The sequence below is a fragment of the Andrographis paniculata genome, unplaced genomic scaffold (assembly GCF_009805555.1).
Source record: "Andrographis paniculata isolate CXL003 unplaced genomic scaffold, ASM980555v1 Contig12END, whole genome shotgun sequence".
Classification (NCBI taxonomy): Eukaryota; Viridiplantae; Streptophyta; class Magnoliopsida; order Lamiales; family Acanthaceae; genus Andrographis; species Andrographis paniculata.
This window is the reverse complement of record NW_026137402.1, coordinates 2,984,214-3,124,927: the sequence shown is the minus strand read 5'-3', so window position 1 is coordinate 3,124,927 and position 140,714 is coordinate 2,984,214. Positions and strand designations below refer to the sequence as shown.

At 33.2% G+C, this 140,714-nt stretch overlaps 18 protein-coding genes across 23 annotated transcripts; 6 read left to right on the top strand and 12 right to left on the bottom strand.

Annotated features, from left to right (window-relative positions):
* Positions 1–11,332: 11,332 nt before the first annotated feature.
* LOC127252333 (expansin-like A3) lies at positions 11,333–13,187 on the bottom strand. Its single transcript, XM_051276475.1, has 5 exons — positions 12,893–13,187; positions 12,704–12,813; positions 12,447–12,625; positions 12,231–12,366; positions 11,333–11,692 (listed from the first exon to the last, which is right to left on the bottom strand). The coding sequence occupies exons 1-5, from the start codon at positions 13,032–13,034 to the stop codon at positions 11,435–11,437; spliced, it is 825 nt and encodes a 274-aa protein (XP_051132432.1). The 5' UTR covers positions 13,035–13,187; the 3' UTR covers positions 11,333–11,434.
* On the bottom strand, positions 13,169–20,375 carry LOC127252318 (alanine--tRNA ligase, chloroplastic/mitochondrial). Of its 3 annotated transcripts, none has more exons than XM_051276443.1 (13): positions 20,127–20,375; positions 18,947–19,042; positions 18,647–18,855; positions 17,821–17,999; positions 17,169–17,247; positions 16,791–16,925; positions 16,555–16,704; positions 16,181–16,291; positions 15,163–16,080; positions 14,782–15,054; positions 14,280–14,489; positions 13,915–14,072; positions 13,169–13,834 (listed from the first exon to the last, which is right to left on the bottom strand). In XM_051276443.1, the coding sequence occupies exons 1-13, from the start codon at positions 20,227–20,229 to the stop codon at positions 13,510–13,512; spliced, it is 2,946 nt and encodes a 981-aa protein (XP_051132400.1). In that variant the 5' UTR covers positions 20,230–20,375; the 3' UTR covers positions 13,169–13,509. The 3 variants fall into 3 exon arrangements, with proteins under 3 accessions (XP_051132400.1, XP_051132410.1, XP_051132420.1); XM_051276453.1 differs by having other exon boundaries at positions 18,647–18,849; XM_051276463.1 differs by lacking the exons at positions 18,947–19,042; positions 20,127–20,375 and having other exon boundaries at positions 17,934–17,999; positions 18,647–18,791.
* A 317-nt stretch (positions 20,376–20,692) lies between these two features.
* On the bottom strand, positions 20,693–22,912 carry LOC127251711 (uncharacterized). The gene is made up of 3 exons (XM_051275542.1): positions 22,101–22,912; positions 21,385–21,570; positions 20,693–21,286 (listed from the first exon to the last, which is right to left on the bottom strand). The coding sequence occupies exons 1-3, from the start codon at positions 22,602–22,604 to the stop codon at positions 20,978–20,980; spliced, it is 999 nt and encodes a 332-aa protein (XP_051131499.1). The 5' UTR covers positions 22,605–22,912; the 3' UTR covers positions 20,693–20,977.
* Positions 22,913–29,794: 6,882 nt separating this feature from the next.
* On the top strand, positions 29,795–32,232 carry LOC127254430 (L-ascorbate oxidase homolog). Of its 3 annotated transcripts, none has more exons than XM_051279537.1 (6): positions 29,795–30,270; positions 30,354–30,624; positions 30,698–31,152; positions 31,226–31,594; positions 31,659–31,737; positions 31,809–32,232. In XM_051279537.1, the coding sequence occupies exons 1-6, from the start codon at positions 30,104–30,106 to the stop codon at positions 32,010–32,012; spliced, it is 1,545 nt and encodes a 514-aa protein (XP_051135494.1). In that variant the 5' UTR covers positions 29,795–30,103; the 3' UTR covers positions 32,013–32,232. The 3 variants fall into 3 exon arrangements, with proteins under 3 accessions (XP_051135494.1, XP_051135487.1, XP_051135482.1); XM_051279530.1 differs by having other exon boundaries at positions 29,796–30,262; positions 31,226–31,546; positions 31,809–32,231; XM_051279525.1 differs by having other exon boundaries at positions 29,798–30,262; positions 31,809–32,228.
* A 153-nt stretch (positions 32,233–32,385) lies between these two features.
* LOC127254453 (GDSL esterase/lipase At4g28780-like) lies at positions 32,386–34,386 on the top strand. Its single transcript, XM_051279548.1, has 5 exons — positions 32,386–32,878; positions 32,958–33,103; positions 33,184–33,405; positions 33,515–33,776; positions 33,853–34,386. Exons 1-5 carry the CDS (start codon positions 32,587–32,589, stop codon positions 34,068–34,070), a joined length of 1,140 nt encoding a protein of 379 aa, XP_051135505.1. The 5' UTR covers positions 32,386–32,586; the 3' UTR covers positions 34,071–34,386.
* On the bottom strand, positions 34,387–36,820 carry LOC127254463 (uncharacterized). Its single transcript, XM_051279557.1, has 3 exons — positions 36,111–36,820; positions 35,758–35,877; positions 34,387–34,896 (listed from the first exon to the last, which is right to left on the bottom strand). Exons 1-3 carry the CDS (start codon positions 36,666–36,668, stop codon positions 34,882–34,884), a joined length of 693 nt encoding a protein of 230 aa, XP_051135514.1. The 5' UTR covers positions 36,669–36,820; the 3' UTR covers positions 34,387–34,881.
* A 3,698-nt stretch (positions 36,821–40,518) lies between these two features.
* Positions 40,519–43,026, top strand: LOC127251805 (rop guanine nucleotide exchange factor 1-like). Of its 2 annotated transcripts, none has more exons than XM_051275692.1 (6): positions 40,519–40,679; positions 40,782–41,058; positions 41,300–41,422; positions 41,508–42,037; positions 42,117–42,470; positions 42,553–43,026. In XM_051275692.1, exons 2-6 carry the CDS (start codon positions 40,794–40,796, stop codon positions 42,919–42,921), a joined length of 1,641 nt encoding a protein of 546 aa, XP_051131649.1. In that variant the 5' UTR covers positions 40,519–40,679; positions 40,782–40,793; the 3' UTR covers positions 42,922–43,026. The 2 variants fall into 2 exon arrangements, with proteins under 2 accessions (XP_051131649.1, XP_051131640.1); XM_051275683.1 differs by having other exon boundaries at positions 40,519–40,683.
* A 154-nt stretch (positions 43,027–43,180) lies between these two features.
* Positions 43,181–44,674, bottom strand: LOC127251816 (F-box protein SKIP23-like). Its single transcript, XM_051275705.1, has 2 exons — positions 43,388–44,674; positions 43,181–43,267 (listed from the first exon to the last, which is right to left on the bottom strand). Exons 1-2 carry the CDS (start codon positions 44,567–44,569, stop codon positions 43,241–43,243), a joined length of 1,209 nt encoding a protein of 402 aa, XP_051131662.1. The 5' UTR covers positions 44,570–44,674; the 3' UTR covers positions 43,181–43,240.
* Positions 44,675–44,822: 148 nt separating this feature from the next.
* LOC127251797 (transcriptional elongation regulator MINIYO) lies at positions 44,823–51,541 on the bottom strand. The gene is made up of 10 exons (XM_051275671.1): positions 51,188–51,541; positions 49,717–50,965; positions 49,154–49,281; positions 48,895–49,061; positions 48,453–48,558; positions 48,087–48,347; positions 47,767–47,955; positions 45,467–47,629; positions 45,156–45,368; positions 44,823–45,061 (listed from the first exon to the last, which is right to left on the bottom strand). The coding sequence occupies exons 1-10, from the start codon at positions 51,404–51,406 to the stop codon at positions 44,888–44,890; spliced, it is 4,869 nt and encodes a 1,622-aa protein (XP_051131628.1). The 5' UTR covers positions 51,407–51,541; the 3' UTR covers positions 44,823–44,887.
* A 7,178-nt stretch (positions 51,542–58,719) lies between these two features.
* On the top strand, positions 58,720–65,309 carry LOC127252204 (serine/threonine-protein kinase STY46-like). The gene is made up of 16 exons (XM_051276285.1): positions 58,720–59,173; positions 59,543–59,657; positions 60,105–60,169; positions 60,258–60,368; positions 60,721–60,775; positions 61,687–61,797; positions 62,144–62,194; positions 62,532–62,719; positions 62,803–62,910; positions 63,148–63,221; positions 63,323–63,498; positions 63,847–63,942; positions 64,459–64,539; positions 64,616–64,669; positions 64,818–64,952; positions 65,045–65,309. Exons 1-16 carry the CDS (start codon positions 58,983–58,985, stop codon positions 65,123–65,125), a joined length of 1,692 nt encoding a protein of 563 aa, XP_051132242.1. The 5' UTR covers positions 58,720–58,982; the 3' UTR covers positions 65,126–65,309.
* A 687-nt stretch (positions 65,310–65,996) lies between these two features.
* On the top strand, positions 65,997–69,582 carry LOC127252853 (mechanosensitive ion channel protein 6-like). Its single transcript, XM_051277200.1, has 5 exons — positions 65,997–67,666; positions 67,744–67,867; positions 67,994–68,287; positions 68,364–68,566; positions 68,643–69,582. Exons 1-5 carry the CDS (start codon positions 65,997–65,999, stop codon positions 68,956–68,958), a joined length of 2,607 nt encoding a protein of 868 aa, XP_051133157.1. The 3' UTR covers positions 68,959–69,582.
* Positions 69,583–72,945: 3,363 nt separating this feature from the next.
* LOC127252212 (60S ribosomal protein L23a-like) lies at positions 72,946–75,131 on the bottom strand. The gene is made up of 4 exons (XM_051276295.1): positions 75,060–75,131; positions 74,899–74,948; positions 73,896–74,265; positions 72,946–73,391 (listed from the first exon to the last, which is right to left on the bottom strand). Exons 2-4 carry the CDS (start codon positions 74,906–74,908, stop codon positions 73,307–73,309), a joined length of 465 nt encoding a protein of 154 aa, XP_051132252.1. The 5' UTR covers positions 74,909–74,948; positions 75,060–75,131; the 3' UTR covers positions 72,946–73,306.
* Positions 75,132–84,832: 9,701 nt separating this feature from the next.
* Positions 84,833–87,509, bottom strand: LOC127256382 (pentatricopeptide repeat-containing protein At2g17033). Its single transcript, XM_051282366.1, has 3 exons — positions 87,196–87,509; positions 86,056–87,124; positions 84,833–85,255 (listed from the first exon to the last, which is right to left on the bottom strand). Exons 1-2 carry the CDS (start codon positions 87,451–87,453, stop codon positions 86,057–86,059), a joined length of 1,326 nt encoding a protein of 441 aa, XP_051138323.1. The 5' UTR covers positions 87,454–87,509; the 3' UTR covers positions 84,833–85,255; position 86,056.
* A 2,841-nt stretch (positions 87,510–90,350) lies between these two features.
* Positions 90,351–91,621, top strand: LOC127252848 (uncharacterized). Its single transcript, XM_051277186.1, has 3 exons — positions 90,351–90,788; positions 90,863–91,037; positions 91,170–91,621. Exons 1-3 carry the CDS (start codon positions 90,351–90,353, stop codon positions 91,619–91,621), a joined length of 1,065 nt encoding a protein of 354 aa, XP_051133143.1.
* A 1,616-nt stretch (positions 91,622–93,237) lies between these two features.
* LOC127252842 (uncharacterized) lies at positions 93,238–94,413 on the bottom strand. The gene is made up of 3 exons (XM_051277175.1): positions 94,085–94,413; positions 93,627–93,992; positions 93,238–93,529 (listed from the first exon to the last, which is right to left on the bottom strand). Exons 1-3 carry the CDS (start codon positions 94,411–94,413, stop codon positions 93,238–93,240), a joined length of 987 nt encoding a protein of 328 aa, XP_051133132.1.
* A 429-nt stretch (positions 94,414–94,842) lies between these two features.
* LOC127255599 (uncharacterized) lies at positions 94,843–95,676 on the bottom strand. Its single transcript, XM_051281222.1, has 3 exons — positions 95,512–95,676; positions 95,225–95,419; positions 94,843–95,125 (listed from the first exon to the last, which is right to left on the bottom strand). The coding sequence occupies exons 1-3, from the start codon at positions 95,674–95,676 to the stop codon at positions 94,973–94,975; spliced, it is 513 nt and encodes a 170-aa protein (XP_051137179.1). The 3' UTR covers positions 94,843–94,972.
* A 5,299-nt stretch (positions 95,677–100,975) lies between these two features.
* Positions 100,976–105,078, bottom strand: LOC127251605 (uncharacterized). The gene is made up of 15 exons (XM_051275368.1): positions 104,578–105,078; positions 104,104–104,215; positions 103,822–103,934; positions 103,593–103,715; positions 103,296–103,510; positions 103,063–103,138; positions 102,595–102,681; positions 102,422–102,502; positions 102,283–102,315; positions 102,104–102,157; positions 101,964–102,005; positions 101,741–101,819; positions 101,574–101,644; positions 101,410–101,478; positions 100,976–101,317 (listed from the first exon to the last, which is right to left on the bottom strand). The coding sequence occupies exons 1-15, from the start codon at positions 104,746–104,748 to the stop codon at positions 101,300–101,302; spliced, it is 1,344 nt and encodes a 447-aa protein (XP_051131325.1). The 5' UTR covers positions 104,749–105,078; the 3' UTR covers positions 100,976–101,299.
* Positions 105,079–113,887: 8,809 nt separating this feature from the next.
* Positions 113,888–121,535, bottom strand: LOC127254687 (uncharacterized). The gene is made up of 12 exons (XM_051279930.1): positions 121,325–121,535; positions 117,376–117,487; positions 117,139–117,251; positions 116,942–117,064; positions 116,654–116,856; positions 116,497–116,572; positions 115,775–115,861; positions 115,373–115,453; positions 115,201–115,287; positions 114,993–115,113; positions 114,413–114,483; positions 113,888–114,310 (listed from the first exon to the last, which is right to left on the bottom strand). Exons 1-12 carry the CDS (start codon positions 121,487–121,489, stop codon positions 114,224–114,226), a joined length of 1,326 nt encoding a protein of 441 aa, XP_051135887.1. The 5' UTR covers positions 121,490–121,535; the 3' UTR covers positions 113,888–114,223.
* Between the last annotated feature and the right edge of the window lie 19,179 nt (positions 121,536–140,714).

Sequence of the window (140,714 nt, the reverse complement as noted above, 5' to 3'; positions counted from 1 at the left end):
CCAAGAATATATTAATAATATTTAATTATATTACTATGCCCAATTTTACTTTATTTTAGACTATAATAATATAAAATAAATTTAGGATTAATTTGTATAGAATAATATTATTTATCATAATAGTACATGTTATAAACATGTCTATTGGGAATATTTTTGGGTTAACAATAAAAATGATCGGATATAACTCTATGTCATTATAAACACATTTTTCGAGTACGATATTTTGACTAATTTCTACTAAGGATTACACAAAATTCGTACTTAGATAATACAAAATTTGATTCGAATTTTAGTAAAAAAACAACAAGATGAACATTGAGAATAAATATGTATATGGAAACTATAATTTCTTTCATGAGTAAAACACATTATATGTTTTTCTTATTTCATATATATGAAAACGAGACCAACTCCGTCTATGTAATTAGTAATCTTTCATTTAAAATTCCATTGGTTCTAAGTTGACACATTACAAGTCATGTATCTATATCCATTCGCGAGAACATCGAAAGCAAGTCCCAACTTTCTTGAAGCGGCAAAACTTTATGCTCGTATAGCTCCTTTAGTCTTTTTCCTGCATAAGCAATTTTTCAAAGGAGTTATTAAGAGATATCATCTCAACCTTTAGTTCATGCAGGTTTGAACGCATACACAGGATGTTTGAATAAAATGCGTTCCAATCTCCCAAATATGACCATTCCACAATAAATTCAGCTTCTAGCATCATACTAAAAGGGAGTTGGATGTCTCGTACTAGGAAGATTTAAATGGACGTCAATCTCATCCCGATCAGCGACTTGTGCACTAAATCTCTCGCCAACCCTGTTGTCAAACAAGCAGCTAAATTACGTTCCGACCGAATAAACTCAACCGATATCACCTCATTCATGATTAAATCACAAATCACGCTATGTCTCACACCTATGTTTCGAGACTTACCATTATAGATTTTACTATAAGCTTTAGACATCGTTAAAGCACTATCACAACGATAGAGATTGATGGCACCGATTTCGGCCATAATGGAATCTCATATACCAAGTTATGAAGCCATTCGGTTTCTTTTTCAGACGCAGCTACTGCTACACATTCAAATTCCATTGTAGAACTTGTAATGCATATTTGCATCTTGGAAGCCCTGTAAATCGCACCTCCCCCAAGCAAAAACGTCTATCTAGTGTGGAAGAATTATCTTTCGTATGGCTTATCCAACTCACATCTGAGTATCCTTCCAAAATAGAAGAAAATCCAAAATATGCCAAACCATAATTTATAGTCGATTTTAAGTACTTGAATTTTCCAAAGCTTTAGATTTTGCATGCAACTAATACACATAACAATACCTTTTTGCATTATCTATATAAGTCATGACATATTTTTATTTCCCAACAATGACATTGAATAAAAATCGCAAAGATGACTATGGATCAACTCAAGAATTTTTGAGTTTTTAGTGATCCCTTTAAATGGCTTCTTTGTGATCTTCATTAAAACGCATGTTTGCAACCTATTTGTCACAACATCAATGCAGAAATTAAATCACCTTAGACATATTTATCATTCTTTTCGAAATGCTCATGTCCAAGTCTAGCATGTCATAGGAATGGATCGTCCTTTGATTTGGAAACCATGCAAATAGCATTAGAATCACAAAGTATATTAACCAAATTTAACATAAACTTACCATGATTGTAATAAACAAATTCTACGAATACACCATGTTTTGATAACATGTACTTGTCTGATTTAAATACTTGGGCAAAATTGTCCATAACTCCCTTGTAGTTTCGAAACTCAGCGTAAATTCCCCCTCTACTTTAAAAATTGCATGGTACCCTCTTATACTTTAAAAAAATATTGCATGAAACCACTTTGTGGTTTCGAAACTCAGCATAAATCCTCATTTTACTTTAAAAAATTGCACAACGCTCACTTATACTTTCAAAAATATTGCATAAAATCCCTTGCCATGCAAAACATACAGATAGGAAATCATCTTCTTATCACATGAGGAAAGTTTCATGGTGGTGGGGTTTCATGCAACGTTTTTTAAAGTATAAGGGGGTACCATGCAATTTTTAAAGTAGAGGGGAATTTACGCTGAGTTTCGAAACCACAAGGGAGTTATGGGCAATTTTGCCAAATACTTGTTTATAGTCGGGCTTATTTAAGACGGACCCTACACTAAGTTTTACATAACTTAGGTACATATAAAAATTTTACAAATTAATAATTTTCCCAAAACTAAATTTCAGTGTTACTTTTTCTTATCCAATAATTGGAGCATAGTGATGGTTCCCCATGTACAACACGGTTCTATCGTTCACCGGATGATCATCTTTGAACCAACAACGATCCTTACATATATGTGATGTGGCGCTGAAATCTATCTACCAATTAAATATATCATCCAAAGTTTTGGGAAGAATCATCTAGTTCATTTCCTCTGTTGCTAGTGCTAGCTCCTCGATTTTCTTTTCCAACATGACAATCGCATTTAAGATGCCCAGATTTACCACAAATCCAACAAGACATTTTGTCTTTCTTGGTAACACATTTTTTAGAATCATTGAATTTGCGTTGCTTACTATGGCTTTCGTCTGAGCACTTGTCCTTCTTCCGTTCCTCAACCATATTTACCAAAGTTCCAGTAATATCATCGTTTTTACTATCTTCCTGCACTTTTATAGATTCCTCTATCCGCAAATGGTTACTGAGTTCTACAAGTGTCAACTCTTCCTTCTTATATTTAAGTGTTCACCTAAATTCTTTGCATGCATGCAACAATATTTCGATGATGCACCTAAATTCTTTGCATGCATGCAACAATATTTCGATGATGCATGAAACGGCAATAAATTCATCATCCATCTTCAAGTCATGCTGCATGAATCGACCTAGGATGCGAAGGAGCTCGTTGTACTGCTCCATCACAGGCAATATATATATATATATATAGAAATCTTAGTATAAAACATGATAATTTTAAATCTAATAAGGTGGATTTGCCCTCCCCTCCCAGTTCAAGTTTATTTATTGTTTTACTCTTCATTATATTATTTTAAATTTATAATAATACATAATATTTTTAATCATAAATTTATTATATAAAAAATATGTTTTATCTAAAATATTCATTTTTCTATATATGTGTTTTTTTTTCATCATCCCACTATATTATCAGGGTGAATTAATGGAAGTGAACCGATGAATAAATTATTATATATATATACATATATATTAGACACACACAAAAACAAACTATTGGTTCAAATAAAAAGTCGACAGATTATTTCATGATTCGAAAATAGGTTAATTGAAAGTGAAAAACAAAAGCGCAGAACATGAATTACACCCAAAATAAAACAAGAAAGTCAAAGACAAAATGCAACATTTTTTTTTTTTTTTTTTTGCTTTTTCACAAGAAATTTTTGTCAAAATCATGACATTGAAATAAGCATTTGAATTCCTAAAACAAAAGTATGAATGAAATGAAAGGTCAAATGGATGAAAGTTATATACCTTCTTAGAGAGTTCAAAATTTAGAGAATAAAGGACTTTGAAACTACGAAGGAGTACTCTGATAGGCTAGAGCTGTAAACAAGTCATACTGAGTCGAGCTTTTTGTGTTTAAGCTCGATTTATCAAGGACTCGAGCTCAGTTTGTATTTGTTTGTTAAGAAATATGAACTAAAATTTTTGTTTAACCTTGACTCATTTAGCAATTTTTTTAAGAGGAATTTCTAATTTAATTATTTATATTTATTTATATTTAAATTCAATTAATACTAATTATAATTTTTTATTAATCAATTTATATAAAAAAAAATGGAAATAACTATAATGTATATACTTATTAAATATAAAAATATTAATTTACTTTTTTAACAAATGTTGTCGAACATTCGCAAACAAACTCGAGCTCGTTCATGAATATAATAAGTCAAAATTTATATTAGTATTCGACTCGTTTAGCTAAGCGAATGAGCTTTTAACGAGTTCAAAAGAATCGAATCGAACCGAGCTGAGCTCATAAAATTATTTGTTTGTTTACATCTCTATGAACTATGATAGGTTGTTTGGAATTGCAAATAAAGTAAGATTTCTTGGCTCTCAATTTTCATATTCTTGTATAGTTCAAGAAAAATTGTAACTATTCTCAAAAGATTTGAAGCCCTATATATTCACTTGGAAATACTAAAAATATGTATAGAATGAGCTTGACAGAATTGAGGCAAACTCTGCAATCACAAAAGTAAAGAATGATTATGATATCTGAAAAATCTGTAGAATGGGGCGTTAGCCGCAAAATATTAGTCCACTCAATCTAAGAAGAGAAACTCAAGTTTTGATTCTTACAATACAAAGGGAAAAAAAAAAAAAAAAAACCTGATTTATTTCCCTTGCAAACATTGTGGAAGGAAGAGACATCTATTTTTCAAGTGTTTGAAACAACGAGACTAATAGTTTGATTTCTCCCCTTGCAAACATTGTGCTGGAAGAACATTGTGAAAGAAAGAAACATTACCTTTCAAGGCTAGAAACGGCAAGACCAAAATTCTGAAAAGTACAATAAAAAGATCATCATCAGAGAACCTGCAAGAGTGATATACATGAATGTCACCCAAACAATCGATTAAGAAAAAGAGTAACTCTTTGTTTCCTTTTTTTTCTCAACATGTCTTTCGAGCGAGAAATGGTTCATCAATAATGGTTGTACAAACCATATGACATGCAATCTAAATCTCTTTAATAAAATAGATACTTCTATAGCTTCAATAGTTGAAGTTGGCAATGGAGAACATATTGCATTTGAAGAAAACGAGACTGTGGTGATTGAAACTACTTCATGTACAATATTTATATATGATGTATTATTTGTACCAAAACTCAACCAAAATATGTTGAGTGTTGCCCAGCTGATCCAAAATGGTTTTAAGGATATACTTGAAGATAATCATTGTCTAATAACGGATGCTAAAGACAATAATGTCTTCAAATTAAAAATTGATGGAAAAAGTTTTGCTCTTAATTGTTTGGAGAATGAGCAAATTGTCTTTTTTGTAAAAAAATTAAAAAATAATAATAATAATAATAATGCAAAAGTTTGGTACAAAAGATTTGGGTATTTAAACCACAAGAATATGCTGAATTTGAAGACAAAGGATTTGGCTTAAGGTTTTTTTTTTTTTATTTTGAATATGAAAATAAAAAATACGAAACTTTTCAATTAGGAAAACAATAACAATTTGCTTTCAAAAATGCCACTTGAAGAGCTATTGAGAAGCTATAGTTGATACACACAGATTTAGTTGGACCTCACAAAACTCCAACGCTAAATTGAAGCAGGTACTTCTTGGTCTTCATTGATAAATATTCTATATTTTATTGGAACTATTTCTTCAAATTCAAGTTAGAAACTGCTAGCATGTTTTAAAAAAATTAAGTAATGGATTGAAACACATGGTGATTGCAAAATTTGAAATTTGAGATCCGATAATGGAAAGAAGTACACTTCTAGTGAGTTCAATATTTTCTATAAAGATGCTAAACTTGAACACCAACTCACTGCTCCACACACCTCCATAATAAAATAGAGTCTGTGTGATGTCCCGTATGGTCTGGTAGTATGGGGGTTGGACGTATTACCGTGAGGTCATGGGTTCAACCCCCGACGCCTCAGGTCACCTGCCACACATGGTTCGCCTAGTATAACTTGTCTTTCGGACCTACTTTGCAAGATATTAGGTTCGACCGGGAATTTACCCAATGCACTTTCGGGTAGCGGCTACAGATTCCCACGTTATCAAAAAAAAATAAAAAATAAAGCCCGTGAGAGGAATAATTGTACCATAATGAAGATAGCTAAAGACTTGATTTTGAGAAAACAAATTTCAAAAAAATATTGGGTAAAAGCAACACACACTGTAACATTTCTCCTCAACAGGTTACTTATAAAAGCTATAGCTGACAAAACTCCACATGAAGTTTGGTATAGATTCAAAACTTTTTAAAAAATCGCAAAGTATTTGGATGTCTTTGTTTGGTTTATGTTCCACAAAACAAAAAAAGACAAGTTGGATAAAAAGGCAGGGATCTTCATTGGTTACAGCACAATCTCAAAAGCTTATAGAATTTTTCAACCACTAAGAAAATTATAGTAAGCACTGCATTTCATAGAGGATGATTCGTGAGACTGGAATGGAAAGCAACATATTACCTTGGCTCCGGATCTAGCCCAACATTGGAACAAAAAAACGATAAGTTAATTGATGACCATATTTATGAGAGATACAATATAATTGTTCTTGAACCTACGGATTTTTAGAAAGTTAAAAATAATTCAAAATGGGGCTCTATAATGGAAAATAAAATCATGATGATTTATAAAAACTATATATGCATATTGATGATAAGGCCAGCTAACAGAAAAGTGACTAGAGTCAAGTGGATTATTGTACCATGTTAAATCCCGATGGCTCAATAAACAAGCATAAAACTAGGTTTATTGTGAAAGTATATGCTCAAATTTTTGGTGTAAATTTTTTTGTTTTACATTTTTTTTTCCATATTGCAAGGTTGGACATAATCAGATTATTGTTTGCAATAACTACATAGAAAGACGGTAAAGTTTATCAACTCGATGTTAAATCAGTTTTTCTAAATGGTCTTTTGGATGAGGACTTTTATTGAATAACCCAAAAAAGAAGAAAATGTTAATAAAACTATACTTTACATAAAAAAAAAATAATAATATCAATTTTATTATTGTTTCATTATATATAGATGATCTATTAGTAACGGAAATCAATGAAGAACTTATAAAAAAAGTTCAAAGAATATATAAACCAAGTTTTTAAGATAACATATTTGGGAAAAAATGACTTAGGGTGTGTTTCTTTTGGCCAATTTCGGAAAATTTGAGTTTGAGTTTGGGTTTAATTTTCACTTAAATTTTAAGATAAGTTCGAGTTTTTATGTTTCTTCTTTGTATAGATTTGGTTTGGATTTTGGGAGTTTTGATATATATTGATTTGATTGGTAATAAATATAATAATATAAATGTGTATTAATTTTAAATTTTTAGAATTAATAATGGAATAATTTGATTATGAATTTATATTATATATATTTACGATATTATTTATTTGTATTATAGAAAACTTTATTCTTTACAAAGTGACTGTATATATTTTTTTACCCTATAATTATTATAGTTATTTGAGTATTTTAATTTAAAAAAAAAAAAAAACACAAACAAACAGCATAAAGCTACAGTGTGCAAACTCTCGTTTGCAGCTCCTATCACGGACTGATGAAGGTAGCATACCCTGTACCCAACTTTGTCGGAGTGTGTTGGAGTAGGGAGGGTTTGGCGCCTAATCTCGGTGGAACAATGTCTTAACGGTAAACATCCCCAAAGCCGCTATGAAGAAACATACCTTTATTTTATGAAAATAGAAATAAAACAAAATAATAAAGTATTCATTTGTCAAGAAGAGTTTGTAACAAGATTATAAAAATAATAAATAAATAAATAAAATAGAATGATTAAATGCAAAAGTATGTCCTTTAATGTTAAGAAAGGAAAGTTAGAAAGAGAAAATGAAGCCGAAAAGGTCGATGAAACACTCTATAAAATTTTAGTGGATTGTTTGATGTATTTAACAGTTATAAAGCCTAATATGTTATACTTTGTGAGTTTTCTATCTAATTTTTAAACTATGCAATTGACACTATCTTATAACTATTAAGTATGTTTTTAAATATGTTCAAGGAACACACAGTTATGATATCAAGTTTTCTAAAAATAAAAAGTGTGTCTTTAGGGCTACTGCGATAGTGATTGGGGAGGTTTATTAGATGATAAGAAAAAAATATTTTAGTTTATTGTTTTGACATTGGTTCAAAAGTATTCTTAAGGTGCTTCAAGAAGCAAGATACGGTGATTCAATCTACTGTAAAAATAGAATTTATTGTCAATAATGCAATTGTAAGTCAAGCATTTTGGCTGAAAATTGTGTTTGAAGATTTTAACCTGGAGTAAGAAAAAAACATTAATATATTGTAGATAACTATGTTTCAACTGCAATTTCTCATAATCTCATTTTTTTCATGAAAAAACTACATTTTCAAATAATTTGTTCTTTTGTAGGAAAGTTCAGAAAGAATACTTGATTGACTTAAGCGTATTGCAAAATTGATCTCCAACTAACTGACATACTTTAAAAGCTTTTATCAAGATGCAAATTTAAGTTTTTTAGAGAGAGACTCGGAGTTTGCAGTATTCAAAGTAAGGAGAAATTTTGAAAAATTACTTTATTAAAAATTAAATCTTCTATATTTTATTCATTTTTCAATTTTTAAATTGTTGGCTACTTAAAATAATTTAGTTAGAATTGCTCGTAATATTCATATAACTCTTTTTCAAATCTTAGCACAATATTTAGTTTTCATTGCTATGTTTTTTTAATAGATGATGAGCATTTTCATAACATATTTTTAATTTTGTCTCATCCCTATTCCTCAAAATATATTATTAACAGACAACATGCATCAGTGTTGATATTTTCCCATGTTTCAAGCATTATTTTTTATTTGGGTTAGTTTTCTGTTTACTTTCTAATAATGCTCTACAATTTTTTTATATATATTTTACTTTTAATATAAATAATATTTTTAATATGATATTTTATATAAACAATATTATTATATTTTTATTAAAAATTTTATGGGCCGAAAATCCAAACAAGCCTGTAGATTATTACAATTGTAGTATATCAGTAAGGTAAATGTAAAGGCTATAGAAATTTCCTTAGCAACTTATATCAATTTTGCACTCTCTCTACTTTGGTTTCATTAACTCCTATGTGCTACGTAATTTTATTTTCTATTTCAATTATTTTAAGTAAGAAAATGTTCAAAAAGATTTTTTTTTAAAAAAAAAAAAAAATTGTGAACATATATATATATAATCATGTTTTGAGTGGTGGTGGCATTCCATTAAAACGGAAAAAAAAAAATAAATAAATAAATAAACATCAATACATATATACTCTTGGAAGCAATATATATATATATATATATATTCCCCTCCACTCTCAATTCCCTTATGTGTATAGATTTTTGCTGACACGGATGTTCTACAACTACAATAATAATAATGTCCTCGTTAGTTAGATGTATAATTCATTTTTGTTGGATTTGGGATTAAATATATGTATTGAATATGTAGTCTAATTAATATAATTAATTATTGATTGATAGACTTATTGTTATGGAATGAAAGTACAGCTGCCCGTATAATATTATTATTTTTGTAACGCGACAAATTAATAATATTAATTAAGAGTATAATTGTAATTGCAATTATGTTTGCCCTATTATAAATAGGCTAGGGTTAGGTCGCCAGGGTCAGCACGCCGTAAAATAGAGATATGATTCTCCCTGCAGTTTCTGCTCTTCACCCATCAAGGACAGAAAAGAAATCGGCTCTCTGATCTTGGAAAATCAAACCTTTAATCACCCAAAATTTGTATATCTGCTTTTTAAAGATCGGGTATTTAAATTCATTTAAATTCATCATCTTTTAGATGTTTGTTTTGGAATTCTAAGAAAGAGGACAATATTTAATCTGCAGATTCAATATATATATATATATATATGATATTGTTTTTAAACATTATATAATATTTTAGATTAGTTGATCACTTAATATCATCGAATATACCTACAAAAGATTCATCATATATATATATACAGACTTCATTATCATTATCATTATCATTATCATTGTAGTGAGTGCGATGATCCATCTCCATCCATCCATCCATGTACTTTTATTTTGCCAAAGTCATCTCCAATTCGTAAATTTCATTTATATAATTTTAACTCGAAATATACCATTGTTATAGTATTTTTAATTTAATCATATCTTTATTTTTCACAACTATTCTTCGAATATTCAATTTTTTCTATCATTTTAAACAACTTTTAATATTTATAATTTATAATAATTTTTTTAATTATAAAAAAATAAATTTAAAAGTTAAACTTAAAAATAAGTACTCTCTCCGTCCCGCAAGGTTGTTGTTAACTTTTTGCACGTAAATTTTTAAATATTAATATTATAATGGGTGGTAGTGAAAAGAACAAAAATGGCCCTATTAGTATTGTGCAATATAAAAGTAACGACATTTGTGTAATATAGTGTAAATTGGAATGGTATATATTATGTTAAATAGGTAGTACAATTACTAAATTAGGAAATGATAACCTTATTTTAGGACGGACGAAAATGAAAAATGACAACTTTTTAATGCGACAGAAGGAGTATAATTTAAATAAATAAAAAAAAAAAAAAAAAAAGGCAATGGGGTTGCTATAATGCAACGCCAGGGTTTGAAGATGCCCTAATAATACATGATGAGGTTCCCGTTTTCTACATCTCCAAACAAAATATTTAATTATTGTTAACTAAGTAGTTATTTTATAAGTGGTAGTATAGTAGCTAGCTAGAAGCTACTATCTAGCCAGGCTCCATCAAATTAATATCGAAATATTATTACTCCCTTAGTTATTATCCTAATTGATATTTCATATTGTTTTAGACAATTAATTTTTTATTATGAGTTGACAAATTTGTATTTTATATTGTATATATATATATATAAGTAAATAAAAATAAAAGAAAAAAAAAGTAAATTTTATGTATATAAAAAAAAATAATAATAATAATTGTTGGACGTTCGAAAGTAAAATATTACTCCCTCCGTCTCATATACTATGTCCACGTTGCTGTTTCTGTCCGTCCCACATACCATGTTACTTTCCTTTTTCGGAAAATGATTACACACTTTAATCTCATTTTAAATTTTTAAATTTTATTTTTTTAAAATTTTAATTAAACTAATTAATTATCTTAATCTTAATTTATAATTATTTATATAGTGTAGCAGACACTGGGACGGAGAGGGTAATTTATAAGCAAAAGGAGTATTATATTTGAGCTAGCCAGCTACCAAACTAAATTGAACAAAGATAGGCAAATCATATATCCCATTTATAGGAGATAGGAATAGGACGGCGCTTTTAATTTAATTTTATGCGCTACAGCTACTGCTGCTTAATTTCCTGATTGTTAGTTTGTTGTGTACTGTTATTACTTACGTACTTGAGATGTCTGTATACTAATAGTAGTCGATGCAAACACGTCTTAAATTGAATTTCCCCATCCCCATCAACAAACCCCCATTATTATTATTATTATTATTATTATTAAATTATTATTGGCGAAAAAAGCATAATATTAATATTAGTAGTTCATAGCTAACAGTCATTAATCCATGTTATTATTGCCTGTCTGTTTATATATGTATGTCTATATGGGTGGAGTATTTGGACAAACTACAGAAAGAGCTAGCAGTAGTAGTTATTCCCAGGTGGTCCGATTGTCGCAGGGGGAGCAAGCTTCTTGCGCAATGTCAGTTATTTGGAGACCCGTGTCGTAAACGACACCGTTCCTCCAGTCGGCGGGCAGCACAGTGTTCTTGGCCCAATACCATTTCCCGTCGTACCCGGCCGTCACCCTAAACCGGAACTGCAGCGCTCCCTCTGGAACCCGGCTCCGGCTTGTGTCCCAAACTGCCCCGTGGTTCCTGCTCATGAACCTCCAACTTGATCCTCCAACCTGACCAGCCATCATCCACCATTAATTTAATTTAATTATATATATATATATATAGGACCGTCTCAAATTTTTTTGGGGTCTGAGCGCAAATAAACTATAGACTCCATGATTAAAATGTATTTTTGAAATAATATCACTTATTGACATTGATTGAACAATACGATTGAACGTGTTCTTTCTGGAAAATGTCAATTTGAGAAAAGAAAATTAAAAGACTATCTGTCTAAAAGTTTAAAAATCGGAAAAGACACAAAGAATACGAAAGAAATAAGAGAGAAGGTGAAGGTGAGGCAGCAGATTTGGTCTGAATCGGTGGTGTCAATGAGATAGCACATGAGGTAAATAAGTGTAGCGTGATTAAGAAAAAAAAAAAAAATTTAATTTAATTTTAAAATTAAATAGAATAATTATAAAAAATATATATATATATAAATTATTAAAATTTAATAATAATAATAAATAATAATTTAAAATATAGACCTCCTGCTATATGAGCCGCCCGTGTGTATATATATTCATCATCATCGAGAAAGCGTACCTGGGCGACATCGACGGTGACGATTTCAGTTTGGCCGCCCTGGTACAAGAACTTGATGGCCAAATAATGGGGCTTCTGGCTCGACTCCTCCACCCGAATCCCTAAATTCTGCTTCTTGCTATACGTACAGGGTACTCTGCAGTGGTCATATACATATATCCAAATTAGTACAATCCATCACTTTCACATAATCCATTGATGTTGATTCATTCCAACCTTTTGTATTCGACGTCAGTAAGGCCAAGCTTGAGGAGGGCCGGGCCCATCCCGGGCTTTGCCATGCCCACAAAAGCTTTGTTGCTCAACACAAACCCTGTCTTGTTCTCATTATTCAAATCCGTCACTATTATCTCACTCCCCTCTTTCCTGCAAATCTTCTCCTCCTTGCATCTCATCTGCACTCCAGACCACCATTCTTATTATTATTATTAGTATTATCTGTCTATATCAACAACAAGAGGAAAAGGACATACCAGAAAGCATGCCCCACAGCCAGCACCTTGCTTGTAAATGGAGGGAGCCGCTGCCGCCAGATAGCCGTTGTTGAATCCCAGCGACAGAGAACCATAACCACAAGCTCCAGCTGCACAGACACAAACACATATACATACAGTCAGTCAGTAAGCACTAAGCAGTCTTCTTAATTCCTAAATCTTTCTTACACGAAAGAGCTCCGTCATTGGAGAAGAAAGCCACTTTGGTTTGGTGCACGCAGCGATCGCACGCCGTTGCAGACGAAGCAAGCACAACCACAGCTATCACCAGGCAAATCGGAAGGAGATGAACAACCATTACGCGCTCCATTTCTCTCTCTCTCAATCTGTGTAGGAATAATTAGCAGGACGAACACAACAGACATAGGTACATACACGTATATATATAAATATGAACATGGTGGTGGAGTCCAGATCAGATCAGAAGAGATGAGACAGAGAGGATCCTGATAATCATCTACATTTATTACCAAAATTAATTAATGATAATGTGAACGTTGTTGGGAGAAGTAGTTGGGCGGGTGGGGACGCGACGACCCTATGCAAACCCTTCTTATTGCTTACCACTTTCATAAGCATAAGCAAAAGCGCGTCCCCCACACCACCGACTTCTCCCATTCCCTAAAAACACAAACACGCTTTTCTGCTTCTGCTGTCTGCCCCCAACAAACAAACAAACAAACAGCTGTTCCTTCTCCAGCTGGACCTATCACACAAACTTCCAATTTTTTACCATAACAGCCAACACATGTTCTGCTTCTGCTGTATTCCATCACAACTGCAGCTTACGACAGGCGCGATTCGAGCTCCTCGCGGGCCTTTTCAAGCGCCTCGACAAGCTTTCCAGGCTCGGTTCCGCCGGCCTGAGCCATATTAGGCCTCCCACCACCTCTACCGCCGCAGAGCTTCGCGATTGCTCCTATGAACTTGCCTGCTTCTATCCCGACACTCACCACTCCTGGACTGAATGCCGCAATCAAGGATACGCGTTTGCCATCCGGGCAGGAACCCAAAACCACGGCTGCTGGATCGCCCAATCTATCTATCAAGTATTCGGCAGCGCTCTTCAGTGCATCCGCCTCCATATCCTCCATGCTCTCAACCAGCACCCTGCATAAAAAAATTTACGTTGGGGCTTTAGTTTCATTTTTGTTTCAACGATCACCCGATGCTGATTGGGTCGCGCTTACCTTGTCTTTGTGGAAGATCCAACTGTGACTGCATTGCTTGTAATGGATGACGCTTTGTAAATTGCTGCTTTCGCACGAGCAGCTGATACTTCATTTCTGGCTTCGCGTACATCTTTCAAGAGATTATTTACTCTAGTTGTCACATCTTCTGCATTCACCTGCAACATGACGACATTAATATCATCTACAGAACTAAAAACAGAGGAAGGACATAATTACAATAACCCACAGAACAGAGGATTACAATTTTCCCAAATTTCTCAACCGGGATGCAGGAAGGAAAGGCATCATAACTTTCAAGAGAATGTTAATATAGCATAAATTAGAAACTCAAATTTTGAAAAGGAGCTTCTCAAAATCCATACTTTGAGAGTGGAGCAAAGCTGCTTGAGGTAGTTATCTCTGGTGCAGACGTAGTCAATAAAAGCATCACCTGCCACAGCTTCAATGCGTCTTATTCCAGATGCAATTCCCTGTTCGGAAATTATTTTGAAGCCACGTATCTCAGAAGTGTTGCTAACATGGGTACCACCACAAAGCTCCATGGATACACCAGGAACATCCACCACACGTACCTAAGGAGTATAAACACATTAAGCGGCCATAACACAAAGTATGCTTATTTCAGTTATCCTGGGAGATCAGAATGGTAAGCAACCAGAGGTAACTCTACAAAAGGCAATAAAGTACTGCCATCAACACTCAAACTTCAAACCCAAGGACACTTGATGTGCATATATTATATGTTATCCATCAATTTTATATAAAATTCATGCACAGTCAATGACATAAAGAATATCTAGCAACTAAACCAGGCAAGCCATTTTGAAAAGTTGGGGCCGGAAAGAAAACATAGTAAGAATGAACCTGCTCTCCATATTTTTCACCAAACATCGCAATAGCTCCAGCCTTCTTTGCATCAGCAAGAGGCATTACTTTTGTTTCAAGCAGTGTTGCATCGCCAATCCACTGATTAACTAGCCGTTCAATTTCCATAAGCTCATCTTCACGAAGTGACCTACTGAAATTGAAATCAAACCTGAGGCGATCGAAGGCCACCAAAGAGCCAGCTTGAGATGTTTCCTGGCCTATTACTTGCTTAAGGGCCGCTTGGAGTAGATGTGTGGCAGTATGATGGACCTGCAAAATACAAGCAAAGACCTTACATTTGAACTATAACATGAAGACAGCAGTGAAAACGTGGCGAGTTTATTCAGTAGTTAACACACAATAGATGAAAATTCACACCTTTGCTCCTTGCCTCAGACTTGCATTCACTTCAGCCTCTATTTCTAGGCCTAAATCTAAATGACCTTTTGTGACCTTTCCTTTGTGGATATATTTATTACCCAAAGATTTTTGGACGTCTCTGATCTCCACAACAGCTTCCCTACCATTCCCTGACTCCATTGCATAGAGAAAGCCATGATCCCCAATTTGCCCACCAGATTCAGCATAAAATGGAGTCCTGTCTAACAGCACTTCAACTTCATTCCCTTCAGTAACCTGCCCCACTGGTTTACCCTTTACTAACAAACCCTCAACTACTGCTTTACTTGAAAGAGTACTGTAGCCAAGGAATTCAGTATCGGGAATGCTTTCTGCGAGCTCTGATCCAGTTTCAACAGAAAGTTTGACAGTATTATGTGCAGCCTGAGATTGGCGCCTTTGGTTCTCCATTTCAACGTCAAAGCTATCCATGTCTATACCAACACCACACTCATCAGCCACTTCTTTTGTTATCTCCACCGGAAACCCATATGTATCATATAGAAGAAAGGCATCCTTGCCAGATAGGCAAGGTACAGTTCCATCCATCCGAGCACGGGACAATGCATCAGCTAACATTTGTTCAAGAAGCTTTTCACCTCTTTCAAGTGTTGACACAAACCGAAGTTCCTCTCTTTTCAATTCGTCAAGGATGCGGGATGATCTTGTCTTTACATCTGAATCTATGTCAGTGCTTAGCTTGATAACTTCTTCTGCAAGTACTGGCAAAAATGCACCTTCCAGGTCACCCATACCATTCCCCTTTATACCCAGTAGCCTGCCAGTTCGAACTGTCCTTCTGATGAGACGCCGAACCACATATCCTCGCCCAATGTTTGATGGATATACTCCATCTGATATAAGATAAACTATTGCACGCATGTGATCTCCAATTATCTGAATAGATGAGATTTTGGTGAATTAATTTTTTTGAAAAAAAAAAAAAAAAACATCTCAAAGAAAGATTTGCGAACAGATAACTCCACAGACAACTTACCCTAAGATGTGTTTTTGTAGATTCATTGGAAAGTGAATATGATACACATGCTAACTCTGAGGCCTTCTGTATGATAGGAAACATTAAATCTGTCTCATAGTTGTTTGGAACCTGCAAAAACAAACACCATGGAATCTAGTATGAGAACAGCGGGAGCTGGGCCATTAAATGGAAAATTTAAGATTTACACAATAAGACTGAAAGACTCATACTAGTTACAAGAGAAAGCCATGTGCTCCGCTAAAATTTACTTTGGTGCCAGCATGCTTCAGAAGGTGCAGACATAATTTTTGGGGGGATTTTAGCGACTGATTTTATAATAAAAGCATCAAAAACTGATACAGCTTGTTATAACATTCTGTGCAGACAACTACCTGTTGAAGAATACGAGCCAGGCGCTCCAGGCCTAACCCAGTATCAATGTTCTTCTGTTTTAAGGGTTCAAGAGACCCATCATCCTTTCTATTGTATTGCATGAAAACAAGGTTGTAGAACTCCATAAACCTCACATCATCTCCAAGATCCTGTTATTCGATAAAATAAAACAGTTGACAGCAAAAGAAACATAAAATGGTTCAAATAATTTATCATAATTTTGACGAATGCTTACAACATCTGAATATCCTCTTTCAGTTTGGAAATCATAATAAATTTCAGAGCAAGGGCCGCAGGGACCGGTTGGTCCACTTGTCCAGAAGTTGTCCTCTTTCCCAAGTCTCACAATGCGGTTTGCAGGAATTCCTATCTGCAAAAATAGATGTAAAAATCACTGTGAATATCGTCTTGATAATTTCTTGAAAAGAGACAACTCAAAAGTACCACACAACAGCGAAAAGATTTGAACAAATTCGTAAAATAGAAACCAATAAGGTATAGGCAAATATCCATTTGTTGCTTGATTTCATTGAGCAGGAGATGGATTTTGTTAGAAAGTACATTTATTAACACATTATCCAATTTTCAATAAGAAGCTGTAAGCTGCACCTACCTCATCATGCCATATTGCAAAAGCTTCATCATCTTCTTCATACACACTAATCCATAATCTGTCAGCAGGCAATCCAAACCTACACAAAATTACACAAACATAACCATAGTAACATCATATCCCATAGCTCATCAAAAGTTTGATAATCAAGATAAAAATGACACCTTTCATTACCAACACTCACAAATTTAAGTTTGAGTGGAGAACAAAGACACATCTTAGTGCTCATTGAAGATTTTAATTTCTTTAGAGTGACAGAACATCTTAATTCCAATTCAACACCAACACCTAAAAAGCTTATGCTAGTTGACCCCTTTCATTTTCAAACAAAATAAAATTATTCACATGTATAATTTAGAGTCTCAGAATTTCTGATTGCTTCAGAAACAATTCTTAAGAAGGGAATTAGTTGCGAAAGTGAGAAACAACTTAGGAAAATAAAGAGAGGTATCAACAGAGAGCAAATTTAATCTGTAAGTTCAATGAAGGGAGATGTTGGGATTTTTATATTTTAAAACAGATAGAAGGGGATACTTCGTTATCATAGACTATCAAAGGATTTCAAAGCATACTGGCACTAAAGTAAGCTTAATTCTAGTGTCATCAGGTAAGGAATTCATAATGTTTTCTATGATATGATGTTAACACGTACTCCACAGTTGAAAGCTCCCAGGCCCACTTTATAGCATCGTGTTTGAAGTAATCCCCAAAACTAAAATTTCCAAGCATCTCAAAGAATGTTTGATGCCGAGATGTTCGACCTACATTATCAATGTCATTTGTGCGGATGCATCTTTGTGAAGTTGCTGCTCGAGGCACTTCTCTGGGAACCTAATACAAAATAAATGACCAAGTTGATTCAGAAATTTAAACCAGCATTAAGTATTTGAAACTTCATAGACCTAATAAAGATTTCTAGCAACATGTGAAATCTATATGAATTTGCAATTGTTTTGGACAAAGAGATGCACCCTCTTTTAACAACATGCAACTGCCCCGAAATCATTTTATATCGAAATATAAATGCAAATGGATCGGTAACATAGAGAAAGCATATAGGATCTGGAAATGTTATTATGTTTACTCAATAGTTATAAGACTAAAAGTTAAAGTTTATGTAATCAGTAAAGATGCAGGATCCCTCAACCCAAAGTATAAATAAACAAATATATATATATATATGCATACATGAGCATCAAAGAAACCATATTGAGACATATCTGCATATATTAAAAAGAACACGGATACCCCCACAAAGAAACAAGAAGAGAGATGAAAGCAAATATTTAGAGCAACAGTGGCTTAATTAGTCAGACTAGCCACCCAACCATAGGAAAAAGGTAGTAGCATTCATGTGCTCCAGAACCATATTAAGCAAAGAAAATTTAGGAAACCATCACCTTTTATATTCCATAATAAGATAATGAACCCTTTTGCTCTCATTCATTTCATATTCATGGACCTAAAGTTATAAGTACCTTCCCAAGGAATATAGGCTTGAACTGAAGCATGCCAGCAATTGTCAACAGTACTGTTGGATCCTCTGGGACAAGAGAAGAACTTGCAAGAACTTTGTGGCCCCTTGCAGCGTAAAATTCAAGAAATCTTTTACGGATAGAGTCACCACTTATGGAAGTATTTGATCGTTCACCTTCCACAAGATCCTCTGTCAAAGGCTGTGCTGAAGCTAAAAGAAAGATTGTATTCACATTCTGCAGTTTCCCAAGGCCAAGAAAACAAGTTTGAGTTGCCGCCATTGGATTTACAGATATATTTACCTCTTGTAGTGAAAAGTTTCAATCTCTTTATATTTCTTAATCTACAGTGATCCACCAATGCTAGAGTTTGAATGAGACCTCTATTGCCTCTAGAACCTGTATTTAAATTGTTACCATCATCATGCGTACACAAGAAATGAAATGTAAGTGCAAATAAAAATAGGTATAAATTAATCCTGGCTCCTGTTTTGCCTATTATAAGTTGTAATATGCTTGCATTTTCACATTGCACTCCGTAATATCAAATCATATTTGAACTTGCTTACAAGTAGAGCATAAATGCAGAAGATAGAGGTATGTTTTGGACTAATTTATCTCAATGAATCAAGCTCATCTAAAAACTTATGATTTCTATTGTGACAATGCCAAAACTATCCTGAGTAAATAAAAGTTACATAGTCAAATCACAAATGTACTTGACAGAAGTAAAAAGAACAAGATCAAGAAGGATTACTACTAAATGAGAACTCAAAGAAAATTAGTATGGAGAATTTTGGAAGCAAAATCTACTCCAGTAGCAAAACTCAACAAAATCTCCAAAGCTTCGGTTTGATAGATAATCACAAGCTAGTTTAGGATAACGTTTAATGGCCAACTGATGATATCTCAATTCTTACCAAATATGAGAGAACTAATAATAATTGAGAAGATGTTACATTAATTGTTACTTCAATTCATCCAATCTTACCTTCTAAAACAAATGAAATCGAACACCTATTTTCTTTTAAAGTATCACGTCTAAAACTATATCGGGATTCAAAATATCTCATCAATCACCAATTTATATCCATCAAACCTATTCAAAATCAAACTTTTACTTATTTCTTAAAACACCAAAACACCTCCAAACAAACATCTAACAAAAGCCTCTAAAAAAAGCCACTCTCTACGATTCTCAAGAAGTACAGTATATAAAAGAAAATAGAAACGCCACGAAGAAGACATGTAAAATGAAATATATATATATATATATATATAAAGTTGGCTTGCCCAACATGAACTACTTTTAAGAAAACTGGTAATCTGGAGCGATTAATAAACTTGATATCAATGTTCAACAACGAGAAGCAAACATCGGCCGAATTCCGTCAAGGCGAAACCAAATTGACAAAACGAGGAATAAGTAAAAGTAGACAACCGTCAATACTGTACAGAAACGCAAAAGAAAAGCGATTGCTACCATGGGTAAAAGGAGAGCTAAATCTTGAAGTGGAGAAGGGCAGTAGGAATTTGGCGCCACATCTGGTATGCATAGAAATGGGGAGTATGGAGCCTCCCATCATCTGTTGGTACTTTGGCAATGTCTCTGCTCCGTCCCCGACGACCGTTACGTAACTGTAAAAGAAGGGAAGAGCAGAGTTCTAGCAAGCAGGATAAACCTGCCTTTCGAGATATGGCAGATTCATCTCCACACCACAACAATCGCACTACGCCACACAACTTCTGTTTTATACTTTATGGGCAGATACTGCACATATGGGCCTGAGCCCATTTTCTTATGCGTCTTCTCCATCACCACCTACCTGCCATTTATCTCGCCTGGATTTATTACACCTCCAGATAGATTTTCTTTTTTAGGGTTTATTATCTGAGCCCAATGCAAACTCAAGAATTCAGAGTGGTTTCTCCTCGTTTGTTTGTGAAAATATCATTATTAATTATGGTGACCAAGAATGGCAGCCCTTGTATTGAATACATTGTTTGAGAATGTCTAAATCCATTATCAAAAAGTAAAGACACATGGCAAAGGCAAAGACTCGTGACTTTCAGTAAAAGAATCCCCATACCGCCATACATGTCCCACACAAGCTTCATTCATTTTCTTTGCGGGAATGGAGTAATAGGACACAGTTCAGTATCAGTACAAACAAAGAAGAAGAAGATAACAGACCCTTAAGCTGAATTTTTTAGAAGAAGAAGATAACAGACTCTTAAGCTGAATTTTTTTTCTTCAAAAAAAAAAAGTCCATTCTTTTTCTTTCTAATCAATCTCCAGTTTCCACTGCACACAGACAAACAGACAAAGAAATCCTAATGGTAAACACAGGATTCGTGCTTGGTGAGATTAAGGGGCTTCCCCAGATGCTTGCCTCTCAGAGTCAATTCACATAAGATGCTCCTGTAGAACTTTGTCTTCACCAGCTTCCCCAAAATGTACGCCCTCGATCTCACCACAAATGTCAGATTCAACGGCACAGATACGCTCTGCAGAGCTTCTTCTCTTTCAGCACTATTGCTACTCGTAAGCAGCGGAATCCCTCCGTACAGTGGAACCTGTTTCCCCTCCACCACTGCTATCACTTTCCTCCCACTCTTTCTGGATTGATAAAACTTTTTCATCTGTTTAATTATTTATTAATCAAGGAGAAAGTGATTAAATAAGAACCCAGTCAGTCACCATAAACAGCATTATCAATGAAGCAAACTCCAACACTTACGTTCCCAGACGCAACTTTAAGATCGGAATAATGGAGCTCGAGAGGGGTGGTAGTGACGTGGACGCCAAAGAAGGTGGCAGGATTCCGGTAGATGATCCTGACCGTCGAATTTAACGTTAGCATATCGGTCGGGACACCGGTGGCATCCATCCCCGCTTGAACAAAGAAATTCTCGAACACGATGTTCTGTACGCAAGACATCCAAAAAATTAGTCAGCTGCAGACAGGGAGATAGGACCACTGCAAATCCAATTAATTTTGACAGCAACCCAACGAGTCTCGTCCTATTCCAGTTTAAGATATCGATGCAATCCACACTTGAGCCTAATTACTTGAAAGGTTTCATAATATTGCAAGAATTCGTATTATTTATTTTATGCAGATATCAAACCCCACCACGTGAAGACTGAATCAACAAAAAGTTACTCATTGGGAAAAACAGCTGGGAAGAAGACTGGTTTCTTACTTAGAATTTGAAATGCTGCAGCAATGTAATGTATTCCATCAAACAAGAAAGATACACCATAAACAACATTCAAGATCCTTTTTTTTCTTTAAAATAGGAAAACGGATTGGTTGCTATAATGATTAAAAACTGTTTCTCTAGTTTTCTTCTACGTTTCTCCAGATTTATAGAATATTCATGAAGCCCCTAGCTCTCCTCATTGTGAGTCAAGAAACTAAAAATCAAAACTTGCAGAGAGAGAGAGAGAGACCTTGACGATGATCTTGGGTTTGTAAGGCAAACTAGCTGCCCAAAGAATCAAGGAAAATATGGTAAAGAGAAGGAGAAAGCAGAAGAGAAAACAGAGGACATAAAACTTGAGTTGGGCAGCATCCTTGGCGGGATCTTCCCCATCATTTTCAGCAGCATCCAAGTCGTCGGCGTCGTCCCCAACCTCGTCGTACTTTCTCTGCATCCTGAGCCATCCGCCGCCGGCTAGGGCGAGGGCTCTGGGGTTCTTTAAGGAGGCGGAGAATCTGGAAGTTGAAGACTCGCGGGAGTGGTGGATGGGTGAACAGTGGTAGTGGAAATGGTGGGTGGGAGAGGCGAAAGGGCTGGAGCCATAGGACATTTTCTCGAGGTCGTGGTGCAGCTGCAAGGAGTGGGAGGGGCTCTGGACGTAGTACAAGGGACGGCGCGGGGAGCGGGGAGGGGTGGAGGCTTCGATGCTGCACGTGACATCGGAGTCGGACTTCACGTGCATTCCCATTCCCATTCCCTGTTAGTTGCGGGAAGGAGGAGCTTTATAGTCCAGACCAGTTCCCTCCGAAGTTTGGCTTGCAGTCACAGTTGCAGTTGCAGAAGACAAGAGAAAGAGAAGAGGAAGGAAGAGTAGAGAAGAGGGTCCAAAGCAATACTGTGTGTGATGGAGAAAAGAAGGGAGGAGAGAATGGTACTGTTACTGCTACTATTTAGTAATGAATGCAGGAGGAGGAAGAGGAGGAGGAGGGAAACGGGGGAGTGGGGGCCTCTTCATCATCGTCATCATCAACCCTAATTCTAGGGAATGGATGGATGGGATTGTATGATGTATGTTGGTGTATTGGTTCTTTTTGTGAATTCCGAGGTAAGAAAACGGGTTGGGTTAATTGTAATATCCACTTGTAATTAAATTGTATTGTAAGCTTAGCGTAAAGGGCACACTTGCGCTCCTCCTCCCATGGGCAGGGCTCCACTCTGCTCTGCTCTCTCTGTTGTATTGTACGATCGATGATCCACCAAAAGCCAACGACCATTACGAAGAAGAAGAAGAGTGGGTTTTGTTATGATTTAGATACAGGTTTGAACTGAACTGAGCTCAACTGAAGAAGAGGAGAAGAATGTCCGGGCATCGGGGTCCCTGGACTGGATCTCATCTCAAACCACGTTAGCTTAGCTTTATTGGGAGCGATGAGATGCGATGCAATCCGTTGGGCTGGGCTGGACTGGACTGGGCTTGCTTGGGATACTGTGAAAAGGCTGCCTCACAGCCTGCCCTGCCGTCCACGTAAGAAGGAGGTACAAGTATGTTTAAAAGCTTTTAAAAATTTCGGGTGCGTTAACTTTTTGGGGTTTGATTCTTTAAGTCGTGTGTTGGACATCGACTTTTTAAGTTTGGTTTTTATTTAAATTTTAATATATATTTAAATTTTTGTATTTAGATTTAATTTTTGTTTGAAATACAAATACAAACAAACACAGCAATAGAGCTGCAGCATGCAGCTCTATCTATCGGCAAGAGCAGCTCGCTGTACAAATAGTGAGAGCCAATTTGGAACTGTTTACTGTGCAAACAGTCAGCTCTCTCAGCAATAAACATATTTTTTATTTTTAGTTTTGGTTATGAATATTAAAAGTTTTGAATTGAGATAATTATTTAATACTATATTTATATATGTATTAATGCGATATTTTAAATAGAAAATTAAATTATAGGGTAATATAATAAATAAAAAATAGATGTTTTATTTAATATTTTTTAAAAAAACATTGGAATAATAAAAACATATGAAAAATTGTACAAGTAAACACACGGTTTACTACTCCATTTAATATTCCATTCATCGAGTATATGTTTCTTTAGTTCAAATTCAAAGCACATCTTTTATTATTTTTATCTGTTATATTCAAAAGTATCTTTTTGTAAAGAATATGGTGAGTGACAACCCAAATGTAAGCCTTCATGCATTGATTGTGAGACGTGCGTGTGGACGGGAGTCTGTATAAATTTACTGTGCAAAAAAGTATGCAATTGAGCTTATGAAAGGCAATACCACAAAGCAATTTACAAGATTGTATGACTCTTGTGCCGCCGTATACAAATACATCAAATACAGTAGTTGCATATTTGATGTTGATCGTGGTAGCAATCCATCGGTGATAGAATGATGTATTATTGCTTGGCAAGTTTGAGAAATGGATTTTTGGATGGATAGAGAGGAATCATAGGGTTAAACGGGTATCTACAAAGCTTAATTTCTTAAAGTCATTGGGAGAGATCCTAACAAGAATATTTATCCAATTGTCTCTGCTTTTGTTGAGAATGAGAAGTTCGAGACATAACATTGGTTTCTTGAGCAGCTTATGGGGGATTTGGACAATCGGAGAGATGGAGAGTGAATTTTTATTTTAGATAGACATAAATAACTAGTTAAAGTAGTATAATTTCCCAACATATATGATAATCAATACAATTTGCAAGAGTTCAAAAGGCAAAAGAATACAAAATTTATGCAATCAAATCTTGAAATTCAGTGGATTAATTCAAAGCAATTAAGCATGCCCAAAAAAAGAAAATGGATAAAATCAAAAGTTGAAATCAAACACCACAAAAGAATTCACATTCTTACATTCAACATAAACAAAGATGAAAGAAAACAAACAGATTAATAATCAAAAATAGTGTCATATAAAAGGAATAACAACAAAAATCAATAGTCAAAAGAATTTTTAATGCACAGCCATATGCAATAAAAAGAATTCTTTTTTTTGCATTCGTCCCTTAATAAATGTTGAATTAAAAATCAACACTTTGAGGGTGTTCTTACATTCCAATTTGAGGTACTTGACTTTCTTCATATTTATGATAAAATTGACATAAATATCTTGCGCTAATTTAAGTTTAGATCAAGATGTGTTAAGAAATAGAATAAAATTAGAAACTTTGAAATAAAGCCTAAAAGAGAAATTTTAACATATTTTACGGAGCGAATCAAATCTCCAATGATGAAAGAAATTATATCGTCTAAGAGTTGGAGTATAGATTTAAGTGAGCGAGAGTGAGTTAAGGAGGCATGAATTGTATCTTTTAGATTGTTTGCCGGAGAGATTAATATAGGTAAGATTCAACTACCAAGGAGGAAGCGATTCAGAGACGACAGGGAGCGAGTCAGAAAGATTGTCTGTTACACATAGACTGGAACATTTGATTTTCGACACGACAATTTAAGTGAATAATATTATATAAAATAAATTGTAAATTAGATGATGTAGTGAGAGAAATATATATATATTATTTATACGTTGTTATGAGATACAATATAGTTAATTATTTTGCATTTTAAATATATTGCATGATATATAAAAAAAAATTGAAATAAAAAATATTTTTAAATATTAATATAAGACTGGAGAATATTTTTATTGCTCTCATCTAGCACCATAATTACATTGGGTGTGTTCCTTTACACCAAGTTTGGCCAAATCCATGGGACAATTACCGTGCACAGTGGTTCAAGCGCCAAATCATGGCTACTTGCAATTTGGTGGTGAGATGGGGTGCAAAGTGTCATAGGCTGTTGTCGTAGTGTGTTTGTTTGTTTGTTTTTTTTTTATATATATATATATATATATATATAAAATGGTTTGCACGGTCGTGCAAATTATGTGACAATTTAATTATTTGATTATTTTAATAATTATGATTTAATAAAAAAAATATATATAATATGTATATCATTTTTTAAATAAAATTTTATATAATACAAATAAATAAAAATTATAAAAGATTTATATATGATTAATATAAATTAGTATTCAAATCACACTACTGTTAATTTTATAAAGGAAAAAATTAATTATGTTTTCAATATAATTAAAATTTATCAATTTTAGTCTCAATATAAACAACTCATCAATTTTAGTCTCGATAAAAACAATTTCAATCAATTTTGGTCCAATATAAACAATTTCAATCAATTTTGGTCTCACTGTTAAAAAAACTAACGGAAATTATGACATAACTTGGCAGTTGACCTGGAAACTACACAGTTATATACAATTATACACGGTCATGGTCATGTATATTTCAGTGTCTAATTATCCATAACCATATATAATTCTACATGGCCGTGTATCCTTTTGTGTTGGTCTAAAATTTTAATTTTTTTTGTCATATTTTAAATTTTTTTTAATTTATAATAGTTGGCATAGTTAAAATGGAAAAAAAAAATCAATAATAATCATAATATAATTAAAATATATCAATTTTAGTTCAAATATAAATATTTATCAAATATGTTCTTTGGAAGATTTTGTCTAAAATTCTACTATTTACCAAAAAAAATTTTCTTGCAAACATCCAATTATTGTATTTAAATAACAAACTAATTTTTATTACTACTATAATATACAAAATTAAAAAAAAAAAATTGTGTAATTTGATGTTTGTAAGAAGAAATACTTTTTTTATGAATAAAAGAATTTTAAATAAAACCTTTCAAAAAATATATTTTTATACTCCTTCCGTCCCAAACAAGGTGCTACATTTAAGTTGGGCACGGAATTTTAGGTGAGAAATATTAAGTAGGATAATTGAGTAATTAGGCAATGTGATGGAGAGAGAAGTGTATATTTTATTTTATTTTAATTAGGGTGATGTGGTGGAATAAAGTGTGGGGTATAGATTGAGTATAATTAATTATTTTCTAATTTAGAAATGTTGCAAGGTGTTTGAGACATACCAAAAATGAAATGTTACGCTGTGTTTGGGATGGAGGGAGTACTTTTTTATATTTGAATTAAAATTGATAAATTTTAATTATATTATGATTACTATTGATTTTGTCTATTTTAACTATATTAACTATTTTAAATTCAAAATATTTTTTTTAAAAAAAAATATAACAAAAAAATAAAATTTTAGACTAAAACAGAAATGTACACAGTCGTGTAAAATTATACATGGTTGTGTAACAATATGGTCATGTATAATTATACACTGAAATATACATTGACGTGTACATACATTGAAATATACATGGTCGTGTAACAACATGACCGTATATAATTTTATATGGTCGTGTACTTTACGGGTCAACTGCCACGTTACCTCCGTTATGGCCACGTCAGCAATTTCCGTTAGTTTTTTAATTGTGAGACCAAAATTAATTGAAATTGTTTATAATTGGACAAAAATTGATTGAAATTGTTTATAATTTGATTAAAATTGATGAGTTTTTTATAAGGGTGTCAAAAGTAAACCCGACCCGAAAAACCGAATCAGTTCGACCTGAAATTTTTCAGGTTCAGGTTTGGGTATTTCGGGTTTGAAAAAAATCGGATCGGCCCGAACCCAAAACGAAAAAAATTCGTGTCGTGTTCGGATCATATTTCGGGTTGACCTGATAACCTGAAATATAAAAATCAGGTTAGGTTTTGAGTTTCGTATTTCGGGTTGACCTAAAATTTTTACTATTATTATTTTAATTTATAATATTTATATTATTTGAAATATAAAATAATATAAAATTTAAAATAAAAATAATATTTTTTAGGTCAATTTAATTTTTAAAAAATTTTCGGGTTTGTTTCGTGTCGGGTTTCGGGTGACCTGAAACTAATTCAGGTCAACCTGAACCCGACCTGAAAGAATTCGTATCGGTGTTTGGGTCTAAGGTTTCAGGTCAGATTTCGGGTTCAGGTTGACAATTTTTTTGTTATCCCCATGGCTCAAGCCGACATAAACACAACCCAAAAACACGAATTGACACCTCTAATTTTTTATTGAAATATTGGGACCAAAATTAATTTTTTTTCCTTTTATAAATTTAATTTAATACATATTTACATTATTATTTTTATTAATTATCATATCAATAAATATCAAAACTTCTAAAATCATAAAATTCAAATTCAAACCCACTTTTCCCAAATTACATGAAAGAAACACAATCTAAATTTTTAAATTCTCTTTATTTTATCAAATTTCCAATTTTTATTTTTGCTTCTATTATTTTATGTTTTTTTACGTTCAATTTCCATACCAATATAAGACCAAGCTTGTAGGGGGCAGCTCCTCCATTTTTTTATTTTAAATTATTTTATTTTCGCGCTCAATTATAGTACACACGAGACCAAGCCTTAAAGGCCCCTACGTAGACCATCAAAACAAACGAATTTCAATTTCATCTATAACAATATTATTATCAATTATCAATTAATTACTGTGTTTACTTAAAAGATTTTGATTTTGAATTTTGATTTTAAATAGTAAAATTTTGAATTGAAATAATTATTTGATGCAACATAAATATATATTGATGCCGCTGTTTTGAATGTAGAATGAAATTTTGTGTAATATAATAAATAAATAATAGGTATTTGATTTGATATTTTTGGGGGTAAAAAATAGTAAAATTATGGTGTGTTTGTTTGGGGGTTTAGATTTTGAGTTGGAATTTGAATAGTAAAATTTTTGAATTTGAATAGTTGTATGATGTGATATAAATAGGTGTTGATGTGATGTTTTGAATGTAAAATTGATTTTTAGTATAATATAGAAAATAAAAAATAGGTGTTTGATTTGATATTTTTGAGGAAAAAAAATGGGATGAATAGTATATTTAAAATCCAATCCCCCAACAAACACACTCTAGAGTAAAAACCCTACAAGTATTTGATACTCCCTCCGTCGTATCCATTTGTTTTTTACACGTAGTTGTAAAATATTAGTACTATATTGAGATGTAGTAGGAATAAAATATAAATGACTAAAATAATTTTATTAGTATGGTGTGATATAAATGTAATAATATTTGTGTAATATATTGTAAATTGTAAGGATATTTGTAACGTTAAGCGATTACTAAAAAAACTTATACTTTGTTATGAAACGGACTAAAATGAAGAAATATATAATTTATTATGCGAGAGATGGAATATAATAATTAATGTTTATAAATAAAGAAATCACACGCACACCCCTCATCTTCATCCTCATTTTGCTGCATTGCAATTGCAGGGTGTGACATTCAATTTTCATCGCTCATTTTCAATAAATAAAAATTAATTTATTTCACTATTACCCTTTATTCTAATGATAAATTCTAATGATAACTGCATTAAATACACCTACTCTTAAAAAAAAAAAAAAAAAAAAAAAAAAAAAAAAAAAAAACACTTACTCTGATTTTCATTCTTACCTATTTTATAATAATATTCTCTCCGTTCAGTAGAAAGTATAAATATTTTTATTTTGGGACGTCTAGTTACAAAGTAATCATTTAATTTAATACCTTATTTTTTTCAAAAATACTCCTATTTTACATCACTATCATTATTTTTATACCAAAAAAAAAATAAGGGCAAAAATATTATTTTATTATCTTTATCTCCCCACTATAATTAAAATACTGTTATTCCTTAATCTCCACGCCAAAAAGTAATTGTATACTTTTAGCTTTGACGGAGCGAGTATTAAATAAGGGGGGTTATATTTCATAAGTACAATTTGCCATAAATAAGTAATAAGAATAGCCCCTAATTCTATTATACTTATCCAAGATTCGCACCCAAACCTACCTAAATACTCAGAATGAAAAATAAAATAAAATAAACTTAGGCAGCAGTTATATGTGATGACAAAATCTGTTACCCTTAGCCAAACCATAACAATTTTGTAATTATAGATTACCCCCAAAACCACATATTAATGACACCCCTAATTACTTCACGTGTCATGCACGTCTATCGATGCGTTTAATTATTAATTAATTATTTACGTTTTCATTCAATCGTATATTATTTTAATATCAAATTTAGAAGAAAACATACCCATAATTATATTTATTTATTTATATATCTAGTGTATATATATATATACACGCGTGAATTCTTACCTTGTTTCTTCTCCGTCCCTCCGATTCCGACCATGTGGCGGCGCTGCGCTTTGGCCGCCGTAGTTTGGGCGGCGATTGTGGGAGCGGCGAGCGGCGAGGATCCTTACAGATTCTTCACATGGAACGTGACTTACGGCGTGATTCAGCCTCTGGGAGTTCCTCAGAAAGGAATCCTGATCAATGGACAGTTTCCAGGCCCCGATATCCACTCCGTCACAAACAACAACCTCGTAATCAACGTCTTCAACACCTTGTCCGAACCCTTTCTCATCTCCTGGTCAGGCAGTCAGTCATTCACTCTCTGCAACCAACATTCCTCACCTCGTAATCAATATATATCTATTTATTTATTTATTTAATTATTTTAGGAACGGGATACAGCACAGGAGGAATTCTTACCAGGACGGCGTTTACGGGACGACATGTCCGATCCCTCCAGGCAAAAACTTCACCTACAAACTGCAAGTCAAGGATCAAATCGGGAGCTTCTTCTACTTCCCATCCACCGCCTTCCACAAAGCCGCCGGCGGCTTCGGCGGAATTCGGATCCTCAGCCGCCCCCGGATTCCGGTCCCATTTCCGGCCGCCGCCGGCGATCTCACCGTTCTTATCGGCGAATGGTACAACACCGACCATACGGTACAATTCGAACGCTTTTGATCAATCGATAGATCGATGGATTTTTGTCCTGAAAGGCCGAAACCACCCGCAGGTTTTGAAGTCTAGAGTAGATAACGGCGAGCTGCTCCCCTTCCCCGATGGCATCCTCATCAATGGCCATGGAACCAAAACCAATCCATTCAAGATCAATGTGGATCCAGGGAAAACCTACAGGCTGAGAATATCCAACGTTGGCCTTCACCATTCCCTCAATTTTCGAATTCAGGGCCACACGATGAAGCTGGTCGAGGTGGAGGGCACACACACCATCCAGACTGTAATGGACTCCCTCGACGTCCACGTCGGCCAGTCCTACTCCGTGCTCGTCGCCGCCGACCAGACTCCCCGGAGCTACCACATTGCTGTATCCACACGTTTCACCGATAAGCCCCTAACCGCCACCGCCATTCTTCATTACAATCATTCCCGGGAGCCTGTTTCCGGCCCCACACCGCCTCCCCCCACCGCGGACATCCGGTGGTCCATGAACCAGGCCCTTTCCATCAGGTATATTTCTTTGAACTATACTCGATTTAATGTTACCATGGATGCCATGTTTAGTTATTGTGTTGTTTTCCAGGACTAATCTGACAGCAAGCGGTCCGAGGCCGAATCCGCAGGGCTCGTTCCGGTATGGTCAGATTAATGTGACAAGAACCATCAGGCTGGCGAGCTCGAGCGGATTGGTGAATGGGAGACCGCGCTTTGGGGTGAATGGCGTGTCGTTTGTTCCAGCTGACACGCCGCTGAAGCTGGTAGACTACTTCAACATTTCAGGGGTGTTCCGAGTTGGAAGCATTGCCGACAGCCCTCCTGAAAGCAGAGGCGTTCGCCTTGGGACATCGGTTATGGGAGCAGATTATGAGATCTTTGCAGAAATAGTGTTGGAGAACAATGAAATGTACATTCAAACCTGGCATCTTGATGGATTTTCCTTCTATGTAGTCGCGTGAGTGCATCATATCGGTTTGTTGTTCATCTTCCCGGACATCTGCTGAAGTTGGATCTTGCAGGATGGATGACGGGCCATGGTCACCTGAGCAGCGAAAAGAGTACAACCTCGTAGATGCTGTTTCACGCTGCACGACACAGGTGAGAATCAAGAAGAGACATGTATCGACAATTTGATGTCTGAAATAATGAACCTGTGTTGCGACTTACAGGTTTATCCCAAGTCATGGACTGCAATTTTAGTGGCGCTGGACAACGTCGGAATGTGGAACATGAGGACTGAGCTATGGGCACAACAATACCTCGGACAGCAGTTCTACATTCGGGTTTATACGCCTGTCGTGTCTCCCAGAGACGAATTACCGCTTCCAGACAATGCTCTGCTTTGCGGGAGAGCTGCAGGAAAGAAATTTTGATAGCTCCAGGATGATCCGGGGCATTGAAGTTCGATTACCATTCGGATTCCTTTCCTTGTCGAATAAAGAAAGCATTCTTTGACTCTATAGTTTCTTGATGATCCTTGTGTATAGACAACATAAAAATGTGTCCATCGAATTTCTGAGTCACCAATTCTGGCCATATGCAGATGGAATATGCTCTCTTCTTGTTTACACCGTACATAGTTTCGAAACAAAGATGCTCTTCTCTTTTCTCGTATCTTTATTGAAAGGACCAAGCCAATCGATGAATTCATTCCTTCACCAGCTACAATACAGTTAGATTCAGACAAGGGACAAACCTCCATCAAGCTTGGGGCAGCTGATCTTGTCTTTATCATCACAAGGCAGATTCAGGCATTCTTTTTTCCATTTTTTTCGATGTACATTCCTGTCTAGTGTTACTCTGCCGTCTGCTTGCAAAGCTATCACAGCCCGCATATTTGTCCTCAACTGTTGCACTTTCTACTCCCAACGCCATAAAAGGGGCCGTAACTCCGTCATCTACTCTCCAGACAGGCTTCATGCGTATACAACTGAATATACCAATGAAATGAAAGCAGAAATACTTAAACCTGCTTCTTTTTGCCGCATGGCTAAGAGTCGCGTCTCTCCATTTCTTTGTGGATTAATTATCTTGGCTCATTTCATCCTGCACTCTGCGGCTGATGCTGCTGCACCGCCTCCTATATTCGTGCTGGGAGACTCAACAGCTGATGTCGGAACCAATACTTACTTGTCGGGGAGTGTGGTGACAGCAGATGAACCCCCCTATGGAATCGACTTTCCACATCAACGGCCAACAGGAAGGTTTAGCAATGGCTTCAACAGTGCTGATTTTCTTGGTTAGTACATCCTTCAAAAGGAAATAAACACCAATCTTGATGATTGAGTGCTGACAATTTTTCCTTCATTGTTTCTCAGCCAGATTTTTTGGTCTCAAGAGAAGCCCGGCTCCTTTTCTGTTTCTTCTTACGCTAAAACCTCATCAGTTCCGGAAACATCTATTGCAAGGTGCAAACTTTGCCTCAGCTGGCGCCGGACTTCTTGATGAAACAGGTCCAAGGCTGGTAAGCCATGCTGTGCCAAACCTTTTGCTGAAAAGAATCAGTAACTTCCGAATGTAACTGTGTTTACGATGGCCAAACAGAGCGTCATCCCCTTGTCGCAGCAGATAACACAATTCTCCACAGTTAAGGATAATCTCACTGCCCTGATAGGACCATCAGCAACAAAGGAGCTACTTTGCAAATCACTCTTCTTCATCAGTATGGGAAGCAATGACATTCTGGGGTATTTCAGAACCAATTCCACCTTGCAGAAAGATCTGTTCATAGGGTCTCTGATCTCAACATACTCAAACCACATAACAGTGAGTATTTTCTTTAACTCAATGCACACCTTGATTAGTACTCAAACCACTAATTTCGAGAAATCTAAGCTACTAAACAGATACTTGGATGCTTTTCCTATGGTTCTAGAATCTATACAAGCTTGGGGCCAGGAAATTCGGTATCATAAGTGTACCTCCTATTGGCTGCTGTCCATCCCAGAGACTCGTCCAAAAAGCCCTGAATGGTGTCGATGGTTGCTTTGAGCCAGAGAACGACTTCGCCCTGGCATTCTACACGGCACTGGAGGGCCTTCTAAGCAACATCAGCTCACAGCTTCCTGATTTCAAGTACTCACTAGGAAATGGATACAGAATGACCATCGATGTTATAAATAATCCAGTGTTTGTTGGTAAGCAATCGATTAAAAAGTAACATAACACCATACCTTATTCAGTTTTGGTGATACTATCCAATCATGTTGTCAGGTTTCGACAATGTGGATACAGCATGCTGTGGAAGTGGATATTTGAACGCAGAAGGCTATTGCAACTTGAAAGCATCGCTCTGCCAAGATCGGCGCAGGTACTTATTCTGGGATCAGTTCCACCCTACAAAGACTGCTTCATTCCTAGCAGCTCAAATACTCTACGGGGGTCCTCAGTATTATGTTTCACCAATAAATTTCTCTCAGCTGAAGGGCTGATAGCATCCAAGAGAATGCATCTTTTGAGCACTTACAGAATAAAACCAAGTGACACAGAGAACTTGATTTCTCTTCAATACTAATTAATGGGCTACGGCACAACATTTCTAAAACCAAATGAATCTTTCGGTTTATTGAGTGCTAACAAAAGTATATACATCTAATCCTGCTTCATTAATATGTAATAAAAACACTCAGCTAACTTAAATCATGGGATGCATTCCACAAACTGGTTGGCAATATTTCCTTAAAGCTTCAGAATTAGATTGCTAGTAATCAGCTATCAATACCAATGACTAATCATGACATCACAACATAAAACATCCTAAACAGCATTTTCCATTCAAAGTACAGTACAAGAACAAACACATAAGAAGCTGCATTGTTAGTCCCAGCATGCCATGTCCCAAACAATCAAAACTATAAACAATAAACACACATTCTAGTAATCATCCACGCGAATGAACAGTATCATCCTTGAATTTTCCAGTTTACAACATGGATGGCAGCATTCTTTCATAAAAAGCTGTTTATGTTACAAGCAAATTATCAGTAGCTGCCAAAACCATGTCAATGCTATCTTGTGGTAAGGATCATTCATATACATAGAAATCAAAGTTTTTATTTTTAGATTGGCTGTCCAGGTTTGATTTATTATATCAACCTATCCAATGCATCATGTGATGTAAACACGGTATTTGTGTCCGAGGCAGGAGGGTGAGGCTGTCTCACGCAGAGGTCAGCATACTGCAGCTCAAATTCATCATGGCCAATAGGAATGATACAAGGTGTTCATGAAAAGATGTCCTCATCACTTGTCAGCCACCTGCCACGTTGGAACGATACCAAACTGTTAAGAGGGATGTACATGCACCAAATAATGACATAAAGAAAATTCACAAGGGCCAAAATTAATCAGGGCTATAAAATGCAATTTTTGTGACATGCAGAAAGAGAAAGCGATAAAATTTTCCATCCCTTGGATACTTTTTAGTGTTAAACTGGTGCTGTTTCAACTTTTAAATACCATCCTTAAAAAATGCAAAAACAGATGGAAAATCCAAAATAGTGTTGATGGCCATTTTCACTTCAACTAATATCTGATGGAAGTTAGGTTAACAAGAGTTATATTCCAATCATCTCAGATGTAGCAAAAAGATCTGTTTTATTTTTGTTACTTGTAACAGTAAAGCCTGGCCATCTCAATTTTATGACACTTATTATCTTGTGCCATCATCTACATCTATTAGAATCCCAAACCATTCTCAACATCAGATATAAATCTGATTTTACTTTTTCTACTATAGTCCCAATGGCTGGGTAGGTAAATATCAGGACGGGTCCGTTACTTCACTAGCTTCAAGCCAGAAAGGCAGATCTTTTTATCACTTGATATGTGCGTATTAAGAGGACACAGCAACCAACAGGCAACACAATCCTCCCCATTACATCCTTATAATAGCAACAGATTGATCAAAGAAATTTATATAAATTTCGGCAGCCTATAAGAAAATGGCGGACTTTACTAGAAAATTTTGTTCACAGCTAAAGGAAATTATGGACTCATCAACCAATCAGACATTTTATCCAATTAATAAGTAATACGCAACAAATTTTCAACATATTTTACTACCAGTGAGACAACAGTAAAACTTTTAATCTTATTCAGTGTAAATTAGATTTATACCTTGTTTAGAGGGTTGTCAGGAGATTTCTTCCAAAGTTTCCAAATCAAATCCTTGTATTGAGTATGTGTGAGACCTGGTTTTTCTTCCTTCAATATTGGAAGCTCAGCTTCTTCAAAAGCCTGAAGACATAAAATTAGTTTAGCAGTATATTTATTCATCAATAATTCTAGAAACAATCTACTTGAAACATTAGATATATGAACAGTTGGATCGAATAGCAGATAACCAACATAATAAATCAGCCAAGCAATTGATTCCTCATTACAAGAACTCAATATCAACATGAATATGATTAAAACAATATATATATATGTATGCACACATCTCAGAGAAAACCAGTTCAAAATCATACCTTGAATGCAGCCTTGAGCCTCTTCTCAGGATGCTTATCCACCGGCAAACTATCAGCAACGGCCATCTGCGCAATAGCTTCCTCCACCGTCCGCGCCTCAATAATAGTATCATCACGATTTACATTCGCAACAGTCACCATTCTTTCATACTCCTCCTCATCCGCGACCCGGCTCTGCTTCTTCTTCTCCTCCTCGCTGCGCCGCTTCATCGCCTCGTCTTCCTCCTCCTTCCGACGACGCAGTTCCACCGATGTCACCTTAGGCATTGGCGCAGCAACCCTATTCGCCTTCTTATCGGGCTTTTTCATGCTTTTCTCAAGCTCTTTCTCTTCCAGCTCGGCCAAGCGACGCGCCTCAGCTTTCTTGGCGGCAGCCTCGGCTCGCTTCTCCGCTTCCTCTTCACGTTTTTTAGCGGCTCGCGACTTGGCTCCCTCAGCTTCTCGCCAGTACTGATCCTCTTTCTCTCTGGCTTCGCGCTCTTTGCGCTCGGATTCGGCAGCACCTTTCCGTGCCCTAGACGCCTCCGCCTTGCTGTTAACCCCCATTTTCTTCGGCATTTTCAACGATCAGCTTTATTCTTCTTCGAGGATTCAATCAATCCAACAATCGACGACGAGATTATCCAGAAAGCAACCGAACCAGAGAATATTCGGGAAGGTGTCGATCGATTGGATTTGGGGCCGATCAGCGAGCGAGCTTACGGAAAAGAATAAGAACGTAGCGTAGCGTAGCGTTGTCTTCTAAAGAGTCAAATACGAACTGGGCCTAATTCATGGCCTTCAGTCCAAATATCCTTTTACGGCCCATTAAAAATAGTAATATGCGGAGTCGTCTTCTAGAATAGTTTACTCGAAATAAATAGTTATGAATTTTACTATTTTATTTTTTTTAAAAAAAAAAATCATATCATTTTTTATTTAATACCGCATCAAAAATTTATTTTACATTCAAAATATCTATCACGTCAATATATAAATATCATATTAAACAAGTATTTCAATTCAAAGTTTTATTATTAGAAACCAAAATCCAAAACGCAAATGTGTTTGTTTGTTGGTTTTAGGTGTTTTAGTGTGGATTTTTGAATGGTAAAAAATTTAATTTGAACAAGTGTTTGACGTGATATAAATAAAAATTAGATTTAATATTTTGAATGTAAAATAAATTTGAAGTACTTTCTCTGTACAGCAAAAAAAATATACACAAAATACTATTATTTTTTAAACTTCGTGCCAATAGTAAGCATATACTTCTTAAGAAGACGGATGAAGTATAATATTTTTTAAAAAAAAAAAACTAACGATTTGATTTGATATTTTTAGGAAAAAAAATAAAATTGAATAGTAATAGTCCGTCGTAAAACCCATAAAAGAGCACAAGAGAGAGTTGTTTGGATTTTAAAATTTTGGTTAATTTAAATAGATTTAGAAATTTTACAGAATTTATATATGATTCGATTGATTTTGTTTATTGATTTTCATGAAATTTTATAAATGCGATTATATTATTTATTCAATTATTATTTTGATTGATTTGATTTGATTATTTATGAATTTATATAAATTTTTCACTAAAATTTATAGATTAAATATTTTTTGTATTGATTCATATAAATTTTATAGATTTCCGTATCGTAAATATATATGAAGTACACTTGTATAAATATATAATTTTAAATATCTAATAAAAAAATTAATATATATTAGTTTTTTTTAAAAAAAAATTAGTTTGAAAGATATTAATAATAAGTTAAGATATTATTTTATTATTTTTATATGAGTAAAGTTGTTAAACTTTAAAATACATCAATTCTCTATCAAATATATACACCATATCTATATCATTTCATAGATAGTATAAAAGTAAATTAAAATATTTTTTTTAAAAAAATATATAACAAAACAATAAAATTTAGATCAAAATAGAAAGGTATATAACCGTGTAGAATTAAATATAATTGCGTGACAATATGACCATGCATAATTGTACACTGAATTATACACGGCCATGTGATAACATGGCCATATATAATTGTACATAGTCGTGTCATTTACACGTTACCTGCACGTCAACCATGTAACGTCCATGTCAATAATTTCTATTAATTTTTTTTTTAACAGTGGGATCAAAATTGATTGAAATTGTTTATAATACGACTAAAATTTATGATCTTTTCATATTGAAACTAAAATTGATAAATTTTAATTATATTAGAACCAAAATTGATTTTTTTTTCCATTATTTTATTTTATAGCATATTGCATTTAAATTACAATTTTTAATAAAAAATCAAAATCAAACTTAAATAAAATAAATAAAAAAATAACTAAATTTATTTGTTGAAACATCTCTTACTCGATTAATCATCTCATTTATTTTTCCGAATAACTTAATCTAATATTTATATACCAAACATAAGAATCAAATTTCATTATTTGTTGATTTTTTTATCTACAAATTTATTTTCTAGTCTCTGTAATTTTATTTTTTGTACCAAACGAACTATACAAATATTTTAGCAGTAATACGTTATTACTTTTACTATAAAAATAGATACTTTTATACCAAACAAAAATTATAATAAAAAAATTATTTTGAATTAAAATGAAAAAAAAATATAATTCATAAAGTTTGTAGAGGGAGGGAGTAATAATTTTAAAGTGTGACAACGAAATTTGTAGTATATTGCAAATTTAGAAATACTAATTTAAAATTTAAAAATATTAAAAAATTATATATAATACCTCGTTTGTTCGATAAAATCATTCTTTTCTTTTTAAATTTTGGTAAAATTATCTATAACTTCCTTTTATTTCGATATTCAGCGTAAATTCTTTATTTACTTTAAAACTTGTATGACATTCATTTATATTTTAAAAAATATTCCATAAAACTTCTATGTGGTTTTAAAACTCAGCGCAAATTTTCATTTTATTGCATTACGCCCTTTATATTTTTAAAAATATTGCATGAAACCCTTTGTCATACAAAATATATTTATAAATATATGAAATCATCTTCTTATCATACAAGTGAGCTTTCATGGTGGAGGTTTCATACAATATTTAGTATAAGAGAATGTGATGCAATTTTTTAAAGTATATGAAAATTTACGTTGAATATTGAAATCGCAGGGAAATTATAAGCAATTTTACTTTAAATTTATAAAAAAAATAAAATAATTTTACGGAACGAAAAAATATTTGATATGATATTTTATAATAAAAAAATAATTAATAATATAAATTATATGAAAAATACCAAACATAAAATGCATCGTCCGTAAAAATAAAAATAATAAAAAAACTTGTTATTTTATTACATAATTTGCATAATTTTTTTTGTAAAGATATATTTTTAAATAAAAATTTAAGAACAAACAGTTGGTGACTACTAAAAACCATGTTGCATAGGCAACTCAATAATTGCGTAGTCAGTCAGTCAGTCAATTGACTGCTACCATTATTTTCAATGATCTTTGTAATTATTTATGTCAATTACTACTATGAGTATAAATTTATAGTATCAACATACATGCCAAATTATGATGATAAAAATAATAACAATAGTAATAATTATTTTCCATCTAAATATATATATATATATATATTTTGATATGTTATAAAAAAAATACTTCTTAGGTTTCAACGGTCTTAATTACTTTTTACATGTTAATTTTTTAATTTTAATTATTATATCAAAATATAGTACAAATTAAAAAAAAAATTACAAAAATATTTCAATTAATGTTTTCTAATATTAATATAATGACATTTATACAAAATTATATAAATATAAAAATATTTTTAATTTTAAGTACAATGACCAAAAAGTAAATGCGACCATAGAGACAGACTGAGATGAGGGAATATCATAAGGTAGTTATTTTTTTAGAAAGAAAATGGTTAGTTTTATACTTTTTTTTTTTTGTTATAAGAACTAAAAAATATTACTCCCCCGTCCCACATAATTTGTCCATATTTTCTATTATCGTTCGTCCCACATAATTTGTTATTTTTAAAAAATATATAATTATATTTTAATGGCATTTAAAATTTAAAATTTTTTAAATCTTAATTAAACTATTTAGTTATTTTAATTTTAATTTATAATTATTTTTACTAATATATTTTTTAATTATTTACTAATCATACTTTACCTAAATTGTAGTGTCTACGGTAATATACTCAAATTAATTATTATCTATTTTTATTAAAACTACTCAAATATTTGAACAAATAATTCAAAAGTATAAGGCTATTTGATATAGTAGCATCTACAACTTAAATAGGGACTGTTATTCTTAAATAACTAGTTACCATATTATATTATAGTACTCTATTATTATTATCAATGAATTTTAATATCATAGTCAAACCTCTTAAATATGTTTTTCCACAGCGTTGTTTCAGTAAGTCAGTCAGTCAGTCAGTCTCTTCTATGGCAGCAGCGAGGTGAGTGCCGGTGCCCGCAGAAGATGGTCGTCAAGCCACCGACGCGCCGCACCCAACGCCGTCAATCACCGCCGCTTCATCAGCATTTATCGTGCGCGCTTCCCTATCAACGCCGTCTGTAATTCCCAACTAAATCATCGACTGCAGCAAGTTAAGGTAATTCTCGAATAACGTGAACGTGGCTCTGAGATCTCCGTCTCTGCACTTTTGCTCTAGTTTTCAGCATCAATGGAGGAGCGAAGACAGGAGAGGCGTCGGAGTTACAGCGCCGCCAGCGGTGAAATTAGCGACTTAGGGAGCTTCAACAGTGATGCGGAGGCGGAAGAGCGCGGTGGCGCGTTTTCTCCCTGTCGCGCCAGCAGCTCGACGCCTTTGCGGCCGAAATTCAGTTTTTCTTTGATCAGAGACGAAAAGGATGAGGTCGAATGGGACGATGAGCCGATTGGTGAGAAGGATGAAGTAGCGTGGGACGATAAGCCTCTGGATATGTCAGGTTCGTCCTCGCTGCTTGCTTTTCTACAAATTTTGTCGCGTTAACTTCATCCATGTTAGATCTGATCGTCGTATACATCTAATTGATCATTCTGTGTACAAAATCGTATTTCAATATGTTTATGGATGATGTGATCCGTGATCCATCTGCGTCGGTGCACTTTTTGAACAGTGGAAGAATTTTCCGATTCTGTTTTCCCTATTGGATTATCTGGATTCCTTATACGATTTGCTTGGCACAGTAATGGAAATAGAGATGATGAAGGAGAGATTTGCAAAGTTGCTTCTGGGTGAAGATATGTCTGGAGGGGGTAAAGGAGTTTGTACTGCTCTAGCTATATCAAATGCTATCACCAATCTTTCTGGTAACTATGATAAAACCATATATGTAGATTTTGGCAGAATTGTGTTCATCATGTAATTCATCTAACTCCTTGTTTGGAATGATAGCATCTGTATTTGGGGCACAGTGGAAGCTGGAGCCATTGGTTCCACAAAAGAAGGCCTTGTGGTTCAGGGAGATGGAGTGGCTGTTATCCATTGGTGATTCAGTTGTGGAATTTGTGCCCAAAATACAGCAATTTCCAGGTGGTGGAACCTATGAGATAATGGCAACAAGACAGAGGAGTGACTTGTACATAAACTTAGCTGCACTCAAGAAGCTTGATGCAATGTTGATTAGCATTCTGGATGAGTTTGAGGATACAGAGTTTTGGTATGCTGATGGTGGAGTTGGTGTAGATGAAGAAGACAGATTCTCATCAGAAAGGTATTGTGAGAGGGCCTCAGTTAGGCAGGAGGGCAAGTGGTGGCTTCCATGGCCTAAAGTTCCTGAGAAAGGATTGTCCAAAGATTCGAGGAAGATGTTGCAGCAATGCAGGGATTGTGGAAACCAGATACTGAAGGCAGCCTTGGCTATAAACAGCAATGCTCTTTTTGAGATGGACATTCCAACTGCCTATTTGGAAAGTTTACCAATGGTCATTTCCCAACTCATTCTTCTTGATCAATAGTAATTACCTCATCGCATGATTTATAGCGTTCGTAATTTCCTTGCAGAATGGAAGAGACTGTTTGGGCAATACCATATATGAATCCTTGACGGCTGATCGCTTTGAACCTGAATCCTTAATTGATTCCCTGGACTTGTCATCAGAGCATCAGGTCCTGGATATTGCAAATAAAATTGAGGCAGCTGCGCACGTGTGGAAGCTGAAAGAGCGAAAAAAACACCTGGATACTCAGAAATCTAAGCGGAAGGCGTGGAGCAGCAAGGTGAAGAGCTTGGGATCTGATGGGGACAAGAATCAATATCTAGCTGATCGCGCCGAAACCCTTTTGCAGTATCTAAGACAAAGATTTCCTGCACTTCCGCAAACTGCATTAGATATGAGCAAAATCCAGTACAACAAGGTGGTTAAGCTCTTAGTCTTTCTTCTTCTTCTTCTTCTTCTTCTTCATCGTGTATTACTTACATCGATGGTCTTTCTTGCAGGATGTCGGGCATGCCATACTAGAAAGCTATTCTCGAGTAATGGAGAGCTTGGCGTTCAACATAATTGCGAGGATTGACGACGTGCTGTGTGTGGACGATGCCATCAAGCGCAGCGCCGCATCAGAGCCTGTCCCCAAACCAGGTTTGAAGAGGGGAGAAGGTTTCAATGGCCTGCCAATTCAAAAGAAGATATCGCCGAGTCCCTTCTCAATTTACACCCCGCCGTACACTTCTCCTTTGTCCAGCCCGCCCTTGATGAGTAGCCCAACGCCGGTTAAGAGTCCTTCCCGTGGCCATAAACCCGACAGTGTCGTGCCTCTGCCTGCTGACATGGATCGAGTTTGGTCGCGCCGTCTAAGCTTTCATTGATTCGATTCATATAGCGGGTATTGTCAGTTGTGTCTTCTACCTATATATCCATCCATTATGTATATTTGTCTCAGCCTATGAAAGTATTAATACTATTGATCTTTAGCATGGCAAAATATAAGGATAAAACAACACGCTGATGAGATATTAGTAAATGAGAAACCAAAAATTAACAACAGATTTGGCGATGGGTTAGATCCAGATACAAATCAGAAGTTAAACCAGTCGATTATCGATGTAAAATAGCTAAACAAACCTATATCTTCAATACAATGAAATGTTGGAATTATTCAGCAAAAGTATATCCAGCAAATCACTCTCAAACGTTCAGCTGATTCATCCCATCCTAAATTCACACAAAAACAAGGCAGCAACAATATTACAACAAAGAAAGAAACAAATAACACAAATACACTACAAGAAATCAAGAATAAAAACAGCCAATGCAAAAGCAATCACAACTTACTTCTATCGACGTCGTCGTAGAACAAATCCATTCGGGAGGGGGCCAAAACATCTTCGAATAACCCCCCTGACCGATTATCGATTCAATGTTCCCACTCCCCAAATCAAACACTCCTATGCCGCGGGCCTTCGACGCCGCTTCATCTTCCCTACCATAATACTGATCAGTGAAGAATATGCAGTTCCCCCTGTGCCCGCCATCCGGGAAAATCTCAGCAGCCGCCGCAGAGAACGTGCAATTCTCACCCAAAAACAACATCCTATCGCCCAAATCATTGATCTCAATCCATCCAACACTTTCATCTAGCCTGAACACCTTGAACTTCACTGTCCTCTCACTCATAAAACGATCGAAATCCTCGTAGAACTCCAATACCTCAATGAGACCTGAATCATCTGCTGGTCCTATGCTCAAATACATATCAACTAGCAATAGCTCCTTATTTGATTCCACAATAAACTTCTTATCTCCTCCAAAGATTGAATCAGCAATGGTGTTCACATTCAAATTCTCACAATCCACAAACACTAGTTTACCTGAGTTATCGACTGCGTAGAAATTCCCTTTCCACAGAATCACATCGTCGTATGGAGAAGGTAGGTAATCAATCACGTTCCATTTCTCATCCCCGGATTTATAGACTACCAATTTCCCAGAGACGTGGATTGTCAGGAGCACAAATCCATCATCCAGATTGTTGTTCATAACCGCTACTTTCTCCATGTAAAGATTCCCCGCCTCGCCAATCGAACTCGCCAGCGGCCTGAAATTGATATATTGAAGAGCATATTCTTCGCCCAATTCGCACACCCTAAGATTCAGGGAATTAAAGAGTTTGGGAAAATCATCGGGTAAGGCTTTAAATCTGGCGCGAGACAGCGGCTTGAGAAGATGCATCCGCGACGGGTTATCCCGTTCGAGTTTGATGATCCACGAGGGAATACAGTCGGCGATTGGCGATCGGATTGAATAGACAGTGCGTCGAGAGAGGTGGAAACCCCAACTGGTGTCTGAGATGCCGGAATTAGGTAAAATGGGGAAACGGTTAGCGGCGTGTGGGGGTGGAACGGCGAATCGCCAGGTGGCGCAGACGGCGCGGAAGCGCAGGCGATCGGTGGCGGTTGGAAGCTTCTCGGAAATGAAATGGAGAAGCTCCGCCAGTAAGATGGACCAATCGGCCATGGAAGCGGGATCGAACAATGTGCAGGGGTTTCGATTTGGAAATTGGAAAATGGAAGAAGTTCGGATTCAGGATTTGATTTGATTTTATTCTAAGGAGAAACAACGTGGCCACAAAGACTCCCATACTCATATCATACTCGTACACTAATAAATAAAATAAAATAAAATAAAAAATAAAATGAAAATTCAGATCTCGTTGATGGACAATAACTTCAAAATTTGTAATTAAAATTTATACTATGATCAAGATTAATTCTTGAGTTCGTTCTTTTTTTTTTTTAACCCAAAGCTAAATGAGTATGAGCTTTGATGCAAGATTCAAATCCTCTGACGCATTTTGAGGCAAGATTCAAGCTTTTCCATGGCAGCTACATTTCCATCGGCGGCGCCAATATCTTTCAGCAGCTGCAACCTTTTTCCGATTTCCGATTCCGGCAACGGAGGAAGGTCGGCGTCAGGTTTCCGATAGCATACAAGTTTCACCATCATCCCCTGCAAAACACACAAGAAAACAGTAAATGCTGAGCAATATTTGTTGTACACTGCAGGCTTTAATTCATGTTCGTGTTCATGTTCCAGATCGTACCTCGCGTTGCTGCTGTTTACGGGAATAGTCTCGTAGCAGAGACTTCACGAGCCTATTCCGGAGAGCGAGCATGCTGTCAATTGCATCCCCAAATACAAAACACGAAAGATGGTGCAGTGCCAACGCGAACGCCATTGAACCCCGGGTAGCTGCTTTATCCAGTGCGCCGGAGACCCATGCCTTCGCATACATTTCAAGGATTCTTTCATTGTCCTGCATCAAAATCAGTTGACGACAATAATGATAGTGATGATGATGATGATGATGAACACCAGTTTTCGTTGTAAAAACTGAATGATGGCTGCCCATACCTCAATAGGTTCGAGATATCCTTCTGCCCTGGTTAAGCATTCGGTAAGTGGAGGCAAAAGTTGAAGAGCATGAGCATTCGACAAAGCATTCCATGTGGCGAGCCGAACAGAATGTTCGACAGATCTGTGTAGATACATTGCAATTTGTCTCCCGAATAAAATGTCGCCATATGATTCAGCTGCAAATTGATCTACCACCATTTCAATAAAGGTGGAGTAGTTCTCATGGATATCCGACTCAAATCGCAGGGAAGAACATCCTTTATCAATGGTTTCACCATAAACATTTTGTAAAGTTTCAAACACATCTCGGCTCTTCTCGTCATGAAGAACGCTCATCCCAGAGAGTAGTACAGCAGACATTGCATGCAGTTTCCAAACGACGGGAACATGTTTGACAGGAGAGCCGTGGCAGGCAGGCATTGCTTCAATACCAAGAAGAAAGAAGAGCCCAGCTTTGGAAATGTCACTTTCTTTGTAGTGAAGGGTGGAGATTGCACTGAGAAACCAATGTGATGGAAGAGGCAATCTTTGATAAGTCCACTCCAGTTTTAAACGAGACATCTCTTTCCCAGCGGGGTTTGGCGAATCCAAGTCCTCGTGAATGGTCTCCAGCAACCAGCTCTCTTTCTTCTTAGATCTGTGGTTTAACCGACTATCTGCATCTTCAGCCTTCTGTTTCTTCTTTACAGTAAGCCACCTGTTCCTAAAGTGAGCAATCAAAACATCGGCATATAGCTGTAACTCCTCACCCGTATAATTCCAACCAAATGGTCGACATCCCTTTCTACTATAAAGGAACTGTTGGATGCCCAAGCCAAGATGCTTTAGAACAGAAACCTGGAATATGAATTTCAGTAACTTTTCAATGAAAGAACTGTTTCCAGGGCCCCCAATCAAGCAAGCGGAGAGCGAGCAATTTAGCATTTGCATTGCAAGGCTTTGTCCAGGTTCTAAGGGATCTTCTACAGTGGGCACTTCAGAAATTTCAAGCAAGTAAACGAGCAATCTTGCATCCTGCTGAGCCAACAGAGTGTTCAAGGACCAATACCCTCCACCAGCGGCACCCCAGCCAACACCGGCACCTGGAGCTGGGCCTCCTCGGCCAAATGTCTCAACAGATTGCATACATTGCCACTCGTTGGCAATTAGTTCCATTAAAGCAGTCAGCAAATCTTGCATCTCGACACCACATGAGTTGAGCATCCCATTGGCAAGAACCTTATCTTCCATCGAAAGATTCTGATTTTGAAATTTTGGGTTTCGGATATCAAGGTCTGCATGCTGGATCAAGTTATCGACAGAGGTAATGACTTGGAGTAATCCTTGGAGACAACATGAAGAAGATATGGCCAATTCTGGTTCCACTCTAAGCCTCAAGTTCCATAAATACTTAAGTATGGAAGCGTCTTCAGAAAGATTGTTGCTGGAGATCGAATCTCCAACTCCTGAAAATCTTAAATATCCATTTCTAATAATTTCAAGTCCAAGCTTCGGGACAAAGTCTGGAAGCCATGGCAAATGACTATTAAGCATGGTGTCCTCTGGGGTAGCTGCTTTCAGAACTGTTGAGAACATATTCAAAACAGAAGAAATGATCCATAAGATGGAAGTTTTATACGAATCGTGCAAACCACAAGAGTCACCATCTTTATCTTGACAGTTGAAGATTCTGGATACATGTGGAATCTTTTTAACAGCTATCCACTCGAGAGATTGATCAATGATAGAACCAAATTGACCCCACAACCAATTCTCTTCAGACCTAGCGGCAGCATCCACTTTTTCAGGCGTCTGTGAATAAAACTTAGTAAGTCGACCTGCTAAAACATCCAGAAGAAGGTATACTTCCTTTGCGATGGCACAATATTCCTTCATCACATCATTGTCGATTAGCCTCTCAAATTCAGGCACACTCAACAAGGTGCATAATGAAGCATATAGATTAGGAAAGTCGGAAATGCAGTATCCGTAGTGAAAGAAGATCTTCCAGAGGCGCAATTGTTCAACTAACAAAGCTGAGGAAAGTTTGCAGCCATCTCTCCCAGATTTTACCCAATGCTCTATAGAAAATGGGTGTCGGAATAACTGCCAAGTCACCTGTTGGAGAATTCCATTATTTATAAATGCTAAGCAGTTCTTGTTCTCAAGCTCAGCCAACACCTTTTGAAACACAAGGAGATGAGTTAGAAAATAAGGAGCATATCACGCCATGGGAACAAAGATCCGAATCATCAGGAAAAATGAAAGATATAACTGTTTTGTGAAAAAAAAGCATCAAATTATGAGGCACAACTTACTTTGATGAGTGTAACCGATTTGATCTTGCAAGCATTAATTCCCATTGGTTCTTTTGAAGTGAATCTGCTTGCAATTGTCTGAACAAGCTTCCCACAGTCCATGACAGCAGCAGCACATGTCGGAGAATGCCTTGATATTGCAATCAAGATAGAAATCAAGCATTCTTCTAGTGGTGCGCTAGGATCTGTCTGGTACCACATAAACTCACTATAAGTACTTTTAGAGGCAGACATTACTATGAATTATTTCATGCCGTAATTACTTTTCATAGTTCAGATCTCATGCAAGCAAGTGTAGCATATTTGCATTGGATGCTTACCTCCATAAGATGGCAGATTCTTGGAAGAATACCCATTCTAACAAGACCGGCACCAATATCCTGCCCAGCAACAAAGACATCATCCTGAATGGTGTGTTCATCTTCAGTTTTATCCCCTGCAGATTCCTCACCAAAGTAAAGAATGTTGGAAGGTTTGGTATTATATTTCCAAAATCCACCACGAAGAAATCCGGATTTGACATCTGGTTTACTTCTAAAAACAGGAGCAGTACAAATACCCCCTGCATAAGAGGGTAACTTCTGAAGAAAAAACAACAAAGCAAGTTACAACGATGGCCTCCAACTATCCAAGATTGGTTAGAAATATGAACAATAAGTAAATATTTTTAAGAGACAAAATTATACCTCTGAGACATCAAATATTGTATCATTCATCTCATAGCTGAGCGCACATTGAATGGCTTTGGCACAAGCAAGTACCACAGAGTTGTGGTTATCGTCAAGGGAAATTCTACAATTAGAAATAACAGAAAGAGGTATCATGAATGACAGTCATAGTTTTAGGATGACTTTCAGTGATACATTATAAGATGCAATAAATATTATCGGGAAACAGTCGTGGGACAATTTACAAAGTTGCATCTCACCATACAGATAATTAATTAATAATTTAATCTCCATCGTTCTATAGACCAATAAGATGCTACTTACCAATTATGATGGACAAAACTAAAATGTTAGCATTGGGACTTGGGACATGGAAATTTTGGATTCAACAATCCTCACACCATGTCACAGTCAACTAACTTGATATGCATACAAGAGAGTTCGCAATTTTTAGATATACCTCAATGCTAAAGAAAGCTCAGGTTCTGGACCAAGAGCAAAGGCCCAGATAGCCTCCCAGTCAACAGATTCCTTGGCATCACCAACTTGATTCTGACAGATGTTGTGAATCGCCAGATCAAGAATAGCTGCAATAAGATGTAAAGCAAGAGCGCGCTGCCCAGGAACCTGAAAAGTTTCCCAAAAATCATTTGTCATTAATACACAATGCATTTGATGTTTTCAAAATGTCATCTCTGCAAATAACAATTTCAACTAACCACACTCCTAGTTAGGGCCACTGCCTCTTTGATTGTGTAGCCAGCAGCACCAGGGTCACCTTCAGTTCTAAGAAAATCACGTTCTGACACATTATCTGGATTGTATCCACTTTTAGATGTTCCATTTCCTAAAACCAAATGAATCGTAATCAGAAACTTCTCAAGGGGAAAAAAGACTTAAGTCAACTGATCCATCATGTATAGGATATCATGGCCTAAGAATTCAAAGGCATAAAGTGCCACAACATAAGTTTTTCAAGACACAAAACTGGCAAGATGTATAATCTTTAGCCAGCCCATTAATGGTTTAAATTAGAAGATACAAATTTTTGTTAGAAAAGATTTCAGGTGAGTATGTCCTGAAATTTGTGATCCTACAATTAAGCATGAGTTCATAGACACTAGGGCAGGAAATAATTGACCAACTCCAAAGCCTAATTTTCTTTCTTCAGAAAAAAGACAAACAATAAGTTACTCATTGGATTAACAAACATCAAAATAGCACAAAAAGTAGAAACTTATTTTACCCTTAAAATAACCATCACATGGGTTTGCAGTCTTACCAGCATCTGATAAATGAACAGAATCCCAGTTAATAACGTTCCCATCCAAGGAGAATCTCATATCTCTGACGCGCTCAACTCTTTTGCTCCAAGCTTCCCAAGCACTAGAATTCTTTGGATTTATATTTGAGAGATTTTTGTCTTCCATTGCATCGCCAGTAACCATATCTATTCGCTTATCAGATCCAGAGCTCCCATGGCTCGATGCATTTTTATCATGCTGCACACCATTTGCCTCGCTGTTTGTATTATCAGAGTTTGAAGACTTGTTCCTAACTTTGTCTTGGCCCCGTTTCTTCAAGGCCTCAATCCTTTCTGGATTCAACTTTGCCATCACTTCAGCTTGTGATTCAGAAATCTCATCAGCAGACATTGATGCCAGTTGAGCAGAATTCTCAGAATCAATCTGCCTTTGGAGATTGCCATATTCAGCGCCCACTAACTTCTGTGCAGCAAAACCAGAACTATCCTTTTTCCTGATTTTTTCTTCGCCCCGTTTCTTCAAGGCCTTAATCAAATCTGGATTCAGCTTCGCCATTATTTCTGCTTGTGCTTCAGCAATCTCTTCATGAGACATCTTTGCCAGCAGAGCACGATTCTCAGAATCAATCTGATTCTCAAGACTTCCATCCTCTCCACCTACTAACTTCTGTGCAGCAAAACCAGAACTATCCTTCTTCCTAATTTTTTCTTGGCCCCGTTTCTTCAAAGCCTTAATCAAATCTGGATTCAGCTTCGACATTATTTCTGCTTGGGCTTCAGCAATCTCTTCATGAGACATCTTTGCCAGCCGAGCATGATTCTCAGAATCAATCTGATTCTCAAGACTTCCATCCTCTCCACCCACTAACTTCTGCCCATCAAAACCAGAAACCATATGGGACTTCGGCATGTGATGCATTTCCAAATCATTTTGCCTTTCTTCACTCAAAACTAATGAAGCTCTACCTGACTCTCTATCCCCTGGCCCAGAAATTTGCATGCTTAATTCCTCAGAAACTTTTCCTTCGGCTTTATCGTCATCTTCCCTCTCAATCATGTGCCTCTCTTTTTTCTTCTCGTGGTGCATGAAACTAGGCTCACTTTCCAACATCTCATGCCACCGGCTAAAATCCAAACCTCTCTTCTCTTTCCTTTGTATTGGCTTAGCAACCAAGCCCACCCCATTCCAATCTTCCTCATCTTCAAGATCATCCATATCATCATTTTCATTGACAGCATTGAATTTTTCCACTTTAGGAGTCCAATGCTGTTGAAGAACATTAACAAAGTAATCAACGCATCAACTATTAACAAATCCAACAGAAATTACGACAACAATGAAAAGCCAACTTATCTCATACAACTTAATAATCCAAATTGAGACAAGAAAAAAGCAAGAATTCATGTTTGTTGAACCGAGATACAATCATAAAAAAATACCGAACAAACACGGTAGAAAGGAATGCGGAAACAGCATAAATACACATACTGGACCGTGTGAACGGTGGCGGGCAACCGGAAAGGGCAGAACAGTGGGGCGAGGAGGCGGCAATCGACCGGAAGACCTACTCTGTTGATCATCTGAGAAGCCCTTTTCGACTATGCCGCCAACCAACTGCGCAGCGCTTTCTTCACTTACTTGGAGCGGAATTGCGCCTAAAATCTTGGCTTTGGGGTTTTGGCGCCGTCCGCTAGCCTCTTTTTCCATAGCTGCTCCGGTTTATTTACAAAGAGTTTCTTGTCCTGATCAAATGACAAACGAGGGATTCAGTTTCAAAATTCTACGTCCGTATGCGCTGAGCCAAGAGAATTTCACAGGAGAATTGATGAATTACTTTGACCCGACCAGTGTGTACTGTTGCAGGTGGGCAGTAGAGCGTTCGGGTTAGACTTGCCCTACCGGTTCCGGACCGGCGTTTCGAATCGCGGTTCCCCGTCGAACCGAAAACCATTTTTGAACCGGCGGTTCATCATTTTTATTACTATTATAATAAAGTGTGTGTTTTTAAGTAAAAATCTCTTAAATTTTACTATTTTACAATAATATTTAATGGAATATTCTATTAAATATTATTTTAATATTAAATATAATTTTTTTTTTAATTTTTTATCAAAGAAGAGCATTCATTATTTTAAGTCATCTAAGCAAAGCAATGCAATAGATGTAGGACAAAAGAAAATAAAACTCCTGCAAAAATAGTGATATACTAAACCTAATTAGTATTAACAAAAATTTTCAGATAATTCCAAGAAACACATGATTCATTTTAAACATACCTTCTAAAGTTTTTTTTTTTTTTTTTTATTTTACAGAATTTTTGACAAAAGTAAAGTAAAATAAATCATCACAAAATAACTAAAAAAAAATATATATATATATATATAGAACAAATAAAAGAATATCAAATTTAACGAGGTTCGAAAAAATAATATTTAAAGTCTGAAACCTAACCAAAATTATACTACTTAAGAGATTAGATAAATACATATATATATATATAACGCAGTTAAAATATAAATATTGTATTGTAGGATAATCTAAATCAAAGGTAAAAAAAAGATCAATTTATAGAAAAAAATCATCCCCAATTCACTTTTCCTAATTGATGTTGGAGAAGGAGTCACAATTTTTTTTTCCCAACATTTTTTTCCCAACAAATCTCAGTATTGGCAACCTCCAAGATATATATTATGTCTCTATAGTTGACAAAGTAACGGTAGACTATAAGATAGATTTTCAACTAACTTATGCGTTTACAAGAGTAAACATTTAACCAATAGTTGATTATCATTTATGTGGGATGAATGGAGTATTATTTTATCTCACAAAATATCATATTAAAATATTAATTAAATAGATTTTTTATTTAATAATCAATTTTAAATTAATTATTATCTATGAGAATCTCCCTTGGAGGTTGGAGCAGACAAGACAAGGGTCGATGTATTCTTACATATGTATATACATGCAACATATGCAAATCAATTGAGTACAATTGGCCAAGTCTTGAACTCGATCTTTTATTTTATACCCGAAAAATCACAATTATTATTATTATTATTATTATTATTATTATTATTATTATTTTTATTCAAATGCATTTTAGGTAAACTTTGATTGAACTAGTAATATTTATATATTATTATTAGTTTCGTATTTGATGAGCTGGGTTGTTTGTGCATATGAATCACATGTTAAGGCCACTAACTTTAAAAAATATCAAATCACAATCTATGTTTTATTATTTATGCTTCATCCGTCAAATAACTATGTATCTGTTTGTTTTCTATAGGGAGTTTTAGAAATATTAGTATTATATTGAAATATAATAGAAATACAATAAAAATGACTAAAATAACTTGTTAGTATTGTGTGATATAAAGATAATGATATTTGTGTAATATATTGTAAATTGTAAAGATATTTGTAATGTTAGATAGATATTACAAAAAAATGGAAACGGATATTTTGTTATGGGACATACTAAAATGAAAAAATGGATACTTTGTTATGGAACAAAGGGAGTATTATATTAAAATTTGTTTTTACATTCAAAATATCATATCATCACCTGGTTTATATCACATTATATAACTATTCTAATTCAAAATTTTTACTATTTAAATCCAAATTCAAAATTCAATCCCAAAACAAACACACCCTTAATAATAATTGAGTTGGACGCGTATATATTTTGTGTGTTATAATTCGTCTGATTTGATTTGACTGATTAATCTAATGAATTCTCACTTTAAATAAATAATAATCATTGAGCTGCACCGATCCGATCGGAATCAAGTAAATCAGTATAACAATAATAATGTGTGTTTATTTTAATTTTTCTTTTAATATGGAAATTCGCCGACGCTACCTAATGCGTGTTTATTTTAATTAAATATATATACAGTGGTGGCTAGTAAATTAGTATTTCCTATGTCCCAAAACTATGGTCTTATTTGAGTTAGACACGAGATTTAAGGAATATTGATATTATATTGATAGTCGGTAAAAAGTATGAGTAAAATACTTTTTTACTCTTGTGAGTGTATTAGTGTAAAAAGTAGTGATATTTGTTTAATAATAATAAAAAAGTAGAAATAATTTTATGATGATACGAGTATTTATGAAAATAAGACTATTGTTTTAAAACAGACAAAAATGATAAACAAGACTATTGTATTGAAACTGACGAATTACTATATTCAAATATAAAATTAATTGATTTAAACATGTTAGGAATTAAATTGTCCTGTACTAAAACTCCTTTAAACACTTTTTCAATAAATTATTAAACTATAGTACTTATAGATACCTTTAATTTAATGATCAAGTTAATAATCATCTTAACTAATCCTATTCAACTAATCCTATTCATCCATATCTGAAGTGATGCATATATCTAATATATAATACTCCCTCCGTCCCGGATAGTATGTCTACGTTGCCGTTTCTATCCGTCCCACATACCATATCACTTTTCTTTTTTGAAAAATGATTACACACTTTAATCTCATTTTAAATTTTTTAATTTTAATTAAACTAATTAGTTATCTTAATCTTAATTTATAATTATTTATATTATAGAATAATTATTTTCACTAATACATTTTTAATTATCTACTAATTACACCCCTCCTAAAATACCGTATCTACAGTGTAGCAGACACGGTATCTGGGACGGAGGGAGTATAAAGATTGGAAATTTGTAAACTTCTTTTGTAAATGTGAAATTGATTATCCATCCAAACAAAAGGGCGTGTTCTTTCCCGTAGGGTCTGATTTGCAGGGTATTAGGTTCGGCCGGGGGTTTACCTAGTGTGCACTTTCGAGTAGCGGCTGCGAGTTTCCACGTCATCCAAAAAAAAGGGCATGTTCTTTCATCAAAGGGTTAAAATATTTTACGAAATTTAAAAAAAAATTGTATTATTATTCATAACGAAGATAAAGATCTATAAATAAAAATAATATACAACTCATATCAACTCAAATAATAACCTAACATAGGGATAAAATCAAATCTAAAGCAAATATCTTTAGCATCTTTTCAAATTCAAGTGGTTTCATAGGAACAATTTGAGTTTTCAAAAAATATCGAACATGATGCAGCTACAATAGTCTACCGTATTAGAATTAGACGTAGTGTTTTTTTTTTTTTTATTGAATTAGAGTCGAAAACAACCAGTCTTTCAACATAGTTGAAAACGACGGAATTCTTGCTAAAGTCGAAAACAACGAGACTCTCAACGCAGTAAAAAAAACGACTTTGATATAGTTTCAATTTATATTTCATTTGAAATATATTAGTTGGGTGTGGTTATTATCGATATGTATAGAATAAAATTTTACTTTCTCAACATTTTGTTTGCTAGAATTTACTTGGAGGGGCTAATTTTTTAAAATAAAAAATAATTCAGTTATATTTAATTTATACATATAAAAACATATCATTTTATTTATTTTCGGATATTTATATTTTTGAGTTATATTTTAAAAATTATGTTAGATATAATGTTGGTTAAACTTAATTATTACTCACTAAATTGTAATATGATATGCAAAATATATATTTTTGTTGAAAAATCTTAAAATATTGACAAATAATAATTACATATTGTAGATATATTTTTTAATATTGTTTAAAATTGACAAATAATATATTTATTTAATTTTTTTTAAAAAGGAATTACTTTTTAATAAAAAAATCATTAAAGTTATTTCATTTCTACCAGACGACAACAAATTTATTTGGTTTTAATTTGAATTTAAATATTATTTTTATTTTTTATTTAAATAATATTATTATGATGTTTTTAAAAAATAATATATTTTTATTAAAAAATTATACAAATTAAATAATAATAAGTATGAATTAAAATTAAAATCTAATCAAAATTTAATTTTCAAAATTTATGATTTTTTTAATCAATTTTATAATCCCTCCGTCTGTTAGAAGAGTGACGTTTGCTTTTTGCATGTAGATTTTTAAATATTAATATTATATTATATTGTAGTAAAAAAGACAAAAATATCCCTATTAGTATAGTGTAATATAAAAGTAATGACATTTGTATAATATATTGTAAATTGAAAGAATATTAATATTTATTATATTAAGTAGGTAGTACAATTACTAAATTATGACAAACGAAAATAAAAAATTGTAACCTTTTAATGGGACGGATGAATTATTATATATTTACATATATTAAATTAAAAAAATGGAAGGGGGTAGGGTGGGGTGAGGGTACATACGCCCACCCCTAATCATATATATTTTGAAATGTTCCAAAAATATATACAAAATTTTCCTATTTAACTTATGACATGCAAACTATAAAATTATAACAAAAGGAAGGAACAGCAAAATAATAAAATAATTGAAATTATACCATTATAAAACGGTATGGAAGATACAAACTAAACAATTATTTAGAAATAAAAAATATTATAATTTTGTTCTGCATAACTATATTGACAAAATGTATTATTATTATTATTATTTTTTTATGTAGAAATATGCAGTAGCTACATGTTATGCATAAAATTTAAAATTAGCTTAAAAAGTCAAAGGGAAAAAGAAAATTGGGCCTAACAATTGAGATGATCGAGCTGGTTGAGGGGCATTGCGGGAAACTCAGGTAAAGTAGATGCATTTCTAAGGAAATAACGGGTCGAAAGATCCGCAGGTCGGAAAATCCGCAGGTCGGAAGGTCTATCAGTCGGGAGGTTTGCGACTGGACCAACAAGTCGGATGGTCTGTAAGTCGGGAGGTTTGCGGCTGGACCAAACAAGTCGGGTGGTCTGCAAGTCGGGAGGTTTGCAATCGGACCAACAAGGCGGAAGATTTGCGGTCGGACCAACAGGAAGAAAGAGTTGCGTTCGGGCCAAAAGGGCGGAAGGTCTGCGGTCGGTCCAGAAAGTTGGATACTGTTGAGAGTGAGCGAGAATGATACTCCGGTCGGTTGAGGGCACGTGTCAGCAGGAAAAGGGTTAGCAGACGGTTGAAAGAGAGACATTGTAACCGTTCGGGCGACGGTTTCCAGTACCGTTTCTGAAGAATATTTAAGGATTAAAATTTGCAACTGGCGATTTATCTTCAATCAACTTCAACAAAAGCAAAATCAGATTTTGGGATCACCACTTTAAATTTCTAGCATTTTAATTTCCATTTAATTTTTTTATGTACCGTACCGTGTTTAGATTAATTAATCAAATTTAAGGATATTTTCATATCTTTGAATTTTACTTTTTGTTTGTTGAAAAAATACATCAACACTACCCGAACCTAATAACCTATAAATCAGACCCGACGAAAAAATCATACCAGACGAACCATGTGTGACAGGTGACCCGTGGCACGGTCATAAGTTCAACCCCTACAATACGAGACATCTCTTACGGGACCAAAATATATTATTTTTGATTGATTGCAATGAATATATTTATACATACACATCTATAAACAAATTTTAATACTACACATGCTCTTATTTAATGTAATATAGTTGTATTAAATAAAAATATATTGTGTTTGACATAAAAAATTATATATAGTGTTTGATGCAAATCCGTAGCCATTCCAACAATGATATTATTAATTAACATTCAAATATTATATAATATCTTTTTATCGTCCATGGAAACAGCCCCTTTTAAGTCTAAATACATCCCATCAAACTTGTTTCAATTATAATTAATTAACTGATGAATTAATTAATTAATAATTCTCCCCCTCCCCCTCCCCCTTTTACCTATTCTTCTACTCGTCGACCCCTCCAGTATTACACACGCTTTTAAGTCACGTGGCACGCCAGCAAATATTCCACGTGGCAAATAGGACGTGTCACTCTCATCCCAAAGATTATTTAGATTTATTATTATTATTATTATTAAAGTAAATTATATAACATCTCTTTGGTTTAGTAAAATTCTATGTGTTAATATAAAATTTGTACGAAATATTATTATTTTAAAACTGATATTTAGTTATAAATAAAGATTTAAATTATACAAATTTTATACAAATAAAAATATAAAATACCTCAAATAATTTTTTAATAAAATAAATAAATTAATAATTGATTAATCATTTATTTTTATAATTTTTATAAAATCAAACAAGAATTTGTCTCCAAAAACTATAAAATAAAAGATTAATCAATTATTTATTTATTTTATTAAAAAAATTTTAAGATATTTTATGTTTTTTATTTGTATAAAACTTACGTAATTTAAATCTTTATTTATAATCAAATATTCCCTCCGTCCCAATATAATAATCTTATTTATCATTTTTGTCCCCCAAAATAGTCTTATTTTTATAAATAATCATATTATTATAAAACTATCATTACTTTTTTATTATTATTACACAATTACCGCTATTTTTTGCACTAATACATTCACAAAGGACAAAAAAATTTTTTACCCATAATTTTTATCTATTATTATATAATATCAATATTCTTAAATTTTGTGAAAAAAAAAAACAATTAGATTATAATTTTGACACGAAAGAAGCATTAATTTTGAATAAAATGATATAAAATATTAGATTATAATTTTGACACGAAAGAAGCATTAATTTTGAATAAAATGATATAAAACTTTATATTTTATATTTTATGTATTTTTACTTAGTATTATATAATATACCTTAGAGCACCAATTCTCATTTACAATTTGTATTGGTCATTGTCGGCCATATGGTAACTGCATCAATGAATTAATTACTATGTTGTATACATACATGGGAAATTTACTATTTTCATTTCCAATCCCTTTTAATAAAAAAATAAATAAAATAAAAAAGTAATTAATTCGACCCCACCAGCCACCACATAGATGATGATGGAAGCTGACGTGGAGGAGGGTCACATGGAATGGATTGGATCGGATTGGATGAATATTTTCATATTCAATTTTCTTTTTTATTAAAAAAAAATAAAAAATGAAAAAAAATAAAAAGAAAAGGGAAGAAGAAGGCAGGCGAGGGATATGGTGATGATCATACATATATATATTCACAGATATGCAACTGCATAATTTTGCCCCTAAAGTTTCTCTTCTGCAGTCTAAAGCACCGCACGCTTCTCCTGTGACTCTTAACCAAATCTGCTTTAATTTCCCAATCCCATTGGATTCGCATATTCGCTCTCTCCTCTTCTTCGTCTTCTTCTCTCTTGCGTCTCTCCTTTCGTTTGTTTTTACATGTGATTGATGTGTTGTGTTGTAAACCTATTTCTGCTGCCCCGAATTCACTCTTGAAGCAGGATCGTTCGACATGGCGATTGAGGATAACGAGAGTTGTGGAAGTAGGGTGGTCGAATCTTCCGCGCCAAGGAACCGCCACGAGACGAAGCTCCAGGTTTACAATGAGGTTTTGCGCCGCCTTAAGGAGGCTGACCACCCCGAAGCACTCGAGCCCGATTTTGACCATCAGCTTTGGGCGCATTTCAACCGCCTCCCCGCCAGGTGACTTTTTACTGCCTTAAACATCATCATCGCGTGCGATTTTGTACCCTCCTCTTTCTGTCTTCAATTTGCACTGTCTTTTCCGGATCGATTTCTGGTTTTGTTGTGGATTTTTTGGTTTTGAACTTTTTTTGCCTTTTTTATACACGGAGCATCACGCCTGGTGATTTCTATGCATAGTTCTTAAGTTTTACAAACTCTGATAGCATTGTTGCTGATACTTGTGTATTCTCCGGAAAGGTAAATGGTAGAATTATCATTTCACGATGTGTTGCATGTCAGGCTATGAAACCTATATAGTGGAGCTTATGTTCGCGCATCTTTTTGTTTGATTTGCTATTATCAAATGGTGGTATTTCTGCATTGAAGGTATGCGATGGATGTAAATACGGAGAGGGCGGAAGATGTTCTCATGCACAAGCAGTTACTGCATTTAGCTAGTGATCCTACCAATAGGCCTGTTTTTGAAGTCCGACTTGTGCAGGTGATTGTTATTTATGGTCCTAGTTGTTCATGAAAACATTGCTGGTACTTTGCCTATTTAAACACATTTTGGAACGGTGTTTGTGCCTCCTATGATTTATTTGACTTGATAAAGTGATGGTTGGGGTCTTGTATTGATAGGCAGCAGCTACTAGACAAGATTTAGGATGATTAAGAAACGAAGTAGAATTAAATGCTTACAGAAGAGAGTAAACAAAGGTTTTTCTAAGCAACTCAGGTGCATACATCTTAGTTTTGACCTAAATCTCATTTGGCTCTTCTAAGTAAAGAATACTCCAAAGTTGTTTAACTTTATTCTGCATGATCCCAAATTTATGTCCCAAAGCACCACATGCTCATAGTCTTTTCTGGCTCCAAGATGTGTTTACTAGAAGTTGAACCAAGAAGCATCATACTTCTCTTTCTTAGTTAATTCCATCTTTTACAGGTTGTGCCTGCCATTGATGAGAGTTCAGGAGATTCCATTCATTCACCTGTACCAAGAAGAGGAAGGTATTAGTGGTTTTTTTTTTTTTGGAATGTCTTATTAGCATTCATAAAGAGTTATAAATTTCATTTTGATATTTACTGAATTTTTCAGTATCCATCCCCCACCGGCCTTTGGTTCTTCACCTAATCTTGAAGCTCTTGCGCTTGAAGCAAGCAAACCTGAATTACAAGATGGGGATGATAATGATGCCAACTTCCTAAGGTATATTCCATGGAGAGTTGAGACATATGTGGTCCTATATTGTGTGCTGGTCATCTATTGAAATTTCAACAGTGATCAGCATTATGCTGGTCATCTATTGATTCAACAGTGATCAGCATTTTTTGTTGAAGCATAATCTGTGGACATCCGATATCTGCAATATTTTGCCACTCCAAATTTGACACTGTAATTACTTAATTCTTATTTTCAGTTTCTTTTTATCTTCGTTTGATATTTGCATTGCTCTCTTAATCAGAAATAGATGTACCAGACTACTTGTAATGATCTGAGAAATTTTTTGCACTCTTGTAGCATGTTTCTGGTCTTTACACTCCACTGATATTCACTGCAGGCCGATGCATGAAATCACCTACTCATCAGATGACAGGCCAAAACTCCTCAGTCAGGTAATATGCTTGTGGAGCACTTAAGGATGGTTGCTGAATGGGCATTTACTTGCTTGAAATGTCCTTTGAAGTTTGCCTTCTCAATTATGATTTTTTATATTTATTACTATTATGTTATATATATATATATATATTCCTTTTAGTTTATATATTTAGTTATGCAATCAAAGATGGATGTGTTTGAGCCCATTCAAGCCAGTTAGTGTGGTTCACTCATGATTTTCCTGGATAAATCATCAAGCATTGGTTGAAGTGCTATGGTTGTAGAAAAATGTGGATGTGTAGGCACCTATAATCTTTTATAATTTTTCTGCTTGTCCAATCAGTACTGCAAGTAATTGTTAATGAGCAATTCTGCTGCCAGTAAAGCAACACCTCTTTATCAATTTGGGCAAGTTAGTCCTTGGGGAGGAGAAAGAGGGAGCTGTAGCTGTATAGCATTATTAATTCCTGCTATGAAAAAAGTTTTTAGGCTGCTAAGCCTACCACAGATGTTTGTTTTTGAATCAAGGGCATCTTTTATAAGTAATCTGGCCTTTGCTGTAAAGTTATATTTCTGTTGGAAACCTTCTCTATGATATTCAGTTGGGGAATAATGAAGGAATGATTTAGCTCAAATGCTCAATACATTTCTATCTACTGGGAGAATATACTTGCATTTTCTGGGAATATTTCTGTATTACTTGATGGATCTTATTAGCTTGTTTTGTTAGATGCATGCCATATGGTTTGTAACTTATATTACTTAGAAAAGGGTGGATGCCCTTGCTTAAAAAAGAACATTACTGATAGGCTTAGCAGCCTAGAAGCTTTATCACAAAAAGAATTGGTTAAGCTATTGTGTTTACTTTAGCGTGTAATGAATGAAGAAAACGTTATCTGAGTGAACTCTTCAATCATGGTCCTTGCAGTTGACTTCTTTATTAGCTGAACTGGGGCTGAATATTCAGGAAGCGCATGTCTTTTCCACTGTGGATGGCTACTCTCTTGATGTTTTTGTGGTTGATGGCTGGCCATTTGAGGTATCTCCTTCCTTACATCTGTATTAATTGAAATATTTCTTGCCTATTGTAATCTGGTTTTGATATATATGCTACTTGTTATGAATTGGTTTTTAATATTGCTTTCCAATCTTCTGTATTATTTGCTGTACTTTCCAGCTGGCTTTTCTTGTGCAACATGTTAGATGTTCTTTTGGTTTAAACTAGTTTTCTTATGTGAAAAAATATGACCATTTTGACATCATTTGTTTGGATAAAGTGGTGAATCTTTTTTATCCAAAAGATTGATTGCCCGTGCATCTCCCTAGCTGCTCTGATGGGATAGGGAGGAGCTGTTTTTGACCTCACAGTGATTTTAACCTTGCAGGAGGTTGAGAAACTTCGGGTTGCTTTGGAGAAAAAAGTTTCGAAGATTGAGGTACTCTATCGCTCAACTTGATTTTTGAGGCTACCTTGGGAGGGCCTGCACATGTTAATGTTATCATAAATCTAGTGTGACCATAGGGTGATGATTTTACTCCTGTATATCTATTTTCTAGGTTTTGTTGAACCATAAGTGCCTCGTGCTACTACATAGAGCACATGCTTATAAAAAAATACAATTATAAAGTTAAAACTTTCTTGTGAACTGGTCATTTAGCACTTAACTTTCTTGAAAATTAGGGTAGTCTTGCTTGTGGTTTTGGATATCAAGTACGGTTTATGTGCAGTTCCTTTCTCAAATCAATGATTATGACAGGTATTCTGTAATGCAGAGATGTTCTTGGCCAGATACACATTTGGGGCTCCCTCAACATAAACGTGAGCAAATAGAGATTAAACGTGAACCTGGTATTGTAGCAAGTAGTCTGACAATACCCAATGATGGCACTGATGTGTGGGAAATTGATCCTGAGTTCTTGAAATTTGAATCCAAAATAGCATCAGGATCTTGTGGTGATTTGTAAGTTCAATTAGTATGAATTTCGAAACTGCTTCTTTCAGTTCAACTTCTCTGTTAGATATTCAATCAACTTTTCCTTTTAGATACAAAGGTACCTACCGAAGTCAAGAAGTAGCAATCAAAATTCTAAAGGCGGACTCCTTGAATAATGAAATGCAAAGAGAGTTTGCCCAAGAAGTATATATAATGAGGTTTGTTGCAGTACAATTTTAGTCTCAATTGATCATCATCTACAGAGGTATCTCTGCACTAATGTGTTTCCACAGTTGTTAGATTGTCATAAACTCATAATTAATCAGCCTTTTGGAAGTTACAATTCTGCAATCTACAAGCCATACATAGGAGATGAGCTCAATAGGTTTATAATTCTGTTGATGAATCATTTTTGTTGTGGAACTATATGTTTAATTAGAATATTATACTTGCAGAAAAGTTCGACACAAAAATGTTGTCCAGTTCATAGGAGCATGCACTAAACATCCCAATTTGTGCATTGTAACAGGTAGGTGGGGGAAACATAGAACCCACGGCTTTGGATATAGTAGTGAGGCCTATATGCTTTCTATATAGAATATGTGACTTCTTTTTTTATTTTTATTGCAGAATACATGTCCGCAGGGAGCATTTATGACTATTTACACAAGCGAAAGGGTACTTTTAAACTTTCAGCCTTACTCAAAGTGGCCAGTGACGTCTCGAAGGGTATGAACTATTTGCATCAGAACAATATAATTCACAGGGATTTGAAGGCTGCAAATCTTTTAATGGATGAAAATGAAGTAAGCATCAATCTCTACTGACATAACATTTTATGTTGCTGTGTATTTTACTCTGGCTTTACTTCTGGGGATTCTGAAATTTGAAAAATCATGCATGTAAAGATTTTAACATGATGTTGTGTTATGAATATTGGAGAATAAAGTTATTATTTATTATTATTATTATTGTTATTTTTATTATTATTATTAATTTAATTTTATTCCTACAAAATATTCTTTAGAGAAAAATTAAGCTCTACTTTGTTATGTGGATTTATATCTCATACCAGTTTCCCATGTATCTTTTTTCCTTCTGTCGTACACTGGGGCTTGTCGAAGTTTAGAAGATCTTAAACCTCTTTATTTCAGGTGGTTAAGGTGGCTGATTTTGGTGTGGCTAGAGTGAAAGCACAAACAGGTGTAATGACAGCTGAAACTGGGACATATAGGTGGATGGCACCTGAGGTATGCGCTCAGGAATTTCAGGACAATCTGCTTAATTTTCTTATACAGTCTTTGACTTAAATGCTGCTTAATATGTGTGCCATACTTTTATAATTTTAACACACTGGAAAGTGCTTTGATAATTTTAACTCATTGCATGAATTTCAAATTAGTTTTCTCCATGGTTGGTTTAAGTGAGAGTCTGCTCTAATGGGGTGTAGTTAACCTTGATTGGTGTGGTGCTATTATCTATGGAGATTCTGCTGATACATGGTTGTGCTTGAATTTATTAAAATTTATCTTAGGTCTATCGAGCATCCATCCAGATATGCTTTCAATGGTTATTAATTTCAGAATCAGAAGCAGCATTTGATGGATGGCCCTGTATTCCATTAGTGATGTTATAATGCAAAATGGCTATTTACATAGCCCTTTGGATCCCTGCTTATTCTGAAGTCTTGGCTTTCTTCTGTATAATGTTGGGAATTAAAGTTCACATACATTCCTTACAAAAACTTGTTTCTTGTTTTCTTGAAGGTGATTGAACATAAAGCCTATGATCATAAGGCGGATGTCTTCAGTTTTGGGGTGGTTTTATGGGAATTGTTGACAGGAAAGGTATACTAGTTCTCTGAACTGTTCAGCTTCACTTGCTCGATTATTGTTTTATACATTTCCCTCTCTGTCCCGACAGATCCCATACGAGTACTTGACTCCCTTACAAGCTGCAGTCGGAGTTGTTCAGAAGGTAAACCATCCAATCTATTGTCCAGTTTGTTACTGCATTTACAACGACCAGATTTCTGCATGCTGATGTTGGGATGATGAACAAACAACGCACTCTCTTGATGAACTTTGTATCATGTGTGACACTAGTATTTATCTTCTATGTGTAGGGTCTCCGGCCCACTATTCCTAAACACACCCATCCAAAGCTTGTTGAGCTGTTGGAGAGCTGCTGGCAGCAGGATCCTGCTTTGAGACCTGACTTCGCTGAAATAATGGAAATATTAAGACAAATCTCAAAGGAGGTATGCTGTTGGAGACTATTTCGTACGTATATATATACCCCGTGACGGTTTCATGCTTACCTACCTACCCAATGGTGTTTGTTCAACAACAGGTTGCAGCAGACGACGCTCTAGACAAGCGGAAAGAGAAATCCACCGGGCTTTTATCGGCCCTGAAACGGGGACTTCACTGAAATTTATATGCCTTCTATGCTGATGGCCTAAAGCTCCCATAAAAACTACTTTGATTCTTAGATTTTTCTCTCTATGGCGCCAGCTTGTGTCATTTTCATTAATCCCGTACAGTACAGATATGTGTTTTCCATCCTTAGAGCTTGGTTTACTAATGAATCAATCTTTGATTTTTATTTTTCTTAACCCATGTCTTTTATGATATATTGATTTATCTTCTTAAATGGTACGTAGCATTTTCATCCTAAAAACACAAATGTGTACATGCATGCATGTGTCTTAAATGATAAAATATATTATGCTTTGAATGCTTGCATGTATAAGTATAACTAACTATTATGTAAGGTCAGTGTTAAAAATGGAATAGGTAGTTAGTACTTGCTGCTGCTCAATACGACGGAGCAGCGCCGCATACTAAAAACAGATGATAAATTAAATTGAATTAAATTAAAATGAGTTGCTAATTTATTTCGTAACCTTTAATTGTGGTCATATATTATTGCATTCACTACTACAGTTTCGTATTTCTCTGTCCAAAACGCATTGGATTGATTATTCTGGAATTTACTTTCAACTATAAATTTCCCATAAAACCGAAGCGCAATCTCCTTTGATGTTTGTTTGTTTGTTACAGTTATATTCTGATCAACGATCGTATCCAAACAAAGCTACTTCAGGAAATATTTAATTTCCGTAACCGCCTGGATTTTCCGAGCTGAGATTTTCAGGTACAGGAGAGGACGACGACGACGACGAGCTTAAGGAAAAACGAAATGCGTACCTCCAATAATCTCACCGTAGACGAAAGTAAATTCCAATTGATGCGGAAGATTAATAGGACGTCGACGTAGTCTCCATTGTAATCAATCGAAGATGCACCACCGCCACCAGCCGCCCGGACCGGCGTCTCCGTCGCGGTCAGGGACGCCGCCTGAAGTTATTGTTAAAATCGATCGGGATGATGGCTCCGACGCCGCGCCGGACGAATGGAGAGACGATGCAAGCAAGGGCGGCGCGTCGGAATTCAACGATCCTCCGTCGAAGCTGATCGGGCAGTTTCTCAACAGGCAGAAGGCCGCCGGGGGAGAAATGTCTCTGGACTTGGATTTAGAGATGGATGAATTGCGCAATGATCGCGGCAACAATGGCTGCGGCAGAAGCCCTCACAATCCCTCGCCATTGTCCAAGGAATTTAGCCTTTCCCAAGAGGTTCCGAGTTTTAGCAGGCGCAATCGTGACACACAGTACTCCTCGTCCTCCTCCTCCTCGGATGAGGATGATACTCAACTTAACCGGAGGAGATCTTCCATCCTTGCCAGCAACACCGATGCGAATAGCAACAACAATGGCGGAGGAGGCAACGAAGGCACCGTATTGAGGTGCACTTCAATTCAGAGGCGGTTCAGTGGATTAGGCATCAAAACTAAGTCCAGATTGATCGATCCACCGGAGATCTTCGACAGGAGATCGGAAACCATGAAATCAGGGGTTCTAGGTAGGGCTTCGGGGATCTTAGGAAAGCAGCAGGGAGACGAAGAGGAGGAAGATCCATTATTCGACGAGGACCTTCCAGAAGAGTACAAGAAGGCAACATTTGATGCATTGACAGTTGCAGAATGCATAAGCCTCGTTCTCCTCATAACCGCTTTCTGCTGCACGCTCGCCATATCCAAGCTGAAGAGAATCAAATTTAGAGGATTGAGTCTGTGGAAGTGGGAGATCGTTATTCTGGCTTTGATCTGCGGGAGATTGGTATCCGGTTGGGTTATTCGGATTGCAGTTTTCTTCATCGAGAGGAACTTCTTCATGCGTAAAAGGATATTGTACTTCGTCTATGGTGTAAGGAAGGCTGTGCAGAACTGCATCTGGTTAGGATTGGTTCTCATCGCCTGGCATTCGGTCTTCGATAAACAGCTTCAGGTGAACAACAGGTTTCTATGGTATGTCAACAAATCTATGGTGTGTTTGGTTGTTGGAACATCCCTGTGGTTGGTGAAGACTCTCATGGTTAAAGTCCTTGCTTCTTCCTTCCATGTAAGCACCTTCTTCGATCGTATCCAGGAGACGTTGTTTAACCAGTATGTGATCGAGGCACTCTCAGGTCCGCCATTGATTGAGATTAGGAACCAACAGGAGGAGGAGGAGAGGACAATGGCAGAGGTATGGAGGCTTCAGAATGCAGGTGCAGTTTTGCCGCCTGAGCTTAAGGCTACCGACCTGAGGCAGAGCAAGAGCGGCGCATTGCCATCAGTGCCGAAATCTAGCAGACTGAGCTTCAAGATTTCCGAACAGATTCCCAAGAATCAGCAGGAGGATCAGGGGATATCCATCGATCAGCTGCACAAATTTAATCACAAGAATATATCTGCCTGGAATATGAAGAGGTTGATTAAGATTGTGAGGAAAGGACTTCTGACGACGCTGGATGAGAAGGTGCTCGATAGCTCGGAAACTGACGAGACTTCTACGCAGATCAGGAGCGAGCATGAAGCCATGGCTGCAGCCAGAAAGATATTCAAGAATGTAGCCAAGCCGAAAGCCAAGTAAGCCGTGTCATCTATTTTTTGTTGTCGTAATCATGGACATTGCCCTGACTTATGTTGCATATCTAATCGAACAGGTCCATCACCCTCGAGGATCTGATGCGTTTTTTGCGCCAAGAAGAGGCTGTGAAGGTTCTCAACTTGGTGGAAGGATCAACCGAAAGCGAAACAATCAGCAAAGCATCGCTTAAAAGTTGGGTGGTATGCGTTAATTTCTCCATTCATTGGAACATAAAATTGACAACAATGGTGATGTTGATGACGACGACGACGACGATGATGATGATATATTTTTCTTTTTGTATCGAATTATGAATGCTGCTGCAGGTCAATTCCTTTGTAGAGAGACGAGCCCTCGCCTTGACGCTGAACGATACTAAAACAGCAGTTAACAAGCTTCATCAAATGGTGAACGCCCTAGTCGGGATCATCATACTCATCACCTGCCTCATCATCCTCAGGATCGCAACCGGAAAGTTCCTGCTCTACATTAGCTCCCAGATCGTGGTCGTCGCGTTTGTGTTCGGGAACACTTGCAAGACTATTTTTGAAGCCATCATATTCGTGTTCGTCATCCATCCTTTCGATGTTGGAGATCGATGCGAGGTTGATGGTGTCCAGGTAAAGCCTTATTTGATCTCAACAAATCTCTCTACCAATGCCATTGACTCACTCGCCCAATTCCGAAAATTCTCAGATGGTTGTCGAAGAAATGAACATCTTGACCACCGTCTTCCTGCGGTACGACAACCTGAAGATAATATTTCCGAATGCAACGCTTGCGACGAGGCCAATCTGCAACTTCTATCGCAGTCCAGATATGGGTGACTCCATTGATTTCTCGATCCACATTGCCACGCCGACGGAGAAGTTTGTGCTCATAAAACAAAGAATAACAAGGTAATCAATCAATCGATATCTTTATCTGATAGCTCGAAGACCAGTATGATGATCAAACATCAAATTATGAATGCAGCTATATTGAGAGCAGGAGCGACTACTGGTACCCGGGGCCGACATTCGTGGTGATGGATTTGATCGGTTTGAATGCGATAAAAGTGTCGTTGTGGCTTAGGCACCGGATGAATCACCAGAACATCGGGGAGAAGTGGAGGAGGAGAGCGATATTGTTGGAAGAGATGGTTAGGATATTGAAAGAGCTGGACATTGAGTACCGGCTATATCCGGTGGACATCAACATCCGGTCGATGCCGGGGGCGACGGCGATCAACAACTCCAGTAGTAGGAATCTGCCTCCTCCACATCCAAATCCTCCAAGTCCACTTGCCTGATGAATGGATATATGGATCATGTCTCGTTTGAGGTATCGAATTCTTCTTGTATACATACATACATACATATACAGAAAGATCCATTCTTCCCTTTTGGAATTTGAACGAGTATGAATGAATGAATGAATATGCCCTTGCGTTTATTTGTTTGGCCACTGCATGCGGATTCTAATTGCTAGTAGATATGTTTATATTAAAGTTTTGGACTTTATTTATGAGTGTAATTTTTCAAAAAAGTATATTATTTTAAATATTTAATTTTTTTTCAACGATTTTTTTAAGAAAACAAAAACTTTTGGGTTTTAATTTTGGTGTCCGTACTCATTAATTAATTGAGTAGGGAGAAGGTGACCGTTAGTAATAAATAGCAACCACTGCCCGCTACCTGAACGTTGAGCTGTAGGTCTTGAACGGAAAATGCCATTCGAGAGAGAATCAGCGTTTAGTACAGAAAAAAGTCAGCATATATGTACACATGTGAAGCGTACTCTTTGCTGGAAAATTATGAGTTTATTATATACACATAGCTAATACTATTTATTATTACACGAATCAATCACATCGACAAATCATAGTATAATTCTTAGCCATGTATATGTTACTCCTGCCTATATATATATATAGGACATGTTGGAATAAAATGAAGACACCACAATATTTCCCTCTCTCTCCCTCCCTCCGTATTTACTATGCTGCACTAATAATAATACTTCAACCCATCAATCACATCACATTCACACATCTTTCACCATTCATCATCATCATCATCATCATATATATATATATACTTATATATTCTATACTTACCAATATTAATATACTATTTATTATATAACAGAGTTTTTTTTTTTTTTTTAAATTTTTTGAATTTTGGAAGTTTATAAAAAAAATAAAAAGTTAGTATTTGATTTGATATTTTGTGAAAAGAAAAATTATTTAATATAATATTTTTTAAAAAATAACCGGTGCAAAGGAGTAAAAGTGTGCTTTAAACTCCTTTCTCATGGAGTATTAGTGGATTTTGATGCAAATCAATATGAATCAACTAATAGTATACAACGATTATATAGGAAAAAAATATTATTTTAAATTGATAAAAGAAAATTAGCAAAATCAAATTGCAATCGATGAGAATTTGTAAATTTTATTTCTAAAAAGGAACAAGAAAATTGTGGGGGGAAAAAAAAAAAAAAAAAAAAAGAAAGAAAAATAAGATATGTTATACACGCTATTAGCAACGTCTTGCAAATATGGATGCTATTTTCAGATGACAGGCATCTCTTAAATAAATGATCTATGTCTATAAATATGAATTCTCAATTAAATAAAAAAAATACAATGCACTTCAATCAAATGCACTTTAATTTCCTTTAATTACTTGCATCCATTCATACGTATATAATATTATATACATACTATACACACCAACACACAAACATGCATATATATATATATATATATATATTATTCCCTCAGTTTCATAATAAATTATCCATTTTTTCATTTTAATCCGTCCCATAACAAAGTATTCATTTTTTTTAGTAACTATAATATTACAAATACCATTACAAGTTACAATATATTATACAAATGTCATTATCTTTATATTACACAATACTAATAAGGTTATTTCAATCATTTTTACTTTATTCCTACTACATCAAAATATAATACTAATATTTCTAAAACCCAATCCAAACCCAAACTTACCTAAAAGAAACACACCCTTAGTTGCATTTCTATCTTTTTAATTGCTCTTGTAACAATCACCTTGGATCCTTTATTCATCTTCTTATTTATTCTTCCAACTTTTTTTTTTATTTTTTATTTTTATTTTATGATGTGGGAACCCGCAGCCGCTATCCGAAAGTGCGCATTAGGTAAATTTTAGGTAGAACCTAATACCCTGCAAACCAGGCCCGACGAGAAAGTGACACTAAGCGAACCATGTGTGGCAGGTGAACTGAGGCGTCGGGGGTTTGAACCCATGACCTCATGGTCATAAGTCCAACTCCTACACCACCATGTCATCCCTTACTGGACTTGATTAATCTTGTTATGGATTGCGTCCACTCATTTCTTTGATAGAAATTTTGTTTGAACACTCCTTAGTATGCCTAAGGCTAATTCAATCTTGTGAAGTGTGGATAAAAAATTATATCTAATCTTGTGAAGTGTGTGACACATATACATATATGCCAAACACGGATGGATGGCTACTTCAAAAGATCTTTTTATCCCAACTTGTCGATTGCCAGCTAATTCGGTAAATGAAACCTTACAAGTTATTCTGATAGGAATTTTTCATAGATACTTATAGATTTTCTAACATAAAACCTAGAAACCGCTGCAATAAGTGTTTTTGTATAATACCCACGTGTGTTTTATTATAAATGTATAAAATATTACTCTCTCTCCGTCCTAAATATCGTGTTTGCTACCCTGTAGACATGTATTTTAGGAGGAGTACAATTAGTAGATAATTAATAATGTATTAGTAAAAATAATTATCCTATAATATAAATAATTATAAATGTAAAATTAAGATAACTAATTAGTTTAATTAAAATTAAAAAAATTTAAAATAAGATTAAAATGTGTAATCATTTTCTAAAAAAAGAAAGTGACATGGTATATGAGACGGACAGCAACAACAACGTGGACATAGTATCTGAGGGAGTAATATTTTGCAAAACACAAGTAGACATTATATATTTATGATAAAAATATACTCCCTCTGTGCAACATTTTCTTTTAAATATGTCCCAAACATCCTGCAATATTTTCAAAATAAACAATAATTAATTATACATAATCTCTACCCACACTTTATTCTATCACATCACCTAAATAAATAAAAAAATATATATACATTTCTCAATCCATCACATGACCTTGTGTCCCAAACAAATATACAATTTACCATTTTTTCTTTTATTCGGACTTGCCTAAACCTTTCTAACAACTTTGTAAGAAATTAAATTCCTTTCTTAAACCAGGGGTGAAGGCTGGCTTTGTCCAATATGCTGATGTAGGCACTCAAAAGGGTGTTAGAGTTCAAATTTGAATAATAAAAATTTTGAATTGAAATAATTATATAATGTGATATAAATAAGTATTATATAATATTTTGAATGTAAAATAAATTTTTAGTATAATATAAAAAATAAAAAATAAGTATTTGATTTTATATTTTTCGGAAAAAAAAATTTTAATGAATAAAATTTGGAGAAAATCACCCAAACTTTTACCATCCTTAATTGAGATTCTCATGGTCCTTTTGCAGTAGGATCTTCGGAGCAATTCTTCGACAGAGTTGGACTACAAGTAGTGTGGGACTAAATTCCATTGCAATTGACCCGAGAAATCCTAATCTCTTTGCACCAGATAGGTTTGCGACATAAGGAATTTTACCAACGTTTTGCCCTCGCCACATTTTGTAACAGCTTGTCTCAAGCTCATATATTTCTTTCAAAGGAACTCGAGTGGCAACGACTGCGGACATATTTTTATCTGGAAGAAAAAGGGCGGCGAACTCGTCTGTCTGTATGATGCTTGGAGAGAGGCATATCGTCAATCAGATTGAGTCTCATCCAACAATCCCGATCCTCGCCTCTTGTGGGATCGAGAAGACTGTCAATCCTCTGCCGGAAACCGTCGAGGAGATCATGGAAGATAATAAGCTTGATATGGATGACCATTCGAGGCTGCCGCTAACTCCTGATGTGATAATGCATGTCTTGCACCTGCACAAGCGGCAAGCTCGCTCGGGTGTACATAACCACCTCTGCACAAACAAACATTAATCCTACGAACATATGTCAGACACACACATTAATATAGTAATTGAAATTTAGAGGCTACTATTGCAGTCAGGTAGTAACATTTATCGCGAATGGGTCAAGATCAAAATATACAAACCAAAATCAGAAATACATATTTATATATATACACACATATTTATATCCACACTAAAGAACAAACATGTATGAAATAATTTCAACTTCTAATTCAGCAAACTTTAGTCCTTCACTGGGGAAATAAGGGGAACTGAGGATGACAAGTGAATTTAAATCCAATATTTCAGACATATTACCAAACACACCTGCAGCAGCCAATTGTAGAATTTTAGAGATACATATCTTGTTTATAGATTAAATTTTTAAGACATTCATAAAGTTAGGGTAAGGAGAGGTCAAGCAAATAATGCTATAAAACCGTAATCTTTGGCGCAGCTGCAATGCAGAAAACTTTGATTAAGAACTCAAATTCACAAAAATATTATGGTGTCCAGCACCGTGCCGTCACAAAGCGCACAAACCCAACAGAAAACTGAAGTTCCTATAGCTTAGATGATCCCGATTTTGTTTGCAACGTCCAAAGCGTCATAGTCGGGTGTCAGCCTAACATATGCCTTTTTAGTGCCATCCGGCCTGAAATATAATCATATACATACAAATGCATACTAATGTGATGTATAGATAATTTAAATTATAAATGAATACATGTAATAAATCATAGGTAAATATAATAGTTGGTATACGGACAGGCATCTGTATGAACAATAAGGTATGCTTAATTACCTCTAACCAACTAATCCACAATCTCAGTTTAATTATTCTAATGCCTCATCGATATAAAGTTATAATAATAATCAAGCTTTTCTATTTCTCTAAAAATTGGCCACAACATTTTTCACCTGAATAACAATCGAATAAAACAAACAAATGGGATCGGGCATTTCTTTATGGGGCATATTAGGTTAACATTATTATTCACAAAAACATAGGATACAAAAATCTAATTCAAAATCAGAACACAACCAAAGGATTATTAAACTATTGAGAATTAAGCTACCAAAATATAAAAGCAGAACCTTAGTCATATAAAGCAAAACTGGGACATGTAGAATTCAGATTAAGGAATCATTTGCTCACCTGACAAGGGTATTCACTTTCTTGGTCTGAATGTCATACATCTTCTTCACAGCATCCTTAATTTTTTTCTTATCAGCACGAATGTCCACAATGAACACCAGTGTGTTGTTGTCCTCAATCTTCTTCATTGCAGATTCTGTGGTGAGAGGGTATTTCAAAATCTGGTAGTGGTCAAGTTTATTCCGCGGAGGAGCACTAATGCGAGGGTACTTGGGGTTCCTCTCCTTCTTTAATGTCCTAGGCCGATGAAAGGTAACTTTTGTGCGTATCTTCTTGACCTTCTGAAAGGCAGTTGAACTTGATTTAACTGCTTTGGCAGTCTTCAAAGCCTGAGCCTTTGGGTCTGCCTTCTTCTTCTTGGCCGGATCAACTGCAGAAATTAGGCAGCTTAGTAAACATAAAAAATGGCAGCCAAGATAGCTTCCGAATCAAAGTAATCACAACCCAAAATGAATTATGTCCAAAGCGAGGAAAGATTTTTACAAAAGTAATTCACATATTCAATTCAAAAAACGAACTTAAAAATTATGGTGCCAACACCTGCAAACTAATCCCTAATTATAGTTTTTATATATTTCCCTTTCACAGAAAAAAAATGGAAAAAGATAATCACATATTCCAATTTATCCGCAGACAGTATTCCATAGCTTAGTTGCGTAATTAATTCAGAAATGGATCAACTTACGAAATTGCATAAATTCAAAGTCAAATTTATGCCACAGGCAATTAGGTTGTTCTTAAACCAAAGTAAGAGGGGACAAAAACCACAGCAATTAGGTTGTTCTTAAACCAAAGTAAGAGGGGACAAAAACCACAATCAACCAACACCTATATGATACTAACTGCTGCAGCATCGAACCAAAATTATTCGCATCCCGCACCAACTTTGATAAACACTAACCCGCATTATCCAACAATGAGAAAAACATAAATAAACCACCCGATAATCACTTTGTATTGGTAAAACCCAGTATTACTAAGGAAAAAAGTTTCTTATCTTTACCTGGAGCCATTAGTACCCGAAGCAACCTGATACCCCAACGATGTTCTTGGCTGAAAATAACAATAAAGATAAAGATAACAGATTTTACAGACGCTTAAATGTATGCTTATAAAATTTGTAATTCGATCTAACGAAGCTAAAGGGGCAGAATGGGAGGTAACCTGAAGCAGCAATCACACTCAAGCCTAGGGTTTCGGCGATGGACGACGTATAGCGTTGCCTTACATATATTCCGGTAGATCAACCACAAGTAAAAATTGGGCTTAGCAACTTTCTACTAAATCGGCCCAATTATAAATTTACCAATAATTAGTAACTTATTGGGCTTTACTTTGAATTGGCCCAATTATTTTATTATATCTATAATTTTTATATAGAATATTTATTTTATTTTTTATATTTAAGAAATTTTTAATCTTTTCAAAATGTTGCTTATTTATGAAATTTTATATATTTACATAAATATAAAAAAGTAAACATAATTTTAATAGGAGATAGATAGGTGCTGAATTTTAGCACATGTGCTTATGTCTAATTAATGATATCATATAATTAATAACATGATTAATTATTGTATTAAGGCATCAGCACAACACTTGCTATTTTTTTTTTTTTTTTTAAATTCAGCACCTGATCCTAACTTCTGTATAAATGTATTATTTTCGTCCTCCTAAAAAGAATAATATTTGCTTTTTATACCTAGATTTTTAAGTATTAGTATTATATTGGTTTATAATGGAAAAGACAAAATTATCCCTATTAGATTGTGTGATAAAAAAGTGTGGTATTTAATATATTAAAAGTCGTAAATGTATTAATTATGTTACGTAGGTAATACAATTACTAAATTATAAAATAATATCGTTTTTTAGACGAACAAAAATAAGAAATGATAACCTTTCTTATGAAACAGGAAATATAATATAATAATATAATGACTATTTTATTATATTTTAAATAATATAATAACTAATATCTTATTATATATTCTACTTTTTAAATTTTGTGCATTAAATAACAATTATGTGTCAATGGATAAGGATGTGCTGAATGAATCAACACTGATCCTTTAATACAATAATTAATCATATTATTAATTAATTATTAGTTATGTAAATTTTTAATTCATCATCTGATCCATCTCCTTTATACAGATGATCTAGGTTAAGCATTTGAGTAATAATTAAAATGATATATTTATAACAAAATGGTAAAAGCAGGACACAACGGTATATTCAAGTGGTAGTGTTCAATTAAGGTTAAATAATACTTTATTCATCTCATATCTATTTATTCATTTATTTTTTTACGGAGTTTTAAAAATATTAGTATTATATTGAGATGTAATAGAAATAAAGCTAAAAAGACTAAACTATGATATAAAGATAATGACATTTGTATAATATATTGTAAATTAGAAGGGTATTTGTAATATTAGGTAGATAGTATAGTTTCTAAAACAGAAAACACATATACTTTATTATGGGACGGACAGTGGCGGAGCCAGACCGCTCGGCTTGAGGGGCAATGCGGAGGCAAAAAGTTCAAAAAAAAAATTAATGTCCTAACGAATTTATTAAATTTTATTAAATTAATTATATAATTTAAATAGTCTATTTTTATTTTTAATTATTATATAATAATATAATTTAAATTAAATATAATTGCATAATAAAAACTACTATTTTTTTATGAAGATAAAAAAATATAAATATACAAATTTGCTATTAATACTAGTGATAATTATTTATTTAAATATCATCATTATTATTATTCCTTTTATAGAATGATATATTCAATAAAATAATTTTGATCATAAATATTAATGTAAAAATTAAAACTCAAACCCTAATTTAGGATATACACTCCACAGGTACTTTCTTTCTCTTCTTCGTTTTTTCCCTTCTTCTTCTTTTATATTCTTCCCTTCTAGTTTTTTTTTTCTGGGTTTTCGTCGGGCTACCATCTTTTATTCTTCTTCTTTCATTCTTCTTCTCTATTCTTTTCTTTCTTTCATTTTGATTATTTTTTTTCACTATCACCTGTTGCTATTTTGAGGATAACCGCCAAGAGCCAACCGCCATTGTGGCGCTGCACTGCCAAAGAGATTGAGAGTTTGAAAAATAAGTTTTAAAAAGGAAAATCATTTGAGAGTTTTCAAGATTAGGTATATAGAATTGACGGGTATAAGTTTTTTTGCAGTTTCTTAATTAAGAAGCAAGTAAAAATTGTTCAAGATTTTATATGTTTTGAATTGATTTGTTTTTCTTGTTGCTCCAATTGTTGTTTTCTCTTTTGTTTTTTTGAAGTAAATGGTTCGTTTTTGTTGTTCTTGTTTATGCTTGATTCTTTCTTCTTTTAAATTCGCAAGATATTCTAAATATGATATAGCTTGTGTATTTGTAGCTTTTATACCTGCAAAATATTTATCGTAATTGTTAGAACTTGATTATTTTTTTTGTACTCTTTTCCCTTTCTTTTTACTTGTCTTCACACCAAAAGGACGAACAATACGATGACTGTCATTACTACCACCACATGGTGTTGTTTGATTAGAATTTGATCAACATCTTCCAACTTCATTAATCTTTGAGCTACCGCCAACATCTTGTGATGCTTAATTAGAAACTTTGAAACTCTCTTGCCATTTTGGTTCTTTTTTTAACTTACGCTATGCATGTTCAAATACAAATTAATGGCTTTCGGCCATTAGTGTAATAAATGTTTTTTTTATTAATTTTATGCCAACGAGACTTACATTGAGATACACTTTTTTAAACCCACTCATCTTGTATATTTTCTATATAATAGTCCATTACTCGTTTCCAGAAAGTATAATTTTTTTTATCAGTACCTATAATGGTATCTTTGCTTCTGTTGAGCCATCCAATGTTGAGGAGAATATCTTCTTCGGGGCTTCACGTTTTTCTTGTATATCCAGTAGAACTGATAACTTGCACATCAACATCATCTTGTTCATCAAGATTTTGAATAAGAACTTGTGTGCTAAATTTCGGGATATTCACAATTTCAATTTTTTTTTTTTTTTTTTTGTTTGAACCATTCCCCCAAGTATCTGGAACGTTTGGAAATCGGTTCATAGGATACGGTGTGCAACCAATTGGTCAAAGGTTTGAAAGATGACAAAAGTATGGACCAAAAGAAAATGGTGGTTTTTAATAAGAGTATTGAGGATTTAAAAAAAAAAATGGTGGAACTTGGTAATTTTGTTGATGGTTTGTATATCGAGAATTTTGTAACTTTACTTGGTTATCCAATATTTCTATAAAATTTTGCAAGAAGAAAAGAATTTGAGTGTATAATGAATTGAGATCCATGATGAAAGAAATAATAACTATACAAATATTGAATATACTAACATCTGCGTACCAATCAATTTATATAGATTTATTAATCATATGCATTTGTGTCATCATTTCATTGTACCACAAAGTATTAATTTTTTTTTATGGTATAATCATTATTTTCCATCAACATCTATTGCATGTTATTTATTTTAGTTAACTAAAATAAATAAAGTGATTCTTTAGATTTTGTATTGTCAATTTTTATAATTAACACGTATATCTATCATTTACTTTATTTTAAAAAAAGAATTGATTATTGAGCATTGTATATCATATCTCAAATTAATATAATTAATATACAATGCATGTTATATCTCTTTATTGTGCTTAAATGAATTGATCTTTTAAACATTATGTTGTCAATTCTTACAATCAATAGACAATATTGTCTTATCACTTTATTATACTAAAAAGAATTGATTCTTAAAAAATTGTATATATCTTACAAAAATATATTTTCAAATTAATTTTATTTAAAAGTTTTAAGTATATATAAACATGTAGTTTGACAATATTTTAATACATTGTGTTGTTAATTATTGCAATCAATAGACAATATTGTCTTATCACTTTATTGTACTAAAAAAAATTGATTGTAAAAAAAAATTGTATTGTCACTTCTCATTATATCTTACAAAATATATTTTTAAATTAATTTTTTTAAAGTATATATAAGCATGTAGTTTCACAATCTTTTAATACATTGTGTTGTCAATACTTGCAATCAATAGACAATATTGTCGCATCACTTTATTGTACTAAAAACAATTGATTGTTAAAAAAAAAATTGTATTGTCACTTCTATTATATCTTACAAAATATATTTTCAAATTAATTTTATTTAAATTTTTTAAGTATATATAAGAGCATCCACATCAAAGATTTTTTCAAAATATCTCATCATCACTTTTTTATACTATTTTTCCTCCACCTCATACTTTATTTCCTCCATTTTAATAAAACAATATATTTATATTTATATTTATATCAAAATATTTATTTTAAAAATTGAATAAAAATAAAAATATATCAATATTTATATTATTTTGTAAAGAATAAAATTTTATATAATACAAAAATATAAAAAATTTACATTTACATTTTACTTCATTGTACTTAACATTAAAAATATCTTTATATTTGTATAATTTTTTATACAAATGTGTTTCTATTAGTATTATACACCAATAGAAGTATTTTTGTCATTTCCTATTAATTTGTACTACGTTTTGATATAATTATTAATATTAAAAAATTAGCACGTAAAAAATGCATATAACTCTTAGAGTCCGACGAAAGTATTATTAAGATATATATATAATAAAAAAGTATTATTAATCAACACGTATTGAATTTTTTTTCTTAAAAAAAAACTTTTGCTTACCCGGAGCTGATCTGGAGGAGGAAAGGGGGATCTTTGCAACGGAGATCGTCTTGCAGCTGCCATAAACATGTAGTTTCACAATCTTGTGCTTGTAGTTTCGCAATCTTTTAATATTGTATTATCAATTTTTGCAATCAATAGATAATATTTTCATGTCACTTTATTTTACTAAAAGAAATTGATTCTTAAAAAATTGTATTGTCACTTCTTATTATATTTTACAAAATCTATTTTTAAATTAATATTATTTAAATATTGTAAGTATATATAAGCATGTAGTTTCGCAATCTTTTACAACTTTGTCTTGCAATACACTATTATATATTTCAACCACCTTTAAAAAAAAAAAATGTCACTTACATTCCTCTTGAGTTTGAGTTCCGATTCAGATGAAGAATTTGAAGCTATTTACCAATAGTGGATGGAACACCGTTAAAACTGTGCAATAATTTTGAAAAAAATTTCCAACAAAAAGGAAAATAGTTCACATCAAATCCAAAGAAGAGCTTACATAGAGAGAATTCTCAAGAATGACCATAGTCGTTTATTTTGCAAAATCTGGTGTATACCGATTCACAGTTTTGTCGTCGGTTTTGAATAAGGAGACATCCGTTTCAGCGCATTGTAGATCGCCTAGAGACGGAGTTTGAATTCTTTCAACGACGCGCTGATACACTTGGTCGACTTGGATTATAACAATTGCATAAATGTACAACCACTATGTGCATGCTGACCTATGGATTATCTGCTGACCATGTAGATGATTATGTGCGTATTTGAGTAAACACTGCAAGTATGTGTTTGATTAAATTTGTCGAAGTTTTAATATATATGTTTGGTGATGCATATTTCAAAAATTCAAATGCAACATATATACAACGAGTACCATATATTGCAGAGGTATGCAGTTTTCCGGGGATACTGGGAAGCATTGATTGTATGCATTGGGAATGGAAGAATTGCCCAATCGCTTGGAAAAGTCGATTTTGACGTAGAGATGGTAAATCTACAATTATATTAGAAGCTGTGACATCATATGACTTATGGATTTGACATTTTTTGGGCACATTAAGTACATGCAATGATATTAACGTTCTTGATCGATCTCCATTATTTAATAATGTTTTGGATGGAAGAGCCCCACAAATGAATTTCGTCATTAATAGTCATCAATATAGCATGAATTATTATCTTACGGATGCCATTTACCTAATGTAGAATAATTTTTATTCAATCAATTCATCTTTCATAAGGTTTTAATGCACAATTATTTGCACAACATCAAAAGGTAACTTGAAAAGATGTAAAACGTGCTTTTGGAGTGTTACAAGCTCGATTTGCAGTTATTCGTGGCCAATGTGCCATTTGGGATCTAAATATAATTGGAAAAATAATGAAAGCTTGCAGCATATTATATAACATGATCGTTGAAGATAAAAGAAATACATACTCCACAATTTGATCAAGTAGAGACCGATGCAGATGAAAATCCGTCTTGGTAATACTCACGTGATAGACATATTGATATGAAAGTTTTTTATCAAGCAGAATTTGACTTCAAGACAAAATAAGACAAAATCAACTGGAATCGAATTTAGTGGATCACATATGAAAAACTTTTAATTCTTTTTTTAAAATTGAATTACATGTTTAAATTTCAATATTTAGTTACTTGTTATGTTAATTTTATTGGAGGCTAATAGTACGGTAATATTCAAATACTATTTTTTTTTTCCAATAACTTCACATGTTCATTTTCATAATTAATTTAATAAATAATTCAACAAAATAATTCATAAATAAATATAAATAGTACACTAATAATATGAATGTAATATTTAAATTTTATTTATTAAATTAATTTAATGTAAGTATTAAATAATTATCATTAAAATTATTTTATTAAGTAGAAAATATTATAATGGGTATATAATATATTATTTAAAAAAATTATTATATAAAATTTGTATTAAATAAAATAATAAATTTATTGATGTGGAATAAAAAGAAATTCGGGGAATGAGAAACTAGTTTCTACAATGTGAGTAAAAAATTGGATGAGTTCTTGCTGAGTTCTCAAACTGGCATGGCATGACATCAAAGAGAGAAAAGATTCAGAGAACGCGAAATTGTGTTTTGCATTGTTTATGGTCTTATGAAGTCGGCCAAATGGACACAACCTAAGTTCGTCGATAACCTAGTTGCTGTGAAACAAAGATGTCGAGAGCTACATATTCTATATGATCTTGGTGAAGGACTTCCGCATCCCAACGACTAACGGCTACTTCGTAAGGCTTTTTTAATTCCTTTCCCAACACTACAAGCGCCGTTAATTTCAAACAAAAAAAGTTATATGCAGTTGTGTTTGTTCCTTGTGTAGCAATGGGATACAAATCATGTAGATCTTGATAAATTCGCACTACGAGACCTTGGTGTTTGTAAAGTTTTTTGACATCCGCTTGGATAGCGATCCCACAGAAGACAAAAGTGGAATCACACAAAAAACGGTGAAGACAAAAGTGGAAGCACACAAGAAACGGTGAAGTGCAGCAACAATGGAGTCAACATACAGTACCTGCTTTGGAAAATAGAACACTAAGAGCTTCACCAAAAAACTGTATATACGAAGGAATACTTCATTTACGGAGTAAGAATTCTTCAACCAACTTAATTTCTTACTCCAATTTTAGAGCGAACTACAATGAACACAGTAGCATTTCTCCAAAAATGAAGAAAATGTTTTTTTTTGCAGTTTGGTCCTTGAAATTTTGATTCTTTATATATTTGGTATTTTTAATTTAATTATTTATTGTTATTATTATTCTACGTTCGGTGGGTTCAATTCGAAGGGTATGCTCGGATTCTCTTTCTTCTTATTTATTTATTTATTATTATCATTATAACAATTCGGAGGGTGTTTCTTCTGTTCGGATTCTTTTTCAATTAGGTGGGTTCAAAAGGTATACCCGGTGTGATTTTTTTTTTAATACATAATATATTATAGTATATAATAATAATAAGAAATTTAAATATTAAAATATAAAATTAAAATAAAATATTAACAAATATTAAAAGCAATAATAACTAAATTACTGGAATAGAAATAAAGATACATAAGATCAGATCCACCTCCACCTAAATTATTAAAATCATATCCAAGCATATCCTAACATGAGGGAGATGTGGACTGTTGTTGTTCCACAGTCTTTTTTTTTTTTTAATTATGTCTTCGTTCATTTTTTAAATATTCTCGAATTTTAGAATTTTCTATGTTATTTTAATCCATAAGCAAGATTTCATTCTCTTTTTGGGATTATTTGAAAACTCTCATTTTTTCTGATTCGTCTTGTGCACTTTTCATCAACTTGAATTTCTTGATTTTGTTTCTATACTGTGCTATTATTTTCTTTAATTTTCTTTTCAGTTTCGTCTTTTTTACTCTAACGGGTCTTCGACTCGAAGATCCACCCACATCCTTATTTAAATTGATAGAAAAACTTGAAAGCCCTTGCGATATTGAAAAACCAAATTCGGAAGTAGGAATAGGATTACCGGAATAGGAAGAACGTAGCCGGCTCTTTGTAATTTAGATTGTTGTCTCACACTTGAAACATTATCGCAAATTTTTTTCAAAAATTTCAGTGAATTTGAGACATGGTCAAGCTTGAAACCTTTTTCAAATGTTCGATTTTTCATAAATAACAACTTCGCTTAATCCAACTGCAAATAACATTGGGTTTTAGTAAATATATTAAAACATATTAAATTTCTATTATAACATATAATTTATATATACTTATATCTTTTTATAATGCTTCACTGGGATTTATGTTTTTAATTTTCCAGACACATGCTATTAATCTCCAAATGACTTTCTTTATGTTATGCCATCGACATTGTAATGATTTTGCGTTACGACTGAGTGAGGCTCCTTTTGATCATTATAGGTTTCTTCAACTCTTCACCAAAATTACTTCCTAAACTGATACACATCTACAACAAAATCTTGAGAAATACTCATATGAGCTCCATACAAATTAATATCATCATGGGCAATGTATCTAGAAGCCCGAGAACTCATTTTCCTTGAACGGGGAGTGCTGAGAAATGTAGCGTTTTAATATTGTAGAGAGAAAATTAAAATAAAGATGTTGTGTGATGAATTATTTGGAATTTTAGTATTTATGGACAAAATATTATGTGGTATCCAATGTTAAAATCTTCAATTCTATCCATTAAGTTAGTATCCAATGTGAACATTTATTTATGTCCATTCAATTTATTTTATTTGATTTAAAATTGTGTCATTTTCGGTCCATTAAATTGGTATCCAATATAGATATTTAATTGTGTCTATTCTTTTTTATTTGATTTAAAATTGTATAATTTTTGTCAAGTAAATTGGTATCCAATGTAATATTTAATTGTGTATATATATTTTTTAAAATTTGATTTAAAATTGTGTCATTTTTTTTGTCTATTAAAATGGTATCAAATGTGAATAATTAAATTAAGTCCATTCATTTAATTTAATGTAAAATTGTGTCTATCTTTTTCTTTTTGTTCATTTAAATGGTATCCAACGTGAATAATTAAATTGAGTTCATTCATTATATTTAATTTAACGTAATTAAATTATCTCTTTAAACCATTCTATATATATATATATGCCTAGAATGAATTTATCATTCATCTCAATCCAAGATGAATTACAGTAATATAAGTTATTCACTTCATAATTCATCATCATCTTTTTCGGGTGATGATTTTGAAGTGGAACAAGAAGTACTACTTCAAATATTTCAAAATAACAACAAAAGATTACAAAATAATCTTTACATGCTTAACCATCATTCTCTAGATGGCTCTAATCCTGGTCATAGAGTGATCAATCGTGATTGTGAAGTTGCATATTTCAATTTGTTCAAAGATTACTTCAATGATAATCCACGATATGATGATGAAATGTTTCGTCGTCGGTATTGAATATCACGACCTCTCTTTCTCCATATTCTTGAGAGTGCTAAATCTCATGAAATATACTTCCAGCAACGTCGTGATAGAGCTTGAAAGCTTAGATTATCATCTCTCGAAAAAGGAACCTTTGTTTTTCAAATGTTGGAATATGGTATACTGGCAGATGCAATAGACGAATATGTAAAAATCGGTGAGTCAACTGCAATTGAAAGTCTTAAGAGATTTTGCCGTTCGATTGTTAAAATTTTTGTAGGAACTTACCTAAAATCACCTAATGCGAATGATGTGGCGAAACTCCTGCATATTGGTGAAAGCCGTAGATTTTTTGGAATGTTAGGTAGTTTAGATTGTATGCGTTGAAAGTGGAAAAATTGTACAATATTTGCCAGATAGTATACGAGACGTTCAGGCAAACTGACGATCATCCTACAATTTCGTGCACACAACTTAAATCAAGTTCTTTACTATTAACTTTTTTCCTACAATAAAATTGAATTCGGATCGGGCATTCCTATCAAGACGACACCTATACGGCAAATCGCCCATCCCAGCTCCTTATTGAGTCGGCCATCTCAATACGAACCTTACATATCAAACCATCACTGCGTCAGCCATCTTACTCACTAACCTGAAAATAAGAGAGATTATCATTGCCCAATTAGTTAACTCATGTACAAACATACAAATCACATAACCACCAAATCGGTCAGCTCAACGACAAACTTGTTATTGCACAGATGGATGAAAAAAGAAACACATAATTTCTCGGAACTGTTACCTAAACCTTCTCTTTTATTTTTGCACAATAAGTTTCCTATTTTATAACTCTTTACATATTTTTTAAACTGCAACAAATTTGCCTATATAAAACATTATCCATATTGATTTACTTTTGATTCATCATTTACTTTTTTAATAATACTATATTAATTTCACTAACTTCTTTTACTCTTCAACAAACTCTAACGGTCATAATATTCTAAAAACAACACTCTCCAGGCATACATGTTCCTTACTGCATTTCTAAAGATGCCGCTGCCAAAATTTTGCCTACAAAATTATCAACCACCAAACTAATCCAACTGCGTCTGTCTACAACTGATGTATTTGACCGACTCAACATCATTTATTGATTTAAAAAATGCACGACTGCTTTGCAACACCTAACGAGAAAATCACTCCCTCACAAATAACCTTTAACACCCTCTTAATAATTACACCTTCTACTTAACCGACTTCCCATCACCCTACTTAACAAATTTACACACTGCAGCTCAATACCATTATCACTTGCATACATACAAGCTTGTGGGGTGTAGCATGCACGAGTACTAGTATATATTTATATATATATATAACAAGCCTTGAATCAATCAATCAAATTCATTTTCATGATCATGTAACAATCAATGATCAAGCAAACATTACCTCATGACATGGTCAGCCAATCCTTCAACTTACTCCCTTTCCCAATGAAGCATCCTATATTCTTCCTATCAATCCTCAATGGACATTCCATCCTAACCACAATTTCTTTTGCCAAATTCCTCACCGGTGATTCTCCTCTAGTAGAACTATGTCTCCCGACTCCGCATATCACCAAAACATCCGCCGGAGTAACAAAATTCCCAGCAGCAAACCTCCGCCTCAATTCACCAAACCACTGCATCAACACCAAATATACGCTGCTCAAATGCATTCCGTGCAAGTCCAACGATAGCTCTGAAGCCTTCCACTCCATCACTTGATCAAGAACATTCGATTTCAACAATTCCAGCACCACATCCGCCTCATCTCTTTTCAAACTAGCAACCAATTCATCCATCATGAGAGGCAACTTCTTTGTATCCCTTATCATTGCCATAACAGTTGGACATGCATTCAGGACAGAGTTATAAGTTCTGATTGAGAACGGTATTCCCGAATCCCTCATTTTCTTTAACCACCAAAGCATATCGAGAAGCTCGCCGTGTTCCCCAAATGATGCAAGCACCATATTACAACAAACTGTATCCAGTTCATACCCTTCCCCCTCCATCACTGTAACAACCCTCTTCATTTCTTGAAGAAATCCCATCTGACCATACCCATAAACAATCGATTTGAACTCGAAAGCTGATGGTTTCAATCCAATCTCTCTCATTTCCCCAATTAGAGCCTCAGCTTTGTCAGGTAATCCTATTTCACAAAACCCAGCCACCATTGATGCATATCCTCTCCTCTTTACATAACCTGAACGTGAATGCAGCAACAATTGCCCTAGCTTTTCCGAAGAAAGGAAAACCCCTTTCTGTGACTTGTGGTCACCATGAGATTCTACTAAATGACATAAGAATATACACAATTCCCTCTCCCTGAGCCCTAATTTCACAATTGTTTCAGCAAACAACTCTTCGGATTCATCATACCTTCCTTGTTTGTATAGAAAAGCAATTAAATCCGCCACTAGCTTGCCGTTCCAGCTGAACCACGGCTCCTGCTTTATCACTGTGTACAGCTGCAACCAAACCACACAGATTGATTATTAACACTTGGAGCTTTATGGATGTGAAAAACGAACCGACTTACAGGAAGTGCAATGGAGGAGTAGAGACGAGAGTGGGAGGTTGTGGAAGGGGAGAGGAGATGAGATAGAGTGGTGAGAGCGACGTGTTTGGAAGTCGAGGAAACGAATTTGCGGAGAAGCAATCCGACGGCGGCGGATGACGGATCGGCGATTGCGAGAGAGGTGAGAAAGCGGTGGCCTTGTTTGGTCAGCCCGCACACTACCGGCGGGAGGGCGCCGACGCCGATGACTGCCCGACCTCCTACTCCGACTCTGATCATTTGGAGGATAAGAGTAGGAGCAGTGATGTAAGCGAATCGAATATAACCGCGAATCCGGTATTATTCCCTCAGTACCAACGTAGACGAGGTAAATATAATTAGTAAGATTATTAAAAATGTATTCAACGAAAAAAATTATTTTTATAATATAAATAATTTTTAATTAAAATTAAGATAATTAATTAATTTAATTAAAATTTAAAAAATTATATTAAAAAATATAAAATGAGATTAAAGTATCAAATATGAATATAAAACAAACAAAGCCGCAACGTGAATATGGTAAATAGAACATTGAAAATATTATTTTTAGATTATGCTATTCGATTCGTTTACAATTTTAAAATAATATTGGTATTCCAATTAATTTTTAAATTATTCAAATATTGATTCAAGATGAGATTACTTTTAATTTATTTGAATTTTTTAATTAAAAATTTTAATAGTAATACAAGATAACTTGGTAAAAACTTGTACCTATTTATTATTTATTATTTTTCTTTTTCAAATTAAAAAAAAAAAGCTTTTTTTTGCTGAAATTTTAAATATTTTAGACCATCTTTAATCAGTTTGCATTTTTTATGCCTCAGTTGTTTCTCAATGAGCAACTAATCTTCGATGTGGGAAAAATAAATTGAATGTTTAAAAGATATTTTTATTCTTAAATTTTAGACAAATGTGATATATATGATATGAAACAAAACTTTTTATTTATAGGCAAATCACGATTCGCCTACCACATCACAGCTACCACATTAAATGAGAGCCATTCGATCAACCTGACACCATAATCAAATGAGAGCCATTGGATCCACCTAACACGATGGATTAAATAAAAGTCGTTCGATCTATTAATATATGATCGATCAAATGATAGCCATTGAATCCACCTAACACGATGGATCAAATGAGAGCTGTTCGATCTACCTAACATGATCGATCAAATGAGAGCCGTTCGATCAACCTAACATGCTCGATCAAATGAGAGTTAGGCTGTGTTCGGTTGGTGGATTGGATTTAATTTTTACTGTTAGATCACTGTAGAGATTTCAAAAATAAAATCCACACCCTACTTGCCTACCCTGTAGCCTGAAAAGAGCTGTGAAGATTCTCTGCAAAGTCCGTCAAGTCCATTCACGGGATTAAGATACATGGAGGCGGTAGGTTGAGGTAATATATACACAACATCGGTTAGTAGTGTTTCGATTGTAGATTTACAGGGGTTTAACACCGGCGTGTCGGTGAGGAAGGGGAGTTACCAGCGGCGACAACCAAACGACACACATGTGAGTCAATCTCGACCCCGTTTCGTTGATTTAGCGTGAGTTCGGGCATATTCTTCTCTGATTTTTGAAATTCGGCTGAAATTTGTGCAATTCGGAGAGGATATTTCTTCGGTTGTGGGTGATTTAGGTAGGAAGGGAGTGATCTATGTCTAATTTTAGGGATGATAGTGTGATTTTATTGTAGCAAGTATTACCCCCATTTTCAGCGTAGATCGAGTGTAATTTGTTAAACGGTGAGAAGAAATTGCTTTTTGATTTTGTATTGGAACGATTCTGTCGCTCTCGACTTACCTAGAAAGCTTCCCTAGAATAAGCAGTGGGTGGTTCGTGGGTAGTGGTTGCTTTGATTTTCTAGCACAAGTAATAGGTCGTAGCAGTTGTTGAATTGTGGAACTTCCGGCGAGAGTCGTTCGAATGTCGTTAACACAGTCACTATATGTAATAGGGGATATTAGGATCTTCGTTCTGAATGTATGGGATGAGGTTTGTTCAATGTTATTACCTATTGAACCGTGTGTGCTTTCGAAAATCTTAGACTCAATATTGTTTCGAAGGTGTTTACGAGATTTCTTCGTCGTTAGTACCCTCTGCGGCCTTCGCTGTCGGTGTTTAGAAGGGAGTTATGCGCACTATTAAGATTTAGGTTGAAATTGATATGAGTTTTGTTTATTTGCATATGGTAAGTGTGGGAATCAAGTTGAAATGTGTTTTTATGTTAGCTGAATTAGATGCTGCGAAGTACTTTCTTATGAAAAGTCGATTATAGTTCGCTTGAAATTGGGTACATACGCTTCACGTTTGTCACCCCGTAACGTAGATACTGGTTTTCCGCCAACGATTAATGTGTGTGGCTTGTGTTTCGTACAACTTGGTGCAGTCTTACTTTGTATTGTGTACTGAGTTTGAGCACCACAGTGATAGCAAAGTCATTTTCCAAGAAAATCAAATCATTTGGATTAACATTGAGTTGAATGTGTGTTGTCTTTTTTCTTGGAATTACTTTAAGGTTTTGTTCAATCAATTCCATATATGTTAGGTCCAATTCCCCTTTCATCGTTGGTGTTCACACCCCTAAGATAAACCTGAAGTTTAGTTGTCATTGTCCACTGATTGGTACGAAAAGAAACAGTCGTTGTTGGTTGGATTTATATATTTGGGGGGGCTGTTGGATTGGGAGAATAATGTGAAGATCTTCGCCGGTTGGGGTTTCAATTTTTAGTGCTTCGTTACTTCATGTCCTACATCTTCGCTTAATGCTAATGCTTTTTAAATTTAGAAATGCGAACATGCGTATTCACCATTATCTTAGTCGCTATTTCATGTACTCGTTGGGAGTGGTTGTCGACGTTGTCGGCCTGTAATATAGACTTCAGGTTCCGGAATGTTTGTTTCTTTATGTCAACTTAATGCCATGTTATCGGAAGAGTGGTTGCGTCGCCATTACAACGACACGCAATGTATTTATTATCGTATTTCCTTCACATGCAGACAACACATGGCGAATCGCAATGAATCAACCAACTCGACGCACAGTCTTCTCCGTCAAGCACTTCGTTTGAGAGAAAAAAAAAAAAGGGGGAAAAGGAGAAGGGGGCCACTTTGTTTTATGCAATGGCAACTACTGCCGCTGTGGCGTTAGCTTCAAGTACAAGGATGCATCGTTACTATGACTCGATGCTCGGAGGGGAAGAATTCACCCACGAGCTGATTAATGGGCACCCCGCTAGGATTAAAAATTTATTGCGGATATCATCTGACACGTTTCAAGATCTTTGTGCCACGTTGGTGGAAAAGGGACTTCTGGAATGCCATTCAAGGCAGCGAGTAAAAGCTCAAGAGCGTGTAACAATATTTTTACACACAGTTGCCCATTCGAACTGGCAACGTTCCACTTCAGAATGTTTCCAACACTCGACATCGAACATTTGCGACCACGTTAACAAGGTGGCCAAAGCGCTTGTGCACCTAGCACCTCATGTCGTCCGGCCTGGGGACATGTCCCCTGCGAGGATGATTCGTGACTCCCCAATTTTCTGGCCGTACTTCAAGGTAATTGCATCTACTTGTCTCCCTAGTTTGCTTGCGCCATCTTCCCATTCTATGATGACGTCTCTTTTCATTAGGATTGCGTGGGTGCTATGGATGGAACATTGGTGCACGCATGCTTACCTTCTAGGGATCAACGACTCTTCCGCGGGAGAAGGGGTGACACGATGCAAAATTGTCTTGCGGTGTGTGATTTCGACATGAAGTTCACGTACGTGCTCGCTGGCCTGGAAGGGAGCGCACATGATGCTCGTGTCTTAAGGGTCGCTATCCGAGAATAAGGGGATTTCTCCTTCCCGCCGGACGGTAGTATATGCCAAACTTCCATCGTGACTTGGAAGTTTAGCATTTACGATCACCTCATATTCATTTTTCATAATGTAGGGAAGTACTATATCGGGGACTCTGGGTACATGAACGCTCCTCAGTGCCTTACACCGTACCGCACATATCGCTATCATCTATCGGATTTTCAGGGAAACAACCCATGTCCTCGAGGTAAGGAGGAATACTTCAATTACCGAAACGCACAATGTCGTAATGTCATTGAACGTGCGTTTGGTTGTCTTAAACGTCGTTTCACCATTCTTCACGGGCCAATGCCAATCTACAAGTTTGATCGCCAAGTCAACTTTGTAATGTCCTGCGCCGTCGTGCATAACTTTATGTTACTCCATGGTGAGGATGTACTAGATCATGCCTCAGAAGGCCACGACTTAACCGATGAGGAATCAGTCCCTCGACCGGTTGCACACAATCGCCAAACACCGAACCCGGGCCGTGAAAACAAGGAAAATCAGAATGAATTCCGTGATATGATTGCGGACTGGCTTTAGATTAATAGATACGAGCACGAGGAAGAGTTCGACTCCTCGTGGCCTACTTAGGATTATGTGTTTTATGGTGTAGGGTGCGTTTCTTTTATTTTATGTATGACGTTCCACGCGCAGTTGTATAATCAAATTGAAGACTCATCCGTCTAGAATTGTACGCATCTAATTTCATTATGTTTTCTTTCATAACTTCACAAAAGGGCAATGTTGCAGTGACCATTGCGAAGGACAGAGATTTACACGTTCAACAGCACACCTACGCGTACGACCGGGGTGTTATATCCTACAGTTCAACAGAGATTTACACAGCCGCCTGCACAGGCTGTGTCGGCGGCTGCTTTAATTTATGTATGTCCTGTTGTATATGGCATTCGTGTATCTCCCGTTGCAAGGAGCCAAACTTTGTACTCGTGTGTCTCTATGAATTCACGGTCATATAGTCCTAGTGCGATGGCGAAGTCCGTGACAGATAGTGAGTAGCTACGGCCTCCCTAGCGAAACTGCAGGGCATTGGGTTTGTCATACAGATACAAACTCGCCTTGTCGTGCTTTAGTGTGCACAGAAACTCTAATGTTAGTTCCTTGTATATGGGCTCGTTGATCTCAAACAACCTCCGCCACGCCCCACACAAAAGTAGTTTCTCTATCTCCATTTCTCCACCCATAGCTTCCACGGCGTCAGCATCGATTATGCATCTAGTTAGCATCGGTAAAATGCTTATTCCCTGGTACGTATCCTCAATGTCCGGTTCAGTGCGGCATAACCAATTGAAAGGAATCAAAGTGACCTCATCATTTTCTTCGGCCATGTCTGTCGTATGAAAACATTATGCAGTGAAGATATGACTGTTTTGAATGTGCACCAAAAGTATGGCAAAGTGCGTGGGAAAACCGAGCGCGAAGTTCGGCTAAATGCAACGGGAAATACTCGAATGCCATATTCAACCGCACGTACAGAAATTTAAGAATCCCCTTGCAGTCGGCTACGTAATTATCTGGTTTACTGCATAATGGAACACGGCGCTCGTATGCGCAGGTGTGCTGTTAATCGTGTTATTTCTGGTCCAGGACAACTATTGCGCAGTAACGAAATCAGTCTTATGAATGTGCACGAAAACTATGGAAAAGTGCGTGGGAAAAACGAGCGCAAAGTTTGGCTCCTTGCAACGGGAGATACACGAATGCCATATACAACAGGACATACAGAAATTAAAGCAGCCGCCGGCACAGCCTGTGCAGACGGCTGGGTAAACTGTGCCGGCGGCTGGGTAAATCTCTATTGGACTGCAGGATATAACACCCCGGTCGTACGCGTAGGTGTGTTGTTGAATGTGTAAATCTCTTTCATTCGCAATGATTACTGCAACATTGCCTTTTTGTGAAGTTATGGAAGAAAATATAATGAAATTAGATACGTACAATTCTAGACGGATTATGGATAATGGTAGTTTATAAGATAAGTGGGGGAACATTACACAAGGACTCATAACGGGGAGGCGGTTAAGGGCTACATGCATACAATTCTAGACGGATGAGTCTTCAATTCGATTATACAACTGCGCGTGGAACGTCATACATAAAATAAAGGAAACGCACCATACACCATCAAACACAGAATCCTAAGTAGGCCACGAGGAGTCGAACTCTTCCACGTGCTCGTATCTATTAATCCAAAGCCAGTCCGCAATCATATCACCAAATTCATTCTGATTTTCCCTGTCTTCACAGCCCGGGTTCGGTGTTTGGCGATTGTGTGCAACCGGTTGAGGGACTGATTCCTCATCGGTTGAGTCGTGGCCTTCTGAGGCATGATCTAGTACATCCTCACCATAGAGTAACATAAAGTTATGCACGACGGCGCAGGCCATTACAAAGTTGACTTGGCGATCAAACTTGTAGTTTGGCATTGGCCTGTGAAGAATGGCGAAACGACATTTAAGACAACCAAACGCACGTTCAATGACATTACGGCATTGTGTGTGTCGGTAATTGAAGTATTCCTCCTTACCTCGAGGACGTATTGTTTCCCTGAAAATCCGATAGATGATAGCGATATGTGCGGTACGGTGTAAGGCACCGAAAAACGTTCATGTACCCAGAGCCCCCGATATAGTACTTCCTTGCATTATGAAAAAAGAATATGAGGTGATCGTAAACGCTAAACTGCCAAGTAACGATGGAAGTTTGGCATATAGTACCGTCCGGCGGGAAGGGGAAATCCCCTTGCTCTCGGATAGCGACCCTTAAGACACGAGCATCATGTGTGCTCCCTTCCAGACCAGCGAGCACGTACATGAACTTCATGTCAAAATCACACACCGCAAGACAATTTTGCATCGTGTCACCCCTTCTCCCGCGGAAGAGTCGTTGATCCCTATAAGGTAATCATGCGTGCACCAATGTTCCATCTATGGCGCCCATGCAATCCTAATGAAAAGAAACGTCATCATAGGATAGGAAAATGACGCAAGCAAACTAGGGATGCAAGTAGATGCAATTACCTTGAAGTACGGCCAGAAAATTAGGAAGTCACGAATCTTCCTCGCAGGGGACGACATGTCCTCAGGCCGGATGACATGAGGTGCTAGGCGCACAAGCGCTTTGGCCACCTCGTTAACGTGGTCGCAAATGGTCGATGTCGAGTGTTGGAAACGTTCTGCAGTGGAACGTTGCCGGTTCGAATGGGCAACTGTGTGTAAAAATATTGCTACACGCTCTTGAAATTTTACTCGCTGCCTTGAATGGCATTCCAGAAGTCTCTTTTCCACCAACGTGGCACAAAGATCTTGAAACATGTCAGATGATACCGGCAATACATTTTTAATTCTAGCGGGGTGCCCATTAATCAGCTCGTGGTGAATTCTTCTCCTCTGAGCATCTAGTCATAGCAACGATGCATCCTTGTACTTGAGGCTAACGCCACAGCGGCAGTAGTTGCCATTGCAAAAAACAAAGTGGCCCCCTTCTCCTCCTCCCTTTCTTTTTTTTCTCTCAAACGAAGTGCTTGACGGAGAAGACTGCGCGTCGAGTTGGTTGATTCATTGCGATTCGCCATGTGTTGTCTGCATGTGAAGGAAATACGATAATAAATACATTGCGTGTCGTTGTAATGGCGACGCAACCACTCTTCCGATAACATGGCATTAAGTTGACATAAAGAAACAAACATTCCGGAACCTGAAGTCTACGTTACAGGCCGACAACGTCGACAACCACTCCCAACGAGTACATGATAACAATCCAGCTCTCCACCTAGGTGACGTGAAATGTTGAAATTATAAGTTACAACTACTTAAGGATAAGACCTACACAATTCAACAGCAAAGATCCAACTTAACCTCCTGCATTCTCAAATCAGTCCGAACCAACAAACTGGTGGATCCATTGAATCCGATCCTCTTCGTCTAACGACAACCAATAGTCGCGGTACTCTGGAAAAGTAAACATCTCGTTGGCCTTTTTCCTGACGTCGGCACTTTTGGGCACGACAAGGAGAGCGACTGTCACCTGTGCCACATGCTCCTTATTTTTAGCCTTCTCTGCTTCCTTTTCCATAGTAGTACGACTCAATATTTTCGTAAGTTCTTCATGAACCACAGCACGTACCTCATCCGCCTGACTTGAGGTTCGCCTCCGCCGAACCCTTCTAACACTTGGTCCGGCCTCGGAGGGTCTAGTGTGGCCCGTCCCCGTGCCTGTACTGCTCGTCCCATCCAACCCCCCTTGTGTGCCAGCAGTTCCATCATTTGTATTCGGTTCCACATTTGGTTGGCTACCCGGTCCATTCATTGCACTATGAGCCTGAGAGAGTATGGTTAAACTAGGCCAACGAAAAACTATAACGTAAAGGGATAATAATACGATTGGTTCGAAAGCGTGAAAACGATATATACCCGAGCCCAGTCAATTTTTCTCTCCTCGTCTGCTACTATCAACCGCGAGTCTGGATCCCATCCAAGTCCCGTTGTCATCACCACCAACTCTTGGAGTTCTAAGTACGTCTTCTTCGTTCGCTTTAGTTTCGTCTGGAGTTGGTCTACTATGTACTGGACATTCATCTCCGCATTGAACTTTGCCGTGATATCTTCCTACACCGGCCTTGTGAAGCTTGTTCCCTGATACTCCTCAAGCTGCCATTGCAACCACACAAGGTGGAGGAAACACTCCTCTTGTGGCAACGACCAACAAGCCTGCGGTGTGGGAGGGTCCTCCGCTGCGCGCCTTCCGCGTGGCATTGTCTGACCAGGAGATCCAAAATACCAATCATTCTTGTATGCAATGTTTGTTTGACTCTCCATTCTACGAACCGGCTCTTATGTAATTTATAAATGAATGCACTCTAACCTTGCGTTTTATCCCGCGTTTCGGAGGGGGGTCACAGCTCCCAGTTGAACTATGCGCGTCCGGAACTTCACACTACAATTTGCACCCTATATGCGTTAAAGGGTATGCACAAACTTTACTACTACGCTTTCAATGTTGTAATAGGAATAGGTTATGCCATGTCCGCCTTCTCGCACGGCATCTATATGATTTTAATTATGATACCCCTAGATCCCTTCACACACTAACGTTACAACTCTTATTCCAAAAGAAACCATTTATGAGTTTTGGAATGATCATGAAAGCATGTTAATATTGTGGTACTGGCTAACACAAAAGCTTCATATACTTGAATCAATTGCAAATTTCCAATATTAAAATAATAACTACATGAAATAGCGACTAAGATAATGGTGAATACACATGTTCGCATTTCTAAATTTATAAAGCATTAGCATTAAGCGAAGATGTAGGACCTGAAGTAACGAAGCACTAAAAATTGAAACCCCAACCGGCGAAGATCTTCACATTATTCTCCCAATCCAACAGCCCCCCCCAAATATATAAATCCAACCAACAACGACTGTTTCTTTACGTACCAATCAGTGGACAATGACAACTAAGCTTCAGGTTTATCTTAGGGGTGTGAACACCAACGATGAAAGGGGAATTGGACCTAACATATATGGAATTGATTGAACAAAACCTCAAAGTAATTCCAGGAAAAAAGACAACACACATTCAACTCAATGTTAATCCAAATGATTTGATTTCTTGGAAAATGACTTTGCTATCACTGTGGTGCTCAAACTCAGTACACAATGCAAAATAAAACTGCACCTAGTTGTACGAAACACAAGCCACACACATTAATCGTTGGCGGAAAACCAGTATCTACGTTACGGGGTGACAAGCGTGAAGCGTATGTACCTAATTTCAAGCGAACTACAATCGACTTTTAAAAGGAAAGTACTTCGCAGCATCTAATTCAGCTAACATAAAAACACATTTCAACTTGATTCCCACACTTACCATCTGCAAATAAACAAAACTCATATCAATTTCAACCTAAATCTTAATAGTGCGCATAACTCCCTTCTAAACACCGACAGCGAAGGCCGCAGAGGGTACTAACGACGAAGAAATCTCGTAAACACCTTCGAAACAATATTGAGTCTAAGATTTTCGAAAGCACACACGGTTCAATGGGTAATAACATTGAACAAACCTCATCCCATACATTCGGATCGAGGATCCTAATATCCCTTATTACATACAGTGACTGTGTTAATGACATTCGAACGACTCTCGCCGGAAGTTCCACAATTCAGCAACTGCTACGACCTATTACTTGTGCCAGAAAATCAAAGCAACCACTACCCACGAACCACCCACTGCTTATTCTAGGGAAGCTTTCTAGGTAAGTCGAGAGCGACAGAATCGTTCCGATACAAAATCAAAAAGCAATTTCTTCTCACCGTTTAACAAATTACACTCGATCTACGCCGAAAATGGGGGTAATACTTGCTACAATAAAATCACACTATAATCCCTAAAATTAGACATAGATCACTCCCTTCCTACCTAAATCACCCACAACCGAAGAAATATCCTCTCCGAATTGCACAAATTTCAGCCGAATTTAAAAAATCAGAGAAGAATATGCCCGAACTCACGCTAAATCGACGAAACGGGGTCGAGATTGACTTACCTGTGTGTCGTCTGGTTGTCGCCACTGGTAACTCCCCTTCCCCACCGACACGCCGGTGTTAAACCCCTGTAAATCTACAATCGAAACACTACTAACCGATGTTGTGTATATATTACCTCAACCTACCACCTCCATGTATCTTAATCCCGTGAATGGACTTGAGGAGCTTTGCAGAGAATCTTCACAGCTCTTTTCAGGCTACAGGGTAGGAAAGTAGGGTGTGGATTTTATTTTTGAAATCTCTATAGTGATTTCACAGTAAAAATTAAATCCATTCCACCAACCGAACACAGCCCATAATGGATCTACCTAACACTATCATTATATATCTTATATAAATTATCACCTTGTGGCATATATTACATATTTAACCAAATATCAAAATATTTATCAAGTGTAGAAATAAATTTCATAATGGGAGGGTCTTCGAATATGGTTGCTCAAAATTCTTCTTCATCAACATCTTTGTCAGAAGACTATGGAATCATCCAACATATCGAAAATACTCATAAGTGTGTGAAGGTAGTCATCTTAGTTATCGAAGAAAATAATATTTGTCCGGATCGTCTTTCCAATACACAACAACCAACTCATCATGGGTCTGTGCCAGGTCACAAAGTTATTAGTCGTAATTGTGAAGAAGTTGCTTGGAGTAAGTGATGGAGTTGAGACTACCCTGGACAAAAGGGTATAACGCCAGATGCGGGCCTAAGAACGAAAGTTGACCAGTGGAAAGTTCAAGGTGCGGGCTGATTAAACTAGGAAAACATAGCCGCGCCCATAACTCGAGGAACTATAGAGGGCCTGCCCCGACCGGTTTGCGAGAAGAAGACACCGAAAAATTTCCTAGGAAATCATTCATGCACGATATACCAAACCCAAGAAGTCCGAAGCTAAGTCTACTTCAGCCCGCGACATAAGAGTATTCAAGATCGATTCGACCTCCCGGACAAATCCTTTCGACGCACAACATACGAAATACTTGTTGAACCAATATAAAAGAAAAGCGTTGTGCTCCAAAGGATTGACAGAACTAGAAAGCATGTTCGATGCAATGAACTGGCTCACGGTGGTATTACTATCGTAAGAGACAAGGATGGGCAACCGGCTAGACTTGCACAATGGGGACAAGGGAGGCTCTACCCCTTTTGAAGGTAAACCTAGAATTGCTATCACATCTAGTACAGTCAGGGTTAAAATCCGAAATGGAATACAAACGCGTTTATACTCGGACTTCAGAAACACAAGAGGGACTTGATCACGAGGTTATCACGGGGGATGAATTCAATACACAATGACAACATATCCCAAATACTCCAAGTTCTCCATTGTACCCCAAATGAAGGACCTAGTCATCCAAGATTTAAACTCCGAAGTGTTGCTAGGAAGACGAAATATGCGGGAAGAAAAAACATTAAGATTGAACCAAGGTTGAGCCAGCAGAAGCTTACCCCTTCCGAGAACGTCAAAGGAACTGTCAGGTTCATCGTCTTCGCCCTTCGCGAACAGTGCGAGCACCAATCGAGCCCTCCTAGGCGCCGAGGCCATCTTTCCAGAGCGCGCCGGAGGATTGTGGCCGGCCTGGGGGCTTGCTTTCGGCCTCGAGATCGGAACCCCCCGTGACGCAAGAATCGTCGACCGCCGCTGAAAATCGCCAAGAACTACTACTCGCCACCGCGGATCGCCTTGGATCTACGGAACAGTCTCCGAATCACCTCACAAAGGGTGCCTGGAGGTTGCCACAGTGCGGTGCGAGGTCAAGGGGACTGAGTTTGTCGGCGGCATGAAAGGGGGACGAAAAAAAGGTAGGCTTCCGCGAGGAAGTAAAAGGAGACGCGAGAGTTTTCTTTGTCGATCGAGAGAAGAATGCGGTTTGTTGTAGAATCGATTACCTCGAAGGGCGAAGAAGCTGTTCAAAATAGGCGAGGGATGAGACTGACAGTGAAATGATTGAGCACGCCGACCAATCTTGGAAAGCAGGGATTTTACAAAATTTCCTCGACAAAAAATTAATTTTTACCCAGATAATTTTATTAGGGACATTTGTACACACCCAACTTTGATTGGATCGGTCCGGAACAAGTACAACCTAGGATTCGAGAAATTGGCAACCCGGTGGAAGGCCCAAGTCAGTGGAAGGGATTTCGGGCTCAACCAGCCCAGTGGTTAGATCAGCCCGGCTAGAGAAACAGCCCAAGTCAAAGATGATTGGAAAAAAGTGGATCTAGTTGAGGGAATATAGGAATGTAATCTTTATCCGAATAAATTCAAATAAAATGGGAGAGATCAAAGGGGACAGGGCATTCATTCTCCACAATTTTTCTCTGCGTGTGATTTTTCTCTGCAATTTACTACCTCTTGTAATTTTTTCAAATTTTTTACAGTTTTTTTTTTATTAATTCCAATTTTAGCTTTCATTCTGTTTTATTGTCATCTTTCTTCGTAATTTTTTTTTTTTTTTTTGGAGATTGCCTGGACTCTTTCCGGAGGAACCCGGAGAACCCTACGATTAAATCAATTCCGACAGGCTTTGCCGATTAAACCGTCGATAACAATTTTTACGACAATATATACATTTGACCCAATCGTGTCAGATATATATACCTATAGATAACATATATATTCAACACAATAGTACATATACACAAAGTGTTGTATTTAAAATGGTACCAAATTACATACTAAACTTCGTCCCAAAAAAGGTACCGTTTGTGTTTTGCAGTCATTATGTTTAATATTAAAAATATTTTTATATTTATATAATTTACTCTGCAAATATTATTGTATTTATATTATAAAAGACTAATAAAAATATTTATATATATATTTTTTCTCAATTTATACAATATATTAATATAATAATTAATATTCAAATATTAGCGTAAAAAAAAAATAATAAGTTTGTATTACCAAGCTAATATTTTATTTTTATCAAGCTAATATTTTATTTTTATATTTTATTGGTAAGTAGTGCATTCTATTATCAATATCAACATTGTTCAGCGCATCAATAGGCGTCCAATACAATCAATCCTGTCAATATTTCCCATTGCCCATCAAGCAAGCATCCACGCCTTGTTGATTCTGTATTATTCATTCTTTTTCTTCTTCTCTTATTCCTCTTATCGATTTACAGTGGTAATATTTTTTGTTGTTCAATTTTAATATGATTCATATCAAACTTGAATTTGAGGGGGCAGCACTCCTCGGCTTGCTCTATTTCTTGTAATTTTAACAAATTCAAGAAAAAAATAACACAAAATTATAAAATTACCTCACTTCTATACTTATCGGTAGATGAAAATTGCTGAATGTTTTCCATTAGTGAGAAATAAATTAGAAAGACTAAAAAATTACATTATTATTCATAACGAAAATAAAAGTTTATAAATAAAAACAAATCTAAATTTAAATCTATTTTTGAAAAACACTCCTTTCATGATCCAATAATTTATTAATCACAAATCAAAATGTCTCTTCACTTCCATCGTTCCCTCAATATACTTACTCTACACATCTCTAGCACATATGATTTTTTACAACAGCAGCAGCATCATCGAATCAATATTTGCTTGGTACTTACTTGCTAGCATATGTTGCAGAGGGCAACAATCTATCAAAGATTGATGATGTTGTTAATGTAGCTGTCACATCCCTTCTTCAACCTGTGAATGTTACCATTATCAAGCAGAAAGCAGGTCACCATTGTTGCAGACATAATTTCCTTAATTGTTTAGAGAATGGATGAAATCTTTACTTGAGGGCTTCCTGCTTTTGCAGCACGTGGAATGATCTTTATGAATATGCTCAAGATGAAGCCAATCAGCTGCACCAACAAATGTCAATGTCACAACATAATTCCTTCAAAAAGTTGTGTTATCTTTTTTTAATTTTTTTCAACTTAATTCAATTCAAACTCACATAAGCCAGTGCAATGCAGAAGATGCTCAAGCCAGTGAGATTAGCTGGTGCATCATCAGCAAAAAATATAGCTGTGCAGCAAAATTAAGGAACAAATGGATTATGAACCAGTTGGGAATAATATGTGGATCCTAAGTGTTTCCTAAGGTAATTAATTAAGCAGCAACCTGAAAGAGGGGTAAAAATGATTGGTGATGCAATAAAGGTCAGTGATGTGATGCCCATAATGCATCCTTGTGCAATGCCCTGCAGACCATTCAATACAGACACCAAAAGTGATTGAGGGAGCCGATCAACAAAAAAAAAAAAAAAAAAGTGATGGAGGGACGAGGGATATACACGAAAATTTGTAATTTGAGATTAGCCGGTATAGTTAAGAAAGAAGCTTGCCTGTTCATTTGAACCAATTTGTTTGGAAACCAAGCTTTTTATCTGTGAATGAGTGAGTGAGTGTGCAATTACTCAAAGCCATTGTTAACAGGAAGATTGAGAAACACAACATTCTTGATAAGGGATTTTTAGCTACTCACATTTGGGCTTGCCAAGGCGAAGACCATCCCCAACGACGCAGAAGCATAAGGCACCTATGGATCACAAATGACAATGATTTGTAGCTTATCCAGTTAAAAACTTTATAAGGCCATTTCATTCATGACGGCAGAGAACCATATTTTAAGCGCTAATAAATGTCAGAAGTCGAAGAACTTACCCAAGGGGACCAAGCTATGCTATCAATAAGCATCTGCATAACAATGTTTCTAAATATAAGCAATCGGAAGAGTTAATACATGGAACCATCAATCTTGGATAAGAAGAAAGATCGGTAGAGTTTAGCACGAATTACTTACATGTAGGAAACCACCAAAGAGTCCTACCATAAGCAAGGTCTCCTCTCCTATAAAGCGGCCAACAGCCGGAAGGAAAAATATCTGCATAGATTTTTTAGCATGGTTTCAATGTTTTTATAATATTCTTAGTTTCAAAATTAGTTCTATAATTGCATCAAGTATTCTGAACGTACACTGGTTACTGTTACTCCAGCATAGGTAATTAGCAGTATCTCAGAAAACTGGTCCTTGTTGAAATGGAATCGAGCCTTTAGGTAGTACTGCAATGCAATAAGCATGTCAATAAAATAGCCAAAATTGTTTTAAAACCTCTTTGAGATTATGGCTGGCTAGTTAAATGGCCCTCTGATTCATATTTTTACTTTTTGTTCATGTCTGAGGGTTGCACAATCTAATAAAGTTTACGACTAGCTACGCTTTTATAGTTACTCACATTCTGTTCATTACGCTTCCAACGATATGTAACTTCCAGAGAACTAAAAGGTAAAGCTCTATCCACAATGATATCAATGTTTACAACTAAAAGGTAATGCTCCCAGAACAAATCTAACTGGAAATTGTATTCAGTATGATGGTGAAGTGTATTGAATAAATATTAACGATAAAAAACACGAACAAACTACAGAATATACAATAAATACCTGTAAAAATGCCGAAATTGCTGTCTCTGCAAGGCTGTTGAAGAAAGTAACACTTGCCAACAGTGAAAGTGTAGTACTGCAAGACAAGCAGAAACACAATTTACTTTAACTAGATTTACCAAATTACAAGAGGTAAATGTCGTGTGTTGACTTAAAACCAAAGAGGGTTATTTTGGGCACTCAATGCAATCAGATAAAAACATGTAAAAGCCAAAGACATGCTACTTTCCTACCTACTCTTCAGCAAGTAAATTATATGCTTGGGTGATGGAATGCCTGTCATAAAGTTACTGTGACTTGATGATTCACAATTAACTTCTTCATGGCTTTGTGGTTTTATTGAATTGAGGATTGGCTGTTCTAAAGAATTAGAATCATCATTATGGCTCTCCTCTTTCACCAAGAGCGCTGTATATACAACCGCAACAGCAGACGCAGCTGTTGAAACCTGCAGAATCATTTAAAACACAATATGGATTCAGGTGGTGAAGGGACATAGTCTAAGATCTCATAAGAAAACATGAAACTACCAGAAATATATCAGAAGTGGATAGGAAGCGAGCGGATAGGGTGCCAATGACATTTGCAACACTGGTTACGCCAGACAGAACTCCAAATGCAGATATGCGAGTTCTTTCAGACACATTGTCCGCCTGTCAAAATGGATCCTTATATTTATCTTTACCAACACATTTTCTTTAGTGATGAAACTCAAAAAAAAGATCAAATCAACTGAAGGTAGGTATGAAGTTGAATTACCAAATAAGCAAGAGATATGCAAATAACACCACCCCCAGTTATCATGCCGGTTAAACATTTGAATGCATAGAAAGCATAGAAGAAATCTGTTGTTCTCTTACAGGACAGGATTGCTGCATCAACATTTACAGCCCAGTTATTCAAAACAGTATATTACTTTTCTTACTCAATTTTATCATTCTCAAACTTGTAAAGATGAAAGGAACATATATAGCAAGATCCATTTTTAGGGAGTCTTCCAGCTGAAGATAAGAATCAATACAAATAGTATGCATAACATGCCTGTTGGAATAACGGCTAAAACCAAAGGGATTAAGAGCATCTTTTTCCTGCCATAAACATCAGACAGATTTCCTATCACCGGCATCATAATCGTTGCTCCTAATCCTGTAATCTGCATCCAACAACACATTTATGGTTCTTATTATAAGCTATTCCTTCATTAATATGATCTAATTTGAAAAGAACCAGTTGCACTAAAGAGGATTTGCAGCATAAATTAGGAACCGAAGAAGCTACAATGAACTGTGTCGAAAATTGTTTAACATTCTACTCTGAAATTTGAATCACTCTTAGCTCATTTGAGACTATACTATTATGGTAACAGCTATAAGAAAAGGTAATAAACATTATCCAATTTCGGTGTGACTCGTTCGATGCACACGTTCTCTGTGAATTAACTGTTGTTTGAATTCTAATGGAATACGCAGGAATCAAACGACCAATGTGAGTGTGTGAATGCACATCGACCATTACCGCCTGCTGGAATCCGGTGAGATAAAGAGCGAGAGAGCACTCATCTTTGCCGGCGCAAACCGCATCGACAAAGACGTCGTTGATCGCCGGATTAACGACGTAGGTACTGAAGTCCGACAGGAACACCACCACGAAGAGGTGGCTCATCCTCCACCAGTCAGACCCAAACATTTCCGCTGCTGCTCTGCTCCAGTCGTCGATTGCAATTTGCCGCAGTCAAATCACGTAAACAAACAATAATGGCAACAACAACTTTTCTTGTATAAAAGGCGACACTGATATTTATCTGGAGCCCAATTACGGAGATGAAAGCGACTCGCACCCTCAAAAGCAGATGTTTGAGGAATGCAGCGTAATGCGGATATCCAGTTGGTGTAGAGCTTGAAATAAACGTGGATGGGGACAGCGAAAAGCAGATCGGCCACTTCCTTCATATTGCTGACTGAAATCTGAACTGAAGAAAAATCGAGGCTGGGATCCCCACACAGCACCCTTTGTTGACGAACTGTTCAATTCAAATACCAGGAAAAACAAAAAAATTATGAAAAATCTCTTCCACCTCCACTTCCAACAAATGATTATTTGATCACTTCCCTCAAAATTCAAATCTTCCAAAATCTCCGGCTAGCTAATTGAAGGTCAGCTGGGTTTGAATTTGGAGTAGGTGGGTGGGTAACTGCATATGTGTTGAAAATCAGTTGAGCGAGCTCAGCGGTAGGCGGGTAGTTACTTGGTTTGCATAGTTTAGGTTCGTTTTTTCAAAATATAAAATTAAATAATATATTATTTATAAAATTTTCAAAACCTCTCAAAATTTCAAATTTTATGTATTGGATAGTTAGGTAGACTAGCCCGTTCATTTTTTTTCTCTTCTATCACGTCAGCTGAAATATTCTTTTTTATTTTATACGCACAACAAATAAATTTATTTTTATTTTTTATTTTCCCATTATTATATACATTATCTTTAAAATTATATTCTTTTATTAATTTTATAATTAATCAATACTAAAGTGATAATAATTTTTTAGTATTTAGTTCATTAAAATTCTAAATAATACTTTTATATATTATTTAATTTCAGTTAATTTATTTTCATTATTAATACTTTATTATCAACCTATTGTTTTATATTGCATTTTTATTATTATAAATATTATTTTAAATTGATAAAATAAAATATAGAGATAATAATTAGGAATTTCAAAATTAATGATGTAATAGAAATATTTAATATTAATATTATTTTTAAGAATTTAAATTAAAAAACATATTCAATATTAGTACTCCCTTCAATCCGTTTCGTAACAAAGTATTTATTTCTTTTTTTTTTAAGGAAATATACTATCTACTAACATTACAAATACCCTTACAACTTATAATATATTACACAAATATCATTATTATCACACGTACTAATAAGGTTATTTTAGTCATTTCTATTTTATTTCCACTGTATCCCAATATAATACTAATATTTCTAAAACTACGTGAAAAAACAAATGAATATTTACTTATGGTACAGAGAGAATATTATTTTATAGAATACAAAATTTTATAAATTATAATAAATATTATAAAATAAAATTACAATAATATATTTAATAAAAATTACATAAACAAATTATACACACATATATAATATATATTATATATACACATGACATAAAAATGAATATCTTCAAAGCATCTTGCAGATAGGGGTGGAAATAGGCCAGGCGGCCTGTCAGGGGCCTATGACCTGGCCTATATCAAGCCTGGCCTGGTCTGTTCTATTTATTAGAAAGGCCAGGTTCAGATTTTTGTTAAAGCCTGTTTATATATACAGAATAGGCTTAGGCTTATGAAAAAGCCTATTTACTAAACAGGCCGGCCTGTTTAATAATAATATTATTATTATATAAAATTATTTTTTATTATTATAAAATAAGAATAGTTTTATATATAATAATGATATATATAAAAAAAAATTTTAATTATAAATTTATTAAAAAAAACAAAAATAAAAATAATTTTTATCCCAATAAAAAATTTCAAATATGAACAACTATTGCACACATGTTCCTTTTTTCTCTTGAAACTTTTATTGTATTGGTAAGTAGGATATTCCTTTTTTCTTTTTGTTCTAATATAATTTTCTGATGCTTTGCGTAATTTATATATAGAAGGAAGAAATTTCAGATATAATACTAATTTGATCAACTTTTGTACTTGAACAGATTTAATGGTTTCAGAAACTTTGGGGGAATTTGCAATTCTTGTGGCTTGTGGCCTGTGGGTGACGTGAACTTGAAAAACTATGTTATTAATTTCTAAATATTTTTGTCGAATTTTTTAATATTGCTTCTGAGTTAGCGTTGCTTATTTCTTTGTTAGAACAATCAGCTTAATGACAATAGATTGATGTGAACTGTTTTTTTTTTTTTAATGTCATTATGCAGTAATTTCTATCAGCTTTTGTCTGGAGTTTGCAAGACTTATTCCCAATAATTATATATATATTTGAATGAATTGTAATATACGTTTTTTTGCAAATTATTAGTATAATATATTGTATTTTTATATGGCAATAAAAATGATTATTTTTGTCATTAAAAAACAGAATTTTTTATTTTTTTATATATAATATAAATAATTGTATCTGTTTTATTTTTTATTTATAGTACGAAATTTACAAAAAAAAAAAAAAATAATAATAATAATAAATTATTATGTAGCCTTTTAAACAGGCTCGTAGGCCAGGCCAGGCTTTTAAAAAGGCCAGGCTTTAAAAATATTTTTTTTCAGGCTGGTAGGCCAGGCTCAGGCCATATCTTTTTAAGACAGGCCAAGCCTATTTAACCAAAGCCTGGCCTGGCCTGGCCTATTTCCACCCCTACTTGCAGAATAATCATTGTCTAGATTTATATTATAAGTTTTTTAGTTGGCACGATCTCCAAATTGGAAATCCCTCCGTTAACATGAAATTTTTTAAAGGGAAAAACTTTTGAATAATTTTTTTAAAAAAAAATAAAAGAAAAAGAAAAAAACTCAAAAGTGAACAAAGTCTCTTAGGGTATGTTTTTTTTTTGCATCATTTTTTTCAAATTTTATTATTTGAACTCTGTATTTTTAAAAAAAAAAAATACATTTTTTTTTCTCACAAAATATTTCATTAAATATTATTTTCATATCAAATCCAAACCAAAATTTTTTCAAACTCATCAAAAGACACACATCCTTACAAATTTTGTTTAGACAATTTCTTAGAAGATTTTGAAGTTTTGAAAATTTGAGAATAATAAAAAATTAATAATTGATTTGATATTTTATAAAATAAAAATATATCTTTATTTTAATGTTCTTAAAAAAATGTATCAAAATCCAAAATTAATATATTACATACATATTTCTAAAACTTTGTTTGTTTTGCGAAATAATTATATATTTCTATAAAAAAAAAATTAATATATTACACGAGTTTTATATAATTTACATAAAATTTTATTTCAGTTAAAAAAAATATTTTTTTAAACCATTTAAAAGAACAAACAAATAAATCCTAAATATCTTATGCTATGCCATGTACTTTAGAGGAATGTAAATACGTTGCACACGTGACAAAAACAGTTGTATATCAACTCACGTCATGCTTTGATTTTGAAAAGCGGATTAGAGCAGCGCCACACAAAGACTGAAGAGCTAACAAGAGTACGATGGCAACGGTCGAAACAGAGTTCTGCAAGCTCCGAAACTGTCCAGTTAAAAGATATTAGTAAGTGTGTCTTTTTGGGATTGGATTTTCAATCTACTATTCATCCCATTCTTTTTCTCCCAAAAATATCAAATCAAACACCTATTTTTTATTTTTATATTATACTAAAAATCAATTTTACATTCAAAACATCACATAACACCTATTTATATCACATTATACAACTATTCAAATTCAAAATTTTTACTATTAAAATCCCAACTCAAAATCCAAACTCCCAAACAAACACACCCTAAGAGTACTCGGATTAAGCAGTATTGTACCATTCATTCCATGCTTGATTAATTAGACATAGACCACGTCGGTAAAAGAATGATTTGGTGATGTGAGAATTATAAGTTTAAACTTCTTATACTTTCAAATCTTAACTGTCACACATATCTAAAACACACTAGAAAGGTAGCGCCGTTCAAATTAGGCAAATGAGGAGTTTGAGGGGCACCAAATCCCAAGTCCCAATTTTATTATTATTATTTTTAAAAAAATATTTTTTATAATATAATTATGTTAATTTCTCGATCAAACTACTCAATTTATCACTTTATTATTATTATTATTATTATTATTATTATTATTTTTGTTCACACATATTACTGTGATAGTGAATATTGATAAAACCAATGCCAAATCAATATAAATATTCCGGGCTAGCCCCCGGAATATTGGATAATATAAATTCGAAGGCTGATTTTGCTAAAGAGGTCAGACGTTAAATTGGACAAACTCTTATGTGTGCACTCTTGGTATTGTTTTGATATTATATTTGTATTGAAAATCGTACAAATTGATTAGTATAAAAATAAAATTGAATCAAAAAGAATAAAGAAACATCTTTAAAATTATATTTATGTTATATATTATTTATAATAAGTGTAATTAATACTACGTCTGTACTATATAATTTAGGTCTATTACTATAGAAACAATAATTGAGGTAAAATATAAGTAGTAAGTATTTAAAAAATGTATTAGCAGAAATAATTATTATATAATAAAAATAACTATAAATTAAAATTAAGATACATAAATAGTTTAATTAAGATTTTAAAAATTATAAAATATAATTAAAGTATATGATCATATTTTTTTTTAAAAAAATGACAAATTATTTAGAACGGACGAAAAAATAAAATAGAAACAAATTACGTGAAATGAATGGAATGAAGTATAAAACTTTCAATATTTATTTATATAATTAATAAGAATTTGTGTATGAAAAAGTAAAAATATATTAATAGAAAATATATTGATTAATACACACTCTCAACAGATATTGGGGTATGTAGGAGAAATTTTATATTTAATGCACTAGACATATTTTAAATTCATATATCATATAATGATTTATATGATAAAACCTCAAATTAAAACATATGTGGATCCATGCAGAATTACGAATTCGAACAAATAGTATTATGGTCTTCCTAAACTAAATCACCGAATGCATCATTCGTAGTTGATTCTGATGGAGAGAATAGAAAATAATAATTGATTTAATGTATTGTAAATCATAACTGAATAACCTTTATACAGTAACCAATGAGCCATCCATAATCACCTAATTGATAGGCTATCCGAAATTGCCAAATTTATCCCATATAGAAAATATAATAATTGATTTGTTCATCACGTAATTTAAGTCAATAAAATAAATTTTTAATTGTTTTTATAATTAAATCGCGTACAAGTCAATCAAATAAATTATTGATTCTTTTAATAACTTGAATCAAATAAATCAGAATATCTAAATTGTACATTATTATTTTTTCATATTAAATAAACATATATATATTCCTAACAGGGTGTCCTAGTGTAAGAATATTCATAAGAAATTGTATGTGCAATCAATAACAAGAAATAAAGACGTGGGGTGGGTTAGTTCGGGACCTACTTTCAATGGAGCGAATTCGGGTCTAAAAAATATATTTCGGGATGAATTGTGGATTTTAAATTTTAAATCTGATCGGGTTCGGGGCGGGTTATTAGTTTTACTAAAAATTCATCCCACCTCGAACCTAGACTCAAATCCGGATATTTAAATAATTATTAGAATTAATATGTATTATATCTTTATATAATATAATATAAATTATTTATTTATTTAAATAATTTTTAACATAAAATAGAAGTTTAATCTTTAAATCAAATTTGTCTTCCTTTTTGTTTTTTTCCTCATTTCTCTTCGCAATCGGGACTACTATTTCCGACCGCCATCACTCTGGACCACCGCCCATATTTAATTGTTTGAATTTTTAGAATTATAATTTTTTTGGTGCTTTAATGCTTACTTTATTATTATTATTATTAAATTGTTAAAACAAATTATATATATTTTTTAAAAAGAGTTTTCTGAGCTGAAGCGGGGCGAGATGGAGTGGGTTTTGATACCTAATATTTTCAAGCAGGACGGGCCCGGGCCCTGCAGAACCCGTCTCGAATTCGCCCCGTTGCCATCCCTAACAAAAAATAAATTCAAAATAATACCAATTTTACATTAGACATAACAGACAAACACTCTTGTAATTGACAGTTTCTTTACAAGAAGCAAAATATACCGTATTAAGCATTTGAATGTGAAGTGCATAATATATGTGCATATACTATGTTATTGGCATCTAAATCTTTGAACAAACTTTTAACAAGAAAATATTGATATATGATTGATTGGAAGCAAGATATCTGAAGTTGTTCATACCTCTGCTTAGCTTAGCAAGCTCCTAAAGAAGCAAGTCATTACCACTTCCTACATCGAAAAAACTCTACCAAATAGGTCTTTATCAGTTTGTGTTAGTTACATTCTTTGGAAAGGGTATCGGAGTAATTTCAAGGCCTAAATTTTTAGTCGATGAGGCAACATTTTCCATAACATGAGCACCAAACATAAAAATAGAAGTGAATAGCCTTAGCATCGGATATAAGTTAAAGTGCGGATAATCTCAACACAAAGGTACCGACAACAGCTAAAGAGAATTTGTTCATATGTTGAGCCTCTTTTAGTCTATCGCAAGTTACTTTGTATTTGTCGACTTTCTCACTTCCAGCCAAATCAACGACATGCATGGAACCTCGAAGAATGTTAAATCTCTTCCTTGGACGTGGACAGTTGAATAAATGCAGCAAGAATGAATTCAACCATCAAATCACTTATACCATATATGGAATGAAAGAGTTTTTTTTTTTTTTTTTTTTTTTTTAACTACTTGAGAATGGCTAGTGTGATCATTGAGTATTGTTGCACCTACAACATGATTCTATAAGATAAAGAACATATAAATTGTCTCGTAAGGGATGGCATGGTGGTGTGGGTGTAGATTCGTGATCGTGGGGTCATGTGTTCAAATTCGCCTAGTGTGACTTGCCTTGTCGGTCCTAATTTGCAGGATATTAGATTCGGGTACCCAACGTGCATTTTCGAAGTTTCTATGTCATCAAAAAAAATAAATAAAAACATATGAATTTTGATGATACATGAATTAAACTTGCATCCGGCACACCGAGTCCCGTATGAGAACTATTTTAAATTTCTAATGTATTACTGTTAGCTAAGAAAATCAAGCCAAAGTTCTTTTAGAGTGTGTTTGTTTAGGGGTTTGGATTTTGAGTTCTTTTAGAGTGTGTTTGTTTGGGGGTTTCGATTTTGAGTTGGAATTTGAATAGTAAAAAATTTGAATTTGAATAGCTGTATGATGTGATATAAATAAGTGTTGATGTGATGTTTTGAATGTAAAATTGATTTTTAGTATAATATAAAAAATAAAAAATAGGTGTTTAATTTGATGTTTTTGGGAGAAAAAAAATGAAATGAATAGTGTATTTAAAGTAATTCAATTCAAACAATGCATCAATTGAGCCAACAAACTAAAATTTAGTAAGGATATGTTATTTTTCATGAGCCATCAATAACAAAGGAACCAAAGTCATACTAACTAATTCAGTAACAATCTAAATATGACCTCTGGAGCATCCAATGTAATTTTGGTGTACTTTTAAGGCAGCACTCAAGCATTAGGTTCACAATAGCAAATGAAAAATCTTTAAGAAACATCTAATATAAAATTTATACAACAAAATCTATCCTTTCCTGTCTCTTTTACAATTGGTTAGGTTCATGTGAATAAAACAATATATATATATATATATATATATATAATAAATCTTACAAAATATTACCTTTGACTACAGCCACTATACCCATAGTTGGGGCTGGAATAGCTCATGGAATAACCTCATCTGCTATCATACTCATGTACCTAAATTTTACATATGTATAAATAAGTACAGACTCAATGTTCCAATCAGAGTTCAACTCAAAATACAAATTTCTTTTTAATATCTAGACTACACATACCCTTATATAAGCATGAGAAAATTATTTTTGAGAAAGAGAATCATCATGCTTTTTTATTTATCAAATAGAGAACTAAAAAATCAACAAGATAACAATGTGTCAAAGGACGATGAGCTTCGAGAAAATTAATATTACAATTCAAATAAATAAAGTGATTTACAACATATTTCATGTCATCAAAATTGGTATAGTCAACAATTCAGCAGTGTGCCTGGAATTTATATTTGTGTCATCGAACCATAATATCAGGAACAATATAGCACATTATACTATCTTAGACTGAATTTAAAATATATATATATACATATGAATTGAAAAGTGGATAAAAATTTTAGGCAATTCATATTTCATATTCCAACTTAGTAATTAAATGAAATGAAAAGTAATACATATTGAGTAAGATGATGTAAAGCAACAGGAAGATGTTGATAGTATTGTTTTAACTTATCAATATTTTTGACAAATACGAACGTCCAAGAATCTACATTGAAGACTTCAAAAGTAGAACATCAAAATCTCTTTTCACAATGACCTTACAAGTCATGTTAAGAAAATGAGTGAATTCAACTAGTACCGATGGAAACAAGGTTATCTTGGGATAGATCAAAACAAGCCGAATTTGCAGAGAGAATTGCCCTTTTTCACGATGGTGAAATCACATTTTTTTCACTACAAAAAAATTGTATATTTGTAAAGGAATTCCATTCCTAAAATTCACATAGCTAACGTAATTTCATCCCAAATTCTGTCTCTAATGTCATTAGTAACGGAAAAAGTAAATTTAAAGACGAAAAAACTTCTGTTACAGAAATGATATTTTCTTGTACTGTAATTTTCTTGTGCATGTTTGGATTTAACAGGAGCAAATTGATTTTTCATATTGCACTCCTCAGGTGTGATCTAAATCGGGTTTAGAATAGAAGGGTACCAAGAAATTTTAAAAATAAAGTGAAGGGTGAAAATGATTTTTCACATAGTCATATACAGTGCTGAGCCCCTGAGTCGTCGTCTCCGCCATTATATTGATTATATTACTAATTATATAGATATCTGTCCATTAAAATTCGATCAATTCTTATATGATTTTTCAATCTCAACGAAACTTTCAGTCTCTCGGCTATATAACTCAGGCTCTGCCATTTACAGCAAAATATATATTAATATTGCGATATATATATATATTGTTTGTACATTATGAACTAAAAATATCAAGATGAAAGGATATATATTTATATAAATACAATTTGTTTATATATGTATGCATGCATGCATGCATTTATGAAGTAGTGTAGTGTATTTACAGTTTTTATGCATAATTGAGTCGAGCGAACTTGTGCAGCAGCCTGCATTCCAAAAGCAGATCTTATGCCCGGCTTCAAATATAAAAAAGCTTCCAAAACTGTAGGACGGACGGACGGACGGACGGACTTACTTTGCCTCCCTCACTCAGCCCCTAATGTACATTTTTAATTAATTAATTAATTAATTAATTAATAATATTGACTGGCTTCTCTGCTCTGCTCTTTGGAGTTGTTGGTCTATGTTTAGGCCAACAAGCAGGGCTCGCTGGATCTGTCTTTCCACAAAATTGGACCAATCTTTATCAATGTGCTCAGCAAGAACGCTATTAACTGCATCACCCAATCATCATCAAATTTCTTTAAGTTTGCCCAATAAATATAAATATAAATATAAATATAAAATAAATATAATCATCGTCATATCATACTTACCCAGGCAAGCCCCACGCACAACATACTGAATCCGGGGAAGTAGAACGGAGCCCCATCCGACAAAAATAAAGCTGCAATGCAATTCAATTCAACACAAACCCCCCACAAATATCAACCTATTTTGTACTTGTGAATAGAATTAATTTTACAAAATTGCGCAAAATCTCCTGTATTTTCAAAATTGCCGGTCAAACTCCATTTCGCAAATTTTACTTCTAACTCACTAGATTATCCTTATTTAACCTATAAAATCTTCATTTGTAAACGATTGAAATTATAAAAATACTCATTATTCTTATTATTTAACCTTAGGAACTAATAAATATATCAAAATAAATAACTATTTTTCTTTATTAAATATAAAAAAAAAATGAATATATTTATAATTTTAAGAGTTTAAAATTTAGTATTCTGAAATTCTTTCTCAGTTTGAATCGTGTGTAAGTTAAACAAAAGTCGAGGGTTAGATGCAAAGTTTATGAAATAATTTGACACAGTTTTTAAAGTACGGACGCAATTTTGTAAAATGGCGGATAAAATTTTGTGCAATTTATCTTTAATTTTAAGGTTGGTTGGTTACCTGAGAGAGGACTATAAATTAATGGAGACACCACATTAGCCAATGCAGCAATCCCCATCAGACACCCTTGCGCAATCCCCTGTTCGTAAGGCCCTACTTTTTTCGATATAATGCATCTTATCTGCAAAATTACATTTAATTTGATTTCTAATTTCTTAAATAAAATTGTCGCTAATTTTAATTAACTGGGATGGGAACTGCAACTTACGCTAGGACCCGCCATGAAACATATGAGCCCCAACAAAGCTGAAGCATACGGTACCCATGGCGCCCACGCTATGCTGTCAAATAGCATCTGCACGTCAACACCAAAAACCAAGTCATAATAATCGATGTCGATCATGTAAAGCTACGATTTTTGGTGAAGAACTGCTATGTACATTGAGGAATCCTGCGAAAAGTCCGATGCAAAGCATTGTCTCCTCTGCCATGAACTTGCTGAGGGCAGGCATTACCACCATCTGCACAGTTCCACATTTTGTCAAATGATATTATTACTTAAAAAGGGTGTGTTTGTCTTGAGGTTTGGATTTTGGATTGAGATTTGAATAGTAAAAAATTTGAATAAGAAGAGTTGTATGATGTGATATAAATAAGTATTGATATAATATTTTGAATGAAAAATTAATTTTTTGTATAATATAAAAAATAAAAAATAAATTTTTGATTTGATATTTTTGATAGAAAATTTTTGTATGAGCAGTGGATTTTCCCTAAAATCCTTCAAACAAACACACCCTTACTAAGGAGAGAGAGAGAGAGAGAGGGGGGTAAACACATACATTTGATACAGTTGCGGCAATGTAGGTTATGAGGAGTATGTCTGCAAATTGATCTTTCTGGAAGTGGAATCGCGCCTTCAAGTAGTACTACAATCAACAAACAAACATCAAGCTTCCACAAGGAAACACAAATCACAATTTGTACGCGGAAATGGCAAAATTGTCCATAATTGCCTTTGTGTTTGATACAGATAAATGAGGTCAGATAAATAAAAATGGTATCATTTCTCTTTTTTGTTTGAGTCAATAAATGAAACTTGAGAAATAAATCATTTTTATTTCTCTATTTTTAATTTTACAAGAAACAAACTTAATTTATTTTCAAAGTATTTAATTTTTACGTTATTTTAAGAAATTGTACTAAAATATAATCTTAAAAAACATCGTATATAAGTTATAATTTTTTTTAAAAAATTTACTAAAAATATTTTTCATGAATTCTCATTCTTTAAAACTCTCTTTTTATCCTATTAATCATTTATTCTTGTTTGATCATTCGTAAATCATGGTGTCTCCTTATACAAAAATATTGCATAAAATCCCCGGTCATGCAAAACATACTCTCATCTTACAAGAGAGTTTTCATGGTAGTGGAGTTTTATGCAACAGTTTTGAAAGTACAAGGGGTATCATGCAATTTTTAAAATATAAAGAGATTTTACACTGAATTTCGGAACTACAAAAGAGTTATAAACAATTTTACGAAAATGGAGAGTACATACCATTAAGAAGGCTTGAACTCCTGCATCGGCGAGGCTGCAGAAGAAGACAACAATGGAAGCTAGCGATACAGTAAAGCTGCAAGCAAGCAAGCAAGAGATTCACACTTGAGTAAAAATTGCTTTTCGATCATTATCTGGACTGTTAGAAGCACCCTACCTGCTCCTGAGCAGCCGAATTATTGCCTTAGGCAATGAAATTTTCTTAATAACATCTGCATTCGTCAGCGCCTCCTTCTCGACTTGATTGTTCTCTGTAGCTGATTTCAAAATTGGATGCTCCAAAGGATCAGCCTCTTGAGGCTTTTCCTGGAGGAAGATCCTCATGTAAACTGCGGCAGCAACAGCCGCAGCTGCAGCGACCTGAATTGTAAAAAATGTTTGTATCATGTCAGCATATAAAATCGACAGGATTTATCTCTGAATTTTCTAAAGGTAGCTAAATTACCTGAAATATTCTTCCGGTAGGCAGTAAACGTGCAACTAATGTGCCGCAAACATTTGCAGCAGACACAACTCCGGCCATGATTCCAAATACAGAAACTCGGTTCGCCTCTGATACATTGTCCGCCTGCCGGGGAAATGTTTACACAAAATCACTCCAAAGAGGACAAAATGTAAGTATAAGAAGTGAAAAAAAGTTACCAAGTAACCGGAGGAGAGGCAAATGACGCCGCCTTCAGTAACCATGGCCGTAAAAATTTTAAGAACATAGTATACGTAGAAGAATTCTGTCGTCCTGCTCACAGCCAATGTTGCTGCATTCGTATGAGGCCCAAGTGTTAGCTAGATTGTCGAGAAATGAGGTTGCAATAACATGTTTTTTATGTGCATTGTGATCGTAATCGATTAGACTGACAATTAAGTTACTATGATAGTTACCTGTGGGAATGATGGCGAGGATCAAAGGAATATTGAGCAGAACTTTTCGACCATAGGTATCAGAAAGATTACCGATTAGTGGCATCATAAATACAGATCCCAATCCTCCAACCTGCAGTTAGATTAAGAACATAAAAGATAAGCATTACAAGCAATTTACAAATTACTACAGCTATGAATATAACAAAATAAAATAAAATATGCAAATTCTAATATGCCCGAATCCAATTTTCAACCAAATATTTCAGAAATTCTTTCGAAACAGGTACAAGTCAATTTTATTTTTATTTTTATTTTAGAACCTCCAATAATATAAACAAAACCCAATACTAAATATATCTGAAAATTATCAAAATCAATGCCAAAAAGAAAAAAAAAAACTTGAAAACCTGAAATAATTATATTATATTAAAAATATTAAATGAAAAATGAAAAATTACCCACATAAAAAAGATAATAAGTTAACATTAAACAAATTATTAAGAAAAAGATAAAGAAGAAGATGACGAAGGACAAGGATTAGGCATATTAAAATGAGAATAGAAAGTTTTTTTTAGGTACTTTCCTTTGATTAAAATTTTTAAATAATAATATAATATTATATAATTTTTTAGTATTTATTTATTTATTTATTAATATAATTTAATCTGAAATCAAAGAAATAAAATATTAGTTATAATTATAAATTTAATTTAATTTAGATTAAGCCAACTTTCAAAATTGAATTTCAATGTGAACGATGTTCTGATTTATCGTTTTCTTTTTTATATTCAATTATCTGATTTATCGTTTTATATATATATATATATATATTCAATTATCTGATTTATTAAAAACCCAAAAAATTTAAATCCAAATGTAAAAATTTTCAAGTTGGATTTATATTTTCAAATAGGATTCAATTTTGCCACCCCTAAGAAATAATTCTGGAACACCAACCAGAAGGAACAATATTTATTCTAAGGTATAAAACAATATGATTGAGTTAGGTAAGAATAAAAAAATATTAGGATAGAATATCATATATGTAAGCATAACAAAAAAATAAAATATATATTTTAATTTGTAGCACCACCCTTTATTCAATCCGAGTAATTTATTAGTATAATAAAAGTGTGTGCTGAAGTACACTACAAGTAGATCAAACATACTTATCCAAGTAAACGTCATAATAATGTCTCGCCTAAGTTGGAGCTTGAATTCTCAGATTCAATAATCTCAACGACTTGTACAAAATCGTACCAAGTCTCACATCCAAAGAAAACGAAGGTTTTATTCTTTTGTGAATTTTACACTATTCAGAATTTTTTTTTTTTATTTTAAAAATATCACATCAAATATTTTTTTATATTATACTAAAAATTTATTTTATATTTAAAATATCACATCACACTTTATTTATATAGCATCAAATAATTATTCAAATTCAATTTTTTACTATTAAAAATTCAAATTCAAACCCAAAAACTAAAACCTACAAACAAACACACTTTTCGAGTTCCAATCCAAAATTGACATGATATGTGAAGTCGTAACTCAAAGACAAAAGTTAATAATAATAATAATAATTATTATTATTATTATCTAGCCCCGTGAAAAATAATTTGGTGATGTGCAGTGGACTCGTTACTATGAGGTTATGGTATAGATTCAAACTTCCAGTACTTTCAAATATAAAAAAATATTATATTTTCGGTGAGTAATTTATTTTTTTCAATATTGTTTTTTTCAATTTCTCTTCTAAATTTTAACTCAATTTCAAGTTTCTTTTTTTTTTCTAAAAAGAATATTTCATATAGTCTCTATTTTAAACAATTAAGTAATCTTTATTCAACTTTTATTTATTTATATATTAATCCCAAAAATATTTTTTCTTAAATTAAAATTCTACAATATATGTATATTTTAAAATAATAATAATAATAATAATAATAATAATAATTTGAGTATATTTTGTGCTAAATATTTTATGATTTAAAAATATGAAAGAAAAAGAATTTACAATTTTTTAATATTTATAAATATTTGTACTTGTAGTTTATTTAACTTTTATGTTTTAATATTCGTGTGTAATATAATAATAATTTATTTTATTTTATGTAATATTATAATAATAACACACATTTATTACAATATGAATATTTACTTCTAATTTATACTTTATAAAATAATATAAAAAATAAAAAATAAATCAAAAATATAAAATATATAAAACTCAAAACTTTAAGGATCAAACTGCAAAAAAATAACATTTGTTCATTTTTTTAAGAAACACTATAGATAGCTCGCTCTAAAACTGGAGCAAATAATGAAGACCGTTGGAGAATTTTTCCTCCAGAAATAAAGTATTCCTCCATATATGTCATTCATTGAAGAAGCTCTAATGTAAATTTTTATTTTTTATGCTATCATACTATATTGTAGATTTTTGGTACAATATTGGTTAGAAATTTTGTACTGAGGTATTTCATTTTCATACTGAAGCTCAGTACATACAAAAGTTCAGCATCTATCATTAGTTATCACTTACTTTTATATAGATATTCTCCGCTTTATGTGTTGAATTTTGATTTAATATTATTTTGATGTGATATTTTATGAGAAAAAATAATAAATTTTTATCGAGAATAGTACTATACAAATAGTAAGATTTTGGTTTTGAAATCAAAACCAAACAAACCATTACATTACCTTCTTCTTCATGTTCATAATCTTTCATTTTGTCCTACTAAATACATAGTCTTATATGTAAAAACAAACATAACAGTATGTTTTCTTGTCAGATTTTGATTTTAGGATTTGGTTTTAAATAGTAAAATTTTTGATTGAAATAATTATTTGATATAATATAAATATGTATCGACATGGTATTTTGAATGTAAAATTTAATTTTAGTATAATATAATAAACAAAAAATAAGCATTTAATTTAATATTTTCAGAAAGAAAAATAATTGAAATAGTATAATCGAAAATCAAATCCCACGAATAATCATACTCTAGAGAGTTTTTACTGCTATTGCATAGATGCGGCATCGCAGAATGCATTAACGTGCTATTCACAACTATGGTAAAACGTTGACTGCCTTAAAACGCATTTGAAGCCAAAGCACTTAGAATCATATAACCAAAATCTGCATATATTATTTATATAATGCATATAATATAGTATATAAACATATTGAAACTTCAAACAGAAAAAGGAGATCATGGAGGGAAGCAATTCAACTCTTTGTTTATATATTAATTCGTACGAAATCAACATATATATGAGAATGAGTCCCAACCAACTCATTTAAATCATAGCAAAAGTTGACATAATTAATTAACAAACTCGATGCATGGACTGCCTTAACAAAATTGAATGTTTTGATCCTGGCACGTTTATTTCGATCATAGCTGCGTAACAGTTCAAACAGGTGAAATTAAACGAACGAACATCATTAATCATTGGTATCTAGTAAAGGTTCATAATATTTTAACTATTTTACTTAGGTATGCAAATTTAGCCCTAATAGCAACGGAGTGAGGATTTACATAAATGTTCCTAAAACCGTGCACCACGCCAAACCGCCGCCGATGGCGATTATACTGAACTCATACGCACACTCGCACGGTATATCCGTAGACGTATCTCTAACATTACCACTGACTGAAATCAGAAATGCACTGTGTGTGATTTATTCAATTTTGCAAACTGAAATCGGTAATCAAACGCAGTGATTAGACAGAGAGACAGAGGATTTACATAAATGTTCCTAAAACCGTGCACCGCGCGAAACCGCCGCCGATGGCGGTTATACTGAACTCATACGCACACTCGCACAGTATATACATAGATGTATCTCTAACATTTGCACCGATTGAAATCAGAAATGCGCTTGTGTGTGATTTATTCAATTTTTGCAAACTGAAATCAGTAATTAAACGCCGAGAGGAGACAGACTTACCGCCTGCTGGAAGCCGGTTAGGTAAATAGCGAGCGAGCATTCGTCTTTCCCAGGGCAGACGGCTTCCATCGTCACATCCGCAATCGTCGGATTCACAAGCAACGAGGCGAAATTCGAGAGGAACACCGTAACGAAAATGTGCAGAACATTCTTCCAGTTCTCCATTTTTCCGCGCTCTCTCTCTCCTTATCTCTCTGAGCTTGAAGAGCTCGCAAAATGGGCGTGCTATTATATATATATAGACCGCCGCGCGGGTGCCGATCGACCACTGTTACGCGTGTACGTGCGCATTTTCTTTTTACAGAATTATCTAAAATAAATAAATAAATAAAATTAATAAGAAACTGAAAATGAAGGCCAAGTCAGGCGTTGCAAATATTGGTTGACCATACACCGTGTTTGGTCGTAAATCGTAGTAATAAATTTTTTAATTAATTTAATTTATTTTAATTTCCGGTGTTTGGTGAGCTGCAATTGTTGGCTTTCCGGGTCTATATGTTGAAAGTTACTTTGCAATTTTTATTTTACTGTTTTTTAATGTCAACTAAGCAAAATATATTTTATATAACACGGTGGGAATAACCTCTAATTATTATTCTAAATGTTTGAGATATAATTTAGAGTATTTTTGGCGTATGTCACTGTGCTTTTAACAAGTAATATTTACCCGTTTAAATTTTGTACTATATTTAAAATATTAATATTTTATATATAAACAATACAACAAAAGAATAAAAAATTAAAATTTACTTTAAATAAACAAATTAATTGAATAATAATGATGTTATTTTTATAATAATATAGTATAAAGGTTTTATTATTAATTATTAATTATTATTATTATTATTATTATTATGTGGAAAGTATAAATATTTTGGACACACTAAAATAACAATGACTATAATATTATTCTATTTTTTTTTAAGTAAAATTTATTTCTATATATCTCTTAAATAAATAAATTTATGTACTCTATTTTTCTGATATGTATATTTAATATTTTTTTTATAATAGTCTTAATTTAATTTTTAATTACATTAATTTTATATTAAAATAATATTTTCTCCGTCCCACATAAAGAGTCTATTTTTTCTATATTTGTCCGTCTATATAATTTGTCCTTTGTTATTTTAGAAATATAATTTTATACTTTAATCATATTTTAAATTTTATAATTTATATTTTTTTAATTTTAATTGAAATATTTAATTATTTTTATTAACCTGGAGACTTTAAGTGAGGCCAATGGAGTATTATTTTTAGTTTCCTTTGTCCAAAGAAAACTTACAAAAATTTGCAGGATAGGAGAGTACTTACTTTTATTTTAGATATAAATTATTTACAATTAGTTGTGTCAATATTAGTATTTACCATTAAATTTTATATAACATAAATTAACGGTATTATATTTTTTCTGTTTCCGAACAGATGATCTATTTGTTTTGGACACAATTATTTAAATAGTATAGATTACTAAAGTATTAATAATAAATTATAATATTATTTTTATATAGATAATGTTGTTAAATATGAATTAGTATATATTATTAAAAAATTAAAATATGTTTAGTATTATATATAATAAAATATATACAATATGAATATTATTTTATAGTTTTATATAATAAAAATAAATGAATAAATATATATTTATTTATCTATAATTAATTTAAATTAATTTTATAAAAAAATAATTTTTTTAAAATTAAATTAAAAAAAATTATTTTTCTTTTATTGAAGAGAAATATGGATGTTTTGCAGTCTCTCAAGACCCTTACCTGCATCCTCCTCTATGAGTGAGTCATATGTATATAAAAATTAAATTAAATTAAATTAAATTATATTGATTAATTATATTTAGAATGAATAAATTTGCTATGAAATAAAAAAAAAATGATTTGTCATGTGATGCTGAGGAAAAATAATAATAATAATAATAATAATTTGTGATGGGATGTTAAAAAGAATATGTACGGTCATGAATGATGTATTATGATTGTGATACAGTTTTATACGGTGTGTGTTTGCACCTCATATTTGGTCGTCTTAAGTGCCAAATGGAGACGGGGAAATGAATGAAAAGGAAAACGGTGGAAAGCGTCTTTCACAAACACAAACGCATTAATAATAATAATAATAATAATAATAATAATAATAATAATACGTCAGCGGTCCCATAAATATAGTTTTAATTAGATTTGGTACAAAATTTAAAGAATATTGATATTATATGGATAGTTGGTAAAAAATATAGATAAAAATTTTTTTTGCTCCTGTGAGTGTATTAGTGTAAAAAGTAGTGACAATTGTGTAACAAAAATGAAAAAATGGGGATAGTTTTATGGTAATATGGTTATTTATAAAAATAAGATTATTGTTTTGAGACGAATAAAAATAATAAACAAAATTATTATATTGAGACGGAAAAAATAATAATAATAATACGAGAGGACTTGTTAATACTAATTTTGTACATGGAATCATTTCTGATAAGCCATTTTTGACATGACAAGCACAACACAACCTAGGTGGTTGGTAACAAGTACTAAAACCACAATGCAATGCACTTTAGAACATTCCTTAGATTGCATTGACATTTTTAGGAGTATATAAATGCTTTTTTATTTTATTTTATTTTTAATTCTGTATATTTATCATTTTAATCATTGAATTGAAGCATGAATTGAATTATCTTATACTTAAGGTGTATTTTTTTCGATGAGTTTGGAAAAAAATTGGTTTATGTTTGGTATAAAAATAATATTTGATGAAATATTTTGTGAGAGAAAAAAATATATTATTTTTTTTTAGAAATGCAGAGTTCAAATAGTAAAATTCGAAAAAATTTAATTTGCTAAAGAAACAGAGTCATTGATAAGGCCATGGTTGTACTGAACAACACATTGTGTGCTATTAGACAACACACAACACATAGTATATGTTAATATAATACAATTGCAACACATGAATAAAAACACACGATATAGTGTCAACATTACATAATATTACTACAGACAACATATTGTATATGTTAATATAATACAAATACAATACATAAACTAACAACACATGCTATAGTGCATTCAGGAGGCGGAGATTTCAGTCATTCCTATCCGGTCGAACAGTCTTTTCAAAAATAGACTTGATTTCTCGATTTGACACCTTCGGTTGACCATTTGTCTGAGGATGGTATGAGGTCGAAACTTTGTACAAACGCCATACTTCTTGAAGAGAGAGGCGATGGTCATGTTGCAAAAGTTGATTCCCCTACTACTCACCATAGCCCTAGGCATTCCAAACTTGGTGAATATGGTTGACTTAATAAAATCTGCAACCATTTTAGAATCGTTAGTCCGGGTTGCTTTTGCTTCCACCCATTTCGAAACATAATCAACGGCGAGAATGATATATGAAAATCCATGAGACATTGGAAATGGGCCCATAAAGTCGATACCACATACGTAAAAATTTCAACAAATAACATTGGTACTTGAGACATCTCGACTCGTGAGGAAAGATTACCTACACGTTGGAAATTGTCGCATGACTTGCAAAATGTGTGTACATCCTTGAACAATGTTGGCCAATAGAACCCGTTGTCCAAAACCTTCCTTGCCGTTTGTTGGGGACCAAAGTGTCCTCCACAATTAAGGGGTTGTTTGGTTCAAGGACTTTTTTTATGTGCCATATTTTAATGGGATTGTGAACATACCCGGGTCTCCACACTTCAGTGGAATCTTTCTTTGGAGGAGGGCTGACACATTTTCGTTTGCGATGATACATTCGTCGCCCTTTAACTTCCGTTTTTTGGTATACAATTTCTTTAAGAACTTCACGTACTTGGGAATTTGGTGGATTGCATCCAACAACGGTATATTGAGCTCTACCTTCTGAAATATCTTCAAAACTTCATTCTCCCTTTTTGGCTTTTTCGGCTTTGCCAACCTTGAAGGAAAATGGGTAAAATTAGTATTCAATTGGTGATAGTTTCATCAATTATATATTTTTTTTTGCATCCTCCTTCTCAATTTCTTTTTCGATTGTGCTTTCATTTTTGTCCTTCGGAATGATTGGTTCTGGAGCTCCTACTATATTTCCAGTTCGTAAAGTCATGGCGCTAACATTTTTAGGATTCCTTTCCGGTTGCGATGGCCATTTCCCCGTCTCCCTTTCTTTAACATGGCGAAGATCCGCCGCTATTTGCTCCACATGAGATTCAAGATTTTGAATGCTCGCTCTTGTATCTTGCTGGAATTGGGTTGTGTTGGCGGCTATGGTCTTCATCATTTCCTCCAGTGAAGTGTTGGATTTGGAAGGCAGTGGTGGAGGTTGGGCAAATTGTTGCGGAGGTGCTTGTGGAAGAACCCTTGACGGTGTGAATTTTCATACCTGAGATTCGGATGATCCTTCCACCCTGGATTGTTGTTGTTTGAATAGAGATCAAATTGTGGACGCCTTGGTTGGCCAAAACCGGCTATTCACATCGACATAACTGTCCTCATGCAGGATAGGGCATGCATCGGTGGCATGCTCCGGGCTCATGCAAATTCCACACACTTTCAAATGGCGCGTGTTTCCTGCAGTCAATTGATGAACAACTTTTGTAAGTTCAAAAATTTGTTGTCGAATAGAATCGTTACCTTCCGAATATTCGACTCATCTGGTCCGACTTGTTGTGAACTCTTTGTCATCCTTGTGATCAACTCCCATACAGCTTTCGGGATTTTATCCGCCAGTGCTCCTTGGCTAGCGGCATCAATATTGTTCCGGTCTCGCATACCCAGTCCTTCATAAAAGTATTGAAACAAAAGTTGGTTAGTAATTTAGTGTTATGGGCATCGTGCACAAAGCCTGTTGAACCTCTCTAGGTATTCATGCAACGTCTCTCATTGTTGTTGCTTGATTCCGCAAATTTCCTTGCATAATATCGCCGCCCGCGATGCCGGAAAATACTTCTCCAAAAATTTCTTTTTGAAACCTGATTTAGCCGGTAGACAAACCTGATTTAGCCGCTCCAAGGCATAGATTATCCTAATCAAACTGGGTTTATAGTTTTTTGGTGTTCTTGTTTATTTTTATCTATTTCTGCAACAAAATAAAATCATATATTATTTATTTCTACTTGTAGGTGTGCTATACATAAGTATGTTAGGAAGTCGGAATAAGAGAACACTCATCTTGAGGTGGGCTTACTACTTAGATGCTTTCAACAGTTATCTGCTCCGCACTTAGCTACCCAATGTTTATTGATGGCATAATAATTGGTACATTAGAGGTATGTCCTTCGAGGTCTTCTCGTACTAGGGAAAGGTCCTCTTAATGCTCTAACACTCATACCGGATAAGGACTGAACTATCTCACAATATTCTGAATCTAACTCACGTACTGTTTTAATGGGCGAACAACCTACCCCTTGGAATATACTACAACCCCATGTGGCAAGGAGCCCTTTTTAAATCCAACAAAAAAAAAAAGGAAAAATCTTGTTTTTATTCGAACTCTTCTTTTTTAGAGACTAACGTCTTGGGGCTAATGTAGGATCTTGCAGGGCATATCGACAGAAAAGAAATCGCACATGTTGAATATTCAATATTTTTCCTTTGAACTATTTGAGAGTTATGCAACTTGAATTATGAATACAAATAGTTTCTTTGGAAGAAAAAAAACCGGAAATTAGAGTCTAATTGATTTTATAGGCTCATTTGGTCATTAAGTCATTTAGAATTATATACATAAACAAAACCTCGAATCAAATTATTTTTTAATCGATCCATATGAGGAAAAAATCAGCTAACAATAAAATAATTAGTAAATCTTTTAGAAAGATTTCTAAAATCTTTTAAAGTTATTTCTTTCTCTTCAATTTATCCATTTTCGTGAGTTTTTTACTAGACCAATTATGATCTAGAAGTTGATCCGGGACAAGTGTTCTGATATATAATGACATAGTCATGAGGCCTTCAACGACCTTTTGAATCTAAGTAGCCTTGATGTGCGAGACATATCATATGTTGTTAGTTCATATAATGTATTTTTATTATATTAATATAAATAATGTGTTGTACATAAATATGTTATACACTAGAATCAACAACACCATTGATGTGCAAGATTATATAACGTGTTCTTAGTCCTTGTGATATATTTGTATTATATTAATATAAATAATGTATTTTTTTACGGGAATATCAATGACAGTCAATAATGCTGCCAATGTTAAAACCGTGAAATGAGATATGTATGACGAAATATTTTATCTAATGTTTCTTTTGACTTGGTTTGTGATTGTTTTGCTACGAAATAAAAATCACATAAAAGACTGGTCAATTATTCCTCAAAATACAAATATACAAAAGCATCTCCAACGTGGTTAATTTTGGCAAACAGAGTATTAATTAAGGCATAAGGTTACTTGGTCTAAGTAATTGCAGTAATAAACTTGTACTTGCTTGTGCAATGCTCACCTTGCCCACCCACCTGCTTTGTAACACCGTATGTTTACTGCTATTTAAGACTTCTTTTGGTTAAATTGAAAGTATCATTTTTACTATTTTTGTATGTTTTATTTAAAAATATTTATTTTTTATTTTAATAAAAATAATTATATATTAATACCAAAATATTTTTAATTTATATTTAAATTATAAAATATCATTTCATATAGAATTAATTTATATATAAATTTAAAAAATAAAAATGTCAAAATATCTGTATATATTTGCTCATCAATAAAATATTATTATTTATTAATTGAAAAAAAAACTCCAAATAAATATATTGGAGTGGGACAAGAGAGTATCAAAAATATGGTACATTAGTTTGTGGGGTTGAATTTTGAAATTAGATTTTTTAATAGTTAAATTTTAAATTTAAATAATTTATGATATAAATATGTATTTACATTTTGAATATATAAATAGTATAATATAAAAAATAAATAATTAATTTGATATTTTAAAAATAATTTTCATTTTTTTTATCAATAGCATAAATTTTAAAAAATCTCCAAACAAATTCGCCATGTTTTGTAATGTATATAATTGAATTTCTTAATAATAATTTTTTTTTTCTTAAAAAATCAAGTGGATTGTAGGATCTATTGATCACATCTTCTTAAATCCGTTTCACCTCTATGTAAATATATATATATATATATAATTTAAAAATTATTTTAAACAAATTGCAATAAAATTATTTAGTAATAATTGCATAGTTTTTGCAATATCAGCATGTTTGATTCTATATATTCGAGCATGTTTTTTTATGTAAAAATAAATAATTATGTATAGTTTTCTTAGCGCGTGAACTACAGTGCAGTTATTACTCCCTCCGTCTCACGTACCTTCTCTGCTATATTGTAGACATGGTATTTTAGGAGGGGTGTAATTAGTAGATAATTAAGAATGTATTGGTAAAAATAATTATCATATAATATAAATAATTATAAATTAAAATTAAGATAACTAATTAGTTTAATTAAATTTTTTTTAAAAAATTAAAAATTAAAAATGAGATTAAAGTGTATAATCATTTTTCAAAAAGGAAAGTGACATGGTATGTGGCACGGACAAAAATGGCAACGTGGACATGATATGTAGAACGGAGGCAGTATTTCATTATTATTATTGATCGTCTTTTCTCTCTCTCTCTTTTCTTTATATATTTTTAATTTTAAATTTAATTTGAATAATATTTTATGGTATAACATATTTTTATTAGAAATTTTTTAGTTAAATTAATAAAATGATTGTTGGTTGTTTGCCAATAAATAAATAAACGATTTGTATCTCTAACAAGTTAAACTTTTATGTGAGACTAATGTTTACATCATCTAACATAGTAGTATCAAAACATCTTCTTGCATGTGTTGGTGGACTTTTGTTTGTAAATAAATAAATATTATGTATTTATTAAAATAAATTAAATTAAATTAATATTTTTATATTTAATAAGTATATATATCTTTATAAATATTATATTTAGTTCTATTTTTTATTTAAATTTATTAATAAAAATTATAATTATTATTAATTTAATTTAATTTTTTTTAAAAATTAAATAAATAAAATAAAATTTCTTTTAATGAGCCGAGCTGATCAACGAATTTGAATAAAAAATTGCTAAATGAACTGAACTTAAACAAAATTTCAATTCGTATATCTTAACGAACGAACACAAGTCGAGTTCAAACATGACAAACTTAACTCAATTCAAGACTTTTTTTTTAAATTACTTTACTTTGATCTGCCTAAGTTATTTAATTAACTCATAAATAATCAATATGAGTAGAGACTGGATTTTGAATTTTTATTTTTATTTTTTTTTATTTGTGTCACAGTATATTTTAACTAAAAATTATTATATTGTTATAATAATATAAATGAATACTAATAAATAATTATTGATAATATGAAAAAATAAAAATTTAATATTATCTATATATTTATATTTTTAAAATATAAATTAATTATTTTAATTGAATTAAACTTTAATTAATTGGGCAATAGGGACATTTCATATTTTAAAATTGCTATTAATATTTTTATTAATTAATTGGATGATAATAGAACTTCAAATATTATAGAAGCATTGTTACTTGATTCAATTAGCGGTTAGCTGTTAGTTGATTCATTCGATTTAGTTTTAAAAATTTATATATTTTACAAATAAAATCATTTATATGTAATAATTAATAATAGTAATTATTTTAAATTTACAAAAATAAAAATATAATTTAATAAATTAAATATATTAATAATAATTAATAAATACTGCTATAAAATATTTTTATATGTATAAAATAAATAATTAAATTTTAAGGGTAAATAAGGAATAACCAAAATTAAAATGAAAAAGTTATTTCAAAACGCTAGGTAGATGCACCTTTCATAAATTAGTTTTTACTTTTTTTTTTTTTTTTTTTCCAAAAAGTTCTTTCAAAAAACCTAAATTAATTTTTTTACTGGTCAAACAGCTAAAAACTATTCAATAAGCTAAAATTTCTTCAAAAAGATTCCAAACACCCTCTAAATCATAATTTTTTTTAGTAGAGTAAAATTATTTATGGCACGTGCCACTAGTAAATCACAAGTATAAATGGATCACAAGTATAAATGGATTTTTTTCTGCATAATTTCAATTGTTTCTATTGGAATATTTTTCTTACATACAAAGATTTGTAAAAAGTACAAATTTGTGCATCGATTTATAGGTTAAGAATTTTAATGTATTTTATTTTATTATTCTTTTAGATTTTATTCATTTTGTGTCACTATCTAAAAAAATTAATTATATTGTGTCACAGATAATTTAATCAAATGATGAGTAATGGACTGAATTGAATATTTCTTTAAAGAAAATGTACATGCCACATTTTATTAAAAAATTAAATCATATATCTTTAAATATTCAGTGCGATTATTTAGTATTTTAATTTTATATATTCTTTTTATATAAATTATAAGAAATTGTATCAATATATAAAAAAATAATAATTTATATTGAATATTAATATATATATATATATAAAGAATATAATATTATATATATATATTGAAGACTATTTCAGAAATTTTTTAATTGGACGAAGAAACTCGTTATTAATAGTGTATTGCATTAAATATGTAATGGTAAAAAATGGTTAAAACAGGTTAAGTATTATTATTATTGTTATTATTATTATTTATATTATTACTTCCTCTGTCATTTAAATCTATGCTCACTTTTTTTTTTGGGCTGTCATTGAAAAATATTTTTGTTTTTTTAGTAAAAAATCATTATACTTTTGTATTTTTTTTTTACTATAAAATGACAAAATAACAATTATTACTAGCTTTTATTAAAACTTGTGTCTGGTCAAATGAACACACATTTGGATGAGGAAATGATTATTATTTATGTATAGATTTGACTTTAATTGTGTTTTCATGAAAACTATTATATTATATTTATATTTTTTATTTAATATATTATATAAAAACTTTTTTTTACTATCATATTATATTAGTATCTATTTGTATTATATGTAATAGTTCAAATATTTTACTTCACATAAATCCCTAAACCACACAATTATTCAACATATTTGACATCATTTTATTTTATTTTTTTAAATATAAATAAGTATTTATGACGTCTCTTTCACAGCTCACTCAAGCTATTCTTGGTTAATTTATTACTCTATTCGTTCCATTTATCATGTTCATTTTTCCATTTTTGTTCGTCCCACTTATTTTTTCATTTTTCTTTTTTGGAAAGAATTATACGCTTTAATCTTATTTTGAATTTTTGAATTTATATTTTTTAAAATTTTAATTAGACTAATTCGTTATTTTAATCTTAATCTATAATTATTTTTATTATATGATAATTATTTTCACTAATACATTTTTAATTATTTACTAATTATACCATTTCTAAATTTTCATATCTACGGTAAAACAGACATGACATCCAGGACAGAGGAAATACTATATTGGGTCTACCTATGTCTTGTTAAGAAGCATACTAATAAAAATAATTATTATATAATATAAATAATTATAGATTAAATTTTTGATTGCTAATTAATTTAATTAAAATAAAAAAATTGAAAAATATAATATTTAAAAGAGAATTATAATGTATAATTATTATTCATAAAAAAATTGATAAATTATGTGAGATGAACAAAAACGAAAAAATATGTAATTTATGTGAAACAAAGAGGTATTTATTTTAGAAATACAACCATATATCAAGGATATTAAGCTTATACTACCTCCGTTCACCGCCAATTTATCAATTTGCATTTGGCGTCATTGTTTTTAACATTAAAAATATCCTTATATTTGTATAATTTTTTTGTAGAATTATCGTTACATTAGTATTATAAAACACCAATAGTATTATTTTTATAGAAATATCGTTACATTAGTATTAATAGACACGAGTAGTATATAATATGTCCAATAATTTTTCTATTTTTGAATTTATGTTTTTCTAAATTTATATATATATATAATATAAAAAAAAAAAAACTACAGTTTGATTTGGATATTATTATTTTTAACAAACTTATTCAAAGAAGAAGAAGGGGGACGTTTACTAGTTATATTTATTCAATCTTCTAATAATATATTATTATAGTTTTGATTTAAATATGTATACTTCATTTTCACATTTACAATTAACATTGTATTCTATTTCTCAGAGAAATATTTATTTATATATATTACATTCAATACATTTTACACTTAAATTTTTATATTTTTATCACTCCTTTTCATGTCAATATATTATGAAAACCCAATAAAATCATACACTATTAAAATTCTTTTAGAGTTTGTTATTATTATTATTATTATTATTATTATTATTATTATTATTATTATTATTATTATTTTAAAAAATAATGGTTTAAATAGTAATTCAAATATAATATTTTATATAAAAAAAACTAGTATATATTTTTTAGGATGCAATTTGCATAGTAAAAATAATAAAATAAAAAACAACCTAAATTGCGACCAAAACTATGTCAAGAAAGTTGTTGAGTGATGGGAAGACAAGAATGGTAGGTTGGTACTAACCACAACAAAATATGAATATATAAATGTTCCTTATTTTCTTTCTTCGATTTTTTTTCTTTTTTTGCTAATAATAAGCTATTATATATTAAAAATAGGAAAAAAAAATCAATTTTGGTCTCAATATAACCAAAATTCATCAATTTTGATCACAATATAAAAAATTTATCAATTTTGGTCTCAATATAACCAAAACTCATCATTTTTTGTCTCAATATAACCAAAACTCATCATTTTTGGTCCAATATAAAATTTTTATCAATTTTAGTCCCAATATAACTAAAACTCATCAATTTTTTTTCTCAATATAATCAAACCTCATTTTTTTTGTCCCACCGTCAACAAGTTGATGGAAAATGCCGACGTGGACTTGCAAGATTGTGCAATTTCTTCAAATATAAATATAAGGTTTAATTTCTTTTCACGTCAGCATTTTCCGTCGGTTTGTTGACGATGGACTAAAAAAAGATAAGGTTTGATTATATTGGGATAAAAAATGATGAGTTTTGATTATATTGAGACTAAAATTCATAAAAATTTTATATTGAAACCAAAAATGATGAGTTTTGGTTATATTGGGACAAAAAATGATGAGTTTATTTTATATATTATGACCAAAATTGATAAAATTTTTATATTGAAACCAAAATTGATGAATTTTAATTATATTGAGACTAAAAATAATTTTTTTTCCTTAAAAATATTATATATATCACATCAAATATTTATTTTTTAATATTCCTAAATTAATTCAAAATTTTAAAATACTATCTAAACATATTTAAACACAACCTTACATTTTCACATAGCTTGAATAATTATGCAAGTTATAAACTATACCTTTTTTTTCTTTGTAACAGCACATCAGTGGCCTAAGTGGATAGCTATGTAAAATCAAACTATTCTTGCATAGATTAAAAATATTTTATTAGTTGAATACGATTTTTATATTTAAAATTTCCAAATTTCAATGATAGGAATATTATAATTCGAAGGGTTTCTTGTAAGAAGACATAAGTGACCTAAGTTGGTAGGCACGTAACTAACAGTCGTATATATAAATGATATTGTGACATTTTTATTTCGAATCAAAAATCAATGATTGAACAATATCTCTATCAAAATTTCAAATAATTAAATAAATAAATAAGTTATAGAAGATTATTATTTTGTAGTTGTGCAATTGAATGAATCAAAAAATACACAGGTTAAAAATTGACATCTCAGCCACTGAAATGGTTTCGTAGGTGTCGACTTTTTTAAGAATAAATACATAAACAAATTGGTAGAACATTTCAAAAAGGGTCACTTTCATTTGGAAAAATTAAAATAAAATAAATATATACAAGCTAGGGACAAAAAAATTGGTAGAAGATTTCATCTTTGTTAAAATAATATTTAATATAATATTCCGTGTGAAAAAACTAGTTTAAAAAATGTTAGGTATAATTCTTAAATCAAATAAATTAATTAATGAAAGCGAATAACGTAATTTAAACAAATCTCCGCTCATTGCTAAAATTGAATATGTGCCGCAGATCTTCTTTTTCGAGTAATCAATAGGTTGGCACCCTGGGAAGATAGTTGGCAAGCCCTCGAACCATATAAAGATGTTGTCAAACCGTGGAACTCTAGTAAGATGTTGTCAAACTCTTACTCCTAAATAGCGATGATGTATTCTAATTTTCTGAGAGTAGGTTAAGTAACCCGTATGTGAGAGTATTTAAAATTGAAAAGAAAAATCGATTTTTCTGTCACTTCTCAAGTATATTTTGAATGTGATGGACTTAATAGGAAAAAAGTGATCACAATTTAGAATTAGTTTAATTATATAAGATAATATAAAAATAATCAAAATTTAAATATAATTAATTAATTAATTAAACTAAAAAAAAAAAGAACAAGCAGTGTGTCTTTCTTTAAATTTGGATTAAGAAGATTTGATTTGAATTTTGTATATTTGATATGATATTTTTTACAAAGGAAAAATATAATTTTTTTTTAAAGAAAATACAATTTGTTCACTTTGTATTATTTTATTAATGTATTTTTTTTTATTAAGTACGAGAAATTATGTTGAATGTATAAAAATAACATTATTGAATTTTTAATTTTTTGTGAGTGGATAAAATATATATACATACTTCCTCAATTAAGCCATATATATATATTTAATTGTCTAATTCAATTACGCCACTTTTTTTTAAAAAAAAGTAAAAATTAACAAAATTTAATGACAATTAAATCATAACTAATCCAAATCAATCTATTTAGCTTTTTATTCACGATTATTTCAAAATTTTATTTTTAATTATATTTAATTAAAACGAATACAAGTAAATATGACCCTAAAATCCAAAAACTCGACTCAGACATGATATAAATAATCAAACTTAGGCTGGATATAGCTGAAATTTTAGAAAATAAGTAGTATAATTTAAATTATAATATTTTTTAAAAAATATTACATAAGTAATGAAGTAAATTTCAACGGGTGGTTTGAGATTTGAATTTTGAATTTGCGTTAATAATAATAATAATAATAATTTAATTTGAATATTTTTTTTAATATAAATATGTATTAATATAATATTTTGAATATAAAATTAATTTATAAGATAATATAAAAATGGTAAATGAGAGTTTAATTTGAATATTTCTAAAAGGAAAAATAGATAAATAGCTTCTAATGAGGTGTGTTTGGTTAGGGTTTGGATTTTGAATAATAACTTTTTTAAATTTAAATAGGTTGTTTAATATAATATAAATATGTAACGGAATGATATTTTAAATATAAAATTAATTTTTAATATAATATAAAAAAAATTATAATTTAATTTGATATTTTTGAAAGGAAAAAATCTGTGAATAAAATCTAGTGCATTTCGTTAAAGGTTTAGATTTTGAGTTTGAATTTTGAATAGTAAGATTTTTTAATTTAAATATTTTTTTAAAATTATCTAAATACTTATTGATGTGATATTTTGAAACGTACAAATCATATGCTCATCTCCGCACGTACAAAATTAATTTGGACCATTACTTAATTAAAGGTAATTAAGTAAATTAAAATAAATTTTTTAAATAAAAGGTCAGGGTGAAAACTTGCTGAATCTATTAGATTCAGCATACCATATGTTCCATATTCTGAATATGAAATTAATTTTTAATATAATGTAAAAAAATGCAAGGTTGATTTGATATTTTTTTTGAGGAAAAATTCAGCGAATAAACTTAACAATGTGCTTGGTTTGAGTTCGGATTTTGAATTTGAGTATTGATAGTAAAAATTTTCAATTTTAATAATTATTAAATGTTACATTAATAGATATTAATATGATATTTTGTTATAAAATTGATTTATAATATAATATAACAAATAAAAAATAAAAATTTGATTTAATATTTTTAGGAGGAAAAATAAGGTAAATAAATTCTAACTTGGGAGTTTAAAGTTTGAATATTAAATTTTTACATTTGAATAATTGTTTAATATTATATGAATATATATTGACGTGATATTTTTAATATGAAATTATTTTTAAATATAATATAAAAAATAAAGTAATAAAGTTTTATTTGATATTTTTAAGAGAAAAAATTGTGAATAGTATAATTTTTTAGTAAATTCAATCAAACATAAATTTTTTAAATTTATTTTTAAAGTAATTAAAAATTTTTCTTAAAAAAATAGTATTATTAGAAATAATTACATAATTATATATTCAAATACAAAATTATTTATGTCAAAAATATTTAATATCTATTTTATTTATAAAATATTCAATAAATACATATATTAACTAAACTAAACATAATTAACATTCTAATATACATTTTCTTATTAATCGTGCCAAAAAAGTGGCATAATATACCTGGATGGATGGAGTATTATATATCGTATTAATACATGTGTATATTATATTTATAAATAATATTTATGAAAAATCATACAATTCAAAAATATTTAGTGAACAAGTCCAAAGTTCAAATAATAAAATTTAAGGAAAACAAAAAATCGAATAGACACATCATAAGTCATAACCAACTTACCAAACATTTATGGTTAGTTTAACATTTCCAACAAGTGGCCTAGTTCTCCTTTTTCTTAATAAATTGTTACAATATGATTTTATGACGTGGGAATTTGCCGCAACTATTTTTCGTCGAAGTTTGAATTAATAATTTCACGGTCACGAGTCCATCCTACTGTTGAAACCTAAAATTCAGAGGCTCCAAGACCGTTTGTCAATTTCGTCGGTGTGAGTTCCGAAAGTATTCCAAAGAGTTTGTCCATCGTCGGATTGGGGGCGGCTCCTTCGGGTTTTCGATGGAGTTAACTAAAATCTACTAAAACTCGGATAAATCTACTGAAAAACGGATAAAAATATGCTGAAAATATAAGTTAGCAAAAAAACAACAAAAGACAACAGGAATTAGCAAGAAATTAGGATAATTTTCTAAAATTTATGGATAAACTAGAAAATAAAAAGATACAAAGATTAAGGATAAGATGTAAGGTTATTCTTGTCTTTGTGTGTGTTGTGTTTCTTTTTGCCATATTTAATCATAAGACCAAGTAACTACTCTTTCTACTAGAGAGGTGGTTACAGTTATTTTTTTCACTCACTCCAACCGTATGATAACTCCTTCCACTCAATTCTCAACTGCTGGACTCACTCTGAACCACCTCCATTGCACTTGAATCATCATACAAAGAGGACTATATAGAATCTACCATACTAACAAACTTCCAACATATTTAATGAGCTAAAGTTGGTTTGATCATCATGTATAACAACATCAACAACAATTAGTCTTTTATCTTCAGAAATTTTAGATGCTTCTGTTATCACCCCTCATCAAACTTGATATGGCATGAGTAATCAATGTTAAACTTAACAAACATGCTCTTTAAAGTTGAAGATTTGCAATCCTTTAGTAAACACATCCCTAAGTTGAAGATCTGGGGGCAAATATATTAATTGAATTATTGATTTGGCAAAGTGGTTGCATATATAGTGACAATCAATGTCTATATGCATTGTATGCTCATTATGTATTGGATTTTCAATCATATGAATTGTTGATCTGTTATCACAATAAATGGTGACTGAAAACTAAGTTGACAATCGAAAATCATGAAAAAGGTAGATTGTCAATAGAACCTTTGAAAATGTAGTAGCTATGGCTCTATATTCAACCTCTAATGATGATTTGACAATTGTAACTTGCTTTTTCATCTTCCATGATATTAACTAAGGGCCAAGAAACAGACAAATTCTTGTAAGAGACTTTCATGTATATAGATAACATCTTCAACTAAAATCACAATAAACTTAAGGAATTGGTTTCTTGGATTTGGAAAACAACAATTGCAAATGTGTGGTTCCTCTAAGGTATTTGAGAATTCAAAGAAAGTCTTCAAATGATGTATGTTGGGTTATCCATAAACTGGCTAAACTATTGGATTGAATAACATATGTCAGACCGAGTGTCTTCTATATGTTGGGTTGTACATACTAGGCTTAGTCAAGATATTTTCCTTATATTTTTGTAGCTTGTTGCCAAAAAAAAATTAAAAATAGTATCATATTGGGGTGGTATTGGACATGTCAACTTCTGAATATTCTCAACAAATTGGTTTTAAACTACGGGTAATTTCTCTTCACACTAGAGTATCTCCCTTCTTAAAAACATATTTTCATAGCCTAAATTCTTGATTGTGCATTATTGGTATAAAATCCTTTTTTATGTTTTCAATAACTAAAGCAGTATTGTTTGTAATAAGTATATCATCAACATAAACTAGCCAAAAATTTAATCTCTGATGTTGAGCCAGAATATACAAGTAATGATCATAAGTTGATTGCGAGAAGTCGTATTCCAGTAGTATAGATGTGAATTCCATGTAGCATGGTTTTGGAGCCTATTTAAGGCCATAAATTACTTTCTTAGCTTTCATGAATGTCCAGGAGGAATCTTGTATCCTTGTGGAGTAGTCATGTAAATATTTTCGTCCAAATGACCATGATAAAAAGCACTATTGATGTCTAATTAATGAACTTCCTAGGACCCGTGTGAATCTACTGCAAGCAAAGTTTTAAGAGTCATAACCTTTGCAATTGGAGCAAAGAAATATATATAGTCTTGCCCGTAAATTTGTTGGTATTCATTGGCAAAAAATCATGCCTTATACATTTCTACACTACCATCAACCTTTTCTTTTGATTCTAAAAATTTATTTACTTGATATAAGTTTGATTCCAATAGGAAACGTGGACAACTCCCAAGTATGATTATGTTTCAGAGTCTTCAAATCAGTGTTCATTGCCTCAATCCACACTTTATCTCGCGAATCATGAAAGTATGACGTATGTTCTTGATCATGAACAGAGGAAAAAATATATTGGAAATACAAATTGGGAATGTTTGGTTTAGGGTAATTTGCATTGCAAACATAGTGTTTAAACCTAGAGGGTTGTTTATGTTTCCGAGAAGGTAAGATAGAAGGATGTTCACTAGGTTGATCTTAAATGATGGAGTAAAAGGGATGATTTAAGTCAGCTAGGGAAACACTAGTAGAGATTAGTTCAAGGCTGACAAAATTTGGTTCAAGGATGGCAGAGGATGATGTTGAATCAATAAATGGTTGTATTTTAGTAGAGACAAGATCAACTTCAGACTAAAGAAGAGAAAATATAAGATAAGACTCATCAATGATAGGAAAAGAAACAATAGCTTGAGAGAAAGTTCCAATGCGAGAGGTGGAAGTCGTAGGAGCTGAAATAGAGGCAAAAAAAATATTTTAATAGAAAAATAATATGCCTTATGACAAAGTTTCTATGTGTATCAAGATAATAAACCTTGAATCCATTTTGGTCAGCTGGATATCCAAGAGAAATGGACCTTAGGGCATAGGGTGCATTACAAAAAAGTATCTATTCAATTACAATATTATTAACTACAAAATATTTTTGTAGTTAAAATGTTTCATTTAGTAACAAAAATTAATTTTACGTTAAGAATAAATTATGTACTACAAAATTAATTTTGTCGTTAAAATTTTCTGCTAGAAAATTCTATCTTCATAGAAAAAGGTTTTAGCTACAAAATTATTTTTCATAACTAAAATCATTTGGCTAAAACAATCATACATATTTTGTTGCTAAAATTCTTTTGTTATGAATTTTAATTTTATAACAAAAGAGCTATAGCTACGAATATTTTGTAGCTATATCTCTTTTCTTGATTTTTATTGCAAAAAACTTATTTTTTTGTTATGAAAGTCATGCCAAAGACCTTTAATAACGTGGTATAGACGACGAAACTCATTTCGTCGCAAAAATATTTTTTCTTTGAATTATTACCTTTTGCTACAATTTTTTTTTTTTTTGTAACTAAATTTTAACTTTTTGTAATTATGACATCTTATAAAGGATGGTGGCAGTATTGATAGCATAACACAAACAAACAAATACTTTAAGGTGATCATAAATGAACATAGTTTTGTATAAGAATTGATAAGATGATAATGAATTCAACACTACAGAGGGAACTCCATTCAGGATGTAGGTGGCATGAAGAGAGGCATCGCCGCAGTATTTAATAGGCAAAGAGGCAAAAAAAAAGAGAGTAAAGATCAAGTCACTTGCAAAGATGCTTGTTCTTGATCTCTACTCTATTATTTTGTTGGGATATATGAGAACAATAATATTTATGGATATTGCTATATTTTGCATACAAATCTTTTCATTTAAAGTATAAAATTTTAGAGTCATTGTTAGATCTGATGAACTTTATTGGACTATTAAAATGAGTTT

What these genes read in the sequence shown, in the direction of transcription:
- LOC127252318 (XM_051276443.1), bottom strand. Translation starts at nt 20,229, where the DNA reads ATGATGGGAGGCTCCATACTCCCCATTTCTATGCATACCAGATGTGGC. An exon ending in TAGCTCTCCTTTTACCCATG is followed by an intron (nt 19,043 to 20,126) that starts GTAGCAATCGCT and finishes ATTTAAATACAG; the next exon opens with GTTCTAGAGGCAATAGAGGT. An exon ending in TGGCTCGTATTCTTCAACAG is followed by an intron (nt 16,292 to 16,554) that starts GTAGTTGTCTGC and finishes TTGTTTTTGCAG; the next exon opens with GTTCCAAACAACTATGAGAC.
- LOC127252333 (XM_051276475.1), bottom strand. Translation starts at nt 13,034, where the DNA reads ATGGAGCGCGTAATGGTTGTTCATCTCCTTCCGATTTGCCTGGTGATA. An exon ending in ACTGACGTCGAATACAAAAG is followed by an intron (nt 12,367 to 12,446) that starts GTTGGAATGAAT and finishes TGACCACTGCAG; the next exon opens with AGTACCCTGTACGTATAGCA. An exon ending in TCACCGTCGATGTCGCCCAG is followed by an intron (nt 11,693 to 12,230) that starts GTACGCTTTCTC and finishes ATGGCTGGTCAG; the next exon opens with GTTGGAGGATCAAGTTGGAG.
- LOC127252842 (XM_051277175.1), bottom strand. Translation starts at nt 94,413, where the DNA reads ATGTTTCAAGATCTTTGTGCCACGTTGGTGGAAAAGAGACTTCTGGAA. An exon ending in TGCATCCCTAGTTTGCTTGC is followed by an intron (nt 93,993 to 94,084) that starts GTCATTTTCCTA and finishes ATTACCTTATAG; the next exon opens with GGATCAACGACTCTTCCGCG. An exon ending in GGAAACAATACGTCCTCGAG is followed by an intron (nt 93,530 to 93,626) that starts GTAAGGAGGAAT and finishes CATTCTTCACAG; the next exon opens with GCCAATGCCAAACTACAAGT.
- LOC127252204 (XM_051276285.1), top strand. Translation starts at nt 58,983, where the DNA reads ATGGCGATTGAGGATAACGAGAGTTGTGGAAGTAGGGTGGTCGAATCT. An exon ending in TTGATGGCTGGCCATTTGAG is followed by an intron (nt 61,798 to 62,143) that starts GTATCTCCTTCC and finishes TTAACCTTGCAG; the next exon opens with GAGGTTGAGAAACTTCGGGT. An exon ending in CAAGAAGTATATATAATGAG is followed by an intron (nt 62,911 to 63,147) that starts GTTTGTTGCAGT and finishes TTATACTTGCAG; the next exon opens with AAAAGTTCGACACAAAAATG.
- LOC127252212 (XM_051276295.1), bottom strand. An exon ending in AAAGTGAATACCCTTGTCAG is followed by an intron (nt 73,392 to 73,895) that starts GTGAGCAAATGA and finishes ATTATATTTCAG; the next exon opens with GCCGGATGGCACTAAAAAGG.
- LOC127251605 (XM_051275368.1), bottom strand. Translation starts at nt 104,748, where the DNA reads ATGTTTGGGTCTGACTGGTGGAGGATGAGCCACCTCTTCGTGGTGGTG. An exon ending in TTTAGCCGTTATTCCAACAG is followed by an intron (nt 103,935 to 104,103) that starts GCATGTTATGCA and finishes ATGTTGATGCAG; the next exon opens with CAATCCTGTCCTGTAAGAGA. An exon ending in CATTTTTACCCCTCTTTCAG is followed by an intron (nt 101,645 to 101,740) that starts GTTGCTGCTTAA and finishes TTTGCTGCACAG; the next exon opens with CTATATTTTTTGCTGATGAT.
- LOC127254430 (XM_051279525.1), top strand. Translation starts at nt 30,018, where the DNA reads ATGTGGCGGCGCTGCGCTTTGGCCGCCGTAGTTTGGGCGGCGATTGTG. An exon ending in GGTACAACACCGACCATACG is followed by an intron (nt 30,625 to 30,697) that starts GTACAATTCGAA and finishes AACCACCCGCAG; the next exon opens with GTTTTGAAGTCTAGAGTAGA. An exon ending in TTTTCCTTCTATGTAGTCGC is followed by an intron (nt 31,595 to 31,658) that starts GTGAGTGCATCA and finishes TGGATCTTGCAG; the next exon opens with GATGGATGACGGGCCATGGT.
- LOC127256382 (XM_051282366.1), bottom strand. Translation starts at nt 87,453, where the DNA reads ATGATCAGAGTCGGAGTAGGAGGTCGGGCAGTCATCGGCGTCGGCGCC. An exon ending in ACTCCTCCATTGCACTTCCT is followed by an intron (nt 87,125 to 87,195) that starts GTAAGTCGGTTC and finishes GTTTGGTTGCAG; the next exon opens with CTGTACACAGTGATAAAGCA.
- LOC127255599 (XM_051281222.1), bottom strand. Translation starts at nt 95,676, where the DNA reads ATGAATGTCCAGTACATAGTAGACCAACTCCAGACGAAACTAAAGCGA. An exon ending in GAAAAATTGACTGGGCTCGG is followed by an intron (nt 95,420 to 95,511) that starts GTATATATCGTT and finishes ATACTCTCTCAG; the next exon opens with GCTCATAGTGCAATGAATGG. An exon ending in CCTCAAGTCAGGCGGATGAG is followed by an intron (nt 95,126 to 95,224) that starts GTACGTGCTGTG and finishes CATGTGGCACAG; the next exon opens with GTGACAGTCGCTCTCCTTGT.
- LOC127251711 (XM_051275542.1), bottom strand. Translation starts at nt 22,604, where the DNA reads ATGGGAATGGGAATGCACGTGAAGTCCGACTCCGATGTCACGTGCAGC. An exon ending in AACCCAAGATCATCGTCAAG is followed by an intron (nt 21,571 to 22,100) that starts GTCTCTCTCTCT and finishes TCTTGCGTACAG; the next exon opens with AACATCGTGTTCGAGAATTT. An exon ending in TTAAAGTTGCGTCTGGGAAC is followed by an intron (nt 21,287 to 21,384) that starts GTAAGTGTTGGA and finishes ATAATTAAACAG; the next exon opens with ATGAAAAAGTTTTATCAATC.
- LOC127251816 (XM_051275705.1), bottom strand. Translation starts at nt 44,569, where the DNA reads ATGGCCGATTGGTCCATCTTACTGGCGGAGCTTCTCCATTTCATTTCC. An exon ending in CTACGACGACGTCGATAGAA is followed by an intron (nt 43,268 to 43,387) that starts GTAAGTTGTGAT and finishes GTGTGAATTTAG; the next exon opens with GATGGGATGAATCAGCTGAA.
- LOC127252853 (XM_051277200.1), top strand. Translation starts at nt 65,997, where the DNA reads ATGCACCACCGCCACCAGCCGCCCGGACCGGCGTCTCCGTCGCGGTCA. An exon ending in CATCGCTTAAAAGTTGGGTG is followed by an intron (nt 67,868 to 67,993) that starts GTATGCGTTAAT and finishes ATGCTGCTGCAG; the next exon opens with GTCAATTCCTTTGTAGAGAG. An exon ending in ATAAAACAAAGAATAACAAG is followed by an intron (nt 68,567 to 68,642) that starts GTAATCAATCAA and finishes TTATGAATGCAG; the next exon opens with CTATATTGAGAGCAGGAGCG.
- LOC127252848 (XM_051277186.1), top strand. Translation starts at nt 90,351, where the DNA reads ATGGCAACTACTGCCGCTGTGGCGTTAGCTTCAAGTACAAGGATGCAT. An exon ending in TTTTCTGGCCGTACTTCAAG is followed by an intron (nt 90,789 to 90,862) that starts GTAATTGCATCT and finishes TCTTTTCATTAG; the next exon opens with GATTGCGTGGGTGCTATGGA. An exon ending in AGGGAGCGCACATGATGCTC is followed by an intron (nt 91,038 to 91,169) that starts GTGTCTTAAGGG and finishes TTCATAATGTAG; the next exon opens with GGAAGTACTATATCGGGGAC.
- LOC127254453 (XM_051279548.1), top strand. Translation starts at nt 32,587, where the DNA reads ATGAAAGCAGAAATACTTAAACCTGCTTCTTTTTGCCGCATGGCTAAG. An exon ending in ATGAAACAGGTCCAAGGCTG is followed by an intron (nt 33,104 to 33,183) that starts GTAAGCCATGCT and finishes ATGGCCAAACAG; the next exon opens with AGCGTCATCCCCTTGTCGCA. An exon ending in CATACTCAAACCACATAACA is followed by an intron (nt 33,406 to 33,514) that starts GTGAGTATTTTC and finishes CTATGGTTCTAG; the next exon opens with AATCTATACAAGCTTGGGGC.
- LOC127254463 (XM_051279557.1), bottom strand. Translation starts at nt 36,668, where the DNA reads ATGCCGAAGAAAATGGGGGTTAACAGCAAGGCGGAGGCGTCTAGGGCA. An exon ending in GGCTCAAGGCTGCATTCAAG is followed by an intron (nt 35,878 to 36,110) that starts GTATGATTTTGA and finishes TTATGTCTTCAG; the next exon opens with GCTTTTGAAGAAGCTGAGCT.
- LOC127251805 (XM_051275692.1), top strand. Translation starts at nt 40,794, where the DNA reads ATGGAGGAGCGAAGACAGGAGAGGCGTCGGAGTTACAGCGCCGCCAGC. An exon ending in TGCTATCACCAATCTTTCTG is followed by an intron (nt 41,423 to 41,507) that starts GTAACTATGATA and finishes TTGGAATGATAG; the next exon opens with CATCTGTATTTGGGGCACAG. An exon ending in GCAAAATCCAGTACAACAAG is followed by an intron (nt 42,471 to 42,552) that starts GTGGTTAAGCTC and finishes TCTTTCTTGCAG; the next exon opens with GATGTCGGGCATGCCATACT.
- LOC127254687 (XM_051279930.1), bottom strand. Translation starts at nt 121,489, where the DNA reads ATGGAGAACTGGAAGAATGTTCTGCACATTTTCGTTACGGTGTTCCTC. An exon ending in ATTCGGCTGCTCAGGAGCAG is followed by an intron (nt 116,573 to 116,653) that starts GTAGGGTGCTTC and finishes GCTTGCTTGCAG; the next exon opens with CTTTACTGTATCGCTAGCTT. An exon ending in TGTGCGTGGGGCTTGCCTGG is followed by an intron (nt 114,311 to 114,412) that starts GTAAGTATGATA and finishes TGGGTGATGCAG; the next exon opens with TTAATAGCGTTCTTGCTGAG.
- LOC127251797 (XM_051275671.1), bottom strand. Translation starts at nt 51,406, where the DNA reads ATGGAAAAAGAGGCTAGCGGACGGCGCCAAAACCCCAAAGCCAAGATT. An exon ending in GATATCTCGAACCTATTGAG is followed by an intron (nt 45,369 to 45,466) that starts GTATGGGCAGCC and finishes ATTTTGATGCAG; the next exon opens with GACAATGAAAGAATCCTTGA. An exon ending in GTAAACAGCAGCAACGCGAG is followed by an intron (nt 45,062 to 45,155) that starts GTACGATCTGGA and finishes TGTGTTTTGCAG; the next exon opens with GGGATGATGGTGAAACTTGT.